The sequence below is a fragment of the Anomalospiza imberbis genome, chromosome 2 (assembly GCF_031753505.1).
Source record: "Anomalospiza imberbis isolate Cuckoo-Finch-1a 21T00152 chromosome 2, ASM3175350v1, whole genome shotgun sequence".
Lineage (NCBI taxonomy): Eukaryota > Metazoa > Chordata > Aves > Passeriformes > Viduidae > Anomalospiza > Anomalospiza imberbis.
In genome coordinates this window covers 57189696-57322505 of record NC_089682.1, presented here as the reverse complement: position 1 = coordinate 57322505, position 132810 = coordinate 57189696, and the positions used below count along the sequence as shown (strand labels likewise).

Below are 132810 nucleotides of genomic sequence, written 5' to 3'. Positions count from 1 at the left end.
TTAAAGGGTAGAAACTATTACAACTTGCCCTAGAATGGTCCAAGCAGTTCCCTGTCACCTGCTTCTCAGCACAGGTGCTGACCTCCCCGTCTATTCTATCCCTCCTGACAGACTAGCAGCCAGGCTGGGGCTTTGTGTGCAACAGAGAGTGCTTTTCCAATGACTGGGCCAGTTTTCTTCAGCAACCACAGGAAGCAGAATAAAGAAAAGGTTAAGGGCCACCGCAAGGGTCAGAATGGGTTAAATTTAGTTAACATCAGAGGTTATAGCTTTTAACAAGAGCATGAAGAAAACTTATTCGAAGATGCAATTTGTTTCTTCTTTGTCAACCATTATTTTTTTTTACTCTATTGATAGTGACAGCTTAACAAAGTTTTTATATGCCGGGGTTTTCATCCTTTAGAGGATAAAGAACTGTGATGCAAAAAAGAGATGCAGGTGGAAGACTTTATAAAGCCTCCATGATTTTCAAATTGAGGGTTGAAAGTAGGCTCCCTGCGTGGCTAAGTCAAAAATAATTTGTAAATGTTAAAAAAAATACACATTACGGACAGAGGAACTGCCTTTTTTTTTCTCTCCAGTGTAGCTTGCCAAGAGTGGTGTTTTATCGGAAGCCTCACAATCTGCCTGATTTCATGTGTATTTTTTCCCAAGGTAATTTTATTTTCTTTTTTATTGCCCTCTAAAGATGATCAAAGTCAAATGCCTTTAATAACAGTCTTCATCATCTCCCTTCAAGATATTTTAGTCTATAATGTACAATGCTGGGTTTTTTGTGTTTTTTTTCTCCCAGTTTAGTGAAGAAGCAGAAACTAGAAAATGCATTCAGTGTAGCACAGTGTTAGGTTCTCAGTCAATTTCTTGGAATGCAAAATGAGAAAAGTTTAAGTATTTCTTAAAATTATTGAAGAAAAATAATTTTTAAAAGGTTCAGGAGCATTTTTCACACTTTTGTACACTTTTGTACAGATCATATTCCAATTATTTTTTAATCAAAATTAATAAAATCACTATTTTTTTTTGTTATTTTATCCTGATACAAAATAAAGAACTGAAATAAAAATTTCAGTTTAAAATTTAATTATGTCTGATAACAATTAATAAGTACAAACAATGCATTTTGGTAGATTTCTTTTTTCTTTTTAACATGTTTTCCTCAAGGGGGAAAAAAGCTTATGTGATCATCCTGTCTCCCTATCCATCTGTCTCTCTGCAAGTTCCCTCAGCAGTTTTAATTGCTTGGACATTTCAGCCCAGTTTGGTAAAGAAATAGGAGCCTCAAAGATATTGTACATTTATGACGATATGTATTTCTGTCAAGTTTTGTGAAAACCATGGAGAGACCTTCAAATGGGTGCCTAGTTCTGGCAGAAGGGTTCATCCAGCTGACCAGGCTGTATATATGTGTAGGCTGCCCAGGTAGCACACAGGTTTTATCAGACCTGATGCTATTGTGGCCTTTCAGTACTTAAAGGGGGCTTGTAAAAAAGAGGAAGATTAACTTTTTACACTGGCAGATAGACATAGGACATAGGGAATGGTTTTAAACTAAGATGAGAGATTTAGAATAGATGTTAGGAAGAGTTTCTTTACTCAAGAGGGTAGCGGGGCACTGGCACAGGTTGCCCAGAGAAATTGTGGATGCCCTGTCCCTGGAAGTGTTTAAGACCAGGTTGCATGGGACCTTGAGCAACACAATTTAGTGGGTAGCATCCTTACCTTTGGCAGAGGGGTTGAAACTTAATGATCTTTAAGGTCCCTTCCAGCCCAAACCACTCCATAATTTTATGATGCCATGATCAGCTACAGTCCACAGCATCTTTTGCCTTGCCAGCTGCTCAGGGGCTGCACGGGTGATGCGAAAGGCTGAGGGGGATTTTGAGATAGGAGAAGGAGCCAGAGCATTTTGACAGCAATTGAGAGGTGTAGGGAATGTGCCGGGGTGGTTCGGATCTATAATCTTGGTATTTGATACTGTAGGTCTGCTGTAGAAGGTAAGAAGGCTGGGAACTGACAAGACAAGCCTCAACAATTCAAGTATCAGTTATTTCAGTACTCATTTGCTCACAGAAGGTATTTCATCTGATTTGTGGTGTCATTATCAGTATGACAAAGACTTGACATTTCCAATCCATTTGGTGTTAACTCAGGCTAATGCTGGGCTCCCAGCTTTAGAACCAAGAGCTGGTTTTGCTGTCCAGAGGGTTGGATTATGCATGTGATCACTTTGACTTTTCTAGGAGTGTTCTGTTTGGAATCAGTTAGTATGAGCTCTTTTGTTGGTGTATTCTTCCCTAAGGGACAGCTAGCACATCTGGAGAAAGTCTGTGTAGATCATGGACAGAAGCATTTGCACTGGTATGGTGTACAGGCAGGTGTATAGACTCTTGACTGGCTAAGGACTAGAGAAGGGGAAGAGGGAGCTGGAGAAATACAGGGCCTTCTCTGTCCCCAAAGATAGGGAAAGTGGCACAATCTGTCTCAACCAGTTAAGCACTGTGTACCCCCCTCTCTTTGGTCCACATAGGGGCAGCCCCTGCTGAAGAGGTGACTTCGAAAGGCCTAACTGCAGTGAAAAAGAAATGAGAAAAAGTATGGATCTCCATAGCCCAGACAGACTGGCCTGGAAAAACACAACAAAAACTCCCACTTACTATTCTGCTCACAAGCTGCCACCAAAACTCAGCTGTGAGGAGAATAAGAGCATCTTTTTAAAAATGTAGAACTGTCTTTTTTTTTTTTTTTTTTTTTTTCTCTTCTGAGCGGCTCTTACAGGCTTTAAAGCATTAATTTCAAAAGCTCCACAAAAACAGCAGGCATCAAACAGTCCAGGCTGAGTGGAAGCTTGGGGAGGAGAATTGCGAAGTTGTGAGGGTGATGGCTGCAGACATGGAAGCAAGGTTATTTGTTTGTTACAAGTCACTGATCATAGCTTGCTTTTAATGTTGGAGCAGCAGAGAAGGAGAGTTAGAGCAGCCCAGAGAGCCCTGGATTCACACAGCCTAAAGTTCAGCTACATCTTTTGTCTCATGCTTCTGTTGTCTGGGTGATTCTTGGATTGAAAGTCAGGAGATGTGAGTTTTGTCTGCAGTGCTGACATGCCCTGTGACCCTGGACAAGTCTGTTCATCCCTGTGCTTCTCCTCTCATCTTTTTGCTCACTTAGAATCTCTCTCCCTTTTTCCTTGCAGTGTCTTTCCCTAATTATACACCTGGACTGTGGCTATCAGAATGCAGCTCTGCTCTCAGGTTAGGCACTGCTATAGTCTGAGTGAACCATAAAGAAATCCTGCACTGAGCACTTCACCAGGGCTCTCCTGTTATCTCAGGGTTTCACTGACAACCTTAATAAAATAAAAGTCCTTCAAAAGATGGAGTGTTCCTGCTTACTGCCCAACTGCCTGCTTTTTCTGTAGCATCTTGAACAAGAAGAAACATAAATTCTGATCCCTGGGTTGTCAGAAAATAGTGATTTATAGTATTTCATACTTCCTGATTATTGGTAACATATTTTTTTGTTCTTGAAATCTCAGTGGTAACTTCAGTACTTCACAGTGCCTACTTTTCTTCAAAGTGAATTATAAACCAGCATGCTTCTATATATCTTACTCATTTTGATAGGTTTTCCTTAATTTTGCTCTTTTATGGAGGTGCAGTTCATGTGCCTGAGACTAGGGACAAAGCCTCCTTCAGAATTAATTACACAGTACCCTGAAATCTACTCTATTTTATCCCCATAAGGAGGGGGTCCAGTCCCAGGATAACTGGCTCTGCAATGTGGTCTCAGCAAAATTGAGTATGTTCTTTAAGTTCAACTTTCCTTGTATGTACTGCTCTACCTTGTCCAAGATGTCAACATCTTATCAAAAATCCCTACTATGCTCTTGGGAAAAAAGATTACATCCTTCAGCAACAAAGCACACATACCACTAATCCATATCTGCCCTTGCATCTCCTTCTGTTCCAACCAGAATTCAGACTGGATTTTTCCATGAGATTCATAGGGAAACTCATCATCCAGAGTTTTGTGTTTCACATTTTCCTGCAGTGTTGTGTCTTTTGTCTTTATACCAGGTGTGCTCTCAGACAGCATCTACAGCAAACCTCTCACAGCTGGGTCAGCTTTCAGTGTCCTGCATAAATTGTCTGATCCCAGAATTTGTACAGTTGTGGTTCCAGATCCCACAGTACATTACCCCATATTTAACTTTCATAGTCTTTCCCTTCTGCCCTCCCTCCACATCATGTAGAATTATAAGAACAAGTTTTTGGTTTCAGGAGAAAGGGCTGTCAAAGACAATTTAGTACTTTGTGATAGAAGTGCAGAATTGGAGAATAATTTGGATTGGAAGGGACCTCAGGGGAGTCATCTGCTCCAATGGTATACTAAGAATTTTGGACTATGACCTCAACTTGGGTAAAAAAAACCCCTCTTACTTATGTGTGAATCAGTTCAGCAATCAGCAGGACCTGAGTGAGTCTACGAGTTTACATTCTAATTGAGGGGTGGAGACCCTTATGTATACATTTTCTTAGAAGCAATTACAGTCGTACAAGCTCAGTCCACTTCAATATAAGAAAATAATCTGTATTTGAATAGAACATCGAAGACTTGTTAATAATTTTAAAGCACTTCAGTTGTGCTGAGACAACTCTGCATTCCAATCAGTTTATATATTTATTTGAATTCATATGCCAGTGATGCTTACATGATATCAGACCATAAGTTATTTACATAAATTAAACCTGGATGATGGAGCCACAGAAATTAGTCATAATTTTTTCTTTAAAGAACAGCGGGAGGTAATTGTTTTTATGAAGAATTCGGAAACTAGCTCTGCATCAGAGCATGTAACTGTACTCAGAAATCAAACAAATTATTCCCATATTCAGCTAAGACCAAGTAACCATCAAACATAGATGGTGTTAGAAGGACTGAGCATTTATTCATGCTGTAAAGGCTCACATACATGTATTCTGTTTAAATTTGTAGAAGGAAAATAATTCTGCAAAATATGCTAATAAGAAGTTCTGTAAGTTTTATTGACCACAACACTATCTTTAAAAAAATCTGAATTTTTAAATCTGCAGTGATATAGTGTTTCCCTGTGTTTAGTGTAGTATAAATTTAGTGTCTGGCCCTAACAAGTAAGGGCATGAGCATACACAGAGAAACTGAAGTTTCTTGTTTGTCTGCTTATTTACAAGGAAATAGAGCAACAGAGCTGGAATAACTTTCTTAAGATGCAAATCTCATTAATCTGAACCAACATGTTTTAACATGTCTCTGAAAAAGATAAGCGTTTTTGTTAGCTATTTCATGTCTGGTTAAAAATAAAGTGGGAGAAATCACAGTATCCTTTCTGAAATGGCCAAAAAAGGGAGAAAGTTAAACGCAAGCCTAGAAACCGGGCCAGTTGGTGCTTTATTTAGTGGTTCTTTTTCCATTAGCTCACCCTGCTTTTGTAAAGTTTGGAGAGGAATGCTGTGTTATAACAGTAGCATTTGCTCTGCTTTTACAGCTCCATATGTGGATAATGAAAAACAACTGTAATTTATGAGCTTGAAGTATAATTAACTGATGCCCTAAAAGGTAAACAGTTTCTCCTAATTTTGTAAAAAAAAAAGCCAGTCATGAGACAAGCAAAGTGATTTATATCGTGAAAAGGTAAGAAATGTCTGGATAAATATATAGAGGCTGTCCCACAGTATTTTATTTTGTTTTAATTGTATTAATCGTAGATCCTTTGGTGTGTTTCTGATAAAATTAAATATAGTATATAATGTAGCCTTTTGTTGGAGCCAAAGGCTTTGCTCAAGAGGAACAAAAGACAGGTTTAAATTTTCACTCTATCAACTTCACGTCAAAATTTGTGGTCTCTCATTGCTCCAGGCTAGGTATGTGAACTTAGTTTTCCATATTCCCACATTCACAAAGTGCAGGAGAAATAGAAAATGCATACAGAATTTCCAGATTTGGATGTAGTCAATGAAATTAACAAATTAGTTTTTGGTTGGCAAGCAGTATATTTTTGTACAGTGGACAAAGCTACTGATCTTTTAGTTTTGAACATATTTTGTCAAAGTGTAGATCTGAATGATTTGATATGGAATGATTTGATATGCCCTGAGGCTCTTCATACCTTTATTGCCCTCTGCAGGCTGGGTTTTCTAGCTGAACTAAATGTCATTAAATACACCAATTACTAATTTCAGTAAATTGTGCCTCAATAGTTAAGCTGAGCCCTGAAAAGAATAAAATAGAAATATAAATAAAAATAGAAATAGAAATAGCATGAAATAGCATAAAATAGAATTGAATAATTTAAGTTGGGAGGGACATACAGCAATCATCCAGTCCAACTACCTGACCTCTTTCTGGGTGACCAAAAGTTAAAGAATGTTAGTAGGGGCATTGTCCAAATTCCTCTTGATCACTGGTGGTCTTGGGGCATCAGCTACCTCCCTAGGAAACCTGTTCCAGTGTTTGACCACCCTGTGGTGAGTCAACCCACCCAGCTCAAAGGATCTCCACTCTGAGTTTCTCTGAATATTCAGAGTAGCATATCCCTGTGGAAATGTGCTTTGTTTGGGACACAATTCACTGGGACAGAAGGGGGACAATATTCCACAGACAGGACACATCCCTTCAGTTAAAAAAAAAAAAAAAAAAAAAAAAAAGCTATTCAGTTTTAACTTGAAGTTTTCCATAAAAACAGTTTCAGTGGAAAAATTTTGGACAACGCCTAGATAATAACTGCTTACAGAGTTTGCCAGGAAAAAGGGCAGAACATCATTGTTTATTGACCATATAAGCACTTGTCTTTGTTGAAGTCTATATGGGTTGGAAAATATCCACTGTAGACTGAACAAATGTAGAGTCCTAGGGTGGTGTTAGTTCACTCACTGGAGTTGCATAATGTCATTTGCATAATCACTCCTGTAGCAGTAACTACTTGATACCTCTGTAGTTATGGTGGTAGTTTTGTTGAATGCATAAAAGAGGAATTAAAGAACCTGCTTCTCCTCCCTTCCCAGTTCCCTGTTGATAGGAAAAGGGCCCATTATCTGGGGCAGGCACATAGGGATGTGCACTTCAGCAAAGGGTTGTGATCTGTGTTCATTATATGTAAATTTGCTGCAGCATTAATCTGCTAGGCATTAACATAATATCAGTTGGTGCCTCAGAGTAATTCTCATCTGATCTAAAACATTCCTCATGCAAGCAAAATAGTTTGGCTACATGGAGAAATTATGAACTAACCATATCAAAATCTGCAAATATGTACCAGAGTAGAATGTGACCTGATTATATGTGCAAAACCCCACTGCCTTACAGGCAGTTTATTCAGTTAAATAATCAAATTAAACAAGATAGTCCTAAATACATCTTGCTTAACTTGATTACTTAAAAAAGCAGCCATCTGGCATGAATGATGCAGCTTAAGGTCTTCCTTATTTTTTTCCTTTTCATTTTTCAACACCAGAATTGTTTTGCACCTTGTGCTTATTTCATGTTACTTCTCTACTGGAGTATCTTCACATAGAGATTGGGGGCAGAAGTTAATAGATATTATTACACAAGTACAAGCTGAACTCACTGTCTCTACAACTTGATATTAATCAGCTGAAAGGAGTTGAAAGATTAGCAACTCTATTTATACAATTATTTTAGCCACAGGAGAATCAATTTGTTGCTAGAGGAATACATCTGATATTCGTCAGTATTAGAAGGCAAGAAAATGCAAGTGAAAATCCTAGCAAGTTTAAGTAATTCAGTTCCCTATTAGAGGTCAGAGACCTGATTTCATTTAAAGTATTTTTGTTTCATTGAGAAAGAAACAATTTTTGCTAGTCTATATTAAATAGAAAATACTTTTGGGCTAACAAAGCATTACTTAAGGTCTGATTCTGTGTGTTAGAATTGCTTTACACATAGGGACTGTCCTACTGACTTTGAAGGCATAAAAAGCTTGAGAAAAGTTATGTATGCAGGAGAGTGCTGAAGAGCTGGGACTGCTGAGGGCTCATCGGCATGTACCTGCACAAATCTTTGCTTACAGCTTTGGATTGTTACAGTTACAAGAACTGTACTACAGTGAAATTAGTAAAAGCAAATGATGTTTAATTGGGGTGAATGTTTTTTACAGTGACCTTATACAGTCTCTCGCTTACAAATGTGTGCTGTGCTCTGCAGTGTCTTGAGAAGAGAGGATCCTCAATTCTGACACTTGTGTAATCCATGGATAATATGACCAGCAGTTATTCCTCTCTTTTGAGGATGCAGGCCTGTGGAGCTTGACATCGTTCCCAGCACACACATCAGTTCTGACATTTGGGTCGCTAAACATTCACTTTTACCAAATGCTTTCAGATCCCACCCTCTTTGGTTATGTGACTCTGGAAAGCCCACGTGTGTGGGTATTCCTGTGGTGTTCTCCCTGTGCATGTTCTGGGCTTGCCAGCTGGATAATGTGTCCATCTGCCAGCTGTATTTTGCTGTGAATGATCCGACTATGGCCATTCCCCTCCCAACTGCTCCCATTCTGCAGGTGGAGGGCTGTCCATGTGGAAGAGTTGTGGGCAATGCTGGCAGTTACAGCTGCACTTGCACTTACGCCACAAGGGCGTGATGGAGAGGAGTTGTTAAAATTCTTTTTCCTTTGTATCCACGTGCAGCATAAGGTGAATTTCTAAAAAAGGAAAAAAATCGTGAGGTGCTTAGGGTGGGCAACGGTGTGTGCTGGCAAGCTGGCTGTTGTGATTTAACCCCAGCTGGCAGCTAAGCACCACGCACCTGCTCGCTCACTTCACACACACCCTCTCCCCTTCCCACACACACACACTCTTCACCTGTGGGATGGGGAGAGGAGTGAGGAAAGAAAAGAAAATAGAACTCGTGGGCTGTGATAAGAACAGTTTAATAATTGAAACAAAACAAAATATAATGATAATGCTAGTTCTATTAATAATAGAAAAGAGAGGGAGAGAGGGTGACAAAACCCAAGAAACACAAGAGATCCACAACAGAACTGTTCACCACCCACTGGCTGATACACAGCCTGTCCCTGAGCTGCAGTCAACCCCACTCCCAGCCAACACTCCCCGGTTAATATACTGAGCATGATGATCCATGGTATGGATTAGCCCTTTGGCCCGTTCAGGTCAGCTCTCCTAGCCGTGCTCTCCCCTGGCTTCTTGTGCAGCTGAGAAATCCTTGACTTAGGGTAAACACTACTAAGCAACAACCAAAACATCACTGTGTTACCACCATTATTCTCACACTGATTCTGAAACACGGGGTTGTCCCAGCTACTAAGAAAATGAGCTCTGTCCCAGACAAAACCATGACACCGACTCAATGAGAAATTAAGATTCCTGGATTTAGTATTTGCCTCCTCTTACCCCAAGACCTTTAAAAGTAATTTCATTTCTCTATACTGCCATTTCCCCTCTCACTTGTTGCCTTGTTGGGTTAGCCAGCAGGCTCCGCAAGGAGTTTTCACTGTGCTTCACTTGATGTTCATACAGTGACCTTCATCATAGGGATATGTGGCTGCCATGGCATCAAAAAAGACTGTCCATCAATTGAGCCACAGTTCCCGACTGCACAGCTGCTCCTAACCTGTGGGACACACAAAGAAAATCTTCTAATGCACACCTCAATGAAAAAGGTTCATGTTAATGCTGCTAATTGGTTCTGTCACACCAAGACCTTACCACATTCACCCCTGGCTCACCTCTCAGGAGGAACTGGGCAGATCAAGATAGCTTTGTGGTATATTCAAGTCCTCATATCCAGCCAGGTTCTTCACACAAGCAAGTATGAAAATATCCTAAGCAAGGATATCTGTAGAAAAGGATCTGAGTAGCATTGCTGTGGTATCGAAACAAGTAGTATTACACAAATTCAGCTTCCTTTTCTTAGGTCAAAATACACCTAACATCACAGAGTTATGTAGGATAACTAGAAGACTCTTGTTCCTTCTGGTTTGTCATCTTCAGAAGATTTCTGCCATGCTTTGAATATTTTTTTCCACCTACAAGCAAAGATTCCAGTATGGAAGGTAAATAAAATGGCAGGTTTATCTCATTCCAATGTTATTCTGAATTTGGATTTTAATGTAAAAAGAATGAGGTGTCCTTTCCCTTATTTAATTAGAATAACCTTTCCTCCTCCCCACCCTGCACATACATACACCCACTAGTGCTGTTAGTCGTAGTAATTAGCTCAATGTGCTAATGACAGTTTCCAGGGAAAATGCTGACAGGACTAATTAATGGGTGAATTTCACTTTCCTAAATGTATGGGCAATTTTCTAAATGCATATGGCATGGTCCACTCTGACAGGGGCCCAGCCTAGAGCTACTTAATTCACCAAGTGTCTGGGGAAAGTGGTTAATTTGTAATGTGCTTCATGCTACTGTGTTGGGTTTGAATGGCGAGGTTGTGGTAGTGAGGGCCCACAGGAGTGGTCTATGAGAAGCTGCCAGAAGCTTCTCCAATGTCCATCAGAGCCAATGCCAGCCAGCTCCAAGACAGACATGACACCCAGCAGCGATGGCAGAAGTGCTTCTGGGATAGATAACACAGTTAAGAAGACAGAAAAAAGATGTTAGGCAGAAGTAAACAGCAATCAGAGAAGAGAAAAAGCTCTGCAGACACCAAGGCCAGTGAAGAGGGAAAGGTAGAAGGTGCTCCAGGCACCAGAGAAAAGATTCCCCTGCAGCCAGTGGTAAAGACTGTTGTGGAGCAGAGATCCACCTGCAGCCCATGGAGGGCCCCACGCCTGAGCAGGTGGGTGTCCCAGAGAAGGCTGTGACCCGTGGGAAGTCTGTACTGCAGCAGGTTTGTTGGTAGGAGCTGTGACCCCACAGGGGACCCATGCTGGAGCAGCCTGTTCCTGAAGGATTGCACCCTGTGGAAGCACCCATGCTGGAGCAGTTTGTGAAGAACTGCAGCTTATGGGAAGGACTCACATTGGAGGAATTCATGGAGAACTGTCTGCTGTGGGAGGGATCCTACACTGGAGCAGGGGAAGAGTTGGAGGAGTACTCCCCCTAAGGAGGAAGCAGCAGCAGAGACAACGTGAATTGACTGCAGCCCCCATTCCCCAGCTCCCTGAGCCACCTGTGGGGGGGAGGTAGAGAATATCAGGAGTAAGGTTAGGCCCAGGAAGAAGGGAGGGGTCAGGGGAAGGTGTTTGAAGATTTGTGTTTATTTCTTGTTATCCTACTCTGGCTTGATTGGTGATAAATTATTCCCCCTCCCCCAGCTGAGCCTGTTTTGCCTGTGACAGTCACTAGTGAGTGATCTCTCCCTGCCCTTATCTCGACCCATAAGTCTTTTGTTGTATTTTCTCTTCCCTTCCCGGCTGAGAAGGGTGATGACAGAGCAGCTTTGGTGGACACCTGGCACCCAGCCCAGGTCAAACCACCAGATACTGATTAGAAGAGAAATGATGCTTATACTTGCTTTCCAATGCATTATTCATTTCTCAACAGTACAGAAATGTGATGTCCTTTTTTAGGCTCACCTTTTCCAGACCTGTCCATTGAATCATGAGGAAGGAATGAACGTGCAGTGTCATTAACGCAGTCTCACATGTTTTTCCTGCCAGCCTGCACCTCCCAGTCACAAGGTTTATTTTATGTCGTAAAAGGAAAAGAGCAACAGGATGCTCACTTTGGCTATAACAGAAGCCAAGAGTGTGACATATACTAAAACATTTGTTTGCATGCATCAATCCTGCCTGCAGGTCCAAGGAGACTTGGACCCTCCTCCTGGTGTTTGTTAGATCCTTTGTTCCGAGCTCCTCTGCAAACATGGTATTTATTGACTTAATTTTGTCATACAAGATTCCAAGTGAGGACAGAAAAGCAAGGCTCTTATCTGTCAGATCCCAGCAGAATTCAGGATTTTGCAATTTAGTTTCCTTCTGGCAGGAGTAATCAGCAAATGAATAAATTGTGGATTTTTTTTTTCTTTTTTACCACACCCTTCTTATTAATGCACAGATGCTGTTCTGTGAACAAAGATGGTCACAAACAAAAGTACCTTCTCTTGCTAAATGCTCAAGACAGCTGCCAGTGTCCCAGGAAGCAGTTGTATGTGAAGAATCAATTCCAGTTAGAGACCCGAGGGCAGAGAACAGTGCTTGACATCTGTGCTTGACAGTGATCCTGAAAGGAACAGGAGGGACATGGGAATGAGTCTTGGGAGAGAGAGGCCCCTAACAGTGGTCAGGGTGGATGTTTACAGAAGGATGTACTGACAGAGTACGTGGTGTTTCTTCCTTGGGGCGCCCTTTTGGGTTTGGAATAGTTGTGTTTGTGTTCATTCATATACATGTTTGTACTTTTATATCCATTCCCGTTTATGGAAATGTGTACCTCTATTTTGTCGAGCTAAAAATTGCATTGCCTTCTTATTTTTTTAAATGGAGTTTGATTTTTTCATATTCCATTTGTATTTTATCCCTTTTACAACTCATCTGTGCCTTTATGTATCTCATACCTTGTGGTAATTGCCAAATTTAAGTATTTTTCTGTTCCTTTCAAAACCTGTTATTTGAGAAGCAGCAAATAGCCATTCTATTTTGTTTTCTTAATGTTATTAATAACTTGATTAATGATTTATTAATAATTTATCAGTATAAGTTTTCTTTGTTTTTTTTGTACATTTCAGTGTTCTCATATTTGTAGTCACTTCCCATAAAAGTAATTCCATAGCTTTCATATCCTTATCTCATCATTTCTCAGCTCTAGCACATGCTTTTAGGGTAGTGAGACAGAACTGATGGAATATCCAGATGTCTGAGTACATCCATACCAGAGCATAATGGTGTTTTCTGTTTTGCTGTCTCTTTGCTTCCTGATAACTCCTGATATTGTATTTACCTTCTTGACCACCACTGAGTAATGAGCTGTTATTTCAGAGAGCTGTTCAAAGATCTCTTCCCTGGTGATAATACCTAATTTAGAGCCCATCACTGAGCATCCATAGCTAGGATTATTTTCCCTCATGCACATTACTTGGATTTCATCTTCTGTTTTATCCTCAAAGTCACTGCACAGCATAAAAACCATCTGCAGCTTTTCATACCCAGTTGTCATTGTTACTCCCAGGCAATTTTGCAACATCAGCAAACATTGTCACCTCACCCCTTGTCCAAATCACTTATGAAAATCTTGGCTAGCACAGCTCTCCAGTGGTTATCTCCTTCACTGTGAAAAACTACCTCATCTTTTTCACCTTTTATTTCACATCTTTTAATCACTTTAGATTAGTCACTAATCCTCATAGGAGGATCTTTTGTGACAGCTCCACTTCTGTAAGATTCTTCAGGAGGGACCTGAGTGGGATCTTTTTGGAGAAAAGCAGAAAAAAAAAAAAAAAGGTAACAGCACAAAGTTCCTTGTGCCCAGAGGGAAAAGTACTTATGAAGGTGTCTGAAGCAAAGCTCCTACTGGCCTTGTACCTGAGGTAAGATGAAAGCAAGTGGGGAATGAAATATCTAAGGCAACTCTTTGGATGTAAAGATGCTCCATGGAGACAGGATGTTCTCCTGGGCAGCCAGAAAATCTCAGTCCTTGCAGAGTTTCACACTCTGGCTGAAGAGAGCCCTAAGATCCAAGTTTTAAATTACTTTTCAGCAGTCAGTGCAAAGTCCATAGGCTCCATCCACAGCAGTTGCGACTCTGAATGTTTCATTTGTCAAGATCTCCCATAACTGTCCTGACTGAAGATATCATTGGCCTTGCCTGTGATGGTCCCCATAAGCAACCCAAATCATATCTTTGAGCAGCACCTGCATAATAATTCATTTCATGTCCCTCATTTTAGATAGAAAATTATCTTTCTCCCAGTCAAATCTGATATTAGTTGTCATTTATTACCACAAATTATTGCAATTGGAGATGGCTTACTATTAATGGGCTCTATGAAAGTGAATTGATGTTTAATTCAAGCTGCCATTTCATGATTTAGTCATGACTTGTGTCCTTCAGGCCAGTGGCACAGGTGCTGTGCAAAATGCTCTGTATGGAGAGTGCGGTGAGCTCCCCAGGTGGGACTGAGGCTCCAGGGTGCAGTTCATCATCATGGTACACCTGCTAGTGGAGAAGAAGATTTATTTCTTAACTGAAAGGGCACAGCAGTGTGAGCAGGTAGGCCCACTGAGGAAAGAGCATCAGCTCTTCTCTGATTCTCTATGGACGCAAGGGCACAGCTACATCACCATGGTCTGCACCACGAGCTGCAGGGGAGTCTCAGTGCTGGCACCTGGAGCACCTCCTCTCCCTCTTTCTTCACTGACCTTGGTGTCAGCAGAGCAGTTCCTCTCACATATTTTTACTCCTCTCTTCTCTGGCTGCAATTGCTTCTGCAAAATAACATTTTTCTTCTTAAATCGGTAATCACAGAGGTATTACTGCTGTGTCTGTCTCAGCTTTGGTCAGCAGCAGGTCCAGCTTGGAGCTGGCAAGATTTATTTGCTAAACCTTATTTATTGTATTAATTTATTTATTAAGCTTTATTATTTATAGAACTTGATTTTTGAGATAAAGTTCAGGGACCAAGATATTCCATGCTTATCGCTTCAGTCCCCATCATGAAGTGTGACAATGTACATCTCCTGCTTCCTTTGTTTTTATCACACCAATCTTAAAAGAAACACAGACTCATTTAAGAAGCCTTACATCATTAGCCATTCAGCAGATTGCACTTGCTAAGCTTAAAGGGATGTGGGGGTGTCGAAGAATGTTGTGATTATTGTTGTGAAGTCTTTTGTGGACCCACACATCCCACTTTGGTCCTGACTTGGAGTTCTCAATGGTGTTACTCTATGAAGCAGTCTCGGCAGCTGCTGTAAATTGCACTTCCCTTGCTCCAGCCCAGGCTGTGTCACACCTCCCATTGAATTGAGTGGGAAACTTACGTCTGTGCAGGGAATCGTGACTAAAAAGCTGATCTCGTTTAAAAATATGTATTTTGCATAGTTTTTTTTTTTTAAACGCAAGACCAAAAGCACCTGAATTCACAATGTGGCTGCAAAATCTGGATTGTTCCAGATCCATGATGTAACAGGGTACCAGGAGGGCAAAGGAAAGTGCTGCAGGAATGAGGGGGCTGAGATGCATTGCTGCTTGCTACAAAGCCGCAGCCTCACGTGGAGACAGTTCTCATCAGCCACTGCTCTCGTCTCCTTTCCCTGCCCTTTCATGCCCACCCACCATGCTACCACCTGTGCTCTACTGGCACAAGCAGCTTCATGACTGCTGAGCCAAACAGCTGAAAAATGACTTTGCAAAAAGGTGGGTTATTTATCATCCAAGTAAGCACAGTGATCCTGTTCACCCTGTGTTGCACAAATGACTGTGCTGGCCCAATTGGTGGGCAGACCAGAAGCAGAAGCAAATGCTGAAGATGGATTTGGGAGGAAATATGGATTGACTGTCATGTTAGTGGCAATTAGAAATGTACACAATACAAATACATTTGAAATGTGTACAGCCCAGGAATCATATTCTGTGCTTCCCATGTTTCCAAGGTCCTACCATGTCTCAGAGGGAGACACCAGAATCCCCCACGCAGCGCAGCTATCGGGAATGTTTGGACTTGTGATACCTCCAGGGTATCCATGTACCCCCATCCCTACTCTGGAGCCCAAACACACAGGCAGAGCATCGGTGGCTGCCCCTGATACCTGAGAGTCTTTGTGCACATGTTCTTGTGTCCCACAGCTGCTGTGTGATAAAGAGCTTAATTCAAATACCACAGTGGCACACTGATGTAGTCATGCTAGTGCCTTTCCCTCTGCTCTCCAGCTGGAAGCCATTTCCAGGACACGAGACACAAGACAAGGCTGCTTAGCAGGTTTCCATGTCAGCTTTCTGTGTGTTTATGCCTTTCCTCTCCTCACTGTGGGCAGAATAATCGGTGTTCCAGCCCTCCCCATGAGCTCAGGCACACACACGGATACGCTGTGGAAGTTGACAGCCTGTGGGTGCCCCTGAGCCCTCTGCCTTGGCAAGGTGTCTGTACCCTGCCTGTCAGCAGAGCTCTGCAGGGGTAGGGATGGCAGGTCCCTTCTGCAGCCCTCAAGCAGGCAGGTCAGGGTCTCCTCAGGCATGGCAGGAGCTGCTCACCTCCCCACAAGAAGGTACATCAGAAATCTGCTTCTCTAGACAACTTTTGTGCCAGTTCCTTTCCTTAACTTGCTGAAGCAAGTCACATAATCCCCATGTCACCCAACACTGTTCCGAAACTCTCTTGGTCCAAATAATTTTTCAGTTTAAAGTAGTTTGTTCCAAGCTGGCTATAAATCAGACTGTCATCCCCCAAATCCCTCTCAGGCCAAGAACACCCAGGTGGATCCTTCTGAGAGCATTTCCAGCTCTGAGGGCAGCAGAGTCCTGTGGCATCTAATGTGGGTGGAGTTCTGGGACATCCCAGGCATAGCTTGGCCATCAAAGGCACAGAAGCTCCTGATGGTAGCAGGACACCAGAGAGGGGCTTGGACAGCCTGGCACTGCCTGCATGCAGAGGGTGTGAAGGAAAAAGCAATCCACTGTCATTCACTGTCATCATGAAATACACTCCATGGCAAAGCGCCTCTGAGTTCACCTGCTCACAGGGGCAGCAAATGTGGGTTGCAGCCTCTAAACCCAGCTCTGCAGCCTTCTCAGGAGGCTTCTCTGGAGGGAGCAGGAAGCATTGCTGGGATTAAAAAGCTCCATCAGTTCAGGGACAGCAATTACTGCCAGGTGATCCATTCATCTGGGGGACAACTGTGTTCAGTAGTTGTAATCTTTTGTTGGTTTTATGGAAGGGAGGACAGTTTTGTCCATCTTCAGAATGGAATGGTGGTTAATTTCTCCTGGAAGAAGGAGAGATGTTTAAAGACAATTAAGGAGACTACAGCTTTTCCTTTAGTACAGCCTGGCACAGCCTGTACTATGGGTCATTTTCCTGCAAAAGAGGATGAGTGTCTGCATCCAGCCTGGAGAAAGATGTAATAAGAAGCTATTAGCATCGTGTCTGCAGGTTGCTGAATACCACGGTGAGCTGGTTGTCAGCTCTGCACCAGGTTCCTGCTGCCTGAGCTCTTCAAATGGAAAAGTCCTTGAAAATACATCTGTTTCTTAAAATGGAGAGTTCTGATGAAACTCACCTGACTGTAACTATGCAATAGAATCAGCCTGATGCTCTTTGGTTTGCTAGTACACTCCTGTATTGTCTCTGCGCTCGCAAACTTCCATTTTCAGTAAGGTGCACATTGATGACTTTGGACTTTACTTCACTGCTGCTTAAATTACTGTGCTAGCCCATGCCTTGGAGTGGCTTGTGCCATGGTGCCTGCAGACTTTGACCACCATCTCATTCCCTTGATCATGGCATGCTTGCATCAGCTGTAAGCAGGGGGAAAGAAAAAATGCTTGTGGTAGTGGGAGGAGGAGATTTCTTTGTCTCTATCCAGGCTGTGCTTCTGGGGTGTAGAGGGAAAGCTTAAACGCAAATTCAGAAAAGTCCAGAACAACATAAACCAGTGACCACATGGTTTTCTGGGTTATTCAGGCTGAATCTGTTGCAAAGTCTCCGCTTGATGGACAGGAAATCTGCTGATAATTTTCTGTACTTTATGTCATGGCAGAGGGACTTTCCCAGTGAACTGGGGCTTTCTGGATTTTGCACAAGCAAAGGCAAGGGCAGGAGGGAAAGGCCAGCCATGGTGTCCTGCATCTCCGGCTAAAGCATGGAGAAATGGGGAAAAGCTCTCTTCTTTCTCTGTATCCTCACCAGTGCTCCTGCAGCTTTTTCCATCATCTGTCTGTGCCCCTGTCCTTAACACACATACACAGATAAAAGCAGCTTTGGCAAGAGGCAGGATGAAGGATCGGAGAAGAATATTCGTTTCCCTACTTGGGTCGGTTGCTGCAGCAAAATTGTTAATTTTTATTACTGTTGCACAAAGAAAATGCTGAGCAGCCTCCATGAGGAGAGAGCAGCCCCAGGGGCCTGGCAGCGCAGCTGAGGTGCGAGACGTGGGGCTGGTCGCCTGTCGGGCATCTGACGCTTTCTGGCTGGGTCTGCTGCTCTGCACCGACGGCAGGCGCAGTGTCCGTGGCTGCCAAAGCCGAGCTGACCTCCAGCCGCCTTTCTTGGAGGCGAGGATGAGTGTGGGTGTCTGTGGGGCTCCATCTGTTTGTAGTGGAACAAGGAGAGTTGGTATTTAAGCATGTAACTGGCTCCTGTGGTAAATCTCTCCCTTCTTGCCTCCACCACAATCCTGTGCTTGCAGAGGACCACACAAAAAAACCCCCGCTTTCTCAGAAACTTCCCAGGGTGTATTTCATTTACAGAGCTGAAATTCTGAAAAAATCGGCAAATGTGCGACTCTTGTGGTATTTCCATCACGTCCTTTCTGGTGTGTATTTTCAGGGAGTGCCCAGGTGAGCTCCTTGCTGACCCAGCTCTTCAGCCTGCAGATCCCTCTCAGAATCCCGCAGTATTTAAGGGCAGAAGGAACCTCAAATCGCTTGGGCAGACTGCCTGCCTATCACAGGCTATTACATTTCCTTTGCTCACCTCTGTCTGGAGCCCAGTTACTTGTGTGGGAATACAGGCATCCAGCCTTGAGCTGGCAAGAGCTATTGCCTTTGGCACTGAGAGTTAATGGTTAAGCATCCTGGCTGGTGGAGGTTTGCACTCCACTTCCAGGCTGAATTTGTGTGGCTGCAGCTTCATTCCTCAGTTTTTGCTACGGCTTTCTCCTCTCTATCTGTTCCTTCGCAACGGCTATTTTCTCCCTGAACAAAAGTTCATACAAATTGTAGCAAGGTCAGCTATCACTATCCTTTATAAGCACTTCAGGTTTTTCACAGTAATGTTTTCTCCAAGTCTTGAAATGTTTAGTTTTGATTTTTTTTCTGTAACTTCTTAAATATTGAACACCTTCCAGAATTGCAGAGGTGAGAAGTGTATGCAGTGATCAATGCACAGTTAAAGTACCCCTTTCAGCTCCTTTGGGTATGCAGAGACCATTCAGGCACACAAGGGACATGTTTTCTTGCTTTTTCCCTGAATTCCTCATCCCTGCTTGGGCACTGTCTTGCTGTCCTGCCCCCTTCCCTACTGCTCTGCATCTAGTTCCAGGCTTCAAAAGCTTTTCTTTGTAAGGGTTGGCAGACTGAGAAGTCCACCTTGGCTGGTGCCTTGCAGCTGCTCCTGAGCCACTTGGAAAGGTGCTGCTCTCCTGGTCACCAGAGGGACTGCCAGCCCTGCTGTCTCCTGTCGAAACCGCCCCACCCTGCACGGGGCTGCTGAATGTCCTGGTGCTGCTGACAGCTGCTGGATGAGGCACCAGTAGCCAGGTCATCACCCCTTCCAGGTGCCGAATTTTAATTCCTTTTAGCATCTTTCTGAGGTGGAGCAATGCAAGTATCTTTCCAGGAAATGAAAAATGCAGGACAAAGGACAAGGGCCAAAGACTGTAACAAGACAGAAATCAAAGTGAAGGTCCCAAGGGCTCAGGCATCCATCTGAGTGACTGAGCTCACCGAGGCCCTACTGTGTGATGGCTGCTGGGCTCCAGCTGCTCTTGGGAGAGCTTTGGGAAGGTTTTAAGCACTTTTAAAAACCACTCATGTAGGCAGTTACTGTAAAAAAAAAGCATTAGAAAATATCCTGTTGCAGGAGCTCCCAGGACCTTTGCTCTTGCATGTCCACACAACCTAAGCATCTCCAGCCTTCAGAAGCAGCTTTGAGCAGGGTGGATGGTTCAGCCTTCCCTAAATTGATGGATGAGTCAGGGACATTGAGTCAAATTTGCAGATAGATGCAGCTTCTGTTAAATCCACTGCAAAACCAGTCATATAAACCAAAGCTGGCTTTCAGCTGGAGTCTCTTCATTCTGTAATAAATTCCTAAATGGACTGTCAGATTTGATATTCTCTCATAAACGTCTAATTAAGGAAAAATAAAACCTCTGCTTCATAAAATCCCTGCTTGATAGTACTAATAAAATGTCATAAATAACAATGAATGTTGAGATAATGCTTTTATAGACTAATTACCTTTCATTATCATTAGCACAGAACTGATAAGCACCCAAACTAAGATATCTCAGAGTCACGGTGGTGTTGCCAGATGCAGGACAGGGAATGGCCAGGAGGAAAAGGAGAAAGGAGGGGTCTTCTTGTCAGCAGCTGCTTTTGGTGCCTTCCTCACCGGTTCCTGGGCTGGAGATGACATTGTGGGCCTGGGAGCAGGGAACCCTGTCCTCAGGCTCTTGAGAGTTCTCTGGCACAGCTTGCCCCACGTGGGGTCTGCCCTGTGGAGCACTACCCTTGCAGCAGGGAGTTGAGAACGAGGACTGTGACTTGTGCCACAGAAATCTGGGGAGGCCCAGCTCAACCCCTTACTGTGTCTGGAGCAAGAAGGAGGCTCCTGGCCCAACTTGCTTGTCCCCAGGCAGGGATGAAGGCAGAGCTTTGTTGCCCAGGCATCACACCAGGGAAGCAATCCCTGCAACTCATGCTGGCCCCACAACCCAGCCATACAGGGGCTTCAAAGTTGGAGATGGTTCCCTGGAAATTATGTGCAAATATGCAAATTATTTCATTTTGTCACTGGCATGAAGTGGCACACACAGAGCAGATAAAAGCTTGGCAGCTACAGAAATGGGGAAAGTGAAAAGGAGTTCAAAGAGGGATGCTAAGCTTCCTTATCCTATTTTTGCCCTCTGTGTGAGTGAGTGAGGTGGGGAAAAACACTCAAGGCTGGCCAGGGAAAGCGTGACGTCTCCACGTAGCACTCCATGGCTACGTCCAGTGTGCTTGGTTAATGCAGCTGAAGGTGGATACTTTGGCTGGAACGAGCTCATGTACCAAGTGGCATCTGTGCTGTGTCTGCAGTACATATGGATCCTTCCTAGCCTTGTCCAGAAAATCCTGAGTGGTAGAGAAGGAGGCACCATGAGCTTCTGTTTTCTTTATCCTCTGAAGCAGACAGTCAGGACTGGCAGTAAGAAAATACATTCTTTTTGCAGGATTCTTTGTCCAGCACAATGGTGCCAGAGGTTTGAAGGGATGGGCTGGTACACGTGAAACACCTGGAGTTACCACATCAAGGAAGTTTTGAAAGAATACATACAAATCTTCCCAGGATGTGCATTTTTTCCACCCACCATCCACAACTGGTACCACACTGGCTGTTGGTCATCTGGCTGCCTTGAGCCAAGCCGCGGGCTGCCAGCACCGACCTGGCACTGCTCTCACCCCCAGCTCCACAGCCCACCCGGGAGCCAGCCTGCTCCAGCACCCCAACCCCGGCTGGTTTCTGTTGGTCATGTCCAGCCTCGTGCTTGGAGCCTCAGCAATTAGATCATTTAATAACCATCTCAATTCAGGCTGTTTTGTGTAAAGAATTTTACCTGGCTTTATTTCTCGCATTGCTTTGTATTCCTTCAAACTCCAAACCTGCAAATCGATGCGGTGCTGCTATTTTTGCCTCTAAAATGTTTACTCCTGGCTCTCTTTAGGAACTAAAAGGCTGAAAACTGCATCATAATTGTCTAATTAGTCCTAATGCTGCGTAGTGTTGACTGTTTAGTTACCATATATTGTGTACAGAACTAATTGTGGTGAAAGTAAATGAATGTGAAGGAAACAAACAAGCTACTAGAAAATAATTACTTGGAGTGTTTCTTTTTAGTACCTGTACAGCAGATTTCATTATAGTCAACAGCTTCTAAAGCTGCTTGAAATAGCGGTATTTGTCATTTTCATAGAAACTTGATAATGACATTAATTTATCTTAATGGTCTGTTCTATTGTTATAAATAGTAAAATTAGCTTAAATTGTCTTGCTTTTGCTGGTTTTGGATGGCTCCAAAGGGCCCCACAACAGCAGATGAGTAGATAATTTGGTGTGCTTGACAGATTTCCAATAATTTGTTATGTGGAACATGAGGTAATGCTAGTACCATTAATGTTCATTTTCCTCTAAATTCATTACTGCCCTTTTCCCTTTTATCTTTTTTAATGTCTGGGCCATTTTTCTATATTTCAAGTGGAGCTACAAAGCCTATTCATATTCAGCTATAGTAGCTATTAACATTCTGCACATAGAGAACATCATGTAGGAAAACAACTCTTTATGAAATGATGAGGCTGGTGGCTATTTATGCTGAAAAGCAGGCAAAATGGGTTGTTTGGTGGTATTAGGGATTGGCTGTAATTAAGTCAAATGTAATTTTAAAGAAATTTAAATGTTTTAATTTTTATAGCCAAGGTAAAACACAATTCAGGGAAATTCTAAGATGGTGTAAATGCATTAATAAAAACTATTTTCCCTGTTTTCTCCTCCTCCTGATTAAACTTCACCAAGGATTTTATGCATGGCTAGTTATTTGCACAATATTTTCTACCCAATTTAAACCTAATTAGTCTTGGGAAAGTATTAAAATTAACAGTATTTTCATGTGGGTTTGCTGATATGGTAATGATCTGAACAAACAGAAGAGCTTTCCATCAGGGAAGAATTATTTTGCCTCCTGCTACTTTTCTTTCTTTTTTACCTTTGTCTCTAAACAACATCAGTATCCCCTTCCCCTGCAGGTGCAGAGGCATGGAAGGAGAGGAAGGGATGAGGTTTTGCCATCCGTATCTCACGGTGCGTCTGTCGTGTGTGTGAAAATCCGAACAGAAGGAGTGAGGCGTGAGGCTGGCTGCTGTGGGGTGACTGTGGAGGGCTGCCTGGCACCACGGCCACGGCCCCACCATGTGGCAGGGAGCAGGGGCAGGCTGGGAGGGGAGGGAGAGGATGATGTCCTGATGCTATCTCCCTGCTGAGCAGTGGTGGTGACGACCCCCTGTCCAGCCAGGTGGGAGGAGGATGATCCTTTCTGCTGGAAAGTGCTCAGTGAGCTATGGATCTTGGCAGGCTTCCACAAAAGTGTATTTTCATGAAATCTCAAACACAAAGTGCTCCCAAGTGATGGAAGTATTTTTGAAAACCTCAGTTTTCTTTCAGGAAAAGCTTGATTGAGAACATTCTTAATTTCTGTATTATTTTTAATCATGAAATTATTTTATTTCATGGGATCACAGAAGGTTTGAGGTGGGAAAGGACCTCTGGAGGTCATTTAGTCCAGCACCTCAAACCAGCTCTCTAGGGCCATGTCCAACCAGCTTCTGAATATCTTCAAGATGGGAGTTGACATTTCTTCAGTTTAGGTACAGCAGGCAACATATGGCCCTGAGAAACCATGAATTACCATGATAGTCAAACCAATGCATTATTTTTGTGTTTAAAATCACACTGCTTATGTCTGATGCAAATGTCTGCCCTCTAAGCCCACCTCCCAGCACTGCTGCCTGCTTGTGACAGTGTGATGATGGCCCCACTCATCAGGGTTTAGGGCTCAGCTGACCCCCTCATCAGTCAGAGGGCACGCTTTCCTGGCTGCTCTCAAAGCAGCCCTTCTCAGGGCCTTTACATCTGACTAACTTGGAAAACTCCTGCTGTCTATGGCAGGATTCCTCTCACTGAGATTTAGACACTGTTGTGCAAAAGTTGCTCTGCTCATCCTCACTCCCTTTCAAAAAATGGGAGAAGAAAAGCTATGCCCACAGTGGAGTCATCTGATTTGTTTTAGACAACTACACTAGGATGAGATGAACAGCACCTGAAAGTGCCAGTTCCTCTTCATTAAGGAGAAAGGGAGCCCAAGCTCCCTGGTATAAACATTAGGTACCAACATGACAGATACCTGTGCCAGGGCAAAGCATCCCTGTCCTGTGCCTCACTCCTGGACTGTGGGTGGGAGAGAGCTTCATCTGCTGCGATTCTTCCCCATCATGAAGGTCTTGGGTGGCCCAAAGATTGCACAGCTGTGTTTTACTTCCAGGTATGGGAGTGCAGCATAATTACACAATGGCAAGTTTTTCCAGGTTTCCGAGGCTGGAAAGTTATCTTTCCAAGTTTGGGCTGAAGCTTACCTGGAGTCTCCCTATAGGTGTACTCTTTTATAGGTGTACCATTGCTCTTCCTGGTTTGTATATATGAGTTTTAATTTAAATTTTTTTAAAAGATGTGCTTATCTTATTTTAAAATTTTGTGGATGTTGCTGTGCATGCTGAATTTTAAGAAAATCCTTTTTTTTTTGTCTGTCACTGTTTCTGGACTGAAAAATGTATTGACTTGGCTGAGCATTTATAATTAAAATATCTGCTACTCTAAACTTCCAAAGACTCACCGAGTGACAGTCAGACACACCTGGCTGAAGCTGGAATTTGCACATTTTTTCTGCTGTTTGCAAGTGCCTGTCACAACATGCCAGATTTGCTCCTTGCTCCCTGCTTAGCTTTTATCTGTTCCACAATGAATAAAAATGCTAAACAAATGGGAAATTTGTATCACAAAGATGCATCTCTGTGTTCAGCCTTCCACCCCGAAATAAAGTAGATAGGTTTCCCATTTCCAGCATCAGAACCCATAGGATTGGTAATCAAACACTCTTAAGCCCAGGTGAGCATCTCTTCTGAATGGGAGACAGGGGGAGAGCAATGCAGCATCTGAAGGGTAGGGTTGGCAAGGCATTCACCCTAAACCAAGGAAGATGTCCATCTGCCTGCCCATTTGGAAAATAACAACCAAAGCATGAGCCTGAGCCTCACCTCTCATTCACTCTGACTGACTACCTGGAGTCCCTGAGAAGGAGCTGTGGCTGGTGCCCAGGAAGACCCTGCCAGCCTGGGACAGCCAATGGCCACAACAAGGCCACCAGCATCGGGCAGGGTCATGGCTGTGAAGCCAGTCATCAGAGTGGCTCTGAGCAGGGGACTGGCAGCATTGCCACTTAAACCTTCTCTTCCAGGACTTTAGCACACGTGTGTAAAGGCTGATTTGCTTTGGAGCTTTGCACAGAGGAGTTTGTTGAGGGAGCATGTTTTTTGTGTAATTATATCTCCAAGAAGAGGCATTTGAGTGCCCCAGCCATGACCACCAGCAGTAGCTGAGGAGCTGTGGCTTCTTGTGCTGGCAGAGCACAAATTAAGGCACAGTCATTACAGAGACCTCCTGTTGATAACCCAGGTGCAGTGCAGTTGTGTGGCATGAGACTGTAACACACACATGAAGATGTGGGTGTAGTTGATGTATTTGCTAACAGAATTAACCAATCACAGCAATAAAGGAAGGACTTTCTAAAAGCAAATGCATCAGACTTCATTAGATCAGGTAAGATTTCCTCTGCCTCACGGAAGATGGGATTCCAGCAGCAGCAGCTGCCAAAAGATGTTTCTGTGGTGCTTCTTGATTGACTCCACTCCTGATGAAAAACCCCTCCCTGTGCCTTCCTTGCAACAAAAATAATGAGACACAGACATGAAATCAAGTAAGTGTAGACAGAAGCATTGCTGCTGGATGTCTTCAAAGCCTGTGCTGGGGTTACCTGTCCCGGCTGTACTTGCAGCAGCAGTTCTGGTGGTGGGGTCAGACCTTCCCAGGTCTTGGCCCTCTGGAAAAGGTAGGCTGTACATACAGTGAGGGAAAGGTGAATAAAGAGAGAAGGAAAAAAAAGAAAGCTGACTGTGGGTGGTTTTTTTAGACCTAGCTTAGGCTGATTTACAGTTGTGCAAGGAAGCAGAGCTGTGCCTTGAGGAACTGCAGGTCTGGAAGGAGAGCAAACAAGCAAAGCTCAGTCCTGCCCACTGGGCCACCCAAAAGCTGCAAACCTTTAGGTAATTATCCACAATTTGTAACCTATATCATATAGGTAGTTTCAGTTAGTTATATGGATAATTATAATATATGGGTAATAAGTAACATATAGGCCATGAAAATATATTATCTATAAACATGCTAGAAAACTACATACAGTCTCATGTCCTGAGGTTTTGGTTGGTTACACACCCTCATTCTTGATCACATCCAGCCTGGCTGGGAAGCAAGACATTGCCAAAATCTGTTCTTGTGCAAGAACTGCTTTTACTAGTGGTTCTGGGCCCAGGCCAGAGCTTTTGGGTTGTTGCTGGAAATTGGTGCCTCTCACCCTTCCTGAGGGTACCTGAGGAGGCAGGTTTGCATACATGGCTACTCACAGAGGGAACATTTTCCTGTGATTTTGTGAGTCCCAGGAGACTCAGCTGATGAAAATGATTCCTCTGTCTCGCTGATGATTGTCTCACTGGATTTCTGGCAGATACTTTTGGAGAGAGGAAAAAAAAAAAAAAGAGTGAATGTTTCATTCAAGGAACTCCATGCAAAACACAATTTCTTTAGACTGCAGTTCAGGTTGCTTTGGACAGCTGAGACACTTGCCCTGAAAACAGAACTATTTTTGATGTCAGGGAAGGTAGCAAAACTTACATAGGTGATGCCATCATCCAGGGAAAAGACAGTAAAACTGGCACTACTGACAGATGAGCAGCTCCTGGCAGGATATAGCATGTGGGAGCAAGGACCAGCCCCGCACCCTGGGAGGACAGCCCAAAGGAAGGACTGCTTGTGCAGGAGGTGGGAATGCTCAGGGCTCTTCTTGCCTTGCTAAAGGAACCAGGATTAGGGAGCCAGCCCTGGTGTCAATCCCAGTGAGCCCCTCAGTGGCTTTTCTGCTGCAGTATCATGGTGCAGAGGTGTTCAGTGGATGGGAGATAAATCCAGGGACACCAAAATAGTGTCTGCAAAGATCGGGTGGCTCTGCAGTACATCTGCTCCATGGGAAGAATGTCTGAACCTGCTCTGAAACTCCTGTATCCCCAGGGCAGAGGAGCAGTGGGACTGGTTTCACTGTGAGAGGTGCAGAGCTGGATCCTGGTCCATCCTCCACCCAGTTCATATGAAAAAGGCACTGGGGATGGAGGGACAACTTGCTTTTCCACTCCCCTTGAGAATGATGCACTAAACACACGTCTACTCTGCTGGCAAGAATCTATGAAAGGAAGCTGATGCAGCAGAAGATGTATGAGCTATTTTGCCCCTGCCTCTGGGTCAGGTTAACTGGGAGGTAGGAGAGGGGCTGGCTCCTCTCTCCCTGTTATGGCCTGCACCCACCAGCAGCACTCCAAAATTTGCCAGCTCTCAGAGGCTGAGTTTTATGGAGCCGAGATGGAGATGGAGCAACTGAAATTCAACAAGTCTCAGAATATTTGTTGTTCTGCCCTGCACAAACTCACACAAATATATTTTTCAAGATTCATGGTAAAACCCCCTCATGGAGCTCAGCCCAGGCTGAAGCTCCTTTCTGCATCATTAATTCCTTGACCTGTTTTTCTTTTTCCAGACTTCTCTGCAGGTCATTCTTTTCCAGTGCAGCAAAGGATGGAAGAGAACACTGAAACAATTATTGATAAATAGTTGCATCTCGAAGCTACACAGAGCCATTGTTTCTCAAAGATGCAAACACAAAATGATTTTACATTGTGCAAATTATTTTCCTATTTGAAACACAGAATCTCTCTCAAATAGCTTTAAAACCCTCATTGTAGTGGAGCATCCACTACATTGTAGTGGAGCATCCAGAGTTTGTTCCATTAACTACTCACAGAGTCAACTGGAGAACCACTGTTATTAATTTCAATGGAACGCTAAAATGCAGTTCATTTTCTGTAATTGCAGGCCCATCACCTAAAGACCCAGGAAAAGCTTTTAATCCGAGGCATTTTTAGAAGGGTATGATTACATCGGATATCTTCATAAGGTGCATAATTACCAGGGCACCAATGACAAAGAAACACAAAGAGCCAAACTTCCCAGGCTGTTAGAGAGTGGGCCCCGCCCCAACCTGGGGCCACCGGTGTGTGGGGTGCTGGGATGGGCACCAGAGGTGGGGAAGCTCTCCAAGAACCAGCTGTGGTGGGTCCCAGTCTTGCCCTGGATGGGGAACAGAAAATCCAGCAGTTGTCCTTGTGCCACCCTGAACCCCCAGGTCAAAGTAGCCTTTACACCTCCCTGTGTGCTCCGTGTCAGAGGATGAGGCAGGGATACCCTGGGAGCCTGGAGGAGGCATCAGTGGGCTGGAAGATGCCTTGGAAAAAACAGCACTTGAAACAGTTGTAGAGAATCAGCCAAGGGATGTTGAAGGGAAGCAGCAGTTGTAGGGACTGCAGAGGGACAGTGCTCAGGAAATACACAAAAGGGCTAGAAAATGGTGGAAAGTTTGGGAAGAAATATCTGAAGCTAAATGCTATTTAGTTTAAGGATGAGAAAGACTCTGTGAGGTGCAAAATATTCAGCTGAATAAAATTTCACCCCAAGGTGAAAACCATTGATGGGTTGGTGTGGTTTTCACCCTGGGGTGAAAACAGGAGAAAACCTGCTGCATCTGGACAGCTAACCCAGAATCCCTGACCAGCTCCACAGGATGGGATGAGGGCTGCAGTGGCATGGTGGCTCCTGGCCTGTCCTGACTGCCCTCTCAGCCATCACCCCATGCCAAGCTGCCAGCCACACTCACACTGCAGCCAGAAAGGGCTGCCTGGTTGAAATTTGAGGTCTTTGGTACCCTGACTCTGCTCAATCAAAACAAACCGCACAGCACCTCTGGCACATCTGGGGGAAGAGGCAACTCCAGCTGGAGGGAAGAAGAAAGGAAAACCTTCAGTTTTGAATTATTGCTTGGCTGTTTTACTCAAGGAGGCACAGCCACAATCATCTGCTACTATTCAAGGCGGCTGCAGCCCAGAGGCGTCTTTGGCAGGACTCGCAGCCACGGGCAGAGGTGCAGTGCAAGACCACAACTCCAAGCAGGGTCCTTTGTACTCACAAACCTGACTCGCAGAGGAAATTCAGATCTCTAGGAACACAGAGATGCCAGAAAGTCAACCCACTTAAATCAGGCATTTGAAATGCATTAACACCCCTTTCCTTGGCTCTTGGCTTCAGTTCTCTCTGGCTTTAAGCACTGCTGGATGCTGAGCACTGGCTGCAGCAGTGGAGGGGCAAGAGATCTGAAGATGTTTCTTTCCAGGGGTTTTGCCAGTAAAGAGGAGCCACCTCTTGCTGTATCCTACAACAGGGGACACTTTAACTGATTGCAAAAAGAGTTAAGTGTACTTAGAACCTTGGTAGATGAGGGCTAAGGTGGGTAATAGCCACGACAGAAGTAGCTGCTTGGGAAGCAATTTAATTAATAGAAATGTAAGAAACAAAAAGGTCAAGCCTTGCCTCTGCTGTGCTGCATTTAATCTGCACATGTACACAGGACTTCAGCCTCGCGGGTGTTGTTTTTTTTTCAGCTGGCACATTTCCCCAAACACGATAACATTTTTCAACTTTAGTGGATGACATTTTGTAATATGTTTAAGGATCTGTAATATTTTATGCTTACAGCTTTTTGCTATTGTTGTTCCAATATGGCACTGATGCCAGAATTAAAGTTTAATATGATTAGAAAGCTCAATTGTATAACCAAGGGGTTATACTCTTTATCTATTCTAATCTGATTAAAAGGCTTCTCTTCTGTAGCTTTCCACAATCACTTTATAGCAAAGCCTGGGAGCAAAGCAACCAGCACTTTGGTTTGTCCCAGATCAAACAAAATACCAAATTGATTCCTTAATTGTGTACTTAATTCCTTACCCTACAAAGCTGTGTCCAAACTGCAAACCCGGCTTGTTTGGCTTTAGTAGAGCTGTTCACTGAGAAAGGGCTGTGGAACCCAGATGCTCAGCCTTGCCCTAAGGCTTCTTAAGGCTCAATAGCTGCCTGTTCATGGGCAGAAAATAAAAGCATTTTGGGTGTTGCTGCCTGCTGGTTTTGCACCACCATTTTGCTTTGGGGTAAAAAGAGATTTGGCACATGAACTCCCTACACAGCAGAAGATATTCTGTGTGCTATGGATCCATAGTGTTAGCAAGCATAGCTCCAAAACCCGCGTTAAGAGAGTGCTCCCGATGTGGATGTGTTTGTATCAACCCCTGCACCTGCACCTTAAAAGTGGGGGGTGGTTGTTCTGCAGACCACCTCCCTCTAAGACTCCCCAAAACTGAGTCAGCACTGGAACCACCAGCTCTTATGGAGATGAAGCTGGCATTCACCACCATGGCAGGCTGCTGTGGGATGCAAAGTGGCCTCAAAGCTATTCCCTCTTCTCTCTAAACATGAGCCATAGTCTCTACACCTGGTTGCTGTGACTAAGCCAGGGTAGGAAAGGTCTGGAAGTCAAGGCTTCTACTTGTGAAGGAGAGCAAAGAGCGGCAGCCCCTCCTAGATGCAGTATTTGCCTTTTAGAGTCACAGAGCAGGCTCTGCCCTTCTATTTCATGCCCAATTCCTCTCCAGCCTGTGTTGGGAGCACTTGGCCCTCATCCCTCCTTGTGCAAACAAACTTGGGCTTTCCCCACTGAGGAGCATGCTGTTTTTGTTTGGCTGTGCTTACAACCCACAGACTCCCCCAGCCAGCCTTTACCAGCATAGCTCAACAACAAAAACAATCCCCAAACCCGAACATATTCCTTCTCCTTCTAACCAGCTTTAGGCCCAGTGGATGCTATAGCTGATGCTGAGCAGGCTGTCTGTAACCAGACTCTTGAGCCAGTTTGATTTCTGAGTACCTGTGCAACTCTACAGAAGGGATTTCATCACCACTGTATCAGATGCAATGCATCACTGACATGGGTCCAATGCATCCATACTCTGCTGATATTCAGGAGACTCATCCATGTGAGGTATGGCAACAAACAGAAGGACAACATCAACATTTAGTTAAGAGTAAGCTTTCTTATCCATATCATGTTATTTGAATTGTTCCAGAAGTATAAAGTCTAAAACTTTCTCATCCTCTGAGCAACATGTAATTTAAGAATTGTTCTTCACTAGCATGCAGATTTATTTCAGGTGTGACAAGGTCTCTCCTTTCTCTGTGTGTTTGCAAAGAACCACTTTTTAGGTAAGTAAGCTCACCTAGAAGTTGCCTGAGACAACTGGGATGAGGATGTTCACTGACCTTCCTTGGAATTACACCGCCTTTTTCCTTGGGCCATGTGGCATATATTGCCTTAACTCAGTGTTTGCCATTGCTGCTGTCCTGCCTGGCATACACATACCTTTTAAGTCATCAGGATCTCCTACCTTAGTTTGTTAATGAATGTTTGTGATCCATTAAAATTGCCTCAGAAAAGTTTCTTTAAAAAAAGGAACTTGCCTTGCTTCTGATGTTGTCTGGGTCACATTCTGAGAATCAAGCCTGGATTTTCATCATATCCACCCCAGATCTATTATAGAATTTGGAAATATATTCTTAATATATATTTTGAATTCTTCTGCAACATTGATTTTCCCCTCAGTTGTTCATGACTGTAAGAAGAAAGTTTAGTGTGGCAAACAAGCTTTCTAAATTTTACTTTATTGGCATGCTGGGATGCAGAATGAACTCTTTTACATTCTTAATTGGAGATCCCTAGGGTTGTTTGGAAAAGGTGCTCCTCACACGAAGCACCACCAGCACACAGATAACCAAATCCACCACTTTACACAAAGCTTTGTGCACCTTCCCCTGCAGCAATGAACTCATTCAATTGTCTGTAAACCAAAACTCTGATGGTCTGGCTCCCACCTTACAAGAAATACAAGACCTCATAATCTACTGGCAGATGTGGCAGGTTTATTCTGCATTTCTGTACATAGGCATGGCTCTCTTTTAAAGGAACTCAACTATTCTTAACTACTGCAAGGAGCAGCAATACAGAGTCTATCAACTTTACTGCAAATCAATGAGAAATTGTTTTTAGACTTATTCTAGCATTGCAGACATCTAAGGATAGAGCATCCTTGCCTGCAGGAGATGGAGATGGGAACTGATAACCAGGAGGCTCAAGTATCATCTGTAAAACTGATGTTTCCAGCAAGACTGTCTCCTTGCATCAAGTCTCTGCTGTGAAAACATCCTCCAGCTGATCAGTACCAGCTGGCTTGCAGGGGGAAAGAGGAAACACTACTTGTGGCAAAGCACCATAAAGCACAGATCTTACCTCCACTTTAGAAACCCTTCTCAGTGCTGGGATTAATGGTTAAACAGTTGGTATGTCACCCTGGCAGGATGAGCATACCCTCAGACCCTTATGGTACATTCATTAACTGTAATTTATGATAAATCACAGAAGAAAAAAAAAATCTTTAAACCAAGTCTGCACCGAGCTCCTCATATCTTTTGCAAAGAGACAACACTTTTGAGTTATTATCATGTGTAGAATGAACTTTTATTTTCATTCATCCTTCATTAATACCATACAATTAGATAGCAATATTTGGAAAAAAATAATATTGAAATAATTTATAACAGAAGGCACAGAAAACCAAACCCAACTATGCTGCTACAAGAGAAAGGGGAAAAATGATTCAGGAAGTGAATTTATTCAGAAGTTTTATCGCTTAGATATTCTGATCAAAAGCTACAGCACACAGAAACAAAACTGCACAGTTTAAGCTAACCCATGCTTTTGCTACATTTAACATATAAAAGGAAAAAAAAATCTAAAAATGTTTTTTGCAGAATTTTGAATGAAAAGTGTAATTTTTAAAATAAAATCCACTAAATCTAATACATATTTCAAAAACTTCCCTAGAGCCTACACACTAAGATGTACTTCACAAAAAAGTCTGCATTAAGGGCAAAGCATACAGTTAAACACCATCTGGGGATGGGAGAAGACTGGCTCTTAAATCAATTAGAGTATCAAATAAATTTGGTGTTTGCTTCAGAAACAAGGATTCTCACTACAGTAATATACTGGAGAGGACATTCTTTTGCATTGTAATATTATAAAATTAAACCAATAATATACATTACAGAGAGGAATAAAACAATTCATATGAGATTTTAAACTTTTTTTCTTTTTTTTTTAATTTTTTTTTTTTTTTGCAAAAGAGTAACTTTTATTTCTTTTGAAAACAAAGCTACTGGAATTAATGACATGCGATAATATGCCCCAATATTACACCAGCTAAGCTGGAAAATAAAGTTCATGCTTCACAATTGAAATATGCTGTGACTCTCAAATACATTCTCTGGTAATTAATAATACAATACAGAGGTCATTCATAAAATCAGTTCAGGTTGGGAACCTGGTTTATAAATGAAGCTCTTTTCAAATATTGAGAACACTGACAACACACAGGGTTAGCTCCAAGTCAGCACAAATCTTTCTGTGCTCCACCCCTCTTTTCTCAAACAAGTGGGTGCTTGGCCTGCAAATATCATGGAAAGGCAAAGTCTAGAAGTTACAGGTTGGTTTGTAAAAATATTAAATACAATCCAAGACAAACAGTATTACTGACAACTTAATAGCAGGTGCTCTCTAAAGGAAAAAAAAAAATCCTGAAATGCAAAAGAGCTCTTTTCAGCATTTGATATCAAGGCATTTGCACATTTGTCAGGAAGTGACAGTAAGAACGAACTTTGCAGCTTACTTTGCTGTTGGACTTGAAATCAAAGAGCTTTCCTTCTAGCCTGCTCACATGTAAACCATAACTTATGGTTTCTTAACAGCTTGCTTTTTTCCCTGGAAATAATTCTCTCATTTAGAAAGTAAGAGTCAAAGTATTGTTTCCACACGTGAATAAAGAGAGCTGACAACTACAATAGAAACGGTAAAAATGATCCTCATAAAAATGTTCATCAAAATTCTCTGACATAGCAAAACATTCATAAGTAAAGTCTAATACTGCAAGCCATTCACTCAAAGGCGACCTTGGGCACATGAATCCTTGCCAGCATTGCAACGGGAATTACTTCCGTATTTCTTGTAGAGGGTACAAACTCTGTAATAAAGTTTCCTAACAAAGAGTCCAATTATTGCACTTTATAAAAATTCTAGTAATATCAGGCTTTTTTCCTACTTTTCTATGAACATTGATGCCCTGTAAGAAAAATTTGGGGGACCAAGTAACTTGTGAAGAGTAAGATGGAATACTTGAATCAGTCCAAAATATGGGAGCAAGGAAAGGTTTATGCAATGAAGAGATGCAACCTTTGGAAACAGGTTTTGGTTCACAGCAGCAGACAGATGTGTCCTTCTGGTACTGACACATGTTCTCTTTGCCAGGAAGAGAGGGCACATGAATGTTACGTTTATATATCACAATACAACTTGAGGACTTTGCAGAGAAATCCAAAGAACCGCTAAGTTCTTCTGCAGACCCTACAAGTCTGATGGGAAAAGCTCAGTGACAGCCACAGTGGAGTGGGAGTTTCTCTGTGAGCTCTAATATATCTGCATTTGTGTCAGCAATAGACATAGCAAACAGAAATAGCTATTTCAGGATGGCAGAACAGGTAGAGCAAGTCTGAGAGGCCTGTAAAAAAGAAACATACAGCAGTTTTGGCCCTGCTTTTAACCAGCTGTATCAATAAGGAAAAAAAGATAGAGGAGATTATTGTGCCAGCTATCTAGAAAAAGACGCTGCTTGAACCAAAGTGATTCACAACTCTATATGAGGCTTCCAGGCCAGCAAATCACGGTTAAAGTCACTTTGTTCCTCTGCTCCTTCAGCATGGGAACGAGTGCAGAATGACTCATTCCAACCGTGGATAGTCCGTTTACAGCAACAATCATGTCACCACACCTAAAAAACACAAGAAGTAAAAAGAACACATTATGAGTCCTGCTCTGCAGTAATTAGCACACACCAACAAACAGCATTTCACTGCTGAGGTGGTAGGGGGTAGGTACTTTCCTCCTTTGCATCAGGCTGGAAAGTGTTGCTTAAAATTCCCAAAGCAGTTCAATTTGAAGTCTGTCCTACGACTGAAAGATGCCCCTGCTCATTGCAGGAGTGTTGGACTAGATAACTTTTTAAAGGTCCCTTCCAACTTCCAGCTATTCTAGGATTAATCTGAAACTCATCTGGGAAATTTCCAAATCACTATATTTCCATTCTAATACCAAGACAGGTCTGCATTAAGAGCTGACCTGTATAGAAACATGAGAAGAGACATTTGGGAGGGCCTAATGGAGTCAAGAGAAGATGAGATAGCATGTGCATGACAGAAGCATTTCTGTTTGTTTGTGTGGATTATAACACATTTACACCAAACATGCCTTTACTGTAGGAGGTGTAAGTAAAGATACTTATGGTTACCAACCAACCACATTCCAACTAAGAACCTTGTTTTCAATGGCTTATGATTTTGTCAAATATAACCATTTGGCTTGAAATCTCCCTCAGCAGATGGTTCAATTGCAGCATCTCTGCATTTTGAAATGGGTAACAGAAATTTGTGAGAGTGCCATTTGCTGGCCCTGGGCAAAATTGACCTTAAAGGGTTATGTTCTGATTTTTAAAACCTCAAGATAAAATTCAAAACTGCACCTAATTTCTTTCTGTATTGAGCATATTCCTTCTCTAGACATCTCTGCTTCAGAGTAGTCAAATGTGACTTGGAGATCGAACAGGACTTTTCCTGAAACTGATCCACTCAAGTATTGAAGGCACCAAAATGGGTGGCAAAAAGATACTCTCCTGAGCTTTCCCTAAGGCAGAGCAGAGGAAGAGGGAGCAGATACCAACACCAGTCAAATGTGCACTCAAAAGTCCTTCTCTGCCTGAACCAAGGAACCCCATCACCCAAACCAAAGTGCTACAGTTCACTGAATGACATCTCACTCCCACAGCCTTTCCAAGGAAGCCTTCTATAAAATCACACCAGACAGATCATGTAAGCAGAAAATTGTCTAAACTATTGAACTGTGAAGTTATTTATTCCCTTCCTCTCCAGCCTAACATTTAGATAATTTAAACAAAACAGAACAGCTTTAGAAGAGACCTGCTGCACAATAACTCAAGGTGCAGGTACTAAGTGGCTCTCCCTGGTTGATGGCCCATTTTTAAGTCCGTATTTTCAGGGGAACAGTACATTTGAAAAGAGAGTACTACCTCATTATCACACAAGAGCATATTTTCCATAGGTTACAAGGGGGTAAATGTGACCATGATGATTCTTCCATTTTTCTTAGGAATGATGCTTGAATTTCCATTTGTGTGAAGACTTCTAGTTATTAAGTCTCCAATCTGAAATTATTTAATTTGAATTGAACTGAGATCTTTAATTTAATCCAAACTGTTCCACAGTTAAAAAAAAAAAAGCAATTTTATGTTCAGCCAAGTTAGTTTTTCATTTATTTATTTAGTCACTGAACTGAAAAATCAATTACTGTCAGGGCTCTAGGCATAAGCACATTCTTAAGTCACTTTATAAGAAAATATGCATGTAAAAATCATGGCATGAAACTTCAAGTTGTATATTCTTGACTACCACCTTCACAAAAAATCAAGTTTATGAAGAAGAGAACCCTTAATGGGAATTTTAAGTCCTAGTTCTGAACTAATCCTACATGAGGCTAAGATGTATATCTGGATACTAAACCTGGGGGCTGCATCCAAACGTAACATGCAAGTAAAGTCATATAATCTTTAAGGTCAGAAGGGACCTCAGGAGGTTTATAGCCCAACCTTCTACTGCAAGCAAGGTCAGCTCTAAGTTCTGACCAAGACTCTCAGGGCTTTACCCAGTAGTCACAGAAACCTCCAAGGGCAGAGACCATGCAACTTATGCCATTGCCTGACCATCCTCATAAGGAAATAGTTTCTCCTCAGAACCAGTCTCAAGCTCTTTAGTTCAATTTGTGCCTGTTGTCTCTCATCCTCTCACCCTGCTCTGTCTCCTTGACAATCTCCAGGTAAGTACTGGAAGGGGCTGCTAGCTGCTCCTGAAGCCTTCTCCTTGTGGGGCAAGTGCTCCAGCTCCCCCATCTCAGGGGCTTCTGCTGAACTTGCTTCATTTATCAGTGACTTTCCTGCCAACTAATGACAGGGTCATGCCATGGGGACTTGAGTCCTTAACAATCTTTTTAGAAATCTTTATCATCTACTTTCTTACCCTTCTATTAAAGCAGCAGCACCCATCTTCAGTATCAGTTTCCAGTGGCTTCAGAAGGCTATGTGAAAGTGTAAAGCAGTTTTGCCCACTCTGCAAAAGTGAAGTTCTAACTTTTGGTTGTTTTATAGAAAGACAAAAACTAGCTAGCTCTGCACGTATATAGTGCACATTGTCTGCTGGCCTAAAGTGGAGTTCAACAGGGAGACAGCAGGTGACATCAGCAGCACAGCTGGGGAAGATCACAAGAGATGCCATCACCTCTGAGATGCCCCTACCCCAACAGCACGCTGTTACCTCCCTCCACTCATCGGGGAGGCAAAGCACTATAGGGCTGCATGATCCAGCAGCACAAGATGCTACAATGCATTTCCTTAAGCAATTAGTTGCATATAACTATTTAAAAGTGGTTCATTATTGTTGCTTTTATTACTATTTTTATTATTTTTCCCATTGTTACTTTGGCTTACTTTAGTCTCCCATCAAAGTAGGCAGGAGTTCCAAGAACAATGGTTTTAATGAAGAAAGGCTGGTTTGTGTGGTTCTCCTCGTAGCCACCGACGATGCTGAAGCCCCAGCTCCCTAAATTGCTCCGCCGCAGCACCACGTCATGGCAGCTATGCAGGCAGCTGGGGGATGGAAGCACAGGATAACAGGAGAAAAAGCCAATGTATGGTTTTACAGTAGGCACAGCATCTGCTATCTCATCATTACCACTGTGCTAAGTGTGGTAGAGAAGGGGAGGGATGGTGATTAGACCTCCGTTTCCAGAGTAATTCTACAATATTCAAACCAATTACCAGAAAATCCCCACAATCTTGAGACAGAAAAGTGTTTTAAAAGAAGTAACACAGTGCTAGAAAAATTACTTAAACACAGTTGACTCTGTAAACTGACAGCAATAGAACTGCATTTTAGGGATTCCACAGGTGGCAACCATGTGGGTGGAAAATCAATACCTGATGTGTTCAGTTTGCAAGTCAAAAATGCAGAGTATTTGTCTTTCAACCCCAGCCAGTTTAAGCTTTTACTACTTTAAGTAAAAATTAAAAATCCACGCACAATCTTCATTACCTCTGTACTGATTCATCACCAGTAATGAAAATATAAATGACTAACCATTTTATTACACAGAATGCAAATAATTCAGATTACGCTTCACTAACTATTTGTTATCAGCCCTAGTGAAAATTAGTTCTTGACAGTGAAGTTGGCAATGACTATAATTAAAAAAAATAAACAGACATAGAAATTAACTTTTCAGTAAAAAAATACCAAGTTCTTTACGGTTGTTTGGCACTGCTTTAAATCACAATGCATAGCATAATGTTAGGAGCCACATATAGGCATCTGTAGCATGAAAGAACTAAACCACTAGGTAGGAAATAAACCACTAGGTAGGAAATAAACTGCTGCTAAAGCATGAAAAGGAAGTATATTTACCAAAACCAAGAAGCTTTTATTGAGATTACTCATTAATACTTATGAAGATAAATTATTATAAGAATACTTATTAAGATAAATTAATTGACAGTTAAACTCAGAAAAAGTGAAATCTCTGGAGGGCCAATGCATGGCTGTGTTATCTTCAGCTGCATTCTGCTCCCAGTCTGTCTGGTTCATGTTGTGATTTTACACTTTAAGTACAGATCTGGTAAATCCATCAGAGGGGAAGGAATTAACCTGCATGCCCTGACTGAAGTTAACAACTCTACTAGCTGCAGTAGGAGCTCTTCTTGATAACAAGTGATGCCAGAATGAGATTATAGCTGCAGCCTCAAGAGAGTGAGAAGTGCAAATGAAGTGATGTCCAGCAGGTTGCAGAGTAGTTAAGGGGAGGGAGCTTGCTGCAAATCTCTAAGAGTTTTTGTGTTTGGCAGAGATGGTAGTGGATTCTTGAAAAAGCCATTGTGAGCCTGTAGTTACACGGCTACAGTCTTGGCACAGGACATGTCAAGAGTCTGTCAGAATGGCCAAAATCTGATGCAATATTCTGAAGTTAAGTATTTGGCCTCATAAACTTAGGTAGCAGATTAGCAAAGAGACAGATGGATATGTACTTTGTGGTTTTATTAATAATTGCTCCAGTTTTAGATATTCTATAGAAAGTTACAGTACAATAAAACAATAAAAAAGATGAATTGTGTCTGAACAGAAGATTCCACATGGGTAGTTAACTATGGTTTGCGAAGGGATAAATCCAGTCTATTCATTTTCGAGTTTCCTAACGAAACACTGCTCCTGTTCAGAGCCCATTTCCTAAGCACACTGCCAACTGAATACAGCCGAGATGGCCAGGCAGAAATAAAGGTAGATGTGCTGCAGCTATGCAGGTCTCTGCTTCTTTATGTCTCTTGCAGGACTAAGCTTGAAACAGCTAAGTAAGTACTTAATCGATTAATTCCGTACCTTGGAAGTCCCAGCCACATGACCCACGATGGCGACCAGCTGGCATCGTATTCATTTTCACTGATGGTACTCAATTGTTCCTCATCAGCCTGAGGCTGTTCCTCTACAATCTGGACTTCCAGGGCTTTCAGGGCAACTACTGAAGAGGCAGCACTAGCCTTCAGCATGGCCACGGCCTCGCTGTGACTCAGGTTGGTGAGATCGATCCCGTTGATGTTCAGCAGCACATCACCTGTACGAAGCCACGAGGGAGAGCATATCAGTCCGACAGTACTGCCCACCCGCAGTACCTGCCATGTTAGGGTTTCATTCCTTACAGGAGTCTTTGGACCTGAGACAGTCTGAACTAACAAACTAGTAGCTCTGAAGCCTTTATATTGTCAGTTTGAAACTTTAATGTATCGAGCTTGTATCAAGTTTTAATGTATCAAGTTTGATCAATAATCAAACTTTAATGTATCAAGTTGGATCAGTGCAATTTATTTCCACGTACACACCAAATACTGACTCCTATGTATAATGCCCTGAAAATCTGAAATAGAAATTACTTAAGTACCTCATCAGCTCAGCTGCAACTGCTACTGCAGATGCCATGACACAACTGTTTCCAGATGAGGCTCTTGGGCTCACCCTAACTTTAGAAGTTTAGAAGGAAGAATGATAGCAGGAACAATGCAGGCACTTCCAAGTAACCAATTATTGTAGACAGGTGAGGTTCCAGAGTGCTTTAATTCATCTGGTTTTAATAACTTGGGAGAATAAAATGGAATTCAAAAACTACTGGAAAGTTTGGTACAAAATTCAGTTAATTCAAAGAAAGAAAAGAAGCATTTCTACAAAGCTAATATGGAAAGAGTCAAAGCCAGAAAAAGATTTCCACAATTTTAGTTTTATATTTTTTAAGAAGCCCCAGGATGAAAACAAGAATGTTATTAACTATCCAGTGGCAGACTCCTTTTTCACACAATGGCTCACCAGTGAAAGCCAGAAAAACCAGAGCAAAAGTGCAAACATGTGGTATGAGACTCAGTTTTTGAAAGGATTTTCCTCCCAGTAGCTTCTGTGGCTACTTCATTGTTATATAATGAAAGAACAATAGTGATTGTTCTATCAAGTGTGTTTTTCATAGTAGTACAGAAAAAGAAAGCATACCTGCTGGTGTGTGGGTGTAAATCTCCCTTTCTCAGAAGCATAGAAGAATGCTCCCACACTGTTCTCTGAAATGTACAATCTGTGAAGTTTTTTTCCCTAAATTTCTTTCCTGAAACATTCTGTAATTCTGGGAACTGTGAATCACAGAGATCCCATAGGCAGTCTCTGATTCACATATGACATAATATGTTTTAATCATCAAATGCTTTGCTATCAATTATGCAGGATTGCGTTCACCTATGCTGAGCCTAACCTCTGTCTCCACATTCTCTTTTACAAATCCAGGGAACAAGGACAGGTGTTGCAGCACCCCCGAAGACCAGCAAACACGTGATGTCTCAGAGGAAAAGAAAGCTTTTGGGAACCAGGATTAGCACTGATGTAGCTTTTGGGGCAAATTTTGTGTGGTGAACTGTGGCCTGTCATCAGGGCTTCTCTGCTGTTCAGATATTATACCAGGGCGCACAGATTCCTTGGACAGAGATGTGATACAACCCACTAAATCAAACACAAAACCAGGATGTGTCTGCATCACAGCAGACCCTCAGCTCAGGGGAATACCAGCAGCTTTAAAGAATTTAACCATACATTTCCTGATCTTATCCACTTCCCCTGCTATTATGCTGTAAACATCCCCTTCCCATAAAAGGTGAAAGTGCAACACTAAATACTGTATTTCCATTATTAAATCATGAAGAAAAGCATCCATAAGCATTTTCCAACATCTGTGAGAAGATTTTTTTGACACCACCTGATTCGAGAGAATGTAGTGATCAAAAAGCATCCAGAGGAAGGCATGCCACCAGGGAAGCCAAACCCTACCTCGTTTAATCCTGCCGTCTCTTGCCAAGCACCCGTGAGGCTGCACACTCGTCACAAAGATGGGCAGTTCGCCACTTTTGCTGCCTCTGCCTCCTGCCACTGTCATTCCCAGAGATTCATGTGGCTCTTTTTTCACAGTAATGTGTTTTTCTTGGCATGTAACACACTGGGAGAGATCCTGTTTAATAAGGATAAATAACATTGTTAAAACTAAGGAAAAAAGCCAAGCAAACCAAAACTGAAAACCAGAACAAACCAACTAAATACACCCCAAAGCACACTTTGGCACTTTAATGGAACAGTTTCAAAGGACTAAGTAACAAAAATCAGCTTTGGCTGGATTTCTTCTAGGTCAGATCCCTGACCTCTCCAAAAAAATCCTCAAATCACCAACAAAAACCCCCTGGATCTAGATACTTAAACATAGATATAAAGCTAATAAAGGCCTATTTTGAAATCTCATTCTAGTTTTTCTTAACATCCTGCACTGGAAGAGGCTAAATTTTAGGACTGCACTATGAAACCATATGGTCAAAAGTCTGGAGACAAACCAGATAAAAGTCTTTTAAAGTCTTGGTGAACATCAGCATTACTTCATTTGTCAGTAGCATATGCTCCAGAACTACAAAGAAGCTCCTAAAAAATGAAAATGTGTTTTCATGATGACAGTGAGAGACCCTTTAAAGCCCTTATGCATCATGTTCCCTTTTGCAGCTGGTATGTAGAACCTCCCAGAGCACAAACTAAGGCCAATTGATGCCAATGGCCTGTAATGGGTACCTTGGGCAACCTCCCTAATGATTATAATGAAGACTCAAGCTTGAAATAAGAAGAGATCCTATATTAAATTTTCCAACAACTGAATGATGAAGTTCAGCCTGTATTTAGTTCTGCTCAATAAAAAAAAAAAGATCTAAATCTAAATCAAAGTAAATTTTATTTGCCAAAGCCTTTCCCTCAGGTTAAGTAAAAGATTCAAACCCTGCACATACACCTGTAGTAGCATCTTAAATTGACAGAATACTTGCAAGGAATCCAAAATAATGAAAGAAATAACCTGGGCTATTCTTCAAAATGTATGTATGTATATATTCTTCTGCCTTCTCTTGGAAAAATGGCAACATTGTCTTCTTTGACCTTCAATGCCATGTGCTCCTGACTGGCTCTGCTCCTCACATACACATTTATCGTGGAAGTAGCTATATGTAAACACACCGTAGCTTATAAAGATAGTTCATTTCTAGGGCTTCAGGCTTCAGGACTGGCTGCTGCCACACAATCATATAAACATATTTTAAGCCACAAGGCTTCAAAGCCAATTGCAGGTTAATGAGAGAAAGATAAATGATACAAAATACGAGAAACGTTCACTTGCTGTTACATGGGACTTCCAATTTTAAAAGAGGCCACAGATAGCATTGATCCGTGAGAAAAATCTATTCATCCAACTTTGGATCAACTGTGGTAAGAGCACAGCTCCTGCTGGCACATGCAAACGTGCTTCAAGCTCTGACATCAGTAAACTAATCACTGTGTGGGTATGGCCCAGTGCTGTAGCCATGGTATTCAGGAGCCTCACCTTTGTCCCTTAGGAGGAAAACAACCTTCCTAGAACCTTATTTGTTCTTTTCTGAAATGGTCCCCACTTTTAAAAGAAAACACTATCAACACATGTTAGTTATCCCAACAGAAGTATATGACACTAAATAGTAAAGCAAATAGAGTGGACAGGTGGATTTATTGACATGGTCAACATAACAGCAATTTCACAAAGTAAACTTAAGAGTGAGACGTTGCATTTTTCTAATTACAATAACATCTTGAGCACAGGCTCTATTTTAGCATGTCTTCCAAATAATACTACCTTCATGAAAGTCTCTTAATTTTGCCTTTCTCTCCCTGCTTGAGACTCAGCAGCCTTGCAGCCAGGACTGTTGACTCATGAAGGAGATGACACATCCCTCCAACATGCTCTTTATATGCTGGATGGTGGGCACCTCACATCTTTCCAGGCTGCAGCCAGCACAGAGCAACATTAAGTGTAACAGTCTTGAATGACAGCCCTTCCATGCAGGAGTACCAGCCACTGTCTTAGACAAGGTCTAACAACCACAGCTATATGAACTCACAGAACTTGCTTCTTTCACTGTAGTCAGCAAATCCAAAAAAAACCTGAAAACCTGTTATGCATCTTTTGTTCCTACTCCACACATGATGCAGGACTTGAGAACTTGGAAGTCATCATCGTTTTTTTTATTAATTAGATTAAAAATATAATCCTTTCTTCTAGCTTCGCCTTGCTACACACACCACCACATGAGTAAACCAGTATTTTTTCCTTTCAGAAGGAGAAGCACCAACCTTATGTGAGTTAGGTCTGCTGTGAAACAGCTGCTGGGACTGGTGTTGGTGTGAGCTGCTGTTGTGAGTCCCGGTGTCTCGGATAATGCTGACTGTCTGTGACTTCAGGGGTCTAGAGATGATCAAGTTCACTCTCTCCCCGCTCGCCTGTTGAATACATTAGGTCAAACATCATCAAGTTTGACAGGATATTGATTATTAGAAAGGGAGGAAAACATATGACAGAATGTGAAACAAGACAACAGCAGACCTTGTTTTCCAGTTCCTTTTTAGGCTACACACTCCTTTACTTGCTTCTTTTTGCAATCTCTCCCAAAATGGAGGGGAAATTAACATTCCTCCTTCACCTCTGATGTTACCTTTACATCAGCTAAAAATCCTTTGTCAAAAAGACCATTTCTCACTTTATGTTACAAAGCTCCAAACATTAAAATTCACCCCATTCCATTTGCAGCCTCTGTGAACTCCAGCAACACATAGCAATAAGTGGAAGAAATGCCTATGTGATAGCTCCAAGACCTGCAGCTTTTGATCAAAAGCCCTGAACACCTCTGGTACTTCCCAAAGATACCTGCAAGAAAGATGTTACACGTGAGCATACAATAATATTCTGGATTTTGGGGAATACTGGGAGACCCAGTTATTAGATGTTAATAAAACATCAACTTTTTTTATTGCTTCAAAGCCACACCTTAAAAGGTAAAAGTTACCCAGCACTAAGTTCCAATCACTGTATACAAAAATTGGGAAACTGGAATTACAATTCCCAAGATGGTTGTTATTTTAATTTCACTGCAAGGAGAACTCTTGAAGTGATTCCTGAAACAAGTATTTACTACTCATTTGTACCAGAGTTTTCTATGTGGTGCTTTAAGCAAAGATGACTGCACTAGACTGCAGGAACATTCAAGTGGTATATTCTAACTTTCCTAAAAACAAAGCTATTTTCACCAACATCCCATCAGCAGGAAGTACCAAAGTGCTGCATCTGTTTCCTTACAGACTGGGCGAAAGACATGGAGTAAAGGTTTTCCTGTGGGGACACAGATGGGTCATATGTCACCCTGCAACAAGCTTTGGGTAGTATTTGTGTCCAGGACATAACCAGACATTGGAAATAGCCCTTTTCTGAACACTTGGAAAATGATTTGTAGCATGCAGAACTCATGGAAAACCTCTATTTGACTTCCCAGATGCTACCTGTTGACTCTAACATCTGACAAATTACTTTCTTGTTTTAACTCAATTCCATGCACAGGCAAATCAATAAAAAACAAAGTCCACTTCTATAGAGCTTACTGAGAGATTAAAATACAATACATACATAAATAGAATAATAATAATCCTCTTTTTTTTTCTTCCCTGCTAAGCAGTATGCTACAATAGACTACTCTCCTTGCTACATGAGCAGTCTTCTAGCCTTCAGGCTGCATTCCAGAGAAGAGTAATGCATTTTTTACTTCTGAGGAGGTGAAGTTCTTCTGGTAGGTGCCAAAGCACATCCTGTTCTTCACTACTATTTTCAAAACATAAATCATTGTAAATTACATTGACACAGGCTTTTAGGCCTCACACAAGCTGTTCTGTCTGGAAACAGACTCTAGAAATAAAGCCAAGCTAAGGGCTCAGGTAGGGAAAGCATATTACCTGTATAACCTGAGCAGCAAGCTCCGGTGTGCCATGCTTCAAGTCGTGCCCATTAATGGCCAGCACGCGGTCATTACTGCAGAGCCTGCCGTCCTGAGCAGCCAAACCCCCTTCCAAGAGGTCGAGGATAAAAACCCCTGGCTCGTCTGTTCTGCGCACCAGCTTGATGCCGAGCTGCTCACTGGAGTCGCGCTTGTGCAGGGTCACCTGGAAGCTGTCCTCCCGCCCGGAGCCCGGCGCGTCCGTGTGGTTGTGCGTGCGGCTGCCAAAGCGCCGCTCTCGTAGCACCGTCAGGTGCAGCACCGAGCACGGCTGCGACAGCACAGCTCGAGCGTGGTTGTGGGACACGTTGCTTATGTCAAAGCTATTGACCTGCCAACAACAGCAAAAGAAGTCACAATGATGTTTTTCTATGTTTTGTTAAGTCCTTCCCAGAATTCACTTGCTGCTAAACCACCCTTGGAGCAAACTACATGTCTGACTTCACTAGGCTTCCTCTCTTGTCCTTCCATTCTTTCTTGCAAACTCACATTGGATGTTCAATCTACAAACTTATTTTTAGGTTGGAAGAGATCCTCAGCATCATCAAGGCCAAGTGTTAACCCAGCACTTCCAACTCCACCACTAAACCATGTCTCCAAGTTCCATATCTACATTTAAACATCTCCAGGGATGGTGACACCACCACTTCCCTGGGCAGCCTGTTCCAGTGCTTAACAACCCTTTTGTGAAGATTTTTTTTCTTAATATCCAATCTAACCTTCCCCCTTGCACTATTTTAGGCCTTTTCCCACAAAGATGACATGTCCCCAAAAGTGAACTCCCTCTGCCATCGCAGGCCAAGGTTTTTGTCCTCCTTGTCTCCTATACTTGTCTTCCTGAGATCCTTACATTGTTTGCTCTCCAGGACAAGTACATGGCATGTGCTTTCAGTGTCAAGCCCAGCATCACTTAAAACTGCAAAATAATAGCTATAAGAAGAATGCATCCAAATCTCTGAAGCAAGCTTGTGTCTTACAATATGCAGTAGTTCCATTATGTGAAAAAACATTTTAAAAAACTGAAGTCAAGAATAATGAAATTGGTTAAGACAGTAGAAAAAAGGCAGTTGTACTAATTCTAAAGCCTTAGCATAAACTAAGATTTTCCACAGATTTCAAGTAGGCTAGAGCTTTAGACTTATAACCTGTATCACCCAAAATTCAGTTGTAAATGAAAAACAGATTAAACTTTCTCTACCTAGAACTAAGAACTGTGTTTGTTATACAGCCCCTGATACAAAGATCAGTAATCTTCAGTCATTTCTTGCACTATAAAAGTAAGAACTGACAGTACAATGAGATTTGGTAGAAAAAAAGAGTATGACAAAAATTCAGCACGAAAGCTGTGTTTGCCTTGTTTTGTAAGAAAGGATTCAAAGTTAACACTAGAATTTCATCCTTAGCCTTGGTGGAGGAACTCCTGCCCCCAGGATTTCAGCAGATAGAAGATAACACCAAGCACTCTATATTGATTGATGTGCCTTACCTAAGCCTTTTAATAGTCCCCACTGCAACCTAAGTAAGTAAAACCAAACATTCAGCTTCTCACCATCTAATAGCAATATTTAAACTATAAAAATATACAAAGTAATCTATGTACAACACGTGCCACATTTAAATCACATCTGAGCTGAGGGGCTCCCAGAAGTCTGTGCTGAACCACTTGGCTGTGGTTGGTTTCCGATGGTGAAGGAGGACTGCACCCTCCCTGAGACATCTCCAGCCCAAAACCCAGCACAAAGCCACTACTGCTGGCAGCACCATGAGCTCAGACAGAACCATGGTGGTGTCTTGCTCTGCTACTGCCCTGAGACAGACTGTAGCCTTGGGCAGAGGGAAAAGGGGCATAGCTAGGAGAAATAACATTTAGAGCTGCCTCCTGCAAAAACCACTAGGGCCCATCCATCAGAGCCTTTAAATTAAATCCATTTTTATTTTTAACTGTAGCTAGCTAAAGTAAATACATAAAATATGTGAGCACTCAAAGGGCACAGAAGAATATATGCAATAAAATGTAATTCTTCTTTATATAAGGCAGTTTAAAATTTCAGAACAAAACAGCCTTAGCACTTCTTGGGGAAAGATATTCTCATTAGGACAGGCTTCACATGAATTACTGTCACAGTCCAGCACAAAAAAAGAGACAATTTGTAGAGCACTTTGAAATTGTTAGGCACCTATCTGCACCTTGCAGACAACACAAGCTTTTATGTAGCTGTTACTAAATGCTGTTCCCACAGCTCTTAAAAGGGTAATACTTCTTGTTTGACTGGGCAAGAAAATGCTGAGTTTCATCTCACAGTCCTTTCTGGCTCTTTCTTTCAGACCTTTACAGCTCATAAAAGCCCTGTAAGACATTTATAGAAATATTCAACTGAATTGTCCATGCTGAGTTGCACCTAAGTGCACCAAATTACAAATGGCAGAGATTGAGCCTGATCATTTTAATACAACAGTCCATCACCTCCACAGGCAAATTCAAAGAAATAAAGATATTCTATCTCCCCTCAAAATTTAGGTTTTACCCTCTGTACCTCTCCCTTGGCATGAGAGGAGGACTTTCGTGGACACCCACTTAGCATGTGACAGCCCCACTGCCAGGCTGTTGATAGGGACGACTCACTGCAGCTAGTAAATTCCTGTTTACAGTCAATTCACTGCCATTTATGGCTTTGGAAACTGTAACTGACACCTGCCCAAACAGCAGGAATTTCCAAAGCTTCACTGGAACTCAAGCTCCCTATTCTGTCAAACAAATAGAGGCCTTAGTATAAAAATAAATGAGGCAGCATTCAATCAGTGTCTGCAATTACTTGTTGAAAAGGAAACATCTTGGAAAGCTCTTGGGTATTTTCTTGGCCAGCCGCTATGCTTACACTCCAAGAGTGGAAAAAGGCACATTTCTTAAAAGGGACTTTATTTTCTGAAGTGCAAACTAATTTTATTCCAAGGGTAACTACTGTATTTAAGCTACTTCTATTGGCTTGATTTCAAAACAGTGAAATGAAGAAGGCTTAAAACTACATTTGGGTTGATCTTAGGCTGCCAGATCAAAAGCCAACATTCCTACTGAAATAACTTTGAATTGATGATAATATATTTGTTTCAGGTATAATGATTAAAAATAGAAGCTGGGTGACTGTTCTGTTTATGCAGCACTCGGTTACTTTAGTGTCGTGTAAACAACCCCTTCCCCAAATATAAAAACTAAAAGTTCAAAATTAATAGAACTTGGTATTTTTCTATTGCCTGTGGTTAATTACTTAAAACCAAAACAAAAATACACAATCAATCAAAATCAACTTACATTTTGCTTATTTTTTTTCTTTAAATGCTTAGAGCATCTTGCTTTAAATTCTTTCATTGAAGCCTATCACTGAATCTTTTATACATATTGAAAGATGCTGGTCAACTGCCTCAGCTTTTGGAAGATAACAGTGAAGCCATATTAAAATAACAGTTTAGATAAAGCCAGCCTTACAATTCACAAATTGCTTCTTACATAGGACACGTTAGACCAGCTTGCTAGCCAGAAATAACCTTGGGCTCCTTTGGAATACATAAGTAAAGCTGAAATAAGGACCAAGCCCCACAACATTTAAAAACAGACAAACTTGTATTTTAAATGTTGATAACAGATGCTAGAGAGGAAAGATAATTCCAGGGACTGGTCCGACAAACAACATAAAGCGTGATAGCCAAAAGTGCTAGAACAACAGGCTCTGATCTGAATATTAATTTGCTTTCCAACTGATAATTGCAAAGCTAACATTGACACAACATAGTCTGACAAGGAAAATCTTCCATTTCATTTTAACAACAATTCTGTAAAGAGTGAACAGAAAGCAAGCACACTGAATATGTAATTAGATTCCATACTTGAAGTATTTGGTCTCCAGCAAGAAGTCTTCCATCTCTGGCAATGATCCCATCTCGATAAACCTCTTGAATGACAATGTTGATCAAAGGTGTTTCATTGCCACCCACTATGCTAATTCCCAATTCAATATAAGGATTGGACCGATGAATTTCAATAGTAGTGATCTCTCCTTCAGGCAAGGTAGGTGGCTGTTGATTTGCTGCCAATTATTTTTAAAAAGAAAGACAATTAATATATTTTCTACTTCATTCACTTCCAATAAAATAAATCACCAAAAGATAATGTAGACAGGCCACAAAGCAGCAGTTTAACAAAAAAAATGAAACCAGTGCAAATGGATCACTTCCACTACTTGTTGAAAACCCTAGCTTGTTAGAAAGCAGCTAATGACTTAGTGGAATCCATGCTTCCTGAAATGGAGTCATTTGGATTGCAATAGGATACTCTGAACCCTTTGGACCCCATGCTTTATAATCCACTTCATATCCTTCATTGGGTCACATGGGGATTTGCATTCAGTGATGTTGAGAAAAATGTATTTTAGGGGTTAGCCCACTATAACCTCTTTGTCTTCCAATTGCATGAGGAGCTGCTATTGAGTTACTGGGTCAACTTAAGGAGCCCATTTCTTGGGAGCAAACATGGAGACAACTAAAGAGGAAAAAGGAGAATGCCAAAGGATGGCAAATATAGAGGAGAAGAAAGGGGACAGGACCACCTTCCTCTGTGGTAAGGCTCAGCACTTTCTCTCTAAAATCCAGGATGCTAAAGGTGTTAACTGCTCATTCAGTGCAGATGGGTGCTGGAGTAACTCAGCTGCCTTTTTGCTCCAGCACAACAGCACTCAGTGTGTGAGAAGGCTGCTGATCTAGCTGGGGGGAAAGAGTGAAGAGGGAAAAACAAATCTTATCTTAGAAAACAACTTTTATAATTTTACAGAAAATACACTCCTTCCATCTCACTTGTGCGGCCAGTCCCACTAGCAAATTAACATGAACTACTACACCGTGACACAATAAATGATGATATAGCACCACATTAGCCGGCACACACTCTGAGATATTTCTTCCCTTCTTGAGACTTTATCTCAGTTGTAAACTTGCACATAATCAAAATCCATTAATGTTTCTCCAGAAACTGCAAAAGAAAAGAGCCAAAGACGACGATGCACATTCACAGTTGGTAAGAGACAAGCTCTGACACCACAAATGTTTCCACATCCGATAAAAGAGACTTGAGAAGATAAGTGATGACATACTGTCTACTACTGTGTTCTCCTCAAAAGGCGGATTGTCAATGCTGGGCTCGTCTGTCCACACAGGCAGGGTGGGCGAGGTAAAGCTTGGCTCAGCTGGCACTATTCCCTGATCAGCGTCCGGAGATAAACTGCTGGGCTGCTCCGGCCCGCTGAGACCACTCTCACCCTCTGCTTCTGCTTGCAACTTGCTCGTTTTCCTTCTCTCTAGAGCAACTCTCCGATGAGAAGCCCCAGGACACCTGTAAAGACAACACTGATATCATGCTTCAAGCCTGCAGCCCTGTTTGTAGCACAAAATGCCCAAGTATTTCATTGAGTAAAATCAGTCTTCTTCAAAACCATAGCTTTAAACACAGCATTAAAAAAAAAAATATTAAACACATTGAATTTTAAGGCCAAAATACATTTTAGTGGCAAAACACCAATACTGCTTTCTTCACAAAACTTCTACTAGGTAGTTTTTTGGCCATGAACTCAATGTGCCGTAACACCTTCTGAATGTGGACTTATTTTGTTATCACAGAATGGATTGTGTTGGAAAGGGCCTTAAAGATCATCTAGTTCCAGCCCCTCTGCCATGGACAAGGACACCTTCCACTAGAAGGTGGATTCTGTACATTCCAGTTTCTGGAAGATAACCTGCTGGAAAGATGGCAAATAAAATCTGCATAAGAGAAGCCCTGTTCCAAGACACAACTGGAGACCTACTGAAACCATCTTCTTTCACCTTAGTAAGCCAAAAGAAGTAAGCATCATATTTTCCTGGACTTATTCAAAGGAGGAAAGAGATGAAAATTTTCCCTATATTGCAATCTAAGTGTTAAAATACTGAAATAAAATTCTGCTTCTCTAGGAGTCTGTATGAGAGGCTTAGCAAAAGTAACAACTCTGTTCATCACTTGTCTCTTGGGCCAATAGAAGGTGTTCTCATCTCCCTCCTGTCTCCTGTTTTTTCTTTCTGACTTCACATAGGAGGTGCAATTTTTGTTTCCCTTATGCAACAGTATTTGATGCTTTTCATTACACACTCAGTTTTTAAAGTTTCCATTACTCTTAATGCAGTTTTTTTTTTTGCTTATGTTTAAAAGTCTACAATAGATCATTGCAAAAAAAGGGCCGCAATGTTGCAAATTTATGGAAAGCCTTCATTTATTGAATCATCTTGAACTTATGTGCACATAATTAGATGTGGACATCAATCTTACATCTGCCTCTGCGACAGTTTTGCCAGTATCTGATAAATCACTTCTTACAGTATTTGATGTCCTTAAAGTTCCTGCTTTTGAAGCTGCTGATGACCCCAAAATGCTCATACTGGAGCAGTATCAGAAAAAAAGGAACCACATTCTTGAGTAGGATTCAGTGTTTGGGAACCTGGCAGATTGTTATATAAAAAAAAGAAGTAATTATTTATTCTTGCAAGAGAAGAAATGTGTTAACAGAGTAAAAGTCAGCAGAAGCCTAATGACATCCTAACTTATTAAAGCAGAATCTGGTAATTATATGGTTAGACAGTTTCAGCATGGATTTTGAAGATAACCTGCTAACAAAGTTTTCAGATCCAAAGAACATTGATAAAGCTTTTGTGACTCCCAGCCATGTTATACACACATAACATTTGATATAGATATATCAATTATATATAAAATATATAATATCAATTATATAATATATATAGATATATCTATTATATATATAGATATATCTATTACATATATATATATATATATGAAAATACCTTTTTTTTTTTTAATGATATACATAGAATGATAGAGTGGCTGTGGTTGGAATGGATCTTAGAGATCATCTAGTTTAAACCCCCATGCCATGGGCAGGAACACCTTCTACTAGACCAGGTTGCTCAGGGCCCATCCTGCCCGGCCTTGAACACTTTCAGTGATGGGGCATCCACAGCTTTTCCAGGAAACTTCTTCCAGTGCCTCACCACCCCTACAGTACAGAACTTCATCCTATTATTTAACTTAAATCTACCCTTTTTCTGTTTAAAGCCATTCCCCTTAACTTATCACTACATGCCCTTACAAAAAAATCCCTCTCCAGCTCTTATATCCCTTTTAGACACTGAGAAGTATCTAAAGGTGTCTAAAGGCTATAAGGCCTCCCCAGAGGAGTTCTCGATGTGTTTTCCCCTTGTCTTATGTCTCCCTTTGTGTTCTCCATGTTTAGAAGAGTAGAAAAGGTAACCCAAATATGCTCTGAAATATGCATAAAAACATACATTAGAGCCCGCTCATATTATGACACGATGCATTTCAGAAATAATTCCTTGGGGCTTTTCCCAAAGCAACTGCTGATCATTTTGTTCTTCAAAATTAAGAAAGTGTAAGTAGGAAAGATGAAAATTATTTGAAAGGTTTTGCTTTGTGAAAACGTTTCTCTTATTTTAATGATGGAGCATAACCCTATTTCTTGGCTTTGCCCAGACAGTATTTACTACAGAAAACCACTGGTATAGTGGGACAGATCAGCCAATATATCTGTCTGGTGGCCAGAGACACACAATTACACGTGAAAATCAGCAGGAAATTTCTATCACTGATCGTTTCACAATGCAAACCTCAAAACAACAGCCCCGAAAGACCAAGAAAAGGAAAGATGCTATTACTTCCCCCAATATTTCTAGCGTATTTTAACTTTATGGGTTAGCCTCATGGTCCCTCAAATGTTAAGCTGGCAACAGGGCGGAAAAAAAAAGGAACCATCTCCAACATCACTCACTTCTGCAGCAACACAGCAAGGGGTAAATGCTCTTGCAGAGAAAACCTTTTGTCTGCTGGGAGCTCTGATAGACAAGCTCCCCCACACCGATTCACCAGAATTTAGGACAAAACCACCCCAGGCTGCGTGTCCTTGCTGTCCCTGAACTGCTGTGCTATAGAATTGGTGATTTCTCAGCAAAGAGGTAAATGAACAGTTCAAAACCAACACTGTCAGAGAACCACGCTTCAATCCCTCTGAGCCTGACAGCTGAGTCCAGCCTTACTGGACTACTTCTGTGAGCTAGACACTTCCTTAGATACCTCCTACAAACCACTGCACTGCTGTTGACTCTGACTCAGCCATCTCACAAGGCCTGAGGAGCCCAAAGGACCTGCTCAAGGTGGCAAAGCGCACCTTAGAGTTTTGGGTTTTTTTAAGCTGTGTCAAACCAGGACAGCACAAAACTCATCCCTGGAAGTATCCTATTTCTGTCAAAGCCTCCTAAACCACAGCCAGGTCCTCCTCCACCCTCCCTCACACAACACATTCTCCCATCATTACCTGGCAGCTGATGAAAGTCATCACACAAAATATAAATAGATTTGAGGTTTGTTTTGGCCAATGATGTTTAATTATAATTTCAAAAGCTAATACCAAGAAATCTAAACAGCCTCCTGAGCACACTACTCAGTTCAGTGGAATCCCTTTTGTGCAGCACTGTATGAAGCAAAAAAGGGTAAAACCCCACAGATTCTTACCCAAATTAACCAGTAATTATAATAGACTCTGAATTTCAGTCTAGTACAGTGCAACTGCATTGCCAGGAAAGTAGCAGTCTAGTGGAGACATTAATTCATGGGATGCCAGTTTCTAGGTCTTTAAACACAGCATGCCACCTTCCAAACAGCAAAGCCCTGTATTGATATTCAAGCACATCTATATGGATATTTTTTCTTTCTACTTGCAACATAAAAAGATTTTTGTTGGCAGTACAAATGTATTATTCACAAACAGCAAAACCATACAGCAGTTGTAACAGTTAAGTGCCAATAAATCTCCAAAGGTGCACACTTTCACTAACACCAAGTATCTGGGATAAAGAGCATTTTGGACTAAACCTTGTAACACGTTATGGACACAGATGGGCATCTTGTGATCAAAACAAGCTTTGAAGATTGGACTCCTTTACTCATAAAAACATTCTCATAAAACCCAATTGCATAAATAAGGGTTGAATTCAAACTTAGAGAAATGGTATTTCATACCTACCAATAAAGCCAGAACATCTTGTCTAGAAGCAAAAACAAATGGAGGACTGTTGTAAGAATTTTTAGAAATTCTTTAATTTCTTTCATGAAAGAAGATGCTCAAGAGTAAGATTCCAACTCAAACTATTCCATGATAGTAAAACTACCCAGCTAAAGCAACAGAGTGAAGTTAATGGGAAGACTGAAGGGCAGTTATTCTAGGGATGTGAAATTAGCTTCTGCTTATATTCAGCTTCTTCCTCTACCCTCTTCAGTACCAGTTTCTGCTCAGTTCTGGACAGTGACAAAGTATAGCTTTTACCCTCAATTTCTCTTAATTCTTATCAGACAGAGAAGAAAAATGGGTCTTTTTGTTTGGTGGGTTTTTGTTGTATTTTTTTTTACAGCCAAGTCTGCTGGATTTCTCATTTAAAAGCTGACTTCTTGGAGCACCAGCAGCAATCCCTCTCTGCTGATAAAAAGAGCTTTCATGCAAAATTAAGATGTAGTTTACAGGGTATTTCTGTGAAATAACAGTAGGAGCTTGAAAAACACATTTGCTCACTGACTACTGAAAAGAAAGAATTCATTGTAACCTATGCCATCAGCTTCTGCCCAGTCCAGTGGTTTTGATAAAAGCAAACACACTAAAAAAACCTCAAACCAGTTGTACTAAATCATTTTCCGAGCAGGAGCTGTATTTAAGCAAAGAAGCAACCCAAGTGCCTTTGCTATTGCTCATAAAACTTTGCCAGCAAAGTGACCTTAAGCAGTAATTCTGGCAAGATTTACAGCTGCAATTCAAAGTAAAACCTGGTGCAGCTTTGGAAAGTTAAGTGTCTGGGTCTTAGTTTCTCTTTTGACAGGAAAAAAAAAAAAAAAAGGAAGGAAAAAAATAAGCAAGTGGGAAAAATGTGGCACCAGGAGTTACCTAGGTTTGGGAATCAGAGAAGACTAAGGAAAAATAAGAGTGGTTTTGTTGAATACTTCCCTCTCCCAGCCAACAATGTGAGAAGCTTACAAGGAGTTAAGTGGCTTCAGAGCAGAGAACAACCACAGAGAGATTGTTTACCTTTCCAGCAATGGCTAGAGTCCATATGGCATGTAAAAACTATGAATCTATTGCCTATCTACTTATTCAAAAGAGGGTTAAATCGCATAGATCCTCTTCACTTCTGGTGCTCCATAGTGCCAGGCAGGGACAGTAACTGCAGCTAACATGGGAGAGAGTGGGAAGAACAGGGCTCACCAGCACTGACATAAACACCAAACTAACTGGCATTGCCATGACTTTGAATGACAAAGTTCTGTATCTTTACAACTTGTCTTCCCATGGATTTTGTTACGCTAAATCCATATATTAAGCATGCTAAGTGACACCCAGTGAATAGCTCAATCGTTTCTTCAGTTCCAAAAAATGCAATCCTACATAAAGGTCAAACTTAATTTGACATAAAATTACCTGCAACATTACCCAGTTGGAAAAATGTCTCCATCCAAACTGGTAACTTAAGCTACCATAGGGAAATACAGGAGGTGACAGCTAAAGCCCAACTAAAAAGCACTAAACACAATACTCAACCCTCTCATTATAAAGTTGTAAGAATTTCACAATATGATTTTGTACAACAGACTTCTTTCACTTCTGAATAATCCGCAAGAATTACCTCAATTAAAATCATACACAGAAAATCTCATTAACTTCTTGTCAGATTTTCTTCTCATAAATATACCTTTGATATCTAGAAATCACAGAAATACAGCATTAACTAGTTTGGAAAAAACCTTTGAGACCACAGAGTCCAATCCATGATGAAACATCACCATGTCAACTAGACCATGGCACTGAGTGCTACATCCAGTCTTTCCTTAAACAACTCCAGGGAATGAAATGACACTTACTTTACCAAACACTAACAAATTTTCTATACCAAGTGACTGAAAAACAGTGCATGACTCATATGGTTCTGCCCTTTAAATCATATTACATGCACTGTGTTTCACTTTAAAAACAAGTTTGCAAGTGAATGTAATGAAACTCAAGAGTTTGAGAAATCAAGAGTATTTTCTTTGTGCAATGAGGTATCATGGAGTGCAATTAGTGACTGTGAAGTAATCAGGTTTGTGTTTGATGCCTCTCATCTCCTTGTGGGAGCATCTTACAGTAATACTCCTTACACTCTGAGGCACCTGGTGGATACAACGACATTTTCTTCCAGCTTTTATGCTCAAATGAAGCCAATAAAAAACACTGGAAAACCCTAATGTGAAGGTTTTTAGACAGTGAAAATTAACCAACCATACTGCTTTCTTCAGGAACACAAACCACTTCACGTAAAGGCTTGTTGAGACTAGTTTATATTAATCAATGCTGACAATTACAACAATACTGAATTTTGTATTTCTTTCCTAAATGTAATGATCAGTAGAAGTTTACTGGATTCACTAATCCTTATAGAAATTAATTCAAACTATGCAGTCGCTGCCATCATTTATGTCAGCAATGGTAATTTATAGGTGTTCAGATGTTTGCAAATAAACTTAATTGAAAACTGTAAATCACCATATACTCATAATGTGTATCAGCCAAGATAACCAAGACAACAGAAGGAATTGAAAATGAGCAGCCTTCTGCAACTGAAAGCTTTTTCCAGCCGACAAACAGAAAAAGCTTGTGACTCAGCTCACTTGAATTCCATTATAACCTTGTGCATTAAGTAAATGGATATTTCACGTATACTTAAAGAGTACATACATAGTGTTCTATGTACAAATAAATTACATGACCTTGTTCTAAACAGCCCTAATATCATTCAAAACTATGTCAGCCAAGGAAAAAGGACTGAAGAGGTGAGGGATATGACAGTGGGAAAGCAGAAGAAGGATCAAATATTTACAGTAGTCTTGCTAGCATTTTGCCTCTTATTAAAATCTAATCAGTTAAATTTTGCCTTTTATTAAAATAGAATCATAAAACAGTTAGACCTCCTCACCACCCCCAAGTCATCATATAGATCAGAAAATACTTGCCACTAATAAACAAGCAAGTGCTTAAACTAACATGGAAGCCATGTGGAGAACTTAAAAAAAAAGAAGATAAAAACATAGAGAGAAAGGCTCCTAATTAGCCCCTGTACCTCCCTGACATGGACACCATACTACCACAATCAAAAATAGCCAGGCAGCTCCACGCTCACCATAGTCCACAGGGCTGTGGCATTTTCTGCATGCCCAGGGTCCTCCCAACCTCTGAATCCGCAGAAGCCTTCAGAATGTGTGGAAAAAGGAAGAGGGCACACTGGAAATATGAATGTGAGCGAACAGTTTCCAAGGCAGGTGGTCTCTGTCCTTTTCCCCTTCCCTGCAGAGCACTTGCCTGCAGGCACATCCGCACCACACACACACTCCCAATCTCCTCTGCAACATCATTCTCCACCCGAAGAGAGAGACTCCAAGAGTCTCCAAATGGACAAAGACCAAGACTTGGAAGCAAGTCCATGGAGCAGGTCCACGCACCTCTCAAATGAACCTGTCTGGGTGGTCGCCAGTGTCCCTGGAGTGGACGACAGGCAGAGAAGGTCCATCAGTCCTAAGAGATACCATGTCCATCTGCCTACCTCAAAGCAGAATCAATTCTGATGTAACTATTCCTGATGAAAGTTTGTTTAACATGTTCATAAACACTTCTAAAAATGGGGAATGGACAAGTACTACCGTACCAAGCTATGCCAGTGCCTGACCATTATAAAGCTTTTTTCCCCTAAAATCTGAACTCGATCTTCTTTGTTCCTACTGCACCAGTTCTCTCCTCTCTGCAGACAGAGTTTGCACATCTCTAATTTTTCCATTTCCTCAGCCTTTTTTTCCTCTACTGTAATCACTCACTATTGTATTTTTCTTGATAAATAGTTTTCTCCAGACCTCTAATGATCCATGTCATTTTCCCTATGGCTATCACCAAGCAGTCTTCACTAATTTTTGTTGTGATGTACAAAAGAAGGGTAATCCAGTGCATTGCCTGTGCACAGCTACAGACTGCCTGTGCACAGCTACAGACTGACCATTTCCTAGGGTCTTCTTCACAGTTCTTCTGCTGTGAATTTAAAAGCCACCACCAACTCTCTCCCCTTCTCCTGCCCACAATTTGTACTGCTACACAAACTGGCCATAAACAAGCGTGTAGGGAAAATGCAACGCAAGCACCTGCAGCACTCACCTGTTTTTAAGATGTGCCGCCAGGTCACATCGCTGCATCACTTCCTGACACACAGAAGAGAAGGGGCACAAAACGAAGAGCTTGTCTAACAGTTTATGAACAAGGATGCTGGATTTTTTGCAGAGTTTAAAATGGAGTCTTTTTCGATCCAGTGGGCAGAAATCCTTCTCCTGCAGAAAGTTCCTTAGGCACTTGTAGCAGAAAGTGTGTCCACAGGGAGTGTCCAACGGCTGCAACAAGGGCTGAAGGCAAATGTGGCAGACCAAGTCATCATCCACCTCGTTCTGGTAGTTGTAGAGATGGTTCTCCCTTGTCCAGTGCTGCTGGCCACACTCAAAGCACAGAGGGTTCAAGGAGGCATTCTGCTCCACTGCAGCCATGTCGTCACCTGCAGTCCCCATTTTACAGCTAAGAAGGCTGATGGATCCTTTTCCTCTTCCTTCTCATAGGATGGGGATGCTCATGTAAAGCTCACAGCAAAGCAACTTCTTCCAGGGTGACTTATATATGCTCTTCAGTCATTTTCTGCAACAAATAAAGAAACAGAAATTACTCATTTTGCAGGAAATATGGGTATTCTTTTCAAAGCATTTGACTTCTGGGTTTACCAAAATACAACATCAAGATAGATCAGGGGAATATTCCTGGTTTTTGTAAGTTTGTCAAAGAAAAGAAAAGCAAAAAATCTACAAATATGAATCCTTTTACAACACAAACATTTTATGGCTTCCTAAGGGCTGGTGCAGTGCAGTCTTCACCTGCAAGATGACCATTTTGTGACAGCAAGGACACCACATTATGCATTGTCACACTAGAAGCATGCAATTAGCATTTGGCACAAAAATACCCTACTGTGGAATGATGGTTATATGATCAAATAATTGTGTTCTTTAATAGGAGATAACAATTTTAATCTGGTCCGACTCTGTTTTTTGGATTTTGACCATACAGAATATTTGGTTATTAGTAATGTTCTAAATACACTGCACTGAAAATAACAGCAAACGGCTTAGCTCGGTTCATTCCATTAGTAATATTGCAAATATATCATCACTTACATCTAGGTTTTCTCTGTGGATTGCTACACAGTAAGAAGAACAGATTCTATCCAGTACGCCCCATCTGATTTGGTACAGAGGCCAGTAATAAAGATATGGAAGAAACTAATCATATGAAACTACTGGTTTCAAACAACTTACTTGTTCTGCTTTTTACCTAACAAAGTTACAGCACACTCAGTGTGGTAAGAAAGGACTCTAGGTCTGTCACCATGGGATTTATTTTCTAAACTTTTTATTTTATTAAACTTTGCCCCTCTTAAAATAGCTGCTTGGGCAGGAATTTGTGCAGCCATCAGTCTGCAACTTCAAACACTAAATCCTTATCCCTCATGTACCCTTCTCTCCCTTAAAGAATCACAATGCGTGACACACACAGAATGATGATTTAGAAAATAAAACAGATTTTCTCATAGTCTTAAGAAACCTCCATATTTGTTAGTTTTGGTAAATGTTCTTACTTGTGGGGGGAGAAAAAAATCAAATTAGAGCAATGCTTACTTTGTTATCAAAATTCTTTACTGCAATTCAGCAAGCAACACTCACAACAGAGACTGTTTGCTAGCAGAGTAGTAGAAAAGATGGAGAGAAATGAAAACTAGTAGTCTAGGTATCAGCTCATCATCTTTATCTCTGACTGTTGAAATGCAGTTCTAAACATATACTCTGAAATTTATGTGGAACGCACACATTTCCCCATGTCTTACTTTTTATGAGATTCCTGTTTTGATTTTTGCCCCTTAACCTCACACAGCCAAGCACAAGACTTAGAGCACATTTTACAAGGATTATTATATCCTTTGACGCAAAAAGGATTAAATAGTAATTTGTAATCCAGGCTTCTACTCTACCATGGAAATTGATGCTCATCGTTGCCCTGTCTTGTAGCAGATAATGTGCACCTTCTGGAAAGGATTTCACAAGGGAAAAGCATAGCAGTTCTTTGTTGCTGGAGACTAAGAGCACAAAATGAGACCCCAAAAGAGATTAGTCAAAAAACAGTCTTAAACATATTATGTAAGAGCTCAAAGATTGGAGAGCAGATAAGGAGAGCAGTGCACGGGGCCCTCGCATTCAAACCACAGCCCTCTCGCTCTGCATTCATGCTGCTGGATTAACACAGAAGGGATGAGACCCATCTAATGGCTGGTCTTTATGTAATGCAAAATAAACCAGATAAATGCTCTAGAAAAACACAGCATTGGTTTGTGACTTTACCAAATTATTTTGTCAGTCAAGGCAGGGGAGGAATATATGGCATGAGTTGTATTGTACCTGCAACACCAACAGGCCCTGCAGAGCAAAGTGACACACAGAACAGGCAGCAAAAGCTACTGTACAAGTGTGCTGCCCAAATTGTATACCTGTTCCTACTACTGACTACAACCAGGACTCTTCCTCCTTCCACAAGCAACCAAAACCCAAGAAAGAACAAAGTTCTGATACATAGAATCATTAAATATTCTGAGTTGGAAGGGATCCATTAGGATCATCTAGTTCAACACCTGGCCCTGCACAGGACACCTCAAGAGTCACACCATGTGCCTGAGAGCATTTGTTCAAACCCTTCTTGAACTCTGTAAGCCTTGGTGCTGTGACCACTTCCCTGGGGATACCATTCTAGTGCTCAACCATCCTCTGCGTGAGAAACTTTTTCCTGATATCCAACCTAAACCTCCTCTGCCTCAGCTTCATGCTGTTTCCTTGAGTCCTGTCACTGGTCATAAGGAGTGTGGATATTGGTACCTGCCCCTCCCCATCCCACCATGAGCATGTTGAAGACCATCATTGAGGCTATGGAAAAACCCAACACCATTCTGTCCACTACTGTAATGGAGATCCAGTCAGGACTCCTGACTGTGACCATCCCAAACTGACCTCCTTGAAGGCTTCTAGCATTTCTATCCTTTGAAGTCTGTATAACTCACGTGGCAGTCTGTGACAGAGCATGCATGAATCAGTGTCATAGAGTAAATATACCCATGAGATATTTTGACATCTATAACTGGCTATGGTCAAAGAAACCTGCACCTCTCTTTTAGGAGGTTGTAATTAATCATTTTTTGTGTTAAAAATTGTAACGAGTTCCTTTAAATTTTGAACAAAATGTAAAACCAGAGAAGTTATTGAGCAACCAGGCATTCACTACCATATAATAACAAGCCTTCTCTCTTAGGAAAGGTATACCCAGAGACAGGCTCTATTTACTGTAGTCACAAGAGCGTGACATAAGAGCAGTCACTCTACGGCCACCACTGCAGGAGGTGAGCAGACACTCCTGTTCCTACGGCTGACCCATCCCAGGGTCTGAATGCTGCTGGTGCAGGGACAAACGTCCTGGGCTGTGCTTTGCCAGAGAGGTGCTACCCCGGGCCAGAGACAGGCTGTTCTTGGTGGCAGCTGACATTGCCTCGGTGCTGCCACTGCTCTGGTAACTTAAACCACCAATAAATGCCATATAAGCTAAGCCCACCACCTCTTCTGCAGCTGACGTGACCACCCTTCCACCCTTGGCCTTGCCAAGACAGTATTTACTACAGAAAACAGAAAACCACTGGTATAGTGGGACAGATCAGCCAATATATCTGTCCCTTCCACCACCTCTCTGCCAGCAGAGCTGTGGAAGAAAGAGATTGTGGATTACAGAATGAAGATTCAAAAGAAAATAAAAATCTCACTGCCACCACCAAAAAAAAAAAAACAAAACCCTAAAGCAACAAAAATAAATAAATAAATAGATACCACCACCACACTGGGAAAAAAAAAAAAAAAAGCCAACAAGATTTCTGGGGCAAGCCCATTCCATGACCGAGGAAACTATCACCAGGATTTTTATTGATCATATACTGTGGCTGCCTAATTATTGATCTCAAGACATTATACTATCTGTTCCCAGTGCAAAATATCAGTTTATTTACAAGGTTCTCAAACACAGAGTTTGTGGTCTGAGCAACAGCTGGGATGACAGGTCAGGTCTAAATTTCCCTGATGGAAAGTACTATATCCCTGAAATCCACAATACCAGAGCACTGCCATTTATAATACCCTACTTCAACCCTCTTTCTGCATCCCTTATATTATTTTCTCTGTCTCCTATCACAGCAGATCACCAGCTCCACAGGATGATAACAGCCCAGGAAAGCTGCAAACAGGAAAAATAACCAGAATTATAAAAAATATGAAGTGAGTAAAAGAGCCAGCCAGGCCTGTTATTCAAGTCATTCCCTAGAAAATAATTTTCCCAGGACTTAACTAAAACATTCAAATAGTGCAGGTGGTGCCATGCTTTCAGTTTTAAATTACAATCCACTTGGGAGCTGGGCAAGACTGGACACCCAACTGCAAATTTTATGTGCAAATTTTTATTTTAGTTTTTTAAACTGAGTGTGTACAAGAGTGATTTTAGACTGAAAAAGACAGCCTTATCCTTAGGTCTCCTCTAGTTCTGATTTATTGATGCAATGAATATTCTCTGGAGAAGCTCAGCACATTTTTACAAAAGCATTACATGTCAGGCTTTATACCTACATCAGATTTCACAATATTTATTTCTTCTCTCTGAATGGGTGCTATTAAAATAAAAAAAAAAAGGAAACCCACAAGCAAACTGGAATTGTAGCATTAAGTTAACCTTTTAACTGTGGTTGTCTTTACATAAGTCACAAATAGTTAACACTAGTTCCAGTTTGAAGTTAATGTAAACATGTATTTTGCAATTAATGCTCTCAGAGATTTAAGCAATCTATTTCTACATTATCTTATTAAAATCCTAGAGATTTACAGCCCATTAACTGACTGTTCAAAATTTTACAAAAAAAACCCAGAAGTAAACAACTATGCAAAATATACACCTTACCAACTACTCTCTTTAAAAATTACCTTTAATATACCCCAGTTTTTTATTTAGTTTACAACTGCCTATGCAATTTTCTCTACCAAAAGCAAATGTCAAAAGAATGCCCTGAGATGAATGACACCCCTGTTCCTTTGGAGGACTCCATTTTCTCTGTATCCCAAAATAGCTGGGATGCAAATCTCAGTTCTGCACCTAAGAACTCTCTAACCAGAGGGATGTATTTGCACTGAGATCTATCTAACCACTGAATCAATGATTAATTTCTTCTGTGTAGTTTAAACCAACTGCAAGTGGAAAATTGTCCACCAGTATTGGTTGCTTCTTCTCTTCATCCCAGAGATGAGATCCCAAAATTTTGCTGCTGGCTGGCATCCCAGGAATGCCTTATTCCTCTCCAGTGTGGCAAGGGAGCACATGGAAAAAATTTTAACAGCTATGGTGAAGATTTCACGTGACCCTAAATTCAGGCAGCCAGGCAGATTTGACCTTGAGGGGTAATAAATGACACACACCAATCAATAACTCTGAACAACAGCACTGTCCTTAGCCTGGATTTCAGGAAAGATTGGCTTAATTTTAAAATGTCACAGGATTTCCACAATCTGTTCTCCATGAACAATAGTCCCTGATTGCCTAAGCTTGCTAGGAAGGGTCTCATAATGCTCAAATTCCCCTGCTTGATGCAAATGCCACGGCTATGAGCAGGATCTCTGAGCAGTTAGGAGTGCTTGACATAACTCCCAGGAAAGAAAAACTAGGCAGTAGTTAAACCCATTGCTTAAAACCACATCAAAACATTAATTAAACATTAGTTCTTAGTTCCCAGTCCAGTATTCTTCAAAGGAATTACAGCATCAGGCTGATGACTTCTAACTGTTCTCAAAGCAGACCCCTAGATGAAGTGAAAGAATAAAAGACAGAAGAAATTAATAAAAAACATAATGAGAATAAATAGCTAGCAAACATCACCATAGAGGAAAAGTGTTATTTCCCATTTCCCAGTAAGCATGACCTAGCTCATTAGACACAATCTCTGCTTTAAAGTCATATAGCAAACCAGTGAAGCAGTACTAGCAACATGTATTGACTTTACAATACCCATGTTAATTATACTGATATCCAAGGGCTGCACTGCCTTGAAACACCAAAACCTGATTCAATCCTTGTCCAAGTTCATCAGGCAATAATCCTGTTAGACTCCTCCTCTTTTGAAAATCCAAGGGCTGCACTGCCTTGAAACACCAAAACCTGATTCAATCCTTGTCCAAGTTCATCAGGCAATAATCCTGTTAGACTCCTTCTCTTTTGAAAATGCAAGCAAATGAAAGTTTTGTCAAAGCATGACACCTGGCAGCTCCAAGTCAAAAATCTATAGGAGATGGACAGGGCATAGAAATTAGTCTGGGACACTTTCTGCTATTGCTGCAGCCCCACATGCCAATTACCCAACATACCTATTTTCAATGCTGATGAGCAACCTCTTCCACGTTTTTAAGTTGTTCAGCAAAATGACTGGAATTTTTGTATTCAAACTAAATAATATTGTGCCTTAACGGCAACTTTGTTCCACTGAACCACAACCAGGCAACGCTGGGCTTGCAGAAAAACAACCTCTCCAGAGATTATTTTTTGCCTCTGTGCTAGTCTTTTTGTTCCATCAAAGGAATGCCCTCACAGACAAGGAGTCAGCCCTACACCAGGTGTTGATGTGGCATCATCACTGTAAAGGCAACAGGTCACAGGTGACGATGTCCTTCCCTGGCCCAGGGGTGAGGGTTTTTATATGCAGTTCCTCAAAAAGAAAGTGCACACGCACTCCCTTGCTGGGTATTTTCACAGTCCAGCATTTTTCAAGGACACGACATGAAACCCTACTTAAATCTGACAAATAAGGAATATTTGGGAAAATGAACAGAACTAAGTTGTGTTTTGTATTTGTGGAGTGCTGCGTTTCCGTGGTAACTGGGGCTATGGGCTTTAATTACCATCACAACGTTAAAGGTCCCTGCTGCACAGGGGCGTGAGACACCGCCAGGCAGCGGGACCACAGGAGCACCGCCTGTGCTCCCCTCTCTGCCCCACAGCTGCCTGCAGAGGTCCAGGGGATCAGAGCTACTGGCACACCAGAGAGCAAAAGAATGTCTGGAATGGGGAAATTGAGGCGCAGCACAAGACAAACCATCCTTAGGAGAGATGACAGATGACGCCCACCTCCCAAAACCACCACCTCAAAGCCAGGGATGCTCGACATCAGGGGATGACAGGAGGAAAGAGGGACTCGGTGCCCAGAGATAAAACAAGTGAGCAGAAGGTTTTGCTCAAACAGGCAAAAATCCTGCTGCAGCCATCTTCTGTGGCACAAATGGAATGGCTTCTATTTTGGGACCAGGAGATTAAAATAGCTTTACTTTAGTCAAATTGGTCTCGAATGAGACAGGAAAGATAAGGACTGTGACTGTATGGAGGTTCCTGCAATGAAATACTCATTCTTTATAGCAAATACAGACTACATCCAATAAATCATCTCAGAATAGAAGAAAAGGAGACAAGTATGAATCTTTAACCAAGATACAGCTACACATCTACAGATTAAATTTTGCATAGTCCTACTGAACAAGAGTAATGCTGAAAAAGGAGGAAATATGACACACAAACCAAGCTAGATTAGAGCCACCCAGGTTTGAATGGCCAGTTAGATGTCCTGGTCTGCAGGAAGCACAAACCCCACAAAAGAACTTGAACTTGCACCCTCTCTTCGGCAGGCACTGCTACCCACCCTATCAAAGTGTTGCTCAAGTATTTGCCTTTCTCTGCCATCATGTTTCATAAGAGAGGTAGGAGCTCCCTTTACAATTTGCAAGAAGATCTATTTTCTGTAGGTACATTAAATTTTCTGTTAAGTGGAAAGTGCAGTGCCTGTTTCTGGGGGATAACCCTGCTTTGTGTCAAAGATCACCTCATGCTAGGAACCCCCAAACACAAGACAAGCACCTGGGGAGTTCAAGATGCTCCCAGGACTCTCAGCAATCAAGCAGGTTTGCAACTTTTAGGCTTAAGTGTGTTAAATAAACCTGCAAGAAACCTCCAAGTACCTAAACTAGTTTCTGGATTTTTGCAGCAGTGAAAAAGTAAATAGAAAGAAACATAATTAAATAGAAGCGAAGAAAAACAGACTTACCTGCCAGGAGACCTGAAAACAAATTTCCTTCCTAGCCCAAAAAGAATAAGGAAAGCAGTATTTAGCTACTGCTGCTATAACAGGCAGGCTTTTATATCCAGTGGAAGTGAAAAAAGTACCCCAACAGTCAAAAAGAAGAGGAGACAATTGATGAGGCTTTCTTCTTGCTGATGGAGCAGAGAAGAGCAAGAAAGAGTAAAACATTTGCTTATCCGCCATGGATATTTTCTACCATGCAATCTGTCCACCAGCCCTTGCCATATGTGCCACCCTTTCTGCTGGGAGAGATGAAGGCAGCAGAAAGCTGTCCATCAAGATGTTAAACCTTCTGGAAGGCCCTCCCCTATGCACTTTGCCCTGAAACAGGGACTTTTGTGGATGAACAGAATACACTTATCTAGATTAAACTTAGCTAATTCCTGGGTATGTACAGAGAGACTTTGATTTGATTAATTCAAATTTTAAGGAGCAGTAGTGACTCAAAGAAGATAAAGGAATTGGAGAGTTATGTTCCCTTTTTCCACACTTCTTTATAATCAGCCCCCATCCCTACGGGTGTGCATGGAGGAAACTCAGGGAGACAGCACTGGGATTAATCATGAAATGGCTTTTATGCCAGAGAGAAGCTGGGGGTGGAGGGGTGGAAAGGATAAAAGAACTTTCTGAATAGTTAAATTGTAGGACTTAACTATTTTCAGGGAGAAACACCATCCCATCTCTTCCTTCAGGCATATGCCACCTTGCATAACTTGTTACAGCTGGTTTCCCCCATCAATCACAACTTGAGTGATGGTGAAAGCTATTTTCAAAGGTAAACTGTGCTGTTACTAAGCAGTTTTTTTAGCTTTGACATAGGGTGAAAAAAAATGAAGCTACCTCCTAAGCTAACAAAAACCTCTGATCTCTTTGAAAACAAGCATCTAAGATCTGTGCAAGACAGAGCCAAGAGCACATGGTTTAGAGACAGGTCAGATAAATGATAAGCTACACACTGTCCTCCTCCTGCAGGAAAGGAGGCAGAGTCCTCTGCAGGAGTGCATGCCTGTGGCCTTCAAGGAGCCCCTGACAACCTATGGCCAGAGAAAGAAACTTGAAAGTACAGCAGAAAGAGCACTGAGAATGGTCTAGACTTGATCTGAAGCTTGAAGCTTCAATTTTCAGCCTCAACCTGCCAAACCCCAGCAGCTAAGGAACATCACTTGGTGAGCTAAGGCAACCCCTTAAACCGGTCTGCCCTGCCTAGAAACTGCTTATTTTCTCCCTAATGAAATAAAACAAGTATCATCAGAACTCTCAAAGAAAAGAAGAAAATAAGAGCCTTCTTGAGCCCATAGTCAAGAGCATTTAACTCAGGCTACCTACATGCAGGCCAAATTACAACTTGCCCGTGAGCAGGGGTATTGCATGCAGAGTGACCGACTCACCACCACAACTGCCCCACTTGGTCTGCAGCCCAGCACAACCAGGGATCAGGGAAAGCTGGGCTGGCTCTGGCTACCCCTTGGCAAGCAGGTGACTCATTTCAAAAGCACTGGCATGCCTGAGCAGTCTCTACTCATGCCTGGAAATTATGTTAGGATGCCATGCACTAGCCAACACTTGAATAAATGCCACAATAAAGACAAGTTCTTTGATTCTTAACCCTTTAGGATGAAGGCTGTGACTCTCCCTATTAAGTCTGCTGAAGACATTTCACTTTGCTGCTGTACATAACTTGATTTCCAGTTGATTTCCAGGAGAAACTTTCCTTCTGATATGTGTAAAAAGAGTCTTTTCAGAGCCAGCTGCCTGACCCAGCTTTGGGGACACAAAAAAAGGCAGGACATGACTCGTGCAAAATACCCCCATATTATTTCATAGGATGCTTTTCAGAAATTAAAACCTTTACACTGAGACCTTCCAATTAAGCTACATGTCATACTGCAACAGACATACTCTGTACAGATACTGAAAATAAATGGCCCCACACATTAGCAAAATTTACATAATAAGAACATGTTAGATCTAGAAGTTATAGTCTTAAAATATACAAATATTATCTTAAATAAAGCCCATTTAAATACTCGCTATGTAAACAGGTCTTTACATACATAGTAGACTAGGGCTTGATCTGAGGCCTCCAGACAGGATTCAGAAAAGGAAGTGGACATTGTGACTATGTAAAATCCAGTCTGGTTTATTACATATTTTATATACATATATCTATATATATAATATTATATATACTATTACTATATACTGTATATATATATTTATATTATACATATTTGACAGACACAAATAATATGGAAGCATTTGTTTTTTAGTCCTGCTGTAGGAATCATATATTCTCCACTTCAGCCCTTATAATTACACAGCCACCAAGAAAGAGAAGAGACAACAGCTGCTGAATGAAAAAAACACAGAGATTTTTTCTAAAAACACTTCTCTATCCCCTAACCGTGTTTGCCAGCTTTTTGTTTCACATTCCCTATTAGCTTAGCTGATTGCACTTTATATATATATATACACACACACACACACACATATGTTAAAAAATACTAGCTATTACATAGGGAAGCTTCTATGGTGCAGCTCTTTACCTGCCTGAGGTGCAAAGTTTGGCTGCTTTAGCATGTTCTCTGACTCCTGTTAGTGCCCTCAGAAAGAAGCTACCTCAGTGGTAACACTGCTGAAAAACAGTTAAGATTCAAGTGAGAAATATTAGCGAAGTTGCATAGTAGTGCACACACAAAGCAGGCCCTGCTATGTATTCTCACATGAGTGACAGGGGCTAAACGTTAAGCAGCAATCTCCTAACTCCCCCTTGCAGAATGAATAATGTGGAAAAGGGAAAGCTGAACTGCTGTTACAGCATTTCTGTCTGCTTTCCTTGGTAGTCTCTCTTTAAGAAACGGTAATACTCCTAAAGAAAGGCAAAAATTAAAATCATAGCCTTCTAAGTGAGTAGCAAAAATTAAAACTAAAGAAAAAAGACATTAAAAACAGGTAAGTGGCAGCATCTATGTAAAACATCAAACTGGTATCCATATGCAGAAAATATACAGAAGAGATATATTAACAGAACTATAAATCAAGAAATAAACTAGAATAAAATTGCTCAATAAAACAGAGTTAAGTCCTCACAGAAGGCTACAAGCAAACAGGGGGAAAGCTCAGAAGTTTGCTAGTGGGGAGGTATCAGGACTCCAACTGCTACAGTCATCTAGTAAACAAAACCCAAGTTGTTAAAAAAACCAAAGGCATGCAATTACAAAAGAAAAATACATTTCACTTCTTAAGATAGTTAACAATAAATTTGCAAAATATATACAAGACATTTACTCACATCAGCAAGGAATTCCAATTCACCACCTTTTAGGAAGACAGTGGTAAAGGAGCGGTGTGCTTAAGAGCTCTACCAGTTCAGATTCCTAACTTCAGGCACCACTTTTCTGTATCCATGGTCAAAATGGTTGCAGCAACAGAGACTGACAAAAACATGCTACATCGGGAAGAAGCCAACCTTCTCCTCCTCCTCCCTGTCCAATCTCTTCTTAGCAGGCTGAAATTTTGCATCTGTGGGGGATGATACAATTTTCACTTCCTCATTTATTCTATGTATTCAACCCTTAAGAGCTAGCTTTAAAATACCAGTCTTGCTTTGAACGATATTACTTCATTAGCAGTGCTTTTGCAAAAAGGTCTTTAAAAGGCAGACGACTCACCCTCTGGAGTGAGTCCATCTTCTTTGCACTCTCTAACCACAATTCTCATTTTCCCAAACCAAGCACTTCTCAACAAGTTAGGCGAGGTTCACAGACATAAAAAATTCAAACCACCTTTTATTTCCATACATTTTTTAACTCCCAACTCATACTAAACACTTTCACATGTTTTATGCCAGATACTTACATGAAATAGTCTTTTTTTAACTTTCTAAACTCCTTTTTAATTGCTACATTGTCCAAAAGAAAGAAACTACCCCCAACAACACTCCTGCTCCATTGGGAGCTGTGCAAACGATCCTGAAGTATTACGGGGTCTCCAAGATAAGTATATTAAGCACATTCCCATGGGATGTATTTCTTTTCCTCAAAAAGGGAGCAGTGCTGTGCACAAAGACTGTGGATGCCAGAAATGCAACACAAGGACTAGAGGAACTGTAGACACCTGCCTACCCTTTGTACAGAGGTGGCAGCAGTAGCTGTTGTGTTCATAAGGCCAGGATATCTTCATGCGACAGACCTAGCATGCAATGGATTATTTGGAAATAGAAGACTTCCAAGCTTTTTTGCTCCTATCAGTAGCAACAAGGATTCAAGAAGTTACATGGAAGTTCACTTGCAAACTTCCTGTTTGTAAAATCCAGAGCTTTTAAGAAGTAACTCAAACTTACTGTCAAGTTCAGAGTAGCGCAGTGACTCAGAGGAATAGGGTTTAGTGGGTCAAAGAGACAATGCCACTAGTCCTCTTCATTTGACAGGCACTAAAAAAGCTAAGGAATACCCAGAAAACAAGTGCACACTATCCTGAGAAGGGGTCCTTCTGCATCAAGCTTCTAATACAAGGAAGTATGAGGGAACCCACACAAAAACTCCCAAACAACAGTTTGCTCTACAGTTACCAGTTTCCACCTAGACACAGACATTTTGGTCAGAAATCCAACTTTTCACAAATCAGTGAAGAACTGTTTAACACTGTAGTAAGAAAACAGCCTTGATTTCCACTGATTTTCAGAGTGAAAAAGTTAAAAATTTCAATTTAATGAACCAAGAGGAGGGAAACACAGTAATTAAAAGCCTTTATCCTGTCCTTTCTGTGTGCAATCTGAAAACCAGAAGTCCAGGCAAGAACATGACAAGAGTTTCATTCAAAGGAGACAATTTGCTTTAAGAGCAGGAGACTCAACTACAAGCAACACTGCCTTTTAATATCAGTCATATGGGATGAGAACACAGAAACAACAGATAATATCCCAGGCAACTTGACACTGTTAATAAAAGACATAGGGAGGACAGAGTCATGAAAAGGCCATCCTAGCTGAAGAATTTTAAGATGGAAAAGATAAAACTGCTCATGGAACCAAGAAATTACCCTGGAAAGCTACTGCAATAATATACCATATTTTGGCTGAAGGGAGTAATTTGCATAATTTCCCTTTGTAAACTTCAGGACTAGAAATGTATGAACTCAGATTTAGTGCTTGTCCACACAGACCAGTTTAACTGAATATTAAGTTTCAATAAAATTAAATTCTGAACTGATACTTTGCTCTTAAAGCATGTTCTGTTGCTTTAGCTTTAGCCAAACCTTATTACTAAATGGAATCTAAAACAGAAAGGGTTTACAAAGACTCTTTTTGTTTCCACTGAGTACATGAAAATAAATTACTGCAGCTTTCCCATATATAATAAAAGGTGTGTTTTTTTCTAGATGATAGATTTGGAGAACAGCACATCTGCTGAGTCTCTGGCTGGCTGGAGACCCCTGTTTTCCACTGGCCTCCTGATTCCCTTCAAACTTTCAAATGCAACCAAGGGGGTGTTTTGGCTTAGAGATTCCTAGTTAGTGGAAAACTGGGGGCCAAAGCATGCAATGAAGTTGCTATAAAACCTTATTCATTGCTATAAAATCTTATCCAAAATAATTAGGTCTAACACTGATACACAGTATGCTTGGGCTAAGAAAATTCAACAACAAAACCACTGAACCTCTCCAACAATTTCCTGTCTTCAATTAAGAAAAACAATGCTTGACAGCCAGACCTGACGCCCCACTTGCTCCTCCATTTTTCTCTTCCCTTCCTTCTTCTCCTCAAATCCCGGAGAAACAGCAAAATGGGAAGTACTCTTTTGGACAAACATTTCCACTTGGAAACGTTAAGTGCAGTTTTTTCAAAATTTCTCTACATCAACAAATCCTGAAGGCAAACAGATTTAGTGAAAATAGAAGGAGCAAATGCCTGAATGCATTTAGTTTCTCATTCTGTTTTTCAGAAGCATGTCATCCCTTCCTAATTTTTAAAAACGTCTTAATCAAAGGACTTGTATTACCTAAAGTTTGCATGCTCTGCACGGCACCTAGCAAAAAGAGCAACCTTTTTTTTTGCAAGGTGGTTAATAAAGGCTACCTGGAAGTTCACAGGGTTTCTAGGATGCCCAATGGAAAACCTTATGGATAACTGTACAACTATTACTACATACGTATCCTAGGAGACCAAAGAGCTTTCATATTTAAGAGCTTATTTCCCAGCCACCCTCTCAATACACATCTCATGCAATTATAAATAACAAACAGCCATGAGAAAGGAGGACATTGGTTTAATTTCAGGCAGAAGGTATACAAACCTCTGCTTGTATCTGCATAAATGTTTCATTTTATTTCACTTCTTCTCACATTTTGACTACAAAGATACTCTGTATGATTATCTTAGGTAATGCATGAAATGTGTTTTTAGAATTCAATTTTACAACTGCGCAAAGCTAAAATTTTTTTAATCTTTAAAAATTCACACAAATACATACAAATCACCAGAAAGAACCTTTGTATTTAGTCAAGTGAAATCTAGATTCCTGACCACAACATTTTGCAAAGCATCATCCTGTTAAAAAAAGCCCCAAACAAACCCATACCAGAGAACCATATAATTTAGGGAAAAGTCTAGGAAAAAGAAATTTTTAAAAAATAAACAAAAAGCACAAACCAGCTAATTTAAAAGAGACTCACTTTCCATTTCATGTATGAATAGCCTGTGCATTTGAAACAAGCCAAATCAAAAGCATCCCCCTTATTTCTTGTTTGCAATTCTCATCACAGAGTCTAACCTGCAATTAAGGACTCGGCGCACAGCCTCTGAAGAGCAGCATCCTTAAAATGCCGAGCAGAACCCTGGAAACACCCTGGTACAATTCCTTGGCAGCCGGAACCTAGGATCTGTTACAAAACCTGCAACACAGACCACGACAGCCCGTTCCCTTCATCACCTTTTTAGTCTACATTTCTTAGCTTTCCATCCTGGTGGAGATGAGGAGGCAACACAGAACACCTGCCCAACAGGAAAAGAAGAATATACTGTTGATCTCCTGGAGGAGGGGATATCACATGACAATGGGGAACTCCAAAGAAAAAGGTTGTCGGCATGCTGGTATACACAAATTAATTCACCAACGGGTAATTAACACAGGACCAGTTCCTCCTAAAGCCACTAAGCAGCTCTTGGGGTTTGATTTCCTTAAAGCAGTAAATTAATCACCTAACCTCACACGAATATGAGTGAAGTCCTAACAGCTGTGGCTCAGCAAATACTAACCGGAGCAGGAGCCAGCATAAAAGATCTGCAGGCACTCTCTTACACTGTGTCCTTTTCAAAAGCTAAACTTAACATCAAAATTAACTTCAGGATAAAATGTTGCCAGCAATTTCTCGTGAATGCATAATGAAACCTTGCTACTCCACGTAGCACATCACAGTTTTGTAAGCACACCCTGCAGAATGTGGGGATGACCTGCGCAGGAATCCTTACAATAACTCCGTGTGTATGGTGGCTTTACAACACAGATGGGACATTTCAAGTCCCTGTCATGCTATATGCTATAAATATTATGTAAAGCAACACAATGTTTGCAAGAAAAACAACAATGCAGATTATGTAACTTTTTTTTTCTTTCTTCCATTCCCCTATTTCAGAAAATTCTGCCTTTTTTAAAGAAGAAAATTAAAGTGGAACATTGAAACACTTCTCAAAACTGCACATAATTTCTGAAAATGTCTAAATTTTTGTACAGTTTTATAATTTAGTATCTCAATACCAGAGGTGTAGTCAACGCAGAAAGTCCATTTTACATCCTGAAATTGCTTTACTTTAGTCAATTAAAAAATGAGGGGGAAAATTATTATGGTTTTCTTTCAAATTAAATAAGTTTCTGGCTTTTTGAATACTATAAAATCATGCTTATTTGCAGACTCACAAACTACAAACAACTATCTTCCACAGCAGCTTCTATAATATCTAGTAACTTCAATTGCAAATTGAATACTTTATTATTATTTTTCCCTTATACTGGACATTATACAAATTACATACAGGAGAGCTGTCAACTAGCTGAATGTGATAATTACCATATCCCTCAAGACTGTCCTCTTCCTTCACTTAGTTCCATGAAGTAAATGAAAAAAAAAAACAAACCCAAACTACAAACACCATGATAAATGAGCAGTAGAAGAGTGTTCTCCAGCAACAAAGGGTTCAGTCTGAGGTCTCAGTGGATACTTCAGAAGACTTTAGGGTGGCCTTTATAATACCCTCCACTTGAGAAAATATGACTGCAAAGTAAATCATCCATATGAAAAAGCAGCAAAACTGTTTCTCCTGCCTCTCCTTGGCTTGGTATGGCTTTAAACAAACAGGCTTGGATAAACAGCATAATGAAGAGGACTGATGTCATTCTGGTTCACTGAATAGCTGCATGGCCTAGATGAGACATTACCCCTGGTGAGACCATCAGACCAGTTAAATAAATTGTCCAGTCAGAAGTGAGGCCCATTCTGCTCCTTCCCATGAAATAAAACCTGTGATGGTATTTCAAAGACATAGCACTAAGAAAACTTTTGACCTCTGCTGAAGACATTTCCAACAGCATTAAAACGACAATGTTAATGATACTTACGCTAGGCTAGTGGCATTTTCTTTGGGTTTTTACATCTACTTGTAAATCCCCATTTCAGATGAAGAACCAACACAAACCAATCCCAGCTACACTGTGAGCACACCAGTGCTACACCTACAGGGGCTTCCTTCAGCACATGTGTCATTAATTAAAGTCATAGCTGGAAGCAGCATTTGCTAAGAGCACAATTTTTACCATGAGGATCTCAGCTGTATGGAACAGCGTGGTGAAACACCACAGAGCAAAAGAGGGGGGTATAAGCACAGCCCTTACCCTGCCACACAAAAGCTGCTCCCCAACCCAGTGCTGCAGCCACAAGCCTCCCTCTGCACTTGCAAGCATCAGTGCTGCTCCTTCTACTGAGGAAAGGAGGAGGAAAACCAAAATCTGCCTGCTCAGCCAACAGGCTGAACAAGAATTCTGGGTGTGAGCCCCAGAACTGCTTTCAGAAGCTATGTCTTCAAAAGACCTGAGTGGCTGAAGGAAGCCTGCTCTCCTGAGTGTTGAACCTGTTCCCTCCAACAACATGGAGTTTAACACACAGACTCTGTAGCTTTAGTAGTACTTTGCAACACAAAATTTAACATTTTAAGATTTCATTTAAACTAAGGCATGCCACATGATTGCAAAGAGCAGCTGAATAATGAGATTTATGGGAAAGAAAGAAAAACCTACCACAAAACCCCATATTATACGTACCTAAAAAAAAAAAGCACTCACAAAGGAAGAGGTAAACAACTTTTACCCTCATTAAAAAGTTGAGAAATGTACACACCACCACTAAAATATAATTAATACACAGCCTTCAGGAGATTCCAAAGGAGCAATTTAATTAACCACCCACTGATTTCATAAATGACAAGAACACACAAAGGTAATGGCACCTTATAATTGAAAATGTCCTGTTTATTTAGCTGAGCAATTGTGCTGGTCTATGTTGTGCATAAATATGAGGAAACACATTTTTAACTCATGACATTTTAACTTTGTAAGGTGTAACAGAACAACATACTGCTGACAATACAGTCACTGTATACTCAATTTATTTAATGCCTTTACCCAACAATCTCTAAGTCATTGACAATCATAAAGGTTTTAACCTTTATGAACTTTTCTAATGGGCTTTTTCTACACCCTCTTCAGAAATGTGGAAGGACTGAGAGGAAAAAAATAAATTTTACTGGTATGCCACTTCAAACAAACTACTGCCTCATTCAGGGACTTAGTTTGTATCTGTAGCTCTCCCATTTTCGTATAAACAGACCCTCTGTAAGCCCCATTAAATATTTCTGCTGATGATCTTCTAAACTCATCACTTTCTTTCTTTTCTTCCACATGAAGAAAACTTCCTTTCAGCTACTACATCCTTTATAAAGGCTAAATAGAAGCAGCTCTTACCAAGGTAGGCAAAGAATGTAAAGCAAAACACGTGAAAGGCTCTTCCCTGTTTTTTCAATGAACCTTTCAGAGATAAAGCTGGAATTAATATTCCTTTTTGCATTCACAAAACTCAAAATGCCTTTGTGCTGCTACATTAAAACCATCAAAGTCTATTTGACTGAACATGAAACAGAGCAACATCTGAATTTATGAGCTGTTCATTTCCCTATCTAATGGACACACTTAGAAGCATTCAAAAGCAATGTGAAGAAACTGGAGAAGGCCCAAAGAGGGGAAAGATGATCAAAGGACTGGAAAGTCTGCTGTATGAGGAGAGGCTGAGAGAATTGGGTTTGTTCAGCCTTGAGGAAAGACTTAGGGGAGACTTTATCAAGGTGTGCCAGTATTTACAGGGTGGCTACAAAGAAGCTGGAGACTCCTATTTTACAAGGAGACACAAGGAAAATGTGAGGAGTAATGGATACAAGTTACCTCTGTGAAGATTCTGAATGGACACAAAAGAAACATTTTTTACAATGAGAACAATCAGCCATTGGAATAATGTCCCCAGGGAAATGGTGGATTCCCAAATGCTGGACATTTTCAAGATGCATCTGGAAAGGGTGCTGCACCATCTTGTCTAGCTTGTACTTTCGTCAAGAAAGGCTGGACCAGATGATCCTTGAGATCTCTTCCACCCTGGTATTTTCTGATTTTATTACTTATACTTGCTTTGGGGCATACATAATTTAAAATAACAGACTGAAGAGATTCTTCAGGTATAAAAGTCTCCGTGGCAAAGCTGACTTGCCAGACTTTTAAAAGGCTTTTCCTTTTAAAAGGCTTTCCTTAAAAGGATTCAACAACATACCATACAATGATCCTCAGCAGTCCAACACCACCACAGCAGCAGGGTGTACAAAGATGGATGTCTTGCACATTGGTCTCAGATCACTCATCCCACCTGTCCCCCTTTTAGCCACCATGCAATGACATCAATGACTGTACATAACATTGTGTCCCTGCCCACCTAATGCAGAAAAAGCATTCCTCAACAGAAATTGCAGCATTAAATGCTGATCCCAACAGCATCACTGCACAATGGAACTACCTGAAGCAATTAGTTCACGTGTACACATTAAATACACGCTTCTGCAATTCTGGATCCAAGAGTGAAACCTTTACCTAGTGGTATTAGCTGGTCATGTTGACTGCTTCTGAGGGCTTCCCATCATTAGGTATTTATGACATTTACTCAGTCTGTAGCAAACCATTACAAGGCATACTTAGCTGGATTAGCTGCCTATCAGTGATGCCACCAGATATAGAAACATATTTTTTAAATTATGAAAGCTTCCATTACATTTATGCACTGTGGTTTACTTACCATTTGGATGAGGAAAGAAGAGTTGCTGAATAAATACCATAAAGCATCCTCTAATATTTTTTTCTAAACTTTTCTCTTTTCAAAGTCCTTCCAGCTTTCACATGTTAACTGAAAGCATTCACATCAGAAACTGGCAGGTCCCAGATACCACCTGTGCCCCACACCCCAGCAACAGCACCTTTTGGTTCTCAAAGGACTTTTGGGCACATTACTACAGATTGAGCAGTACAGTATTTTCCAACGGTTAATCATGGTAACTGCTGCATGCTTCCAGGATGCACTCACCCTGTGGAAATGGTTTAGATTTTCTGCTTCCGAATGTTATAGAAAATATACTGCTTTAAATTGTAATACATCATTCAACTGCCTGCAGCTTCCAAAACAATCTGGACTGCTCAAAATGAGTTGTTTCTAATGTTTACTACTGAAATTAACTTTATCAGAATTAATTACTTTCTTCCATGCCACCAGCGCATTTTGAAAAAAAATCATGCTCCACAAGTCTCGGAAAGAACCCCATTTACCTATCATATCTCTCCCTAACAACTGCACTCAAAGTTTCTCCAGTGGTCTTACCTGCATTAAGAGCCCACCCATAGTTCACAGATTCCATGTGCTAAGTTAAAAAGATAAAAAGTATCAGGAAAGAGAGTGACCACAGCTAGGAAAAAACCTTAATCAGACAACGCTTGTTACAAGTGTTGTGCTCCACTGGCGAAAGCTCTCAAAGATAAGCAGTGTTTTGTAACTCACCAAAAGTCACCTGGGATGCAGGACAGATGGAAAGTAACAGGGAATCCTCACTAGCACAGAAGAGCTCTTAATGTTTCACAAAATACCAGAACTTCCCATTGCAGCAAGCAGAAATACCAGATCGAGAAGGCTACCTTCCTCAAAACCTTCCTGTAGGAATTCCTGTACTGCCTGTTTCTTTTTAAGTGGGTTAAATGCTGCCTATTTCCCCCCTACTGTTAGGAAGATTATTTTTTCCTTTAAAACAGCATTCTCCCAAGTTCTCTTCTACACAAGTTTGAAGAGAGAGCCAAGGTTGTTGGCAGCTTGTTTATGACACTGGCCCTCACTGGCCTTCCCCAGCCTTCCCCAGTCAGCCCAGGACTGGCTGCCCGTCCTCCTTCCTGGGGTGATCCTACTTCTATGGGATACGGGATGGATGCAAGGAGATAAGCTATTAAGTGAAAAATAATTCATTTGAAGTATTACATGAGAGATACAAGTAGTCTATTAATTGCATCTTCTGGATTAATTTCTAATTCCATAAGGTCATGGCACAGCAAAGTAATTTAAATCAAGGGATTTAACAGCATTTTCAATTAGTTTAATAATGCTGAACCTTACTGTATATATTCAAGTATTTAACTCACAAGAGCTGCTTTTTTTTACCATTCTGTAGCATTAGTTTAAAAATCAAATGGATTTCATTACCATTCCTGGTAGAGAACCTTATTTAAATTTTACAAGAATAATGAAAATAAACAATACCATTTCACATTTAAACACAACTTAAACCTTTAGATTTAAAAGAGCTCAATTAAACAAATCATATTGCTTATTATTACAAAATTAATTATTTTGGTGCAGTAGTATTGATTTTTTTCCCCATCTGTTCCTACTGCCACCAAAGGCTTGTTCAATTTCTACCACTGAACAGCCCTTCCATTTGCTGGTGTTCCACCAGAGCACATAATTTTGAAAGCAGCAGTCTTGCCTTGAGCTTGTATCATAGTCCCCCTCAATCCTGCCCTTCCAAAATTTCTTTTGCGTTCTCAAAATTAGAATAAATAGAAAATAAAGTATTGTCCAGCATGGCTTTTCAGCTCCTCTGCACACCAGCAGTTTGACTGCCTCAACACCAACAGGCCTGCTAAGCACAGGGCTGGCTCTCGCACAACCCACGCAGATTCCTCAACCCAGCAGCTCAGACAACACTTGCTATGTTTTAGCAAGTACCTGCTGCTGACTGCTTCCATTTGCACAGGCTTTCCCATGACTTATGGCTGTACAAGCAACCCTCAGGGTGCCTTTCACTAGCTCTATCTCATTTCACATTTCAAGAGAACAGAAGAACACAGGGCTCAGCTCAGGTAACTTGTAGCTCACAAATCCAGATCTTATGCCATCTGCCTACATCTCTACTAGCATCACAGCTGAAGGGTTATTTTTAAAATGTCTTAGGTATGTACATTATCTGGTTTTAATGGAATACAAAATAGAAAATTCTACTCAAAGAAAAATACATGGACTATCTGCTGTAAAACTGTCTGGGCAAAGCAAAGGACAGCAAATGTCCTTAAACTCAATTTTCTGAATTGAGGGCAATCCACTTTACTGCTACATTTCCTAAGTAGTTTCTTACAGAAGAATTACATTAAGAGTTAAGGAAAAATTCAGTTATTTCCATGTCAAGGCCTGCATTCCCTTTTTATAAACTCAAGGATTTCTAAATACACATAAACATCTTAAATAAATAAATAAATCACAGGAAAATTTTTCTTCCAGAACCACTTTGCAGTGTAACAAGAATGGTACTTTTGCTTTACTGCATTATTATGTTCTGGTACTAACCCAAAAGTTCACACCGTTTTCATTTCTTTATTGCCAATAGCCATCTAGAAAATGCTGCCATCTATAGTAAATCTACATGAAGTCACACTCCTCTGGTGCATTTTTTGAATAGCAATCAGTTCATAACACAATCCTGTTCAGTTTAAATTCAGTTTATTCTTCAATTACTCTGCTAGCCCAACTCTAATTTATTATATTTTCTGGTACATTTGATTTTGAATATTATGACATCCTGGCTCATACCATTAGAGAGGAAACATAAAATGGTGAGGATGTCTAGGGACGGCTGAGAGTAAGATAGCAACAGCCTGGAAAATTAACAATACACTGTCTGTGCTCAGCTAGACTGCTCCTGCATTAGCACTAAAAAAATATTTCTCTAATATAGACTTGTCATCCAGGAATAGCCTCGGGGGCACCATGAAACCCCAGCCAACACAACAGGCAGCTGGGGTGGTTGGGTGGGCGGATAGCAGGCCTCTCAGCACTGGGGCAGCTCAGCTGCAGAAGAAAGGAAACGCTGGCCCTGCTGCTGCTTGGAGCTCACCAAAGAAAGAAACCAACACGGGTCTAAATGCCATCAATACTATATACATTGATTTTTTGGTTGGCTTTTTTTAGCCTGGCATTGTCTCGGTCCTAGCTACCATTGCTTTCTCCCAGCACCCAAGGTGAAATAAGAGGCAGCAGCCAGAACCCTGCTCAGAGGCCCTTTCTTGAGAAGACGTGTAGAAGTGAGGGCTTCACCTTCCCCTCTAGCTTGGTGACCAACTGCATTATCCTTCAGGGCACACTGCCAGCCCCACCTGCTTACTCAGGCTTTTGCCAACAAGGGAAGCTCTCAATGCACTGCTCTGTCCTTCAAAGATGCATCCTCTTTCGCTTACTTCTTACTCCTGCCTAACATTTGGCATTGGAGCTCCTGAATCCAGAGAATGGAGGGGCAGCTGTGATTGGGAAATATCAGACTCTTGTATTCATATCCGACCTTTTTTTCCTGCAACAGATTCTGACAACCTCAAACATGAACAATGCTTATGTTTCTGCACAGCTTGCTCTATCCCAAGAAATTCCACACGGGGTTTTGAAAACAATGTGTATTTCCCTTCTTTTGTCTGTTGTTCTGAAAGCCTGAAAACAGCTTACCAAAACAACAGACAAGAGTGAATGCTTTACAGGGAAATCCAGGCAGGCCCATAAGGGGCTGCCAGCATTGGAAAGAAGTTGCAGTGAGGAAAATCTGGCTGGACCCAAGTCCTCACTCATTACTTTGTCCTCCAGAAACAAATCAAGCAGACTTATTTTCCCCTAAATGATAATAAAGTTTTCAGCTGTCTCTAAGGTGTCTTGTAGCTCAGACAGTATTTCCAGCTCCTTCTAAACCTCACAAGCAATAAGGATTTTACTAATGATCTAGTTGCTGCAACTGATGCATTAAAAAGACTATGTCAAAAATTACATGTAAATGATGCCTACAATTACATGGAGGTCATTTACAAAACTAAGAAATGCCATGCTTTAGCTTATCCACTGCCTTTCAATTTTCCCTCACTTCTCCTGAACCTATGTTGTAACTCAGTTGCTGGTTTCTGTTCTGAAGCTTCTTTCCCCTGCTACTCAATCCCACACAAAGGACAGACACAAAAGGGAGTGGCATAAAGGATGCTTAAGCATACTTCTACTGTTAAGTTACTTGATTTCACACTTAGGAAACCCCACTGAAAGACAGTTATTGGTGCATGAGAAATAGGGAGTACAGTTGTAGCTTGTGAAGCCTGATGGAGTCAGAGCAAATCAAATCAGGCCAATTTAGGCAGATGAAGAGGGAGAGAGGGGCTCTCCCCTCCTGTTAAGTGCTATCACATGCCCTAGTGTAAAGCAACATTACCACCATGATGAGAAAAAAAAGTGGCTCTCACTTTGGTGTGTTGGCACCAGGAAAACACACTAGCCAAGTCCTTCAGAAGCAATGACAACTCCGGCTGTAACCATTTTCTCTTCTCAATCCTGTGTAGTCATAAATCACCTGCCTATACTTACACTGCAAATCAATGCACACGTTCCAGTGTCTCCCTGCACCTGCTCTCATTACCCTGTGTTTGAAACAAATCCTGAATTGAGACTGGAGACTTGATTTCAGTTGCCAGTGGGCAGAGTAATCGTCAATAATTGATGTCAGTCGGTTTCATTTGGGGCACTGTTTGGGCGTGCAGTGGAGAGTTACAGTATGCACCAAGGAAAGGAGGATTTGTATATAAAATGATTTGATAATCTGAAAAAATCCCTCAGTAAACAAAGGAAATTTACAGATAATCGTATTAAAGATTAGAGTTGTTTTAAAACAATGCAGAATGTATTCAAGAACATCTGGGATAAAAGATGGTAGTATTAAAAGCAAAATCTTTGGGGAAAGTATCTTCCCCCTCAAACAGGAAACAGTAATTAATTCATTATTAAATCCTAATCCTTGTGAATTCGTGTTAAATCAGAGCACTTTTTCTAATAAAGACTGTTATCACTATACTTAAATGCAATTTTATATATGAATACTTAAATATATTTACATACAGTTTTAACTCTGATTAGATGATTGATTGATTATCTCACTTATTAATTGCTTCCAATTCATTTCAAATTTGAGAAGCAGGATAATTTTATGTTAAAAAAACCTAAGTTTAATATAAAATAAGGACAGAACAACCTGTGGACTAATAAAAATATATCACAATAGCAAAAGAAATTTGATGTCTTTCCTTTCATGTTTACTCATCAGCGGAAAATTAAGAAAATAACTCCTTTTATCTTACAAAGGTTAATCTTTTTCCATCACCCATTTACTGTGTTCTGAAGTTGTGGTGTGATGATTTATGTGAAAATCCCCACAATGAAACCCATAAACTGTTCCTAATATTTTTCTGTAATCAGTGTTGACAAATAACAGTACTGCTCTTCTATTTAAACAGTGCACGACTGAAGCTCCTCACTGCTGTAACTGCTGACAGCATCAAGAGACTATTTACTTCATAACTAAAAAGTAAACACTACAGAACTCAACAATTATTAAATTGGTAAAAACATCCTGGATCATATTTCTATAATGTCTTTCACTACTGTATTTCTACTCTATTCTTCCATAAAAATACTTAAGAGCTAAATCTTGCAGGATTTCTAAGATCTGAAAAGAAAAGAAGAAAGAAAGGATAAGAGAAGAGAAAGGGTATTTTTTCCCCTTTTTATGCTGTTTTACTTTTTCACATACAGAAATAATTTTATATATACACACACACACGTAAAGTTCAAGCAGACAAGCAGAATGTTAACCAGATCTCTACAAGCAGCAACTGAGCCTTAGCAAAGAAAGCCCATCAGGGATGCTTTGTTGTAACCATATCATCATAACTGTGCTGAATTCAGTGACTTCCTTGAGAGCAGAAGCAGGCAAAAGGACCCTCATGCCCATTAAGGACCCTATGGAGTCACCGCTGTGGATTCAATTGTACGGTCAAGTTACAGGGATGGCAAAATAGGACTCAACATGTGATAGATCACCTGAAAAATTATATATACAGGATAGCAATTGCTCCTAACACACATGGGTGCATTGTAGCAAAGTCCCTTCTCTCCTGCATATCAACTTAAACTGCTTAGCAGGTTTTCAGGTATAGACAGACCTGCCTTTAGGAACACCTCAGAACAAACCATGCTTGTTATCCTCAAAGTCAGTATCAGCTAAAACACAACTCTCTCCTTTTTGACAATTTGAGGCAAAAATAAAAATCTCAGCACAATGTTGACATTACTGTGTAAAGTAAGTTGCCTTCACTGAACTTGAGGCTTACTTAAAGGCTTCACCTATTGTGAAACTCACATGTGATTGTTTGTAGAAGGCAGCAAGTCAAGCTGTACCTGAAATTTCCTAGTCAAGTATCTTCAACTTCGTAACAGCACAACACTTCAGAACATTTCTTGGCTTCACTGCTTTACAAACTTCTCAAAATGAGTTAGGAAAGCATTACACTTCTACAGAGTTTCTCTGGTCAATGGCACACACCCCTTACTGCAAAAGAAAGGACTGTTAACAGTTTTCATTTCACACTCCAGTAACCCAAAATCTTGTGTTACCACTCACTATAGCGTTAATTTTCTCTTTTTCTGCTTACACGGCAAGACAGCTCAGGTCAAGTGCTCAGACAAGCTGTGCTGCTGATTCTCCTTTTTACCACCACTGAATCACCTTCACTTTTGCTTCACCGCAAAGTTATTTTCCCTGCAAAAAAGCAGTAGAGCCACATTCAATAGCAAGTCAGCAGCTACAGTCAAAATGAATTTCAAAGTGGGGAAAAAACCCTCCTCACAACTAAATCCTTATAGATTATTTATGCAGGATCATTCCAACACTGTATAAATACATCACAACATGTATATTTTCTGCTGTACATGTGAAGAAGTCCAATTCAGTTCATGTCCCTTCCAGCTACAGAATATAAAAGTATCAGTGCTGAACAGACATGCTGAGCAAACTCCCTGATAACAGGAATGAAGAGTAGTTACTCCGACAAAGTAGAAAGATACCTTTTTTACTGGTGATTTCAAAAAAGCATTTGGGAGCTGTCACTGAATTCTTACGAAGCTTTCTTATGTGTATGTACAGACCTAACTTACACACAGTTTTAAGACATTTGCATGAAATGCATGAGAGATTCACAAATATTTTTAGCCTAATCAAATCTGAATGAGTCTAGCCCTATTTTCAACATCTAAAAGGCACTGAAATAGTTACGAAGCAAACCTAAAACTGAAGGTATTCAATAGTGGTTTAATACTAGGCAGGAAACCCTGTGAATTTTAAACCTTCAAGCTTCATCTGAAGCAGAAATGACAGTTTAGCAATGGACTAATTGTAAAAACAGTCCAGGAATTGACCGGTACTAATTTTTAATTAACATAAAGGCAGGAAAGAACTATTTTACTAATTCACTGGGTGAGCCTTCATTAGCTTCTGTCAATAACAATAAAAGGCTGAAAAAACTGCTCTAGAACAAACAAGACATAAAAAACAGGAAAAAAGAGGCCAGACAGAAGGAAACCATCATCAACCTGCTCTGGAAGAAGCTTGACTGAAAATGTTTTTTGAGAAGTTTAAAAAGCAAGTTACTTCAATTCAGAGTTGGGGCAGTCCCTGGGGTGCAGCATGGGTTTGGCTGAGAGCTGTGGTGCACACGCACTGTGGCAAGGGTACTCAGAGCTGTTCGATCAGGATGGGGCTCATGGCAAACTCTCCAACATGATCAGAACGCTTACACAACTTGTCAGGATCTATGTGGTCTTATGATGCATTGACCAGCTTTCACTTATGGTTAATTCATTCTGGTTATAAACAAGCGTTAAATAACTTGATTTAAAAAAGGCAACACAAGAGAAAATTACATGGCCCAGGGCAATAAATCCAGTAAGAAGAGGCAAGAAGACAAAGAAGGGTGGGCCATGGGTAAATAAATTCATCAACTTGGAAGTAACAAGGAATCCACTTCATGCAGAGGAGGCAATAGTAGTAACTGGTTTGGGTTTTTTCTGAAACTTTTAACCTCCAAACACGTAGAGACAACTTAAGATGCAAATTTAAGTATTTAATCTATCACAGATATTCAGTGCACTATCCATGAGGCACATCCAGACATTAATGTCTCCAGCATCCTCCTTGAAATGTGACTTGCTTAGATGGAGGCTACTTGGCCCTGAGATGGACTTTGAACTTGCTGTTCTGTGCAGGCTGTTACTGACACCAGTGGAAGAACCAGCTGTCTTTGAAGTCAGAATGTGGTTAGCTTAAGAGCCTTGTAGGGGTTTTGGGCTTTCTTCTTGGTGTTTTGGTTTTGCTGGTCAATTAGAGGAATTATTTGGATGACATGGCCATAGCCGCAGAAACCCCCACCAGAGGCTCGATTCTACTGCCACTATGATGTAGTTCATTTCATCTGGGGACTATGAGGTATGTAGACAAAAGCACTTTCACAAAGTAAAATGCACCAACAAAGATGGCTCACTGATACCAGCCAAGCTTTTTTAAGTTAAAACCTTGTTCAGTAATGCCAACCAAAACTCCATGTACAGAAAAATCACAACACCTGGATTCTGAAATGTTGCTTTGTATCATACTAAAAGCCTCCTGGGCTGGTCCTTTCAAAGCAAACATAACATTCCTGTGGCAGAACACAACAGTTTGTCTGAGCATAAGATGGCAATCACAGAAAATTGCTTTCCACAAACTGGTTTCGGTACACAAGCCAGCCTCCATCAGCTTTGGTTGAATTTCAATTTTCTTCTGTTATGCCAAAAAACCTCTGCTGCACTAACTTTCTTCTTCCTATCTATGAACTCTGAAAGAAGGATTAGTGCCAATCTGAAGAACAAAGAAAGCCACAGGAAGGTAACAGCTTAAAAATCTTCCATCACTGGTATTCTTTGGTTTTTTGAGACCACAGTTTTTGACAATGATACTGCAGTAAGAGAGGGTTGTCTGTGGCAGAGAGCTCAGATTCAAGCAAAAATTGCATGCAAAGAACGTAACAAAAATCTACACAATGAGTAGATAAAAGCATCAGTCGATAAAAGCATCAACATTTAAGAACACTGACTTGAACCCAGTAATAAACTGTGCTTACTCCCAATTGTCTTCTAAAGAGCCAGCCCCTGGGAATACACAACACAGGCATCCTGACATCTTCCACTGGGTTTGTGCAACCTCTTCGGAGAAGGTCATGGGAACACACAGTGTTAGTGTGATCTCAGGGGCTGGGGAGCACAGCCTGTATCACACTTCTAAATCACTCCTACTGCAAGGAATGTACAAAGCAGAAGCAGGAAGCATGTAGCTCATTTTTCCCCACTGTGCAGAATAATATCTGACAGCACTACACCACTCCAGGCAACACAATCCAGAAGTCCTGGTTTGCCTTTCTGCAGCTACTGTGTGCCTTCCTTTGCCCAGGCACTTATGGGTTCTCCATTAACACGGACCACTTTTCATTGTGCTCTATTGCTAGAAAATGGATAAATAAGTCATAATTCCTTCTGTTTCATTGTCTAAAACTACTTATTACTACCATTTACAACACTTTAAAACTGGATTAGTTCATATATTGGATATACTACTTGAACAAACTGCATTTTGTTCTACAAACAAGGGTTCTTCTGAAAAATCCTGTATAGTCCATTGAACAGTGATTAAGTGTGCCAAATCTCTCCAATGAAATACAAAACCACTTCCTCTTCCAAATGACAGAAGAGCCAACAAGAAGAGGTGCTATACTGAACCTTGTTCTCACCAGCAAAGAGGGTCTGGTATGGAATGCGAAGCTAGTGGGGAACCTTGGCTGCAGTGACCTTGGAATGGTGGAGTTTGAGGTCCTTAAGGCAGCAAGCAGGGAGCACAGCAAGCTCTGTACCCCAGGCTTCAGGAGAGCAGACTGGCCTCTCCAGGGATCTGCTTGGTTGAGCATCATGGGATAATGGCCTTGAGGGAAGAAGAGCCCCCAAAAGCTGGTAAATATTCAAAGATCACCTCCTCCAAAATGAGGCTTTGAGCAACCTGGTCTAGTGGCAGGTGTTCCTTCCTAGGGGGATTGAAACTAGATGATCTGTAAGGTCCCTCTCTACCCAAACCATTCTGTGATGACTCAATGATTTCTCTCTGTGGAACGAAGGAAAAACAGCCAGGCAAAACAGAACATCTATCACTCCATCCCAAAGTGAACCAACTATTCCTGGGTAAAATTACCTTCTATATAACATTGATCTGACTCATTTATAATCTAATATTTGATCTCATATTTGATCTGATATTTGATCTGGTGATGACAGTGAGAAAATTCTAGACACTCTTAACAACATGCCACAACTCCAGAGCAATATCAACTTGCTTACTTGAAGCAAAAATGAGACTGCAAATATTGAGCTATATAACCCCAAGTTTCCATGTCAAAAATAGTTCCCATTATTTGAATGGAAAAAATGCAAACCAATTTGAAATCTTTTACATTCACAATTATCTGACTTTATATCAAACAGCTGCATGCTTTGGCTTTTGTGTTCACCACCTAACACACAGCTCAGCAGGAAAGACTCCGCAAGAGATTCTGCTCCCATTCCATCCTGCAAATTATTTGCTAAACTGACATCAACTGAAATAAGCATCCATGAGAACATAAGGGACTGACATCTCTGGTACCAGCAGAGTACCATTATTTATTTCAGAAATAAAAGACATGCCTGTAGTACTGCAGAGCACATTGCAAGGATGAAGCCAGCTCGGGTACAGCACTGATATCCCCTGTAACACAACAACGGGGCTGGGGGCATCTCCATACGTGTTGAGGTGCAGCCCAGTCCTATCAGTCACCTAAACTATCTCATGCAGAATACAGAGCAGTCAGTATGAAAACACATGACAGGTTCAGCCCATGAATTTAGCAAACATAAATCCTGAAAACACTTACATGCAGGCTTATCATTAAGCCTAAGAACAGACCCTCTCATTGCAAAAGAAATATCTGGATGTTTAAAATTAAGCATATGAAAGCACAAATATCTACAGAATTAAAACAAAAAGAACACAAAAAGTACACTCCACAATATTATTAATTTTTATTGCTCCATAGAAACCTTGACCTATCAATTATATAACTTAATAATAAGATTTAAAAGCATTTTCATCTTCAAAAGGCACTACAATTTCTAAAGGATAAACTCCACTGACCTAAGAAAGCAATTAAACAGCATGCAATTCAATGGTGTCACATTAAAAATGCTTCTGCAAACCAAATCAACAAAGAATTTTCAAATACCAGAGACAAGCCACTGCCATATCAAATAGGCAAACAGCTTCCTCTGGTGCCTTTTACACTAGGGAGCATTTTAACACCAAATAACTGTTGTTTTCTTATTAGTTACAGCTGTTAATGTCTAGTAGCTCTTTAAACAGGCAACATTTTACTGATGTAAGGCAATAATTTATATTTATTTAACATCTAGTACACATTTCACTTTGATATTGTTGTTATAACTTCTTCCCAATTGCTTTCAAATATGTTAACATTTTTTAGAAGTACGGAAAAATGAGATGAAAGAAGAGGGGGATATTTTGGTATATTTTCAGATATACAGTTTTAACTCGTAGCTAACAAACTTCTGCTGTTTTTTAGTAATATAAATACAGGACTAAAATATATACCATAAATATATACCAAGATTGAGACCACTCAGTATGGGTAAAGGCTTACACAAAAAGAAACTTTCACTGAGGTGATCAGTGCTTCCATGAGAGCACACAATAAACAAATGCCAAATGTTGCAATGCCAAAGCCACCATTTTTGGCAGGACAGGTTTTAGTAAGCTTATTTTTTAACCCATATCAGGAGAACAATATTTTTCCACCCAATCACCAGCTTACATTCCTCTTGCAAAGTTTTGTCCCTAAACAGCCACATTTTTTATTGTCCTGGTAACAGAAAAGTCAGGTGCAGTCTTAGGAAAAGATACTACCTTTGCAAATCTCAGACCTGAGTCCAAGGCCCTGGGCTCCCTCTTGCTGAAGTCACCAAGCAAAGTAAAGGGTCAGTACAGTTAGAAATTCAGTACTGAAAAGTCATGGCAAAACTACTGAGTTTTAAGAACCATACATTTTCAAACTGCAACAGAACAAGCACTTTAAAACATAATATTACAACCTTTTTTATAAAAAAAAAAATCTTCTTGGGCGCAATAGTGTTATTTGCAGCCTGCTGACTCTGGAGTTAATAATTTTATATTGTACTGTGTTCAGGAGAGAGGATTCCTTACTGATCTGATAATTAGAAAAAAAAAAAAAGAGTAATTATAGAGGACTCCTATTAAGTCTTACAGTTCTAGCAAGTACACTGATATAACTTGTTTCCTTTTTAAGGAAATTTGTTTTAATAAAGACGGAGCAGCATATGGTACTAACATGTTTATTTTCCAAGTGGAAGGGACACTAACCAAAACCATCTGAAGTTTCTTCCTAAGCCTCCTTGATCTGCTGCTGGATTGCAGCTTAGAATAAAGCATTACAAAGCCAGAAGAAGTGAGTAGAGGAATAAAAAAATAAAATCAGTAAATCAAAGTGTTTATTTAATGAGAGCGCGGGTCAGACCAGTTCCTATTTTGAACATAAATTCGAAAGTATTTATGATTGGAAATTTATTTCCAGAGACTATCAAATGTAGTCCAAAGCTAATCCCTCACAGACATTTTTTACTCTGCACACAGACAAAAACCAAACCCCTAAATCATGTAATTAAAAGAGGATTTAAAGGAAGCTCAGAAGTACTTAATAAATGTCTAGAGAAGTAAACAATCAGCACTATGCATTATGAACACGGTAAGAGAAGTCACCAGGGACTACCAGATTCATCCCCACCAAAGCTCCAGGAACGGTTTTCTCAGTTAGTTGACCAAGTACTATGATTCTGTTAAGAGCAGTGATAAAGTACCTTGTTAAGCCTTGTTAAAAGTATAAAAGGCGAAAACTTTTCTAACCACATTTTCAGTGCTAAGAGCTAACTAATGAGGGGAGAAACCAGGGAGTGTGGGTCAGAGCTCCGAGGGCTAGAGTGAACGTTTGGAAAGAGCTGCCAAACACACGGGCTCCAGCGGCATTTCGCAGCCAGCCCCGAGTTCCTCTGGCGCAGCTGTAAAACACACAACCTGAAACCCGCTCCTGCAGCAGGGGTTCGCTCGCAGCTGTTCTCTGCCTCCCCCGCACGCAGTAATCTGACTCCTTTCCAAGAAAGAGCGTCTTTAATGAAGCCACACGAGAGCAGCATAGGTGTATCGGGGGACCCAGAACCAGGCGCTTTCCGAGTGGGTCTCCAGGACCCGAGCCCACAGCTCAGCCTCGCAGAGACGCGCTGCAGGGGCCGCCGAGCTCAGCCCCGCCGCCGAGCCGGGGGCTCCAGGGCGGGGACGCTGCTCCCAGGATCCCACCTCAGCCCCGCACGGCGGCTCCCGGGCTCGGCCCCACTCCCGTACTTGTTGCCTGCGCAGAGCGGCTCAGCCCGGCGCCGCCGCCCCCGCGGGGACCCCCGGTGCCGCTGCCACTGAGGGAGGCTGAGCGGGGCTGAGCCGCCCGGCACCGCGTGGGGCAGGGAAGTTACTCACCGCGCCGGCTCCGCGCAGCGCTCTCCTCCTCAGCCGCGCCGGCTGCGCCCGCCCCGCCTTAGGGGAAGCAAACTCCGGGCAGCAGCACTTGGAGAACGTGTCTCGCCGGGCCGGGCCGGGCCGGTGCTCCCGCCTCCGCCCCCCGCCACGGGCAGCGGCGCGGCCCAAGTGACAGCGGCGCTCCGCCACTCCGGCGGCGGCCCCAGGCGCGGGGCCGGGCGAACCGCAGCCTATGGCAGCGGGGCCGGGGCGGGACGCGGCGGAGCCCCGGGCCGGGGTGTCCCCGCCGCTCGCCTGATCGGCTGTGCGGAGCCCGGAGCGGTGGGGAGCGCGGGCGGGGCTGGCGCGGAGGAGGGGCCGGGTGGGGCGCTGCCCGCCCGGGGCTGCCCGCGGACCTGTCCCCGCCTGCCCGAGCCTTGCGGCCGCGTCCGAGGAGCAAACCCCGGGCGGCTCCGTGACTAAGAGTTCCAGCGGCGCTCCCGCCCTCCCCACACTCAGTCACCGCCCCGCGCCCGTTTCCCCCGCCCTGTTGGAGGTGCACGGGGGTCCTGCCCGCTAGGGAGGCCACCGCCCCCGCTCTCCTTTTGGCGGGGGGCGCGACCACCGGTGCTGCAGGTGCCCAGCGGGGTGTGGCGGGGCCCGGCTCGCACCGCCCCGGCTCCTCCCGCCGGGGTCCTCGCCGGCCCCTACGCCCGCCCCACTGCCCCGCCCCGCCCGGCCGACAGCGGGTGATGGCGCCGGCCTGCCCCTGAGGAGCCGCAGCAGGGGACGGTGGGGGAGCCATGGAGGAGGACCCGGAGCTGGAGAGGTGAGGGACGAGCGACAGCGGGGGGAGCGGTCCCGAGAGCGAGCGGCCTCTGCGGGGCTGCTGCGCCGCTCGGGCCCGGCAGCGCCTCCCGCGCCGCGAGGCCCGGGCAGCGCCCGGCCGGGGCCGGCGGCGGCCGTGGGCGGCTCCTCCCGGCCCGACCGCTCCGCGCCGCAGCACTGGCCCCGAGCTCCGCCGGGCTCTGCCCGCTGTCCCCAGACAGCCCCCCCTGTGGGTGTGCGGTCAGGGTGCGCCCCGAGGGCAGCGCGGCCTGGAGCTGCTTCTGCCGTGTCTTCCGCACAGAACTTTGGGTGCGTGCTGATGTCGCTTAGAAACAAGATTGGAAGGTCTTGGATGGTTCACCCCTCATTAGCTACAATTTGATGAGTTGTGGACTAGGTAAAATAAATTTTAAAAATCCCAAAACACCTTGTGTTGTTAGGAATTTCAATTTTCAGTGCTGGACATGTGCCCGTTGACTGGTTGTTAGAATTGTCATGTTCTCGTATCAAAAAAAAAATACAAAATGATTGGTAGTTATTTTGTCAAAAAAAATAAAATTGTTTTCTACTTGGAATTTCATTGGGACCAGTGGATTTGTCTTGCTGCACGTCTTGATGCTGTGCTCCCAAGCAAACTCTGAGGAATAAAACATTGATTTCTATATTTGGATACTCAAAGTAGACCTCTCTTGCTTTTGTTTTAGGAATAGACTTTTGGTGTTTATATCACAAATGTTTTTCAAAATACTCTTATTTGTGTGATGGGATTTTTTTTATTTTTTTTTTGCAAGCTTATTTCTGGGTTGTTCACTTTCCTTATGGCTGTTTAAAACAACTGTTACAGTGAAGTGATGACCAGAAGCTTTCTGAACTTCTCCTCATGGTTCTCTCCTTTAACTTTTAAGAAACCGTATCTGGGAATGCTTACCGAAAATAACTTTTTTCTGTTTATATCTGGCAGGTATTTGAAATGTGCCAAAAGCAATAGTACTGAGACAGTGGAAGGGCTAGAGCGCTTAATGCTTTCTAAGAGGCTTTGAATTCTTGCTGAGCTACTTCTGCTCTCAGATCATCAGTTTAATAATTAAAGCTTCTTTCTGTGTATGCATGAATGTCATTTTTACTAGTGCCATTCCAAACTTAAACCTTTTTCATTCATGGCAAGTTGAAACTATGCCACTGTTCTTCCATGCTGCCCTCTGCTTGCTGTTGCCGTGCTGGGGACCTGGGGTTCTCTGGGCAGTTCAGGGCATAGCTGACCTCACCAGCTGTAGCCAACTGCTCCACAGTCACCTCCTGACTAATGGAGGAGCTCTTCTTCCCAGGAACTACATTCAAAGTTTTACCCTTCCTCGAAGGTTCAGTCCAAGTTGGGATTTGCTATTCCTGTTCTGTAGCAGCGTGGTAAATAATGAGGATGAAGCTCAGTGTCACTTATCAAAGTGGCACCGTAGGGTTTTGCTGTTTGGTGTCACCAATCCATGTCACTGTGCACCTCAGAGGGTGTTTAGTCGGCCCCAGACACAATATAACTACAGTGTAGTGCACTTGACAATTGGCTCTTCCTGTCCTGGATCCACCTATCATTAGTTACTTTTTCATACCTTAAGTTTTCATAACAGCCCAATTTTGTAGTAGCACCCTGAATTCAGCTTGTGCTGTGTGCATTTAGAGGGTGTACTTTGGTATTACTCACTCTAAATAGTGCTTCCCTGTACAGTCTTCAGTACAGAGCCCTTCCAGTCCAATACAGACCTTTCTTTATCCTTTGGGTTACAGACATTATGCCTTAGATTCATATTCAATAACTTACTGATCATATTCTCCTGTGAATAGTGTAACAGTGCTAGTTTAGGCTTATAATTTTTAAGGGTTTTATATTATGGGTTTAACATACATAATAGCGTTTCTGTTCTGTAGCCACAGTATTAACTCCTTTGGGTGGATTTTTAGTGTTTAAAAATGGGTTTATGTGGAATATTTTGAGAAGTCTGTCTCTGAATTCAGGCTTGTCTTGCAATGCACAGGTCTTAAATAAAAACTTAAGGTTTTTGTACATGTGCTTTTTATTTAATTTACCATGAGTGAAAAAGAAGTGTAATATTTTTGTGCATGCTTTTCAGGTCGGAAATGAACTTTGTGTCCCCGTATTCCAAAAAGTGACCTGTTAAGTCAATCGCCCTATATTTTTGTTACTATCTAAGGAGAAGTCTCTTCATCTAGCTTCTTTTAATTTCTCCTTACTGCCACATTTCCTGATATTATTTTTCAATTTGACTGTTTCCGACTCTCACTTGATCTTGCTTTTGATGTTTTCCTCACTTTAATACGAAGTGAGGTTTTCCTAGAAGCTGAGTACTTACTTATAAGTTCCTGTGTGACTGTTGCATTCTGTGGATTTTAAAACTTTTAAAGCTATAAATAACACAGATGTGTAAAACAATAATATTTGCTACATTCTACTGAACTACATCCTCTACTCCATCTCACCCTGTAACCTTTGATGGAAGTATGAACTGATATTTTCCCCTGTGAACTTGCTGGTGCATCAGTGAAGACCCTGAGCCTTAAGGTTCCATGTGATTCTTAAGAAAATTGTAAATTATGTTAACATATGATTAATGGTATTTGAAGTTATGACCTAAGAAGGAGGTGGAAAAAGTTGGGAATCAGCTAGTAGAAGCTGTTCAGTTTTTTTCCTCTGTTTTCTGAAACTGCTTTTCCTAGTTTATTTCAACTAAATATACACTGAGATATTATGGAGGTCACCATTTTCATTCCTATATAAAAAATTAAATATTTCTTTCCCCTCTACTTCCTAAAGTATTGTCATTGTGGTTCTGTGCGTTTGAAGCACAGAAGATGCATCGTTTCTTTTCAAATACAGAGGAAGTGGCTTTGTTATACTGTGTGTCCATATCCTTCCATAATCCATTCTGTCTTTCAATAGCTACTAGTATTTCACAACCTTGGATATCATACTTTATTAGAAGTACCTGCCAAGCTTATTTAGAGCATCATTTACTTGGAATTAAGTGTTTCCTAAGGAGATGCTGCTCTGAATCACAAAGAATGCTATGATTCTGTAACAAGAGGCCTGTAGTTGTGTTGAGAATCAATAATCTAATATTTTTGCTGCATAGGCAGCCCAATTACACTTTTTAGCAAGCAAGCTTTGTGTCTTGGAGAAAATTAATGGTTCTTACTATTGATTTTAACAGTTAAAGTCAAGTGTCAGGATTCAGTATTCCTTACCCCTGGTGAAAAGGGAAAAAAAAAAGAAGAAAAAAAAGTGGTCTGCAAGCTAAGACTGGTATTTGAAATGTAGTGATACGTTCACTTCACTACTCAGGCTGGTGAGAATATCGGCGCAGAAATGTGCTGCAAATAGCACTCACAAGACTTGGCAAGTAGAATACTTAAATAAGTAGAAAACCTGATCAGCAAAGAATGAGAGGATTCATATCCCCAATGTGGGATGTCTTTGACTTTGAGCAAATGTCAGGAAGCTTGTGGCGTATTGTGCTTCTTTTCATTCTTGCTCTTGTAGTTGTGGCCTAGGTTTTATTCCTGTCTTTCATTTTCATCAGTTTTTTAGTAAGGATGAGCGGATAGGACCAGCTCATGAGATTTAATTTTAAATAACACTGTCAGTGTCTTCAGTCACTTGTTTCACTGAAGGTCTTGATATCCATTATTCAGCTGTAATTGGAATACCAACATTCACTCCTATTTCTAGTCCCATGCACAGTTAAAAATAAGTCGTATTGTTAGTATAAAACTGCTTTGAGAAAATTGATTTTAAAAATTGCTAATTGTTTTTCCTGACCTTGCAGCTTGCTGTCAGGACCTGGAGTGCCTCAGGAAGTAGGCTTAAGTGTGATTTTTGCCAGTTGCAGTAGACGAGAAGCTTGGTCTTTGAGCTTTAATAGTAGTGGAATAGACTGCAAACAGTTATTAATACTTTCATGAGGGTGTGTCTGTTAAAGATGTTCCTTTTCTGACTGGGAGATGTTGGACATGAACACCACCCTCACACTCCAGGTCTGTGCCCTTCTTTAGTTGACTGTTTGCCGTTAAGGTATCCCAGTAGATATATTTTTATTAGAGTTCCCATCAGGATCTTTAATGAGAGGGTGGCATGGGTGGAGATGGCAGAGTTCTTTAGGTTATGTGCCAAAAGCTCCCAGTGAGGACTACAGAGGGACCGTGATGGATGGGTGAACCCAAACATCACCTGGTCCTGGCTTCTCCCATCCCCGTGCCAAGAATTACCAGCCCATCAGAGCTCCATCTCCATGAGCCCAAAGGAGCATGGGGACACATACAGTAGGTGGGAACTCACAATAAGGTCTTCTTTGGGCCCCCCTCCCACTTCAGGGCTCATCCCAAGAGACAGTCTGGGCCTCCAAGCATGATACCCATCAAGATGAGTCAGTCCTGGGACTTAAGTCCTTTTGGGACTTAAGGGCAATGCTGCATAGGGTTGTGGGAGGGGTTATGGGATGCAGAAGAAAAGCATTTTGTGATCACATATTGCTTGTTGGGAGGAAAGGGTCAAAAAGGGAAGATTTGGCAAGAGGGGAGTAGTTTTGCTCAAATGATGTTGCAGCTGGGAATACTAAGAATATCAGTGTGGGAAAACTTCACATATTATGCCAACTGCTGATTATACTCTGTTTTGACAGAGCTGTAGAAATAACATAAACGTTATCAGAGACTTACAAGGCATTTTCACAGACAGGCTTGAGCCTCCTGCTGATAGAGATCAAAAGCCCAGAGATGATATAAAGTACAGCTTTGTATACAGATGATATAAAGTAAAGGTGATGAACTGTGTGTGTGCGAGGCCCTTTGATAAACTGGGATGAGCAGTGGGCTCCCCTGGCCACTCAGATGATCTGAGCCTTAGGGAGCCTGTGTTCCTGTGTGTCCCTGCTGCACGGCCTTGTTAGCAAGGTAAGGAAAGAAATCCATGCTCTGCTTTTCAGCTTTGGCTTGGTGGTCACCCTGGTTACTGGTCTGTATTGTTTCACTTGTGGTTTATTATGGGATGTATATGGGAGAAACCAAAGGCAGGGAAAGTCTAGTCATGTTCTAGTGATGTGAGGAGAAGTGAGAGTGAGAAAATAAAGGAACAAGGAAATAAAAAGGTCTGGTCGTGTGTATAGGCTGCTGGGTGGTACTCTTGTCTGGTCGTGCCTTGCACCTAATCATCACAGTCTGTCCTGTCTTCTTGTTAAATTCCTTTTTGACTCTGTCTTGGGGGAAGGACAATTTCAGTGTACATCTCAATGCTAGCAGCTACAGTCAGACTGTGGGTTGGACGGACCATGTGTCCATGGTGCCAGCAACTGGAACATGTGAAGGTTTGGTTGCCAGCAGCTGGGCTTGGGCCCTGGGCTGAAGGCCTGGGTGCTGGCAAATGGGGATGTTTCATGGAATGAGTAAAACCAAATGTTAGCCCCTGAAATGGGGTAAAACACATTGGGTACCATGTGTTTATCTGTGTTGTAGTACTGGAGCAAGTATGGGTGTATGAGGGACTGTGTGGCTGTTGGTGAAGATCAAGCTGGAATAGCTGCTAAGTGGGTGAATAAGGAAAGAGCTGGAGTGTGAGCTTGTATCTCCAAGAGGCAGGAGGAGCTAGCTGTTGGGGCCACCAGGGAGTCCTGACCAGCTGCTGAAGAGACTGTAGGGTTAGGGGTGAGATGTGTATGTGTGCCTGTGCGTCTCTACATGCAAGACTGAAGTGGGGTTGGATATTGGGGGACCAGGGTGTCCCATTCAGCCCCGTGTGATGATCTGTGTGATGGCAGTGCAGTTGGGCTGAAGTTCTGGGGGCTCCCACATCTGGCTGGAGAGAAGAGCAGGATGAAGCTGTAGGTCTGAGCATGCTGTGTGTCTGTGATGGATGTGGCCAGCAGTGTAAGTGCCTGGTGTGTGCATCTGCCTCCTAGGAGTTGATTTTCAGCCTTGCTACTGGTTGGACCTGGATATGGAGTTGTGGCTGCCTGGCCTTGCACCAGCATCATACATCTTCTCCTGACAGTCATCTGTAATCACAAATCATGGGTGGTCTCTGTAATAACATGGTGTTTTCATTGCCTGTAACTATCAGACATACCTCTTTGTTACCAATTTTTCAGTTTTTCAGTCTATCCATTTGACCTTTTGGAAAAAAAATATGAAGCTCTTCCCCTGAGTGAGGAATATAAAATACTTCTCATTTTGCCTGACTAGGAATTATTCTATTATTTTGACACATGCATTTATGATACCGGTTATTAAGATATATGCAATGGGAACTTTGCCTGTAACCTTGGAATACAGAGAGAGGAAAAAGTCTAATTGCTCAAAAATGTAAATAGGTCTTATACCATACTCTTGAAGATAAAAATATCACTGCTTGTACCTTCATGTTGCTGTAATTCCACAACTTGATTGACCAAAAATAATTGCCACAGCAAGTTTTAAGTGGTGCTTGCTATAAAAGATGACAGAATGATGACAGAGTTCTTAAATGTGCCCCTGTCCCTAATTTTCCCTCCTATCAGTCCCCAAGTGTTTGGATGGTTCTCATGTGAAAGTTACATGCTGCATTCCCTTTGCTCATGCTGCTGCCTTTAGAATTGAAGCTGGCAGCCATGGAACTGTTTGTATTGTAACCAAGCTGTAAAAATGAAGAGAGCGAGGAATGTGGAGTCCCATGAGGCCTCTAAAAGCAAATTTTAAAAACTTGTTTGTGTAGCTTTTGGCTTACTTGTGTAAAGGATATATGTTCAGTGAGTGGAAACATTATTTCAGAGAGGATCTGGGCATTGCATTTAATTTGTCTGTGCAAGCTAAAAGGGCTTTGTAAAGCTGCAGTGAATAAGGGTGATGTTGAAAGTACAGTATTAGGAAACAATGTTTGGTAATGAAGGTGTGGAACTAGAAGGCTGCTAAGGTGGGTGCCAAGTCAGTCTGAGCTTTGATATAACAAAAAAAAGTCTCAAATACTTAAAGGCATGTAATTGCTACCTAAGTTAATACAATTGGACTCACCATATTAATTTATTATGTTTTCCCTAAAACTGAATCATAGCTGTTTAAAATACCTATGTGTGTGCTTTATTAGTGCTTTGTAGTTCAGATTATTTTGTTTCTTATTTCAGTTATAAATTGTTACAGATTTTATAGTACAATAAGAATGACAGGCTTTTAATCTTTCAGACAGCTTTCTTAAAAAGAAAATCACCAATTTTGGTAACTGGTAATTAAAAGTCAGACACTTTCTTCCTCTCTTTCCTCACCTTTGTCTGACATTGCTGTTTGAAGGCTCAGGGCAAGCTTCTATAAAAGCCATGTGTTCCCACCATCATCGCTATAACCTAGCTCAGGATAGTCAGGAAAATTCTGGGTCTGGAGAAAAAACAAATTTTGCTGTAATTTCATGAAGGCCTTTGTATGCAACATCCCTCATGTTCCAGTGCTACAGCCTGTGTTTTGCACCATTTTTTTTGGTGTTCTTTCAAGTAGCCATCCCACACCCATCATTTCTCTTACCTGGGAAGGCAGCAATAGCTGTTGAGGTTGCTGGCGCTGAACTTGGCATCTTGGAGAAGGTATCTCCAACAGATGATGGCTTACCTGGGAGATGCTCCTTTTCCATGAGTGCCTGTAGGATGACAGGATACCCAACTTTTTCTCACAGGCAGAAGTATGCTTAAAAAGGATTTGAAGTACCCCAAGCCCTGTTCTTCATTCAGTGTTACAGTTTTTGTATTTGCAACAGCTTTAGTTGGTTTTAATATTTCAGAATGTTTCTTTTAATCTTGGTGCATAGGAATATGAATTATCTTAAAAGTCAAGGTGATTTTGGTAGCTTCTTTATTGCTTAATTCTCTTCAGTGAATAAACCTATCTGTTTTATTTGCATAAGTGCATAAACTGGCAAGTTCTTGTGTTCCACAAGTGGTGACCTTTTCCATTTTCTTTTATTTAGGAAGGCTGTGGAAGAGTTACTTAAAGAGGCCAAACGTGGGAGAACCAGAGCTGAAACAATGGGAGCTATGGGTTGGTAAGTTGTGTCAGGAAGAAATGATGCCAAAATAAATCTTGTCTTTAATGTGTGACAGAAATCTCTACCTTTTTATGTGTTTCATGTTTAAATAATTTGTCTTCATCCACATACTTGGGCAATAATTCCAGTCTAAATAAGAAAGAAGTTCAGGTAAATTCTGTCTGCATGAAATTGTTTGTCTGAATGTGTTGAAGACAGAACAGCTGGAAAATTGGGAATATGTTCTTATAATAGATAGAATTGCAAAGTTTGGGTTGGAATCTCATGAGTCTTTGTGCATGTACTTACATACTGTCTACATGTTACTGGGTTAGATTCTGTTTTAAGTGAAAGGAATTCTAAAGGAATTTATGAATTCCTTTAGACAAAGAAACCTAAAGCCTTATATTAATAAGACAACAAACGATCCTTTAGTAGACAATTCATATATAAATTGTAGCCAAAAAGCTGCTCAATGAACTCAAGAGTATAATCCAGTTCTGGAAGAGGGTTACTTTCTAATACTAAAAAAAATTAAAACCCAGGGGCTAATTGGTATAGTAACTGGGAAAAAAAATCACAGTATTTAAATCTTAAATGAAATACAGCATTAATTCTTCAATGCAGTATTCCAGATTTTACAGCTAGATTGACATGGAATGTAATGCATGTAATTGTAATTAGGGAAGTAATAGCATGCTGGGGACAGTCATTCATCATAAAATAATGTATAAGACTTTAATAAGAAGCTAATGGATCTAGGGACATTCACACAAGTAGTGCACCAGTTGACTGCACTAAACACACTTGTAGATAAGGTTTGTCTTCCTCCATCGACAGTAATAAGAGATAAGCCTGCACTGTTCATTAAGGTCTCGGTTCAGTTGTCTGTTTTAATAGCTCTGAAGAGATTAAAATAGTGTCTTGTTGAAAAAAAAAGTTACTCCTTTATGTTTTCAAACAGGTTTGGGATTTTCTGTATCTTTTACTCAGTATTTCTTCTAGGGATGCAGTTCATACCGTTTCTGTTAAAATAGCTTAATTGGTGTAATCTCCCAGAGTGGCTATAGCTGTCCTGATCCACCATGCTTTGACCCTGTCAGCCTAGCCACGTGGCCAGGTAACCCAGTGCACATAATTAGCACCATGAAGTGATGTATGCAGCCAGTCACTGTGAATTTGCAAGTTGATCCAGATATGGAAACTAATGATTTCTGGGAGGTAATCTGGTCCCCCTGTACAATTTTGCGTCCACTTGTGCAGTCTGGAATACCTGCCAGGAGAGTGTATGGGCATCTGCTCCTGAATGTGGCTCCTTCTTATTCCTTGTTTGTTAGAGGATAGTGGTCCTGTTAGCTGGCTGTGATGATCAGCTTAGAATGCAGTTTTCTAAAGCCTGATGCCTGAGGCCTGCCAGGGAATGGGATAGGCAAGTTCTTCAGAGCAGTTGCAGATTAATGGTGTCTGCCTGGGTTAATGTTCTGTTAAAGTTTTAGAAGGAAAGGGCTGTCAAGAGTGCTTCAGGCAAAGGAAGACTGTTGGCATAGGGATTGGCATGGTGATATCCTGAGCTGAGGCTGTTGAAGTACTTTCGACTGCAGAGGTACATGTAAACAGCTGTACTGGGTCAAACAAAGGATCCATCCCTGCAGTGCCCTGTGTCCATCAGTGGCTCATACCCAGTGCCTAGGAAGTGATTTGCTGAATACCCTTGTTTCTGAATATGCTCAGTAGTGCCTTCTTCAAGGTACCTCTTCTAAAGCTCAGGATATCATGCTCTTAGAGATGATTTATTTGTATGTAATGCACCTCCAGGGATTTTTATCTCACTGAATTTATCCTTAGAGAGACTGGTAGTAATCCCTTTTGTGACAAATCTATTGCTGTAGGGTTTGGCATAAGCTAGTGTATGGCTGGTATGTGTGGCTGTAAGGAAAGTATAAAGCCCCCCCAAAGGCAAACTCCCAATAAGTCCTTGCTGTCCAGTTCTGCAGGCACAACAGACAGAGCAAAAGCTGCCACTGCTGTCACCTCTTTAACACTTTTTATGCTCTGTTATGCTGTTCTGGTGCTTCTGAACTGACCGAACAGCTAAGTATTGCATAAACACATGGGAGATATAAAGGGTAGGTAAGATATTTGGAATAAAACTTAACTATGCTCAGTTGAGTATCACACTCCAGCAAAATGCTGTCAAGTGTTACTGATCCTGAAGGGCTTCAGAGATTACATCAGGACTGACATGTGACCTTGCAAGGTGTAAACTACTGAGAAGAAAGTAACTTCTGCTCAGAGCTCTGTGGATAGCAAATGAAATGAGCAGAAGAGTTAGTTCATGAAAATGTGTATTAGTAGACCAGATCAAGGAAATCATTAGTGATAGAAGCAAAGACAGGGTCATCACCAACTTGTCTAAAAGTACAGTGCTAACAGGTAAAACACAAAACCTTCCTTCCTTGCCAAACTCAAAATGCTTACAGGTGTGTTTCATGAGGACTTCTGGGATTCCTCAGCCCTTTGTCAGAGGAGTCCTGGAGAAGAGGTGCACACACCCTGGAGACATCTAGTGTAAGGCCATCAGTCCTGCACTGGCACTGGAAAGTTGAAGCAGCTCAACCTATGAAGAAAAGATTTGTTCTGCCATCTGTCTTTGGGTAAGGAGAAGCAGAGGCTACTACTGCTCATACGTCACTGATTCCAGTTCATGTTGCTCTCCAGCAGCTGTTGAATACTGGGAAATACATTTCTGGAGTCAGTGGCATTCGACAGAAGTTGGTCAAAGGGAGGTATATGGAGAAGTGGCTGCCTTGGGTGGGGTGACTATATTGTGCATACCACTGCAAAGGAGTAGTGTCTCCTGGTGAATATTGATGGCAGCAAAACCTTAGCCAGCAAGCCTCTCAACACTATTTTGGGACTGCTCTCAGGTTCAAGCCATTGCTCTGTTACTGTCCAGAGTGATTAATTCTCCATAGCTCAAGTACACTGTTTGAAAAGGTTCCCCAAACACCCTGCATAACCTTTTGCTGTCTCATCATTTGAGATAGATGATGGTAGCTGGAGCCTAAAATACAAGTATCCAAACCAGTTTAGCTGACAGGTACAAAAAAAAAAAAAAAATGTATAAAGCAATCAACCTGCAGCCCACTCTCTCATACAAAGACTGAGCCTTGAAATACAGGACAGTATTTTTAGTATTTCCTCTAGTTTGGGAATGTTTTGCTGGTTTTACATTGTCTTAAAAGTTTAATGTGGATGACATGGACATGTGCTGCAACCTTAGAGGCTAGTGGAAGAAAGGCCTGTCCCTATTTCGGACAAGTAACCAGCAGGGAGGTTGGCAGTGATATTGGCCAAGAATTTGTTTGGGAAGGGAAATTATCTGAGGCTCTTTGGACATGGAACAACTGTCAGCATTGCCAGAGGGCTGTATGATCTCTTAGTTGGTTAAGAATCTCAGCTCACTGGCCTCCATACTCTCAGGACTGCTCAGATAGGCAGTATGTAGGTCCATGGTAAATGAATCCAAGAAATGCTGGATATTCTTATTTGTAGATTTCATTCAGCAATGCAGTATTTCTAGTTCCTGCAGTGTCGCTTTTGTATGTACTTTGTGGCCGTGGTGATTCTTGTTGGGGGGATCGCCTGAATCCTTATGATAACACATGATGTAGATCCTGCTGCTAATGTATCTGGCTCAAGCATTAGTACAGTTAATCACAAATCCGGAAAAGCGTGAGAGAAGGGTAAGGAAGAACCCTCTTCTGAAGGTGTCTTAATCCTGGAAATGTTAATCAGAACAGAGCAGAATCTGTGGTTGAATTCTAGTGATGATGCTGTGATGCTGGAACTTCTGAGATGAGAAAAGACAGCAGAGCAGTTGTCTGGAAGCTAACATTTGGAGGATCAGTTGGATCCCAGCTGAGAAGTTTTGGACAAATAGTCTAAGAACATTTGAAATTGTTAGATAAATTTGTTTCATCAGAGGCTGTTGGACATAGATGAAATAGGCTATTTGGGGGTTTCCATTGTTTCTAGTTAAAATAAAGCCAAACTTTCAGCTTCTTTGAAGTGTTTCTCTTGGTTCTATGTACATAATTCATGAACTTCTTTATAGCAGTGAAGTTAGGTCCCATTTTAAGCAGTAGTTCTGCTTTGACTTAGAAAGGCAGTTTAAATGCCACAAAAATTACTGTGTGAAAAAAGTTCTAGATGCCTTTTTTCCCAATGTATAGGTCTGATCTTCAAAGATGCTGATAACATGAGCTAAAGCTAAATCGAATGTAGCTTCTCATCTTCTTTGAAAAGCTTATGTAAAGTAAGAACTGGAAAACATTATATTTTTGGATGGTTTGTTCAGCTCTGCATTGTAAGAGCGGAGGAAATTACAATTAAAAAGATATGGAAGCATTACATTATTTTAAAGTCTATTTTTTAAAGCAATCCTAAAATTACTTTCATTCCTGTAGATAGCTTTCTGTTCAATACTAAATCTGTTAGAACTACTGCAGAATACAAAATGATGATGATGATGATGAGGATACTGAAACTGTGAAGTGCTGTGTTGCATCTTGTCTTTTGAGTGGGTGTTGTGTGCAGGAACACTGCAATGGATTCCCCTCAGCTTTCATTTGAATATGAGGAGGAGGAGGAGAAACAGGGTACAGATAGAGATTGAAAAGTAAATATGTTAAAATCTTGTAATCAGGGCACATCCTAAGTCAAGCTGTCACTGGAACAAATTGCCCAGAGGAGCTCTGGATGCCTCATCTCTGGAAGTGTTTGAGACCAGGTTGGATGGAGCTCTGAGCAACCTGGTCTAGTGAAAGGTGTCACTGTATGTGGGGTTGGAACTTAATAATCTTTAAGGTCCCTTCCAAACCGGATGGTTCTATGATCCTACAAAGTCCTGCCAGCTGTACCTGGCTGCCAAGACCATATTTCAAAGCTTTTGGTGTCCTCTGAGGCAGCCTCTTATGTAAGATCCCCCATAACAGGGTAACAGCATTGATTACTTGGTTTGGCAAAACAACCTCTAGCTGTTTCCCCTCACCCTTCAGTAACTCTTCTATTGAAATATGGTATTTTCTGTGGCAGTTTGGAAATACTAGAAATGTACTTGTCAGTTCATCCACAGTGAACTTTTTTTTCTTGGAAAGATGGCTCTGTGTCATAAGGTTGACTGTGCCAATCCTGTTTGGTGTGTCCAGTTACTCAGCAGAGACAAGACTGGCACATGGCATTGTGTCTTAAATGGTGTCAGCATATTTTTACTGTTAAGAATTTGTATAGTACGTTTCTGTGCTGAACTGCACTGCTGCACTGGATGACAGGCACTGGTTGGAAATTCTGTGTTACTGCACAGAAGTTGACTTAAAGGGTCAAAAATAGAGTTAATATTTGACCTATGTTCACAGTGACAGATTTCTTTTTTTTTTTCTCAAAAGGTAATATCATTGTCAAAATGCAGTGTGTTGCATTGTCTTGGTGGAGAGATTTGGAGGGGTGTGAGATTTATTTGTGGAGAGAGGCAAGATTCTGTCAGTGAGAATAGCTTGGTCTAGCTTTTGGAGCACTCGGAGCAAAAAGTGAACCTTACAATGGGTGAATACTCTGCTACAGAACTGGAGTCTGGTAGACAGGAATGCTCTAGCACTGCAGTTTGTGTCCTTGCCTCACACATGCCTGCAGCCCTGCTTGGGGCACATTTCAATTCAGAACTTTATTGTTCTTTTAACTTGTTTGGTTTTTACTGGTTGGTTGGTTGGTTGGTTTGTTTTAAAGCAAAGCTTCTCAAATCAGTTCTGTGGCACTGTTTGCTGGTCACAGCAGTATTATGTTCCACCATGCCCAGGCTGAGATTGCCTCCCAGCCCTTCAGAACTCACCTGAGGGCAAACCTGCTTATGAATTGAGCACTGTAGGATCAGACCCTACAGCAAACCTAAGGCCGGTGTTTGGAGATGTCAATTTCCTCACCATTAGAGATGGTCTCGAAGATATTAGTGGATTCATACAGTTCACTTTTAATCTTCACAGTTCCCTATATACCATGGTTATATGTAAACATGTGCTCCGTGTGTGCGTGTAATACAGCACATGCCATACATCTTGTTTGCTTTAAGATTTAAAGGGAGCATTTGCTTTGTTGGAGTCTAAAGTCAGTAAAACTAAGAACTAATGTTTTTCTTCAGTGCCATGACTTACTGCTGCTCCATGAAAGCCTGGTGGCTCGTTTTAATCATGGTAAACTAATGATGGCATAATGATAAACTAATGGCATCTCTTAGCTGACTCTCAAGTCCAGAATTTCTCATCAATTTTCATTCTTAGTATAGCTCAGGCACCACTCATAGTGTCAAAAAGAAATAAATGCTTCAGCCAGATGGATTTATTATAGGGCAGATTAACTGTCTCATTCTAGCACTATATATTAGTGCTTGAATCAGTGCATTAGCTCTTAAGAAAAAGAAAGAGGAAGAACAGATGTGAAATAGATTTTGCCTGGATGCAGCCTAGAGAAGGCTACCCTCCTTGGTAGGAAATGTTGAGGTACAATAGTTTAATGCACTCATAAAACATACAAAGGACTTTAACGTTGGCTGGTTTCTGTTATGTCTTGAGTGTAACCTGTGCTGTGACTCACTCAGCACCATGTTCATCCGTGGTGTAGTTTCAAATAGAAACCCTGTTCTACTGACATTTATTAGCCTCATGTTTTTACTCAGTAAAACAATTAATAGGTAAATAGTTTCTCTAATTTACATTAGAGTTATACTATATTAAAGGTCTTATTTATTTAAAACAGGGATTTGATAAAAATAGTGTAGATTTATATGAAGAAAGTTTAGAAAATTCTAAAATTCTATGCAGTAGATGTGTACCAGAAAATACCTAGTGGAAATAAGACAGTGTGGCTGTATACTTATAAAATTGCTCTCCTAAGTTCTTGAAGGATTTAGCACAAGAACAATTATCAGGAATGTTTAGTAGGCAGACCTGAAGCAAAGCAACATGGTAAATTCCATGTCCAGTTAAGTCATGAAGTATGTTAAATAATCATACATGATCTTTGTTGTAGTTTGCTTGTTGTTCTCATAGCTCTGATGGTTTAGAAGTGTCAAAGTTTTTTGAGTAGTTAGGGTTTAATTTCTACACTTACACAAAATATTCAAGTAGAACAGATGATCTTAACATTGTGTTGTTAGGATTCCATGACTCTGTGGTTGATTCAGTAAGTTACTGTGGTCTCTAACAGCTCTGATTTTTTAAAAGCAATCCTGTAACTTGTCTCAAAAATGTGAAGAGAAACACCACAGTGACTCCAACTATAAACAAAGTCTTCAGAGTGATTTCTGTTTTATGTAGGAACATATTTAAATTTGTTTTTTCTTATTCCATTCTTCAAGAGATGATAAATTGGGAATAAGTAGAGTACAGCTGATACCAACAAGATAAATGAAATTTACAATACTTGTTTCCTAAAACTAGCTGATAAATTATGTGCAAAGGTGCTTAGCTGCAAGCGAGAAAGTAAAAAAAATGGAAAATAGTTGGATAAGTATCTTTACTGTTTAAGAAAAATAATTAAAACACTTTGGTGGTTGCTAAGTATAAGTTTAAATTGCTAAGTCTCATGTGCATGTTTATGTTACAGCTATTTGGGTTCTTCATGCATGTGTTTCTTACTTTCTGAATATTGCAGTTCACTAGATAATGCTGACTTTAGAAAATTGTAATCTCTGTAAGTCATTCTGATTTGAGTTAGAGTATGTTACTAAATGTTTGATTTCTGAATACCTAAGTTAGGCACCATCAACCTTAAAATATATTGGCATCCTTTGCTTCCCCCTCCACACACTACCTTGAGAAAATCATGTGGATTTTCACTGTGTTGAAGTAAAATAATTTTCTTCCCATAAAGAGTAAGACAAAAGAATGGTGATGATCTGGAACTTACTTTTCTGTACTGAGAGTTTACACTAGGTGGCATGCAAGGAAAGCCAAAATCACAAACCTGTCTTAAAATCACTGAAGTTAAAATCTCAAACTTATTTTGGGATATTTTTACCTTGTCTTTTGATTATTTTTAAATTTCTTTACAGGTTGAAATGTCCTCTTGCTGGTACAAATAAAAGATTTCTTATTAATACCATCAAAAACACATTGCCATCTCAAAAAGAACAAGACCAAGAGCGAGAGCAGAAGGAAGATGATAAGGAGTCTGAACCAAACAAAAGCAGGAAAGAAGAAAAACCAAAGAAACGCAGAATTCATCCATATACACCCAGCTTTCAATCCAGAAGGAGAATCAGCTACTCTCCTCCAAGGCACCAAAGCAGGAGCCAGCACACAAAGGATAAACATGAAAAGCGATCAAGCAAGCGATGAGGAGAGGAGAGTGACAAGAATGTGTTGTTACAAGTCGGGAATGTCATTGAGTATAGGAAAGCGGGGAAGTCTCAGCTTTTTAAGAAGAGTTGATGTTCAAACTTGAGTTTTGAACTAAGTTGCCTGTGTGAGAAGTAACCTTGAGGTAGCTTTAGAAACTTTTCTTTGGGACCTTTAAGAGAAAAGCAAAGTAAGCATAAAACTTTCAATTGTTTTAGAACAGACATTCCCTTTACTCTGTTCCTCTCTCCCCTTCTGACTAAGCCTAGGGTCTTGGTAGGGTCTTGGTGATGGAGTGTGGTACGTGTGTCACTGTCTAATACAAATCATTTAGTCATGTCACTCTTCTGGAAATAAATTAAGTAGAATTCTATTTATTGTGTGAAGTTTGCAGAACTTCTTTGCTGCTAACCAATAAAGAAGTTTTGCTTATTTGGGTTAGAATCTAGAAGAAGAGAAAGCTGGTCAGTGCCTGGCCAAGCATATGCATTTTGTATAGAATATAAGAGATTGCTTTCTTTAATATAAAAAGAACAAATTTAAATTGGGCAATGCTGGTTTTGCTTTCCAGGAGGAACTGCCGGGAAATACCGATTTTGCTTGTTAATGTATAGTCACAAACCTATCATAGATAACAATAAACATTACTCCTAAAAAGCTGCAACTGCAATAATTGTCTCTGTTTAGACTTCCCTCCATAAGGAAGTAGTTGGACAAGTCTGCTGTCACGGTGCTTTCAAAACAAACCCTGAAGACAACATTTACGTCTTTTCTGCTTACTGCTAGAAAGTTTCCAAGTAAATACGTAATACTAGAAATACAGAGGTGATGCTTAAACTGTCAAATGCTCACTTTCTAAGCCTGTGTGACAAGTCTGGTGTGGTACAGTTCTTAAACCTGTGACCATGAGCACAAATGATACACATTGGCATCTTCTGTGTCTCACTTCTGTTTGTGTTACATTAACAAACTTCTATGTGAAGTATTTTGTATTTTACTGTTCTCAGAAATAACTGTTTTCAACGTAGGTATGTTTTTGAGTGTGTTGACAATAAAATCAAAGCTGTTCATTGAAAGTGCCCTGCGGAATTAATGCTTTTAATGGGTTTCTTAACTGAGCCGTGCCTCTCTGAGGGACAGCAGGGCCGCGGCTGCACGGCCCGTCCGCGTTGAGTCAGAGCAAGAGCGCCACCTATCGGCGTGCGAGCGCCTCGCCTCTGTGCACGTACCTGCCGCTCGGGGAGCTCGTGTCAGCTCCACACGGCAGGAGCACGGTGGAGGTCTGCTCCGGCTGCATTTTGGGGCACGAACTGGCAATTGCTCTTCTGAGTAGTGGGAAAGTAGAAATACTGGCGCTGAGCCCTCTGGAGACTGGCAGGGTCAGCATATCCAATGAAGTGGGGTACTTTGACATTTCCCCAGAGGAGTTAGATACAGGTCCTCTATTTCCCTGAAAGACCCACAGCACTAAAATAGAACTCGCAGCCTTTCAGAAATCTTACAATTATTTAAGTGGGATCAATGGAAAAGTAGTATCTTTGGAGAATATAAGGACTCTCTTCAGTGTAAATAAACAGATGGTGTTTGCAGTCCTTATTTTACTGATCACTGTTGTGTACTCCTTAATAACCCTTTTTGGAAGGATGGCAACTATAACACGGGCTGAGCTCTGCTGCAACGACAGTGCTGGATGGATGTGACTTTGAAGCAAAGAATTCATCTCACCAATGGTCAGAATTTGGACTGGAGATGTTCCACAGAACAATTTTTGTGAATTCTTGCTGGTCTGGCTTGTGCTGGTATATGCTGTCCTGAGAGATTTCAACTCTCAGACCTTCAGACACCACTTTGGGATAAGGGCTGTTGTTGATGCTATATTAATTTACGCCAGGCTTTCAGGTAGGGAATCTGATTAGAGCATGCTCTCATATTAGTCTGGATTGGTGATAATGCTTGCATACTGGAAATGCTCAGCTAAAGGATCTGACATGACCTGCACAGAAAACTGGAGAAAGCTTTTCATCAGTGGTTGTGGTAGGTTCAGATTCAATTCCACATTTTTCTGACATACAGAATACACACAAGTTATTAGTCTTCCATTGGTTAATTCCATTTTTAATGCTTTCTTTTGTAAGTGTACTTAATAAAAACTAAATCCTCTGCTGCTCATTAACTGTTCTTAAGGCAACTCTTTATAGAATCACAGAATGGGTAAACTGGAAGGGAGCACAGTGATTTTTTAATAAGAATTGGGGTGCACAAAGCCAGTTTTGTGTTTCATCTGCAGTTGCTCATACTGTGCAGCCCCAGCATCATGTTTATAAGGCGACTTAAAGATAGGATTTAACCCTGAAAATTAAGACTTGTACATGACTTTTCCAAATGTGTTACTAATTGCTGTGCACTTGTTACTTATAAAAGTGCCTTGTTGTTAAATAAATATGTAAATAAATAGTATGTTCTTGGTCTCAGCTTCCCTAGTTACTCCCATGGGAAGGGAATGCACGTTACCTTTAGTGTTGCTGCAGCCGTGCTTCACAGGTGTTCCTTGTTAATCTACCAGTGTTGTCTGTGTATAGTTTCAGTGCACATTATGTGGATAAAGTTTATTCAGGTGAGACTATTCTCTTGTCATAGCCAGAACAATTTGTTCTTTAGACTTTATTATTAAGTTAGATAGAAATCCTCCAAATGATCATTTTCGTCAATCTGGTACTGAATGTAGATCACAAAGCAATGTGAAAGAGGAGAAAACATTTTATGTTGCCATCATGAAATGCTTTTGTTAGTTTTGTCTGTCAGATAGTAAGATGCAGTTCTTGCATTCATTGTACAGCCTCTTCTCTTTTGTAAGTCCAATTTGAATTATTTACAATGAATCTTGAACGTCCAAGAAAAGCCCGACAGATTTCATGTGTAACACAACCTAAGAGCAAAAACACTCTTTTTTTTAGACTGGATCACTCTAAACCAGAAGTTTCTTGAGGTGCAGTTGAAAGAGTGTTCCTTAGTGGTCATGAAATTTCTACAGAAAACTAGTTAACAAAGGAGATGTAAATGTTTGTAGATCAATGGAATAATGTAGCAGGAGGGGGTTGCTTTTCCTGCACAGAGCTGGTTTCGGGGTTTTTTGTTGTGGCTGCAAGTTGATCACCAAGAAGCATGTTTCCTCTCCTGTCCTGTCGAAGCTCTCACTAATAATTATGTGCTTTCAGTTAATTAAGCTGGTACAACACAAAAGCATACTTGTTTGGATAAGTAGCAGGAAAACATATCTGGATTGTGTTTGAAGAAGGATTTTAGTCATTTTACCAGTGGAGTCACTGATCCACCAAATCTTTATTCATGTGAGTGATCTTTGCACTTGCAAATAATCCTGTTGTAGCTCACCATCTATGAATGAAACTCCTGTCTGCATTAATATACACTTTGTTTTAGTGACTGTCAATAGGAAATAATCAAGAGTAAATGTTAAAGAGCACATAGCTCCAATTAAAAGAAGGCCTTAAAATTTTTCCTGCAGAAGGTGCTATAGCAGCAATGTGACCACTCATCTCAATATCAATTATGTAACTGCAACCAAAGTCTGGTTTTGGGAAACTTGAGTTGGCATTCTGCTCTGCTTGAGACTCTGAATTCTCCAGCTTTTCCTGGTAAAGAATTGCCTGTGTCTTTTAGAGGGATGAAAGTTTGCCTAATGCTTGTCATTTAAAATTTCTCAAAGAAAAATGCCAGCAAGCAGCTAATCCATCGGGACCAGTAACAACTGACAGTTGCTGGTAATGAACTGTTGTTTAAGTTAAATAAGAACGGTATTAAGAAAGGAGTATAACACATGAAGGAAAACCAAGGCCCTACATGAGCTGTTACCTTGTCTTGATTCTGTGTATTATATTCAAATACTGTTTTCTTTACCTACCATTGCTCCTCCAGGCAGTGCCGCATGGTCAGTACCTCTCTGAACCCCTCCATGCAGAGATGGTACTTGCTAAGTCCCTGGAGAACAGAATATGTTTGTCTATAAAAGTTTGAGTGTTACCCCCTTCTTTCTCTCCTAGTGTCCATTTACTAAGTTGGGGGATGCCCCAAGGAGAGGCAGGTGAAGTTTCCCATGCTCTGGCTCTCCACCTCCCTCCCTGAGGACTCCAGCAAGATGATGTGTGGGGCATGGCTACTGGAAAGACCTCCTTCATGTCAAGCACCTGAGTTAGTCTAGTTAAATAAATCTCTGTGAGAAAGCACAGACTCCTAGGGAAGTAGCTGGTACTGTGTCAATGAGTGAACCCACAGCTGATGTGAATCAGGGAAGTTCTGCTGCACTGAGCTCCTGCACACATCCTGCCTGCCAGAGGTGCTGCAGACCTGCAGGTAGATGTACAGCTCCTTGCAATGTCTGCCTGGCAAAAAGACGGAGGATCAGCCCCACTGTGGGGGAATCCCTGAGGGTGGCTCTGCGTCTGCCTCATCAACAGGTCTCATTTAGACTTGGATCTCTGCAGGAAACTTCTTGAAAAAAGAAAGGGATCAGGAAGGCACAGCTCTACCTTTCTGTAGCAAGATCATTAATGCATCCTGCCCAGTAAGCTCCCAGCTAAGCAGTGAGTTAAATTAGCAATAAAAGTCAACTGGAATGAATTTTATCTAAACTTCATTTTTCTTTGCCCATTGAAAATAATTTCCCAGGCATCTATGCCCTTGGAAAGGAAGAGTGAGGCCCCACCACACTCCCATTATTTGAGATTCACCTCCAGCTGTTGCTGCTAACATTTTTTCCTTTTTTTTTTTATCCTTTCTAGGTTGAGTTCTTTAATAATTTCGTGTCTCTTTCAGTCTAGGCTCCAGCCTGGGAAAAACAAACCTGCTAGCCTGGCGAAAGCCAAACACACATGGCCCAATTACCAGCTTCCCCACTGTTCCTTTGGGCTGGCTGGTATTCTCCCTGCCTTTGTTTTGCTGCCTGCTCCCTGCCTCCGAGCAGCTTCCTTTGACTCTGCTCCATGCAGCCAGGCAGAACAAGATCCAGCAGGTAAACTGAGGAATGGCTGTTGTCTGTCTGCCCCTCGCCTGTCGATTGCTGCAGTTTGTCTGCCAGCAGAACTTCCTGCAGGCATACACCTCTGTGAAGAGCTACTTTGCTGTGGAATGAAGGAAAACACCTTGTTCTTTGCATCCGAAATGCTTGTGTGTGTGGAGGGAAGCGTTGGTGTGTCTCAGTAACAGCAGGCCAGGTATTGCAGATGGGGACACAAGGTCATGTCACTCCAGTTCTCTGTGGTGCTTGTCTGTCCTCCAGCCGGTGCCTCGGCTGGCACTTGTCCTGAATGCCTTGCGAAGAGCCGGGAGGATAGATGGCATTGTCTTCACAGCCGTGCGCTCCCACAGCTCTCCTGGAGGAGGGAACGTGTGGGACCGGGCCTGGCTGCCAGGGGAAGGATGGTGCACAGTTACCTGTCAGCACCGTTTGGGAGGTGGGCAATGGCAGGCCCTAGGGGTAGGTGCTCCCCGTGGCAGGGTCTCACCTTGTGCCTCTGCCAAGCTTCCCTCTGCAGCTGCAGGGTGTCCACCTGGAGGGGATAGGAGAACAAACTGTTCTCCAAATATGTTGTGCCAGCTGGGATCCCCAGGAGAGCTCTTGTGGTGACAAGAGTGCCAGTCCTATGTCCATTTGTCAGGCTTGTCCCCCTGCCCCAGCTATCCGGTCTTGCTGTGACCTGAGCTCCCCTGAAGCCCAGGCTGTCCCGGTGATGAGGACGTGTGCTGAGGACCAGCTCTCCGCAGTGACATCAGTTCAGCCCCAGGAACGCCGCCTCACATCAGCCTGGCTGCAGCACCTGAAATGGGGCAGCCCCAGGCAAGCTGCCCACGCTGAGCCTGGCACCCTCTGTGGTAAGGCTTGCTGGTGCACCCAAAGCTGTGCCAGGGTCACAAGCCTGGGATTAGGTGGGTTTCTCCTGCTGACTCAGCCGAGTAGCATAAGGGTGTGAGGTGTCAGCCACGCAGCCGTCTGCTGGTGCCTGTCCTGAGAGCGGGATGCTTCGAGAGCCACAGTGGATGCCCTGAGGCAGAGTACCCCAAATGTGCAGCAGCCCTGAGGCTGCTCTGTGAGTTAACAACCAAAAATCAACTTTCAAGGGTGAGAACTGACCGGAAACAAAATGTCTTCCCCATCTTTTTATTAGCACAACTAATTAAACAGTCTTGTCCTGCTCAGAGGGTTTACAGTTCATGAAGGACTTGTGTGTGGGGAGGGAGCCAGCAAAGGGAGCGCTGGGCAGAAGCTTAGAATAGTTAGAATGTATCTCCATCTCAGTGCTCAGTTTGTAAAACAAATTCTTCAGACAGGTGCTTGAATTCACAGGCTCTTCAGAGGGAATTTATCAGCCTTCAGGAATATACTGGCTAAGGAAAAAAAAAAAAGCCTATCGCCATCAGCTGCAAGGAGGGAAAAGCTAATCATCTAAACTTTAAGGCGGGAGAGGTGCAGCTGTCAAAGCTATAAGGTAAATGAGTCTGAGGCTGAAATGGTTTTTTGCAGCAGAACTCTGCTCCCTGTTAAATAGGGGAGATTGAACTATAGCACTATTCCACTATTCCCTGGTAATGCACCATTTTGGGGCTGACTGGGTGGTCTTAAGTCCATTGCCACAGTGGTTATATCGCTGATACCAATCAAGGCCCCGCAGCTGAGACCCTGAGTGACCTGCTTCAGCAGCTTTTTTCAAACCCCAATTCACTCATTTGTGTGGGATGCTTTTCTGCTACTTTATTTATGGGATTACATAAATGAGCCATTAAAAATGTAAATCTTCAGAACAGTTGAATAATACAGATTTAAACAATAAGCTCAGGGCGGTACAGTACAGAAACTTCCCCGAACCAGCAGTGCTGCACCATCGTGGCTATGGCAACAATAGCGGGTTAAGGGAAAGAGAGAGCAAGGAGGAAAATAAAACGTCCCGGCATTGTTACAGTCACTGGCACCACAGAAAGATTAGGGATTTTTTTTTTCAGAGTATTAGAACAATAATGAAGATGTGTCATTATGCACCACAAAGGAGACCATGCCATCCCTCACATAGTGCAGGTGTCAAAACAATCAGACTGGCCACAGAATTGAGTTTAAGTGAAGTTTATCCTACCTCACCACAAAGCATTTAACCCTTCCAGGGCCAGAGCCAACTACAGCCGTGCCATGGCTAGCCCAGGCTCTTTTCTTCTCTCCCGTGCCATTAGGCATCTGCTCTTGCATCCCTTTCCATCAGCAGTGGAAACAGAGCTGTATACTATGTATCTTGCTGAAGAGGAGTTGGCTGCAGGTTTTATTTGGCTTTCATTGTGCTTATATCACGTTAAAGTACCTGGTGAAGCAATAACACAGAGAAGAATTGTACTGAGGTTTAGTTAAATTCCACGGCAAACTTCTCTCTGCAAAGGATAAAAACATGGAATAGCTTCTAAGCTCTACCAAATTCAAAATATCTAAGCTACAATAGCAGTCTATTGATTTTCCCAGTTCAGAGGTGTATTTTAGCTGTTACATAACAATCTTAATGTGACAACTGTAGTGAGGAAGATGTGCACACCTTGCAAACAAGCTCTGAGACACATCAGTGCTCTCCCTAGAACCAGATTACACCATGTGTGGTGCTATTACAGTAAGTTTTTCCTATAATTTTGTTCTGGAATTGAGTAGGTATTTTATGTAATAAATTTGGGAGAGTAAATTTAGGAATTCATATAAAAGGCATATAACCTCTCTATTTCAGAGGTCACCACTCTCTGAATTTTAATATTTCTAACCTAAAGGCAAATGTATACCTCTACCATCCCAATTCCTATGCTGTAAGAATTCACTGCTGCCCAGTGAATCACAACTCACTTGCAAGAAAGACCATGATCCCACCAAACCAGAGCTGTGATAGTAGGTCTGACTATGATGGAAACAGCTGCATACAGACACAATATTTTGAGTTGCTTGGGCTTGTAAAACTTACAAATGAAGTGCCTTGTGGGGGAAAAAATCAATTAAATTCTTCTGCAAATAATGTAAGTAGGCAAGGTGTGAAATGGCTTCCAAGTGAAGTTTTCCACAGCAATGGTTTTCCTTGCATTGTTGTACTTAACTTACCTTTAAGACACCCTATTTCAGAACTATGGGACTTGGTCTAGATTCCTTTTTTACACCTGCGCAAATCCATAAACCAAAGAGTTACTGTGAATTTATGCTGGTGCAAGTTTGAAGTGAAGCTCTTTTGTAGTCTATTTTATCCTTAAAGTTCAAATCCTTTGCTGATTTTTGCTACCTTTCCTTTCTGAAAGCTGTTTACATTAGTTTATCAATATCTTAGCATTATTATAACACTCAACATTCAACAGAGCATCACAGAGGAGCTGAAGTTGGAAGGCATCTCTGGAGGTCACTTGGTCCAAACCACCTGCTCAAGCAGGGCCACCTAAAGTTCGTTGACCAGGACCATGTCCAGAAGACTTCTGAATATCTCCGAGGAGTTATGAGTATCTCCAAGCGTCACGTTGTGATGATTTCTTATTGGTTCAACTGCTTACTGGCAACAGCGTGACTGATTTCACTGTCATAGATAAGGGACACCATAAAAACTCCCTAATATTTTGTCTCCCTAATGCCAACTCCCTAATATTTTGTACCTTCTGTAATGGGAAAAAAAGAACTCCTGGTAGTGGAAATGGGAAAATACTTAAAGAATACTGTGATCATCAACTATGCTAGCATAAAGATGTTTGTTTTATTAATGGTGGCTCTCCCAATGAGATTGTTTCTTTGGCTTGGAAGAAGAAAGAGATGAAATGGGAAATTTGATTTATTGCCAAAATAGAGAGATCACAATAGCACAGAATGTAGACAGCTTTATGCTAATGAAGAAAGTCTTCCACTGGGAAGGAAGAGCCTTTTTGAGATCACTGGATTGATCTCAGGGCATAATTGGGGTTGTAGTATAGATGGATCTTGCTCTCAGTCCAAGAGGTGGTATTTCCAGATGTTCTTGCCTTATTGTGTGTGATGTTATTAGTTACAGGTGGTTACAGTATTGGTCTGTGCAGCTGTGGGCACTAAGAGGTCAGGTCATGGACTGCAGCCCCATTCAGCCCACCCACCAGGTGGGTAGCACATCAGGAGGGGTGCACATGTTGAGCAGCCTCTTCAGGAGTCCCCACATTAGCTTTGCCACCTCAGTGCAGAAAGTGGAGCAGGGTGATGCAGAGGAAAGCTGGCCTTGAGGAAGGTTTTCTGTGGGTTAATGGGTAATGTGCATGTTCAGGCTTCTAAGATACTGTGGCCTGAGTGATCTGGATCCAGGTTTTTAAGCATATTTAAAGTAGCAATGGGCTACAATCCTGTCTGCTTCAGGGGAATAGCTGAATATTAATCTTAAACTTTTCAATCTGAAAGCAGGTAGTTTATGAAAAATAGAGGCTTAAGAAGATCAGCCACTCCATCATCTTAATGTACACTCTTTTCATTATTATTCATTCTACATCCGCTCAAGCAAGTACTTAATCTGCCTTAGTCAGACTGCAGCCCCTCTGGTGTCATCAAAGTGGTTTTCCTCTTTGTTCCCTCAGTCACCAGCACTGAAGGAAGCTTTGTGGTCTTACCTAGTTTGGAACCTCTCTTATGATTCAGGAATAAAAAATTTGAACCTGACTATGGGGGAGGGAGGAAGAGGGGGAGAGGGAAGAGGGGAGTGATGAAAGGGAGGAGCTTTTTTAATGATCTAATATGGTGTAAGGCAGCTTCTCTCCTTCAGGAGGGATCTGATGCTGAGCTTGCTGGTGTCACCAAGAGCACTCTCCCTTTTCCCACCCCATCTTGCTTTTTCTGCAGGCGGCTGCAAGGCTCTGCCAAAGGTCACCTGCACCAATCTTCTTGGTGCTGCTGTCTTGGGTCAGGGAAGCTCATAAATATGAGCTTCAGTGGAGGAGAAAGGTCAGGGTGACTGTCTCCTCTAGGGAATGCTTTAAGGAAAAGGAAAGTCAATTTTCACCTCTGGCTTTATAGAGGGGAGGCTTCCCTTACATCTTTCCCAGTGTGCCAGATTACAAGTACTTTGGGTGATATTTAAATGGGGCTGGTTGGAGAGAAGTGTCAAGATAACTTTGTGAGTCTCTGCACAGGAAAGCCCTCCTGCAGGAGAGGTAAGTCAGGAGACAAGCTGGTGGAAACAAGAAACCTGTGTCCATGTCCTGAGTTCCTTGAAGACTTCAGGGCAGCCCTGATTCACCCTGACCTTTCCCCTCTGCATTACCCCAGGCAGGAGTGCCATTGCTGCCCGACTGAAATGGGAATGCCCTGTGTTGACCTGACAGCAGCATGAAGGCCCACCAGGGCCAAAGACCACAAGACCTTCTGCTGCAGAGCTCCCCTGCATTCTCTGGGTGGAAACCTGCCACCAGCATCAACAAGGTCCTCACTTTTTAACTTGCTTCAGATCACAAATGCAAACCAATACGACAAGATTTTTGGTGCCATGAGGGACAAAGTGTGTCTCTCAGCTTCATCAGAATTTCTCAGCTGGCCCTTTACCTATAGCCCTGAAGTCAGCAGAAAGCATGACCATGAAGTAGCAGAAAATCGAATTCCCTTTGAAATCAAGACATTGAAGGACCCTCTCCAAAAGCTGCTGTTTTCCTGTCCATGTCTGCATCAGTGCATCTGTCTCCAGTCCTCTCTTGGGACCCACTGCAGAAGATGGCTGGGAGACGAGGTCGGTGGAGCTGCTGCCTCTTGGTTAAGCCATGGTCAGGTGAAAGCTGGGATGCTTTGGAGTAGGAGCAATTGTGGATAAAGAGTGGCATGGGCGGGTGCATGCAAAGCACAGTATGAAGGGAGTAGTGGTGTCGGTCACAGTCTGGAAACATGGGAAGTTCTTGGAGTAACAAGTCCTTCTGCTGACCCAGAAAAGAGACAGAAACCTTTACTGCCTGCAGTCTTTGGTTCCTGGACAGATCTGAAGAAAATTACCTACACCTGAAGGTTTCTTTCTCCATCTATATCATTGGTTTAATAAAAAGCTTCCACTATACTGACATAAAATGCTTTCTTCACTTCTTTCTCCTTTCTTTTTTAACCTGTTTCCCCCCAGATAAAAGTGACAATTTGACACCCTGAATAAGGCTGGATTTTGCCCTCTCATAAACCACAAATGTAATTGGAGGAACAATGTTGACTATGACCACATGGTTAAAGAAAGGAAGAATCAAAAAAACCAAAAATAACCAGTGTGAATTCAAAGTGAAAATGAATTGAGTCTGTCTCATTCATAAATGTCATAGGATACTTTGGTTAAAAAGGCAAGCCTGTCATCCCAAGGCCAGCAGCTGTTGTTATGTTGAACAAAATGGATACAAATGGGTATTATTTTAAAGTGAAATGCTTAATCCCAGGCCTAACAAGCCCACTGTCCTCTCTGTAACCCTGTGTCATACAAGCCATGATCTCCAGTAGAGGGCTTGATTGCACAGGAAATAAAATTCCCTGGCTGTGCCCTACCAAACCGACAAACACCCTGGCAGTGTTTGAGTTACTATGGCAATCACAAAATAGGAAGGCCTTTTCTTCTTTTCCCCATCTCTGCATGCAGCCTCAGGCTGCTCCTGAATAGCTCACATCTGCAAAAAAGTTTTAACACGGTACTCAGATAAAGAAAAGGATCCCAAAAATGGGCATTGACCCGTCTCAAAAAATGTTGCAAATTTTATATACAAGAATTGGGGAGCTATGCCACTTTGTGCAGGTTATGTCATAATGCGAACAAAAAGGGATAAAAGCTGATGAAGGCTTTTGCTGCCAAATATGGAGAGAGGGGAAAAAGCATAAGTAAATGACAGCTTTAATGCAGATGTAAGAAGAAAAGTCAAAGATGGGTGACAGAAAGTTGCTGGTCAATGAATAAGGGAAAAATTTCTAACACAAAAACCAAACAAAAGAGTAAAATACAATAAAAATCTCACTATAGAGAATACTGAGAAAAGTCCCAAAAGCACAGTGAGCAAAATCTTGGAGCTATCAAACCATGTGAAACGGACATGTGGTTCTTTAGAGTGGCCCATTTCAGGCATTAATAGCTTCTATTATAAAGGGGGAACCTGATCTCTGGCCTGGAAAGCTTTCAAGAAGCAGACTTTTTACAACAAAATTGAAAAGCAAAACAAAACGGAACCTTTCTGCCTTGCACAAATTAACTAGGATTTTGGTCTTTCTAGACAAATTTCGTCCTGAATAATGAACTGTTACACATTTTACCAGTTTTCTTTGGACAAATGCTTTTTGGTAATGAAGAATAATTACATATTTAAATGGAGATTTGCTTTCTGGCAGATCTGGCAGATCCCGTACTTTCTGACAGTACACTTTCCACCATTAAAATATACTTATTTTTGATGATAGAACCTTACCTTTACCAACAAGCTGATTTCAAACACCTAACTTATATGCCTGCATAGAGTGTGTGAATGTGTGTTAAGTGCCTGATGGTCTCACCAAGTTGTTTAATCCCAGTAAGGGGAAAGATATGAATCCAGAATTTAACATATAGGTCTGCTGCTCTGAGCTAGCTTTGCCCCAGTCTCTGGATCTGAGAGGTAGGAGGTGCAAAGTGCCACCACCACCTTCACATAGGGTAGCTCCATCTCTCAAGAAGGTTCACTGAGAATAAATTTATTCTTAATTTGTTCTTAATCTTAGATTCGATTGACATGTTATAGCTTCTGAAAGTATCATTGCACTTTAAAAGCTCTTACTGACAAGTCACATTAATCACTGGCTTCTGAGAAAGGCTTAATGTGAGGAAATGAATGAAAATGGTATAAACCGTTCACAAAAAAAGTCCAAAGGGCCAAAAGAAGCCCCAAATCCAGTAAAAGTGGGACTGCATTATACATTCATTGACTCTTGTTCTTTTGGGGGTGTTTTGGTATGAAAAGAAAGAGACAATGGAAGACAATAGCAGTACCTTATCAAAGTTCATTCAAGCAGCTATTTCAAATACTTTTAACGGCTTGTCACTGGGTCTTGCAAGTCTCCGAGAGTCTAAACACTCTGTCACATTTGTGTACTAACCACTTAAAGTGCTGCTAAAGCCTTTTGACCTGGACTGACTCTCCTTTATCTAGGTCAAAATGCAAGGCAAAGCCTTTGTGTTTCACGGCCTTCATTAAATTCATTGATTTGACCTGTATTTTAAAGACCAAAAGTCAAATGGAATGGGAAGTTAAAGTTCCCATACAAAATCTTCCACTGAGCACTTCACTGCCTCCTTGAACTATGTAACATACAGAAAAGGCCATCTCACGGCCATTTGAAGTGTGGGCTATAGCTGGAGTGGCAGTTTTGTCCAGTTTTTTCAAGAGCTTTGATGGAATTCAGCAGAGCTTTCCCTCTCTTAAATAAGAACAAAAAAAGTTGAAGCTTGCAGACAGTCCCACTGGCCATTTTTTCTTGCCCCAAGTCGTCTGTTCAACAGGGCATAGCAAAGTTCAGGGGTAGATAAATAATATTTAAATCTCTTTAGTGCACAGACAGGCAGGGATGAGATTTGTTGCTTTACACTAGACTCTTGCCATGCTCAGGGTCAACCACACTATCAGGGAGAAAGAAGTAATCAGCTTTTACTGTATCATGAAATAAACCTTCTGCATTTGGAGATCAAATTTTGCAACTAGTGTTTAGTCTGCCTGGAAACACAGCATAAAACCTAAGGCCTTTAGAGAATAAGCATAGGTTTAAGTCTCAGTTTAGTCTTCAACATGGACTCAGACATCAAACAGCTGGAAACACCTGGGGGTTTCACTCAGCCCTAGTGAGAAGGACCCAGAGATGTTTCTGCATGTGGCTGACCCAGTTGGTGTTGTGGGTTTGAGAAGGGGGACACTGACTGTAAACTGGCAGGGGCAGTCCAGAGGCAGGTCCTGCCCCATGGGGATGGGGTCGAGAGCAGAAGCCAAGGTCCTTGTCTTTCCCCTGGGATGCCATTGTGTGAGTCTGGATTGGACTGGTCACCTTGCTTGCCTGGCAGAGGTTCGTGGCTTATTTACAATGGGAAGAGTAGAGTGAAATAAAAATAAATTACAAACATGAGAGTGAACTTTAGTCTAATGACAGGCCACACAGATCTTCAAAAACAATTTGCCTTAAGAAGATCTGCAGTTTTATAATGTCAGTAAAAGTTATCATGCAAGATTCAAGTATTTGGAGGCACAACCTTCCAGAAACAAATTGTTTTCATGACTGGCATTGGGAGGAAGACTCAGCTGCCTAGAGGTATCAGGTTATGTGACTGCAGGCTCAGGTCTGTGAACACAAAGCAGAGCAGCAGTGATGACAGGGCAGGAGTCCCCATAATCCAATTGGAGTAAACCAAGATAACCTGGTAGAGAAACCTGACTTTTCCAGGGCTCTCATGGACAAGGCTCTCAGCAGGCCCATGGACTGGGGATAACAGCTCCTAACTGAGAGGGTCCCCGCTCACCTTAAAGGCTGAGGGAGTTGGTGCCTTTGGAGATGGGGGACTGATACTGAGAAGAGGGAGAAGACAGCAAAAGGAATGAGCAGAGAGATGCTAGCCTGTGCTATGTTTGGATTCCTGTGCAGCTAAAGTTTGGCCATCCCAACACCCACCCTTTTTCCTCTTTCCCTCTGAACACAGCTAGCTCTTCATGGTCCCTTGGAGTAGCAATGCTCTCAGGAGCTTTGAAGAAGTTAAAATGGAACTTTAGGAACTTCAGGAACTTCCAGCAGAATGCATCCAGCTCTGAGCTGATGCAAAACCAGTGCTCTAGTCCATAAAATGAATTAAGTCAGTAAACACAGCAGCTCATATGGGATCGCTGATGAGTTTAAGTGTTCAAAAGAAAGTCCAGGAGCAGGTTTAATCCCCTTCATGTAGCAGTAGCTCTGTAAAAGAATAGGCTCTGCTTCTGTTTCTAGGTTCATAGAATTATGATTTTATGTATCTCATCACCTCAAAGAAGAAAGGAAGAAGCAGAAACAACACATGAAAAGTCTTTGGTGTTGGCTAATGGCAGGAGATCATCTTACAGAATGGCTAGCTGGGAAAATTGAGGTATGAAGGAAGGTTTCTATGGCTTTTGATTGAATTCTGTAGTTCCCAGAAATCTTCCAAGGGCATAGTGTTCATTCAGAAGAAGCAATTGCAAACTTAAGGAAAAAACTCACCAAACCAAATCTAAAACAGCCCTTTGAGCCATTATTTTCTATTATTCTGATTTTGTACAAAATCAAGGTTCCAAAATCTAGAACAGGAGTCCTGAACAGAGCTGGTTTATTTGACATTTTCTTCTTTGCAAAATTATCTGTAGAAGGATTTTGTTTGCCTTAATTATTCCCCCATAGCATTCTGCTCAGCACTGAGCAGTCTCTGGATTGTCTGCAGATTCCTTGTCTATTGCTTTGCACATTTCCAAGATTTTTTTTTTTTTTTTTTTAATGTTTTGTGACTGGGTCATAACTGGTAACTTAGAGACAGTATTTTCTAATGTCCAATTGGGCAATTCCTGGAGCTTTGAAGATTTACCAGATGATCCCTCCTACTGTGACTCTTCATGGAGGAACATGTTTGCCAGACTCTGTGTCCATGAATATCCTAAGAAACCATATTGCCCTCACATTTCTGGAAAGGAATGAGATGAAGAAGGAGTTGAATGCCACCAAAGAAGACTGATTATTTTGTATTTGGGAAAACATTTGCAAAAAGCTGTTTGGAGTTGACTGTAAACAGGGTTACTCTAAAACAATGTTTCTATTAAAGGAGTATAGTTTCTGACCACCAGAGCAGAATAAAAGTAGCTCCAGGACCACATTGAGAGATGTGAAAACCTTCTAGTCCATGGCATGCTCCTTTTTCCTGCCAGTCCAAGGTGGTCCCCTTTGTAGTGAGAGCTTTCCTTGGGCTCTGGGGAGAGCAAGAGTTTTTCTTCCTTTGGGGAAGAAAACTGCAGAAGGTGAACTTGAGACACACCCTAGTGCGTTAGGGCAGAGGTCTGGTCATCTCTCATCCACCCATCTACTCCTCCTTTGTTGTGGGCAGTAGGAGCTCCTGTGAGGGACAGCACAGGATTTTTGTCACTTGCTGTAGAAGCCCCCAGCCCCAGAGGTGATGGGATGTTAGTGGGAGGTACCTGCACAGATCCTGAATCCCAGCTGAAGAGCCTGCTGTTCGCAGAAGTGTCTAATCCAGTTGGGAGCCTGCTGATACTACTCAGCTTTTCAGCCTCCCATGGACACGATTTCCAGATATTTGCTACCAGCCATGCACTGATCTCTGTTTTAAACTGCTCTCCCCAAGTTACCCTGAGCACTCTCTGCTACTCGCATTAAGGGATTTACTGAACAGCAGTTCCAAGTTTGCCTTTCCAATCACGTTTGTGGTTTGGTGAACATTGTACATAACCCCTCAGGCCTCTCCCCTCTAAGCTAAGGAGCCTCTGCAGTGTCTCCACATAAATTGGCTGCTTCACCCCAAAGTAATTTTCATTGCCTTTTTCTGTCTTCTGACTTTACTACATCCTTCCTGTGATGCAGGGACCTGAGCTGCACACAATAGTCAACGCATGAGAGAAATAAGGTTTTCAATCTCTCTTCTTCCTAAAAAAAATGAAAAAGAATACAAAATGAAATAAATGGAAACTACATTAGGCATTATGTAGAGGGTTATTTTATATCTCGAACACTGTAGTAATCTCACTAGTAGGTGTCCTAGTCTCACTAGTCCTGTGGGTAGCTTTGGCTCAAACAAGGTTCACAGTGGGAGAGATTTTGTCCATGTGACACCTACTGGATGCTCTGGTGGCTGCAGCACACGTCGGCTGCCTCCTGAGTCAGGCTGCTTAAAAATATCAGCCCAGATAACAGCCCCCGAGCTCAGGCCACACATCTCTGAAGAACAGAAACATGGGCAAGCTTCACACACTCCCCAGGTATGATGTGTAACTGATAGGCTAAGTATTTTTATCAATTTAAGTAAGAATTTTGATGTATCCTATTTATTTTAATACTTTCTGTCTTTACTTGGAAGTTTGAAGCCCATGAACTGTGAAGATTACAGCTAATTCAAACTGTGGCTGTTTGAGGACTAGAAACGAAAAAATAAAGCATTTAAGACACATTTTATTCTGATAAACTGCAGTCAGTACTAGAGGAACGTTATGCTGTTTCAGGTATGTTGCAAGAAACTTTCCCTGTTTGAAGAACTTGCAATGAAAATGGATAAGGGATGAAAAGGGGGAACAGGACCAGTGAGGTGAAGGGTGGTGCTACACGTGGGACCAGAGAGATGTAAAGCCTGTCTCTTTTATTGCAAGATTTATAGTCTTAGTGAAAGATTTTTCACACAATAAAAGTATCTTCAAACACTCCTACTGTTGTCCTCCCTGCCCCCATAATCTCCTTGTCAAGATATCCCACAGCTCCATAGAAATTTGCTCTCCAAAGTCACCTGGTGAGTATAGCAGAGTCATTCTTGCTTTGTAAGAAGACACAGCAAAACAACTTACTTGAGCTGAAATCATAGCTCAGACTGAAAACTATCTTCATCCAGAAGTGCAGTGCTGGCAGGTCTGACTCCCAGCTCAGTCCCAGTCCCAGCACAGGCCAGCAGAGTGGTATGGCAGGGAGGTTGCTGTTGGCATGGAAGCCAACCCTCTCCTCTGCCCACAGGAATGTCAGGGTCACCTCTGGAACCACGTCGTGCTTCTCGGGGAATCCAGCATGGCACAAAGCACCCAGGGATAGCCACCAGTACCTCTGTGCTTACTGGGGGCTTGTGCCGGTGTTTGCACATCAGGCTTTTTGTCCTTACAGACCTCTAGAGCTTTCTCTTTCTCCTTGTTCTCACTTCTCTTTCCAGTTCTTCTGTGCAGGGATATGGCTGTACTGTCACAAGTAGCAATCAGCTGTGCACAAACACAGGTCATCCTCTGCAGTGCACTAGCACACCTGGGAGCAGCTCACATTTCCAGCCAACTACAAAGCAACAGCACTTGAATGCCAACATAAACACCTGAAATGGTTGGGTTTGTCTCCACAACCATCATGGCAGTTCCCACAGCTCCCACTCTCCCGTGTGCGTCCTCCCAGGCCACCTGTGGCAGCTGGGATGACACCCAATTGATACAACAGGACCACAAAGCCCTGGTATTTTGCCTTGTCACCTTAACATTCACGGGGGAAGGACACTCCCTGCAAAATGCCCTGCCTGAGCCCCATCAGGTAGGAGCCTGTGGCGTCCTGCATTGAAGAGTTGAGTGGGGTTGTGTTAATCCTGCCCGGCCTCGTCATCTGACAGCCTTGTTTGCCGAGCTGCGAGCCCGTACCAAAACCTAATGATGTGCTACCAACACCCATGCCAAAGACAAGGCCATTTAGAGCAGAGAGACAAGCTGAGTTAGCATAAAAGAAGAGGCATCAATCACCATTGCCCCAAGACAATGGTAATAATTTAATGGCTGTTTTTTGAGAAGAACTGACACTATACAAGGATTGAGGAGAAAGGTCTGGTAGGCTTCATCTGCAGCTGAGAGCTATTTGTTCCCATTGTGCCAACCCCAGAGCGAGGTTTGAAATGGCAATTTCTACAGCTGGCATCATATGCATCAAGTTATGCACGCAGCTAAGGTTCACTTTAAATCACTAGATTTTCTGGCTCAGACTGTTATTAGTCAAGCTTGAGTGGCTTTACCAATGAATTAACTTTCTGCTGAATTTTAAGTTTAACTGCAGAGCTGTTTAGGATGAGTTTTCTTTCATTAAAATAATTTAGCTTTTTTGAAATTATTTCCCTCTGTCAATTCTATAACACCTTTTCTATTGGGTTCACAAAAATCAAATTCAGACTTGGGACAAGAATTTGCAAGCCCAATGCATTTAGCTGAGTTGTACCCACATAGTAGAGACCTATACTTGACACTATTTTGTTTTTAGAGGGATGAATCTTTGCAGACACCCTTACCTAGGATGTAAGGTGACTCTACAGAATAAAACCAATGATATCCAGAGAGCTGAAGTCATCAAAGCAGATTCACTATGACAGGTTACAAAAAAAAAAGACTGGAGGGGTTTTCAAGAAGTCTTCTAGTACAAACCATCGCCATAAGACACGATCACCCTTATCTGTCAGATGGGGTATTCCACAAGCTGTTTGGACAGCGCACACCTCTCCAGCACAGCTCCAGTCCCTCACTGTTCTCGTTGTTAGCAAGTGTTCCAAGTGTCTCATGGGAACCCCTACACTGCACCTAAGTATGTTATTTCTTGTCCTATATGGGCAGCAAGAGCATTCTGCTCATTTCCTGCAGGTCTTGATATATTTGAAAAATACTGTGAGAAAATCCCAGACATACAATAGAGCAACTCCAGTTCTTTCATTGTCTATCACTTTTCTGGACTTGCTGTCATTATTATTGTCCCCACTGGGCTCTCTATTTTGCCTGCACCTTCACAGGTGTGCAGGCCTCAGGCTGAGCCCTGGTGCAGCATGAATCTCTGCTGAGCAGGGAGGGAGAATTAGTGAGAGTCCAGCTCAGTCTGTAGCTCTCCTTGATAGGTATTTGAGTAAACATTCCCTTTTTTCTAGAGACCTTCTCAGGATTCCAGCAGAAACAACAAATTTGCTCTCGCAGTCTTTAAGGAAAATGTGGTAAGGATACTGAAATGCCTTGAAACATACTTAGAAACCAGCAGGGTTCAGAGTCTTGCAGTGAGAGACAACTGGACTCATTGATCCCAGAACTGTGTTTAGTTTATCTGATAGCTTTTAGTTTTATTTTAGCTTAATTGAAATGAATCTTTCCATTTTCTCCAGCAGCAATGGCTTCTGTTCTGGTAATCCTTTTTAGTGATAGCTGCTGAAACATGTGCCAAGGTGATAGCAAGGCTCTTTAACCATAATGAATGACTTCTAAAGAAATTGCTGTTTTCCACAGATGGTTTTTGGTTTTTTTTTTTTTTTTTTTCCTTTTTCATATTTTTGCTTCCATTTCTACTGCACTCATCCAAACTCCTTCAGCATGAGCTTCATGAGCAAGATGGGGCAGAGAACAAGCTCAGTCAACCATCTGCCCTGTAAGCATCCCTCAGGGCTTTATGAGCGTGACTCCTGAGGCCTCCTGAGTGGATAGGAGGATGTGTGCAAATAAAGTGTTAACCTGCTTGTCAACACCACTCCTATGCAATGTGCTCAATCCCTGAGACACTCCCAATAGTCAGCATAATTCCTTTCTACAGTGGAGGGCAACTGGGCTGTTGGAAGCCACATGGAAAGTATCGATCTCTTCAGAGATAATTTAAGGACTTGCAGAGCCCGAAACTCTTTTAGCCACCTTCACTGTGGACAGTGGCTCTGCATGCTGCCTTATGGTTCTTAAGTATGATTTCAGGATGTTCCATCTTGGTTGTTTGGTCTTCAGAACCACATAAATCTTCTCTCCCTTATAAATATTTGTCCTATAAATTGTCCTAGGTTACTAGAAGGACCACTACCAGATCAAGAAAAGGAGCTAATGACCTCCTATCATTCTTCCATAGTGTCTTAGCTACTGAAATGTTAACAGGGACATTAGGAGCAGTTTGGGACTATTAATTGTGCTGGAAATGGAAATTATTCCAATCTGCTTTGCATAGAGGACCGAGAACAAGTCCTTTGTGTAAGATCAAAGTTGAAGTGTGACTGTCTTAACGATGGGAAGGAAAAATCCTCAAGACAATTCATGGCTGAGTCACTGATTCCTTGGAAGACAAAGGCCAGGTCTTTGTCTCCACTGTAGCAGGAGCCAGGTGGTATGTTTGGGTCACCTTGGTGGTGTACGCCAGGACTTGCACTGGGAAGACTTGTTTACTCATATTCAATAACTACCCAGACAACAGGGGCTAGCACACTGCAGACTGAGGCCACCAAACTATCTATAAAGAGAGAAGCTTCACCTGGACTGGAATAACGCTGGCAGAAATGGAACACCAGTCAGTTCCCCCTTTCCAGGGAAGGGTGGAGGTAAAGGGCAGAACCTTCACTGGTACAGTGGTATCTTCACTAGAAGATAAAGGGTCCCCAGCCATTTCTTCCAGCTTCATGCACTCCTGGTGTGTCATGACAACTTCCCTCTGAAAGTTTGCCCTTAGGTAATGCTTTATATAATACAATTACAGTTATGGTTTGTATCTTCCAATTAAGGGGATATGCCATCAGGTCTGTGAGGTTGCTGCACTTGCTCTGAAATGTTGTAATCTGTAAAAATTCAGTGAAAAACTAGGTGGAATCTGAATTGTCCTTATTTTTGTCAGAGCTTTACCTAAGCTTTCAAGGCAAAATAGGTGAAACCATGAGCAGATGGTGTAGAATCAAACAACACTTGTGCAAATATCTAAGCTTTGTCCAAAGGAATAACAGGGGCACCAATATACTTCATTTGAGCAAACACATGGAAATACTCAGCTTGCACAAATGCGTAGCAAATTATTTTAGCTTTTTCTAAGGAAGTTTATCAGATTTGGCAATCAATCATCTGAACTGACCAAGAATACAGTGTATTTGCAATAAATGTTCATGCTTGTCGTCATTAACATCATTTAGATTTTAGACTTTTTCTAATTAAGAAAGGTTCCCACCAGCAACAGCAAAAATCCCCACCACCTCTTTCATTATCTCAGCTTTTCTTCCCTTTAATTACTATTGAGCTCCTGGCTGATTAAATTAGGTTTTTTAGGTCTTTTCTGAAATCTTAGGGAAATTATCTAAAAATCATGAAATCAATTCCCTTACGCTGTTTTAATCTTTTATGTTTTGGGCTCCAAGAGGGACGGGCGGACAAGTGCAGCCCCTCGGAAAAGTGTGCAGCACTAGACTGCTTGCCAGCCTTCTATTGCCTTTGTGGACCATCTGGGTCAATTTCCTTCCAACTAAATGAAATGCAAATAAAAATTCCAGCAGTTTTTCAGCTGCAGGCTGCCCAGCTGATTAGCATGACAGAGGCCGGGAGATGAGGCCTGACCCTGTGCACTTCCCCTCATCTCATTAAGTTGTAACTCTACCGTGGCTGCATTCATGGTGTTTATTGACGCTGAAAGGCGTCTTTATCCAAAACTAGCTAAATTCACATTCAGAGTTTTTCCATGAAGGCTTGCCTGCTACAGCATCCACATGAAAGTGAACCCATTGTAGCTTGGTGATGTGTCCTGCTGATTCCTTAACAATCTGAGCTTTCTCCAAAAATGCTAGATTCACAAGTTTAAGTTCCAATTAAAAAAAAACCAAAAATGAGCCCCAAACATTTTAACAATTCTGTAGTTGAAAATGTAGAGAGTGTAGACAAGTCTCATTCTGGTGGTGACAGTGTGTATAATACACTCACACATGAGGAGACAAACCAGCCAAAGTACAGTAGGGAGCAAGTGCCTGTAGGATGGCAGACAATGGGGTATTATACATATCCTCACATCCATCAGCAAGAAGAAGAGTGTAAGATTCATGAAGGCAGCATCTTCAGCAATCTGTAGTGCTCTGTAAGAGAGTCACAGCTGGACGATGGAGAGAAATACACCTTCCATCTGTCCAGTATTTCATGTCTTGCCACAACCCTACATTAAAGAAAGTGGAACCAAAGTCTGGTGGAAATGAGCATAGTGATGGCTATGATCCTTTCACCTTTCCCTTTAGTGCCATAACTAGCATCCCTGCTGAAGGACAGCAGTCACAGAGCCCAGGCACTGCTGCTAAAGCTCCAGGGTGGACAGCTCTGGTGGGCAGTGCATCTTCTCTGCTGTGAAGTTTGAGGGCCAGGTTGTAACTAAGGTAGATAGATGGTTTCTAGGAGGCATGGAAAGGAGTAGAAGCTACTACAGGTTTTTGGAAAGGAATAGTCAGATGTTCGTGCTCTCCCTACAATTTGAGTCTACAGAGAATCCATAGTAAAGACTAAAAGATCTCTTACAGGGCTCCCAGAGTATGAACAGGAGTCAGGGAGGGTCCAGACCTGACACCAATGCACCTCCAGAGTGAAGGTTTCAGTTTGAATAATTTCTGCTTGTGGTAGCTGAACTGGAAAAAGTGAACAGTGGAATTTTCACAAGACAACTGCCAAGTCTCTCATGACATATTTTATGATTGCTGTGGAAAGGAGAGGATGTGGGTTTTTTTGTTATGATAGCCAGCTTTTTCGGCTTCCTCTGTGCCAAGGCAGATACAGGTGAGCAAATGTAGGAGAGTCAGTCAGAGATCAACACTCTGGATGAAGTCAGAAGAGGTTACAGATCTGTGAGTATCTCATCAAATGATTTATACTTGTGCAGGGCCAAAAGCTGAAGTCAGTGAATAAGGCAGACTGGCATCACTGTCTGTGAGGAAAAAAAAAAGGGAAAATCTTACATCATGTCTACTCCATTCAAAAGCCACATGGAGCAGAGAATATTGAAAGGTGATCTCTGTTTGATTATCCCATGAAAAAGAAATTCAACAGTAATTTACCCATGGCTCCTCCCTAGACTTTCTATCTCACGAGCTAATGAGTTCACTTTGCTTTATACAGTTAGACATGTACAAATGTTGTCTTGACCTGAGAAGCGATACACAATGCTTGGGCAGGAAAATTAGTTTTTTAAAGTTCAAAGTACATTGATGTCTTGCCACTGAG

General features: G+C 41.6%; 2 protein-coding genes across 7 annotated transcripts; one reads left to right on the top strand and one right to left on the bottom strand.

Annotated features, from left to right (window-relative positions):
* Positions 1-32175: 32175 nt before the first annotated feature.
* On the bottom strand, positions 32176-92054 carry LNX2 (ligand of numb-protein X 2). 4 transcript variants are annotated; one of them, XM_068181213.1, is made up of 10 exons: positions 91893-92054; positions 58631-59155; positions 50447-50685; positions 49188-49387; positions 45268-45639; positions 43621-43767; positions 41260-41437; positions 39286-39517; positions 37347-37505; positions 32176-34565 (listed from the first exon to the last, which is right to left on the bottom strand). In XM_068181213.1, exons 2-10 carry the CDS (start codon positions 59029-59031, stop codon positions 34430-34432), a joined length of 2064 nt encoding a protein of 687 aa, XP_068037314.1. In that variant the 5' UTR covers positions 59032-59155; positions 91893-92054; the 3' UTR covers positions 32176-34429. The 4 variants fall into 4 exon arrangements, with proteins under 4 accessions (XP_068037314.1, XP_068037312.1, XP_068037315.1 ...); XM_068181211.1 differs by having other exon boundaries at positions 91897-92054; XM_068181214.1 differs by lacking the exon at positions 91893-92054 and adding an exon at positions 70051-70280.
* A 300-nt stretch (positions 92055-92354) lies between these two features.
* On the top strand, positions 92355-110213 carry POLR1D (RNA polymerase I and III subunit D). 3 transcript variants are annotated; one of them, XM_068181217.1, is made up of 3 exons: positions 92355-92704; positions 100691-100765; positions 108852-110213. In XM_068181217.1, exons 1-3 carry the CDS (start codon positions 92679-92681, stop codon positions 109135-109137), a joined length of 387 nt encoding a protein of 128 aa, XP_068037318.1. In that variant the 5' UTR covers positions 92355-92678; the 3' UTR covers positions 109138-110213. The 3 variants fall into 3 exon arrangements, with proteins under 3 accessions (XP_068037318.1, XP_068037317.1, XP_068037319.1); XM_068181216.1 differs by lacking the exon at positions 92355-92704 and adding an exon at positions 93971-94107; XM_068181218.1 differs by lacking the exon at positions 92355-92704 and adding an exon at positions 97552-97662.
* The last annotated feature ends 22597 nt before the right edge of the window (positions 110214-132810 follow it).

Bases quoted from the DNA above. Each gene is read 5' to 3' on its own strand.
- LNX2 (XM_068181213.1), bottom strand. From the start codon at position 59,031: ATGGGGACTGCAGGTGACGACATGGCTGCAGTGGAGCAGAATGCCTCC. The intron at 39,518-41,259 runs GTAGGGTTTGGC...GGCTTCGTACAG, and splicing joins AGACGGCAGGATTAAACGAG to GTGATGTGCTGCTGAACATC. The intron at 37,506-39,285 runs GTACGGAATTAA...TCCATCCCCCAG, and splicing joins ATGTGGCTGGGACTTCCAAG to CTGCCTGCATAGCTGCCATG.
- POLR1D (XM_068181216.1), top strand. From the start codon at position 94,007: ATGGAGGAGCTCTTCTTCCCAGGAACTACATTCAAAGTTTTACCCTTC. The intron at 94,108-100,690 runs GTAAATAATGAG...TCTTTTATTTAG, and splicing joins TCCTGTTCTGTAGCAGCGTG to GAAGGCTGTGGAAGAGTTAC. The intron at 100,766-108,851 runs GTAAGTTGTGTC...ATTTCTTTACAG, and splicing joins ACAATGGGAGCTATGGGTTG to GTTGAAATGTCCTCTTGCTG.